Source organism: Mya arenaria, chromosome 13, assembly GCF_026914265.1.
Source record: "Mya arenaria isolate MELC-2E11 chromosome 13, ASM2691426v1".
Lineage (NCBI taxonomy): Eukaryota > Metazoa > Mollusca > Bivalvia > Myida > Myidae > Mya > Mya arenaria.
Window position 1 is genome coordinate 19,126,821 of NC_069134.1, and position 123,621 is coordinate 19,250,441.

Here is a 123,621-nt window from a genome sequence, read left to right on the forward strand (position 1 = left end):
TCTTTTAATTAATGACAATAAAAATAAATAGAATATAGGCAAAAATAAACAGGATTTTTGTTACATAAGTCGCAAAATGCGATACCCATGCTCTATTTGATGAGGATACTTTAAAACCATTATCGGGGGTAGCCGAACCCCCACCTGAAGGAAGAGGCGAAACTCTCCCATACCTACCCTCAAGGCATCGATTTGCGTAATCCAAAATTGGCCCTAGCTACGCGCTTGGCCTTGCAAGACAAGCACTAAAGATGAAAACTTATTTAGATGTTTCAATAGTAAATAACTATTATTCAATATATTGGTTGGAGACAATAAATTCTATACTCGACCAAAACACCGTACATGGAAAAAAGTTCCACTTGTGTACATTAAAGAATTTTAGAAAACAATAACGTTGCTTATAAGGAAAATAAACTCATGTGTGTGAAGATGACTCAGCCATCGGCAACCGACAATCGACATTCGAAATTATACCGCAGAACTACAATGTCGAGCTGGACGGAATACTAGCTCGACATTTCATATTATATAGCAAATATTCAATGTCGAGCTGGAACGTCGAGCTGGACGGAATACTAGCTCGACATTTGATATTATGTAGCAAATCTTCAATGTCGAGCTGGAATGTCGAGCTTGTCGGAATTCTAGCTCGACGTTGGATATTATATAGCGAATCTTCAATGTCGAGCTGGACGGAATTCTAGCTCGACGTTGGATATTATATAGCAAATCTTCAATGTCGAGCTGGAATGTTGAGCTGGACGGAATACTAGCTCGACGTTGGATATTATGTAGCAAATCTTCAATGTCGAGCTGGAATGTCGAGCTGGACGGAATTCGAGCTCGACGTTGGATATTATATAGCAAATATTCAATGTCGATGTGTACAGAATTCTAGCTCGACATTCGATATTATATAGCAAATATTCAATGGCAAGTTGCAATGTCGAGCTGGACGCAATCATAGCTCGACATTCGATATTATAAAAGAACTCTTCAATGTCGAGCTGAAATGTCGACCTGGACGCTTCCCATCTCGACATTCGATAATATAAAGAAAAATTTCAATGCCGAGTTAGAATATCGAGCTTGATGGAATCCTAGCTCAACATTTAAAATTATAAAGGAACCTTTTAATGTCGATCTGCAAGGTGAAGCTGGACGGATTCCTTGCGAATTTTTAATGTCGAGCTGCAATGTCGAGCTGGACGGAATCCTAGCTCGACAAACGATATATGATAGAAATTATTCAATGTCGAACTGCAATGTCTAGTAGCTAGACATTCGATATAATAGGGAATTTTCAATGTCGAGCTGGAATGGTGAGCTGGACACAATCCTAGCTCGACATTCGATATTTTATAGGGCATTTTCAATGTCGAGCTGGAATGGCGAGCTGGACACAATCCTAGCTCGACATTCGATATTTTATATGGCATTTTTAATGTCGAGCTGGAATGGCGAGCTGGACGCAATCTTAGCTCGACATTCGATATTATATAGGAAATATTCAATGTCGAGCTGGATTGGCGAGCTGAACGCAATCCTAGCTCGATATTCGATATTATATAGGAAATATTCAATGTCGAGCTGGAATGGCGAGCTGGACGCAATCTTAGCTCGACATTCGATATTATATAGGGAATTTTCAATGTCGAGCTGGAATGGCGACTTTTACAGCAGCAAATTTCGATTTTCGAGCTCTATTTTCGGCTACTCAGGACAAAAGCTCCAGCGATCTAAATAGCTCATATTGTAGGGCTCGTGGCTAGTTCATCCCCCACTTTTCGTTATGGTCCCCTTAGTCGAAATTTCTGGTCAGTTCGTACCCAAAATGGCTTTTACAGCAGCAAATTTCGATTTTCGAGCTCTATTTTCGGCTACTCAGGACAAAAGCTCCAGCGATCTAAAATAGCTCATATTGTAGGGCTCGTGCCTAGTTCATCCCCCCACTTTTCGTTATGGTCCCCTTAGTCGAAATTTCGGTCAGTTCGTACCCAAAATGGCTTTTACAGCAGCAAATTTCGATTTTCGAGCTATTTTCGGACTACTCAGGACAAAGCTCCAGCGATCTAAATAGCTCATATTGTAGGGCTCGTGGCCTAGTTCATCCCCCCACTTTTCGTTATGGTCCCCTTAGTCGAAATTTCTGGTCAGTTCGTAGCCGAAAATGGCTTTTACAGCAGCAAATTTCGATTTTCGAGCTCTATTTTCGGCTACTCAGGACAAAAGCTCCAGCGATCTAAATAGCTCATATTGTAGGGCTCGTGGCCTAGTTCATCCCCCCACTTTTCGTTATGGTCCCCTTAGTCGAAATTTCTGGTCAGTTCGTACCCAAAATGGCTTTTACAGCAGCAAATTTCGATTTTCGAGCTCTATTTTCGGCTACTCAGGACAAAAGCTCCAGCGATCTAAATAGCTCATATTGTAGGGCTCGTGGCCTAGTTCATCCCCCCACTTTTCGTTATGGTCCCCTTAGTCGAAATTTCTGGTCAGTTCGTACCCAAAATGGCTTTTACAGCAGCAAATTTCGATTTTCGAGCTCTATTTTCGGCTACTCAGGACAAAAGCTCCAGCGATCTAAATAGCTCATATTGTAGGGCTCGTGGCCTAGTTCATCCCCCCACTTTTCGTTATGGTCCCCTTAGTCGAAATTTCTGGTCAGTTCGTACCCAAAATGGCTTTTACAGCAGCAAATTTCGATTTTCGAGCTCTATTTTCGGCTACTCAGGACAAAAGCTCCAGCGATCTAAATAGCTCATATTGTAGGGCTCGTGGCCTAGTTCATCCCCCCACTTTTCGTTATGGTCCCCTTAGTCGAAATTTCTGGTCAGTTCGTACCCAAAATGGCTTTTACAGCAGCAAATTTCGATTTTCGAGCTCTATTTTCGGCTACTCAGGACAAAAGCTCCAGCGATCTAAATAGCTCATATTGTAGGGCTCGTGGCCTAGTTCATCCCCCCACTTTTCGTTATGGTCCCCTTAGTCGAAATTTCTGGTCAGTTCGTACCCAAAATGGCTTTTACAGCAGCAAATTTCGATTTTCGAGCTCTATTTTCGGCTACTCAGGACAAAAGCTCCAGCGATCTAAATAGCTCATATTGTAGGGCTCGTGGCCTAGTTCATCCCCCCACTTTTCGTTATGGTCCCCTTAGTCGAAATTTCTGGTCAGTTCGTACCCAAAATGGCTTTTACAGCAGCAAATTTCGATTTTCGAGCTCTATTTTCGGCTACTCAGGACAAAAGCTCCAGCGATCTAAATAGCTCATATTGTAGGGCTCGTGGCCTAGTTCATCCCCCCACTTTTCGTTATGGTCCCCTTAGTCGAAATTTCTGGTCAGTTCGTACCCAAAATGGCTTTTACAGCAGCAAATTTCGATTTTCGAGCTCTATTTTCGGCTACTCAGGACAAAAGCTCCAGCGATCTAAATAGCTCATATTGTAGGGCTCGTGGCCTAGTTCATCCCCCCACTTTTCGTTATGGTCCCCTTAGTCGAAATTTCTGGTCAGTTCGTACCCAAAATGGCTTTTACAGCAGCAAATTTCGATTTTCGAGCTCTATTTTCGGCTACTCAGGACAAAAGCTCCAGCGATCTAAATAGCTCATATTGTAGGGCTCGTGGCCTAGTTCATCCCCCCACTTTTCGTTATGGTCCCCTTAGTCGAAATTTCTGGTCAGTTCGTACCCAAAATGGCTTTTACAGCAGCAAATTTCGATTTTCGAGCTCTATTTTCGGCTACTCAGGACAAAAGCTCCAGCGATCTAAATAGCTCATATTGTAGGGCTCGTGGCCTAGTTCATCCCCCCACTTTTCGTTATGGTCCCCTTAGTCGAAATTTCTGGTCAGTTCGTACCCAAAATGGCTTTTACAGCAGCAAATTTCGATTTTCGAGCTCTATTTTCGGCTACTCAGGACAAAAGCTCCAGCGATCTAAATAGCTCATATTGTAGGGCTCGTGGCCTAGTTCATCCCCCCACTTTTCGTTATGGTCCCCTTAGTCGAAATTTCTGGTCAGTTCGTACCCAAAATGGCTTTTACAGCAGCAAATTTCGATTTTCGAGCTCTATTTTCGGCTACTCAGGACAAAAGCTCCAGCGATCTAAATAGCTCATATTGTAGGGCTCGTGGCCTAGTTCATCCCCCCACTTTTCGTTATGGTCCCCTTAGTCGAAATTTCTGGTCAGTTCGTACCCAAAATGGCTTTTACAGCAGCAAATTTCGATTTTCGAGCTCTATTTTCGGCTACTCAGGACAAAAGCTCCAGCGATCTAAATAGCTCATATTGTAGGGCTCGTGGCCTAGTTCATCCCCCCACTTTTCGTTATGGTCCCCTTAGTCGAAATTTCTGGTCAGTTCGTACCCAAAATGGCTTTTACAGCAGCAAATTTCGATTTTCGAGCTCTATTTTCGGCTACTCAGGACAAAAGCTCCAGCGATCTAAATAGCTCATATTGTAGGGCTCGTGGCCTAGTTCATCCCCCCACTTTTCGTTATGGTCCCCTTAGTCGAAATTTCTGGTCAGTTCGTACCCAAAATGGCTTTTACAGCAGCAAATTTCGATTTTCGAGCTCTATTTTCGGCTACTCAGGACAAAAGCTCCAGCGATCTAAATAGCTCATATTGTAGGGCTCGTGGCCTAGTTCATCCCCCCACTTTTCGTTATGGTCCCCTTAGTCGAAATTTCTGGTCAGTTCGTACCCAAAATGGCTTTTACAGCAGCAAATTTCGATTTTCGAGCTCTATTTTCGGCTACTCAGGACAAAAGCTCCAGCGATCTAAATAGCTCATATTGTAGGGCTCGTGGCCTAGTTCATCCCCCCACTTTTCGTTATGGTCCCCTTAGTCGAAATTTCTGGTCAGTTCGTACCCAAAATGGCTTTTACAGCAGCAAATTTCGATTTTCGAGCTCTATTTTCGGCTACTCAGGACAAAAGCTCCAGCGATCTAAATAGCTCATATTGTAGGGCTCGTGGCCTAGTTCATCCCCCCACTTTTCGTTATGGTCCCCTTAGTCGAAATTTCTGGTCAGTTCGTACCCAAAATGGCTTTTACAGCAGCAAATTTCGATTTTCGAGCTCTATTTTCGGCTACTCAGGACAAAAGCTCCAGCGATCTAAATAGCTCATATTGTAGGGCTCGTGGCCTAGTTCATCCCCCCACTTTTCGTTATGGTCCCCTTAGTCGAAATTTCTGGTCAGTTCGTACCCAAAATGGCTTTTACAGCAGCAAATTTCGATTTTCGAGCTCTATTTTCGGCTACTCAGGACAAAAGCTCCAGCGATCTAAATAGCTCATATTGTAGGGCTCGTGGCCTAGTTCATCCCCCCACTTTTCGTTATGGTCCCCTTAGTCGAAATTTCTGGTCAGTTCGTACCCAAAATGGCTTTTACAGCAGCAAATTTCGATTTTCGAGCTCTATTTTCGGCTACTCAGGACAAAAGCTCCAGCGATCTAAATAGCTCATATTGTAGGGCTCGTGGCCTAGTTCATCCCCCCACTTTTCGTTATGGTCCCCTTAGTCGAAATTTCTGGTCAGTTCGTACCCAAAATGGCTTTTACAGCAGCAAATTTCGATTTTCGAGCTCTATTTTCGGCTACTCAGGACAAAAGCTCCAGCGATCTAAATAGCTCATATTGTAGGGCTCGTGGCCTAGTTCATCCCCCCACTTTTCGTTATGGTCCCCTTAGTCGAAATTTCTGGTCAGTTCGTACCCAAAATGGCTTTTACAGCAGCAAATTTCGATTTTCGAGCTCTATTTTCGGCTACTCAGGACAAAAGCTCCAGCGATCTAAATAGCTCATATTGTAGGGCTCGTGGCCTAGTTCATCCCCCCACTTTTCGTTATGGTCCCCTTAGTCGAAATTTCTGGTCAGTTCGTACCCAAAATGGCTTTTACAGCAGCAAATTTCGATTTTCGAGCTCTATTTTCGGCTACTCAGGACAAAAGCTCCAGCGATCTAAATAGCTCATATTGTAGGGCTCGTGGCCTAGTTCATCCCCCCACTTTTCGTTATGGTCCCCTTAGTCGAAATTTCTGGTCAGTTCGTACCCAAAATGGCTTTTACAGCAGCAAATTTCGATTTTCGAGCTCTATTTTCGGCTACTCAGGACAAAAGCTCCAGCGATCTAAATAGCTCATATTGTAGGGCTCGTGGCCTAGTTCATCCCCCCACTTTTCGTTATGGTCCCCTTAGTCGAAATTTCTGGTCAGTTCGTACCCAAAATGGCTTTTACAGCAGCAAATTTCGATTTTCGGTCAAATGGGATTTTTAACATTTATCATACACATTAATAATGGTAATCCGTCAGACAATGCAAAAACTGAGGCATTGTCGTTTTCATACGATGAATAAAGATTACCTTAAGTTGGTATGGTCCCGTTGCCCCTTCCTGTATTTTAAGATGAGAAATTGGTATTTCAGAAAAAAAATATTATTTTGGTGGTCTACTTATTTAATAAACCCGTCGCAATCAAAATTTTACCAAATGACCTAAAACAGTAAAATCTCATTTTTTTCTTACCCCTTTTTATATTCCTATAAACAGCTGGAAAGCATACAATGGTTTACTAAAGTAGTATATAGTAAACCTAAATCATTATATTTACAGTGAAAACATGTAGCAGCTAGCTGCCAGCAGCGTAGCAGCTAGCTGCCAGCATCATATCAACTTGCTGCTAGCAGCTTGCTGCTATGCAGCTGTGCTGCTAACTTCACGCACATAGCTCTTTATTAATCAAACGTCGGGGCCCCAAGACGCTTGTATTTAAAAATACAGTTGATGTACGTTCTTTTAAAACAATTTGTCCACTTGTGTGCTGTAACCTTTGGCGAGAAAATAGATTAAACGCTAATATGAGATGTTGAAAACATAACAAATGTATGAAAATGATAATGTAGGAAAGGTTAGATAGAATTGTGTGTATATTGTGGGGGGGGGGGATAAACGTCATTGAAACCGGAAAATATTTTTACAAAGCATCACAATGCTGCAATATAACGGTCGCCCAGTGGCTTTATTCGCCAACTTAAATGGATAACTAATGGATTTTTTTTTTTTTGATATTGGAAATTTTAGAACCCAAACGCAAAATCGTTTATTTTTGTTTTAAAAAAAAGACGGCAGTATGCCAAATGTAACCTTCCGATGATGATAAATAAAATATTATTATTTTGGTCTAAACTAATTATATGAAAAGATTAAACATATGATTTCAGAATAAAAACTTGATACAATTATTGTACTATTGCTTATGAAGGAAATTATTTTGACATATAGGTGTGCCTACTTTCGCAAAAAATAACTTGAGACGTAAGTAGCGATCTTGGTTTGGACAAAATGTTTTACTGCAATATTTATTTATTTTTTTTATATCGCGCTTTGCTGCGCAATGTATTCCGGATATATTTTTCCATCCCATCTGGCGGCCGGTATTTTCAATTTTCATGAAGCTTTCAGGTCAGTATGAACTAATTGAGATTTATAGACATTAAAAGAAAACTAAGACAAAATAGTCCCTTGTTTTTATAGCTTCGATATTCGTATGAGGCCTGAGAACTATATATAATGACAAGAAATAAATACTGCAGAAAGATTATTGAAAGAATACTTTTCAGGTTTATGCGTAGAGCTACGGTGTCGGATCAAAACCAGAACGGCCCGGTCCAGAAAGGACCACTTTTAACTCGAAGAAAGCGATGGTTCTTCAAACGTTGGGTGATATTTAAGGTGTGTTTTGTTGTCTTCTAACACATAATGAACCTGAAATATCTTTGATTTTCTTGATCCGTCCTTTCTAAATAATCCGCGATGTATTTTGCCTTGATAAATTATGTAGGAACACGTATACAATGTGATAACTATGATTAAATGTATTTTTTTGTTATGGAACTTGGTTAAAATAATACCTGTCTGCACGCTGCTGTCTTGAACAGTTATAAATTTGGGTCACCTCTTGTCAAAAGCTACGTCACTGGATAAGAATACCTGTCTGCACGCTGCTGTCTTGAATAGTTATAAGCTACGTCACTGGATAAGAATACCTGCATGTACGCTGTCTTGAAAAGTTGTAAATATAGGTCACCTCTTGTCTTTGAATAGTTATAAATATGGGTCACCTCTTGTCAAAAGCTACGTCACTTGATAAAAATGCCTGTCTGTACGCTGTCTTGAATAGTTATAAATATGGGTCACCTCTTGTCAAGAGCTACGTCACTGGATAAGAATACCTGTCTGTACGTTGTCTTGAATAGTTATAAATATGGGTCACCTCTTGTCAAGAGCTACGTCACTGGATAAGAATAGCTATCTGTACGTTGTCTTGAATAGTTATAAATATTGTTCACCTCTTGTCCAGAGCTACTTCACTGGATAAGAAAACCTGTCTGCACGCTGTCTTGGACAGTTATAAATATAGGTCACCTCTTGTCAAGAGCTACGTCACTGGATAAGACAACCTGTCTGCACGCTGTCTTGGACAGTTATAAATATGGGTCACCTCTTGTCAAGAGCTACTTTACTGGATAAGAAAACCTGTCTGCACGTTGTCTTGGATAGTTATAAATATAGGTCACTCTTGTCAAGAGCTACGTCACTAGGTCAAATTTTAGGGAGAGAAATCCTCGTCTTAAGTTCAATAGTTTTTTATTCATTTGAGATGAAGCTTGGTCAGACAACTTGTCTAAATGTTGTCTTGAACAGTTAAGGATATGGATCTGGTCTAGCCAAAAACAAGGTCACTAGGTCAAATCTAAGGGAGTGAGAGAAAATCCCCGTCATAAATTCAATAGTTTTATCCAGTTGTTATGAAACTTCGAAAGAAAACTTGTCTGCAAATTGTATTGATATTGATTGGAAGACGAACAGTTACCTCTTGACTCAGAAGAGGTCTGTTTAAGACAAACAGTTACCTCTTGGCTCAGAGGAGGTGTGTTTGTAAAAGACTTGTAGCTTTCTCTTGGTGCATGTGAGATGTATAGTCTACAAGTCTCCAATTAAGCCAGAGTGACCCCGTTTGACTGTCCGAGAGGCCCAGCACTCCTCGCAAGGCGTCATTCAGTAGAGTTTCCGCCTGGGAGGGAATCTTAAGGGTGCTGGCTTATAACTGTTGTGTAACACTTTATAGAGGAAAGGTATCTGCGAACATATTTACCATTCCTTGCCCGCTTAAAAAGTGACACACGTTCCAACAAACCGTTACCTCTATGACTCAGAAGAGGTGTGTTTGTTAGTAGCCTTCTATTGGTACATAATAGATATGTCTACATAAACGGAAAAAGGTATCTGTGAACATACTTACCATTTCCTACCTGCGTGTAATGTGGGTAACCTGACCAAAGCCAGTCACAAGTCTGGGTGAAAAACAGGGAGTGACCACTTACCCATGTCCGATACTATTTCTTTGATCTCATGTCTTGAATGTATTACAAATTCGCCTTTCAATCGTTCAAAAACAAAAATCCTCTCATTTTTCTTAAAAAAATAAATTGAAAATCTGACCCACCAACGATGTGTAATTCTCCCCCATATTCAGAGGAGGAATAGAGATTTGGTATTTTCCGTCTGGAGCCATGACAATATACTTGTCGGAAATAAATGTATAAATTAAATGAAAATCTAATGACACTTATGTCAAGCGTGTATAAGCGTACTAGTGCGCATGCAAGATTCATCTGGGTTCATTATGGTAATACTAAAATGGCATGAAGGTAAAAATAAGATTATGATGAATCAATATAAATTATAAACGGAAAATAATCTCAATGGTAATATCTAAAGTGCACTAACACATCTTTGCATCCTTATGATGAATGGCTTCCTTAAAGGATTGCGTGCAAGTACCAGCTAGTCCTTATCGCATCCTTAACCTGTTTGATTGAAACTTAAAACGAAGCTTCACTTCTAATAGACCTTCTATATCAACAGACATACTAGATAAAATTTTGGTAACGCTAGACTTACATTTAGCAAATGATTGCACTTTTTCGACTTAGAAATTCCGGTTCAATATTTTCGTGCACAAAAAAAGCCCATATCTCACCAGCCACTTAGTGCGTTTGATTGAAATTTAAAACAATGCTTTACAGTCAAAAACCTATAAAATTAAAACATTTGTTTTTCTCTTGCACGATTGTATACAAGTTATGGACTTTGTTCGAAGTTTTAATTTCTATCAAGCCCATATTTCACACAGGAATTTGACACAGTGTTTTGTCTTAATTGATATATGACCAAATACTGACAAAAACAATAATTTCGGACAAAGACCAGGTCACTAATACTATCATTAAAGATAGTAATGTATCTTAATGTATAGTATCTTTAATGATAGTATAAGTGACCAGTTTTTGTCAGTATTTGGTCATATAATGACTTTAATATATCATTTAAGACCAAACACTGGGTCAAATTCCTGTGATATTTCACCAATCGATGTATTTGTTTGATAAGGGTTTACAGTTTAGTATCAAACGTACTTAATCAAGCATGTTGAATTACTCATGTCTTATTTTAATAACGCCTAGATGCACCAGTGATGCATGCACGTTTCACACAGTTACGGATAGCTGTTGTTGTTAACTTCGTAGTATGGAGTTGTGTTCACAATTTTTCATGTTTGACTTAATACTCTAATAAATTAAGTTGTAACTAATGAGTGATAATGGGCATTTAATGTATTTAAGGTTTTAAAAAAGGATTTGGATTGCGTCGTAGATAAGAATTTCTGTCCGGTACCCATATGCTAAACACTTGATCCATTCAACAAGAATTAAAGACTTTATTTGAATGTTCTGTCAACAAGACGAACATTGTTTTGTTTTATTCAATGTAGTTTTTTTAAGAGATATTATAAAAACACGAGGAAGAACATGTTCATTTAATTTTTCTTCACATGTTTTCGAAAAACAAAATCGAGTTGGCATAATCGTGCAGTATTAAACCCAGTACACATGCCACATAATTCTAGAAAGTTCATATATGTCGACCGAGTCATGTCCCTTGCTCTAGCTTGCGTGCGTGCGTGCGCGTGTGCCTGACGAACTGGGGTCGGAATCACTTGTTAAAAGTACAATTTAAGTATTACCATCAAATTACACAATATATATTACACACAACCATATTAATATCCTAGCTTCAGAATACCAAAAAAATCTGCCAACTCGACGAAGCTCTAAAACTTTTCAATCTACAGATCTTTTAACATTACAACTTTTTTCCAAGGAAATTACCATGTAAACGTTGATGAGGCTCGTTGGCATAATGTAAGAGGGACTTGTACACCAAGCACTTTTAATGCCCATCAGGTCACATTAAATTGATATTATGTTAGTCGAATTTACTGCACATAATTTTCAGACAGTGCAAACAAACTGTCGTAGCGACCGCTCTTTCCCTTTTTGAAAAATGACCAAACCACTTTCTTTCTTGTACGGCCATGTTGCATCAAACAACGCAAAACGCACTGTTTCATGTTTCATACAACACCCGGAAGACTGAAACAGCTGTATAAAATGAATATTCCGTAGGTGTTTTTTTTTTAAATTACACTAAGAAGGGCGAATAAAATTATAATAATTTAGGAGTATTATGTTGAAAATTATGAAGGAAACAATATTTTGCCTCCACCCGCCTGTTTTAAAACAAAAGAGAAAAAAATTCATTTGCCTTCTCGCCTCAAACATCTTCGTCAAAATTTCGTTTAACCGAACAAAGTAAATGGTGTGGCCTAACCTCACTGTCATCTTGCGATGAAATTGGGCGTTAGCCGTTTGTATTATAGACGTTTTGCCATTTTCCTGCCGAATTTCCACTTCCGGTCTAAGATTTGTGAATAATTTAGTCGTTCAATAATAAAATTCGGCTTAAAATAATTAGGTTGTTCAGTTATAGATTGATTCGTTGTTCACCTCAGCCAATGGATTAACGTTTTATTATTTAATCGTGTCCTATTTTGCATCGAATAAAGAGCATTGCCATGAAATAAACAGATGTGTAGTGACACTCGCCAAAGAACATTTTGTTATGCGATTAGTCATTCTTTGTTTAGATTTGACAAGTTGCTAGATCGCTGAAGAATCAATTCTTTTTTCTAATTGAAATGCACAAAAAATCATCTGTACAACTTATTCCATAATGGGAGGCTGCTTCAGCTGTCAGCAAAAGCCGGCAGCGGAAAATGCACATTCTGTGGGAGTGGTCAGTAATACCAGCAGTCCACAGCACAATGCTATAGACACAAATGGAGCAGTCACGAGTCCTAATCAAGTTAATCTTAGAGTTGTGAACTCCCCACCACAATCCATCAACACTGGTGTTGTTCCTGTGTCTCCGCCACTGATTGATGCGAGGGGAGAAGCAGGGGATGCCACGAGAGGTGTACCAAAGATATTTGTTGCTTTGTATGACTATGATGCTAGAACAGCTGAAGATCTTAGCTTTAGGAAAGGCGAACATTTAGAAATTCAGACTGACACTGAAGGTGATTGGTGGTATGCCAAGTCATTGACCACAAAACTTGAAGGATATATTCCATCAAACTATGTTGCGAAGTTGAAAAGTTTAGAATCAGAACCGTAAGTATTAAATATTCAAGTTGCCATTTTGAATTTATCGGTCATTGACAAAATTATTTTACCACAGTATTGTGGTTGATTTTAGTTATGAATTATCAGTAGTAATATGATTAAGACACCCCAGAAAGCTCAGCACTGGTGTGGTAAAATGCTTTGCAGGCTTGCTCAATTCTGAATTTTATATACATTACTCTCATCAAGTAGCCCACTTTCAGTTTCTCTCTGTGGATTTTTGTATCGCAGTCTACACAATGAATCTAACGACTGTCAGCATTCTGTGGATTTTCAGCCCTCGGAGGCTGACCAGTCGACTGAAGAATTACGATTGAGGCATTAGTTAGCAGGGTTAACTGGATTAAGTTTGCTTATAACGAGAATGCAGTTGTATTTGCCTTGTTGACAATGTTTGATTATATCATGACTGAATAATGGAATTTTATTTTTATAAAATATAACATTTATAAATACATTACTCCCAAAATAGTCATGTTACTTAAGATTTTCGAAAAATATGGTTGGAAGCGGCTTTGATCAAACATGGGTTGAAAGTTAACAGTGCACGGTTGAATGCCTTCTTGTCTCATTTTCTGAGGAAATGGGTATCACATAAAAAAATACAAATACAAAGCTGGTATAAAGAATCTTATGCGGCTAACAATGTACATAATGGTAAAAACGAATAACTTCTTCACAAGAAAATTTATTCCTTGCTTTTCTCAAAAGACGCTGAGTTCTGCTGCAGGGTCTATAAAGGATCTGAATATTTTTGACAATTTCGTTCATATTTACAATCGGCAGTAAATCCTTCGATAATCGGGTTTATCCCTCGGAGTGAGCTAGGACAGTGGGTCTAACTCGTTCAGTGTACTGAAGCACAGCATGTTGATCATTTTAAAGGACACGCACTAGTTTAAGAATTTATGTGTTTTGATCAGAATGTCTTGATATCGATGAACACATATTGAATAATATTGGTCTTCAAACTTGAGATGATCTTTATAAATCTTAATATATAACAACACATTAAATGTTCATGTACATACAGTGTATATTTCTTTTAGATGGTATTTTGGCAAGATAAAGAGAGTGGAGGCTGAGAAGAAACTGTTGTCTCCAGAGAATGAACATGGTGCATTTTTAATCAGAGATAGTGAAAGTCGACGGAATGACTATTCACTTTCAGGTAACATAACATTTATTGTTTCTACTTGTGACATACAAAACTACAGTCATAAAAAAACCCTGCAATATTAGGAAATAAGTCAATTTCTGAAATGGTCCTTCTACCAGTTTCTTTATATTGTGTGAGTAAAGATTTGTTTAAAATCCGTTTTATTTTATTGATTATTTTTTTTATACTTTTATTGTCTTTCAATTTATAGCTATTTATATCACTAAACAATTGTTTTGGTCATCCCTTCAAACTTGCAGTTCGAGATGGAGATACAGTTAAGCACTACAGAATCAGACAGCTGGATGAAGGAGGATTTTTCATTGCTCGTCGTATCACGTTCAGAACTCTGTCAGAACTTGTAGAGCACTATGGTGTTGACGCTGATGGCTTATGTGTCAACCTGAGGCAATCATGCACACAGGTAAGTCATGGAAATATGGCTTTTACATTATTCTGTTTCCTTATGTTTGACAGTATAAACAGCAGGACTTGGTTAAAGTTTAATGTCATGAATGAAAAATTACAACTACAGTTCTTAATGCCTAAAAGAATAAATTTGACATCCGAACAGCAAAAAATGTGTAGCCTGTTCATTTGAGGCTAAACATAATCTATATTAAGCTTATTTTTTGATAATCATATAATGGAAACAACATCACATCACTCGGATTCTTGTCGTATTTAGGTTGAAAAGCCACAAACTGTTGGGCTGTCCTACAATACGAAGGACCAGTGGGAAATCCCAAAAACTTCTCTGAAGTTGCTGCGTAAGATAGGACACGGGCAGTTTGGGGAAGTCTGGGAGGGACTATGGAACAACACTACACCAGTGGCTATCAAGACCCTCAAGCCTGGTAAGACTGTAATTGAATAGCACCAAGTGTATGATTGTATAAGAATTCTTTGTCAGTTTAAATATAGAAATAATTTGTGAATTGGAACAGCTATGAGGAATTAAGTGTATACTGCAGTTGTATTTTAGAATGGATTAATTCCATGTCATTTGATTTGTGTCTGTTTTTGTTCAGCTTCTCGAAACTGATAACTCATTACTAAACATTGTCACATGGAAAACTACAAACCAAGACATAACCTGGCTGCCATCCCAATTTTCATGGATAAAACTCTTGCCTTTATCAATCCTGTATACCAGACAATAAGCAAGAATTAATTAAAAAAATAAATAAATATTATTAAATGGCATAAAAATATATTAATTATATGGTATGTATGTTTAATCAAGATCAATTTGATTTTCATGTAACAGTATTTCATGTTCACCAACAGTCTAACCCTGCCTGGTATTACATTTCTAATCATGGTTTGAGCATATCCTGTCCCAGAGACGGATTTCAAAGTCTTGCCGTCTGCACTATAATAATTGGCCTTACAAAACATTTGTTGTAAGTGATGCCTCTTCATTTGAAGTGGGCTTAAGTTCATGTCACTTCAACTGCCATTAGAACAATATTGTATATGCAAGTATGTTTATTGTTTTGTAGTACTTGCACGCTGTTGTAAGAGACTACAACTAAAAAATTGCCCAGCCCTTTCAGTTCATATGTTGAAATAACCAAAATTAGGATCATTTAAAAAAAAGTTGTGTTTGGGTGGGGGTGGGGTAGGGGGTGTTGAACGAGTCCCAGGGATGCACAAGAAGGCTTGCTTCAGATAGTTTTAAAATGCTTACATTCATTATACAGCTGGCTATGACAGAATACCACAAGGATATCCTACATATATGAACATGTTGTATATTCCAGGCACTATGGATCCGAAGGATTTCCTGGCGGAGGCTCAGATCATGAAGAAGTTACGTCATCCAAAGCTGATCCAGCTGTATGCCGTGTGCACACAGGATGAACCCATCTACATCATCACTGAACTCATGAGGCATGGAAGTCTACTCGAGTTCCTGCAAGGTATGGCCATCTTAGTTTGTTGATAATGTTCAAACTATTCAAATTTTTCGACTGAAAGTGCAGCCCATTTACAATCCCAATAGGTGTATTTTTGTTAAAAATAAGTTGGCCTGAAACTTTCACAGTTTTTTTTTCAATCTCTTAACAAAAAGTAGAGATTGTTTGAAAGCGATCTTAGGCTCGTAAAGATTTTAGGCATTTTGAAGCTATTTTCACAATTCTTAAGGCCCTGACCCCATTTACAAAAAGTTGGAAAACGCACAGAATTGTCATTAAAAAATGGTGACTTTTGTAAATGTTATACATGTATATCTGTAAACTTGTATAACTGGCGTTTCCTTTTTGTTCAATAATGCTATTCATGTGTTTTTAGGTAAAGGGCGAGCATTAAAACTGCCTCAACTGATAGACGTCGGAGCCCAGATATCTAGTGGAATGGCCTACCTAGAGTCCCAGAATTACATCCACCGAGATCTGGCTGCCCGTAACATCCTAGTGGGGGAGACCAACAATGTCAAGATAGCTGACTTCGGCCTCGCGCGTGTTATCAAGGTGAATGTAGGTGACTCTTACAGTAGAGGTGACCATCTGTGTGACGGCTACACACCACTAAAACTTCCTCATAGAGATGGTGTCTTCTGCTCTAGTCTAGTGGCCTTCTCTTCTCTGCAAAGCTGGGAACTGCTCTGTTTTTATGTTGATAATGGGTAACACAGTGAAAACAGCAACTATGGGGTACTGTAAGATTGATAAGAAAACTTTGGTGGCAAACTCTTTGTCTATTTCACTTTTAGTAAGGATGATATTTTTGGACCAGTAATATATAATACCCAGATTTCAGTGTCAAATTTTGGCAGAATATTTAGTCTAGTGTCCCATAATCATTGAACTTTGTTGGCTCCTGGTGTTCCATAATCATTGAACTTTGTTGGCTCCCAGTTTTAGTCTTTACCAAGTACATGTAGCACATACAACAGTGGGTAAGAGGTTTTGGTGTTATGTAGTTAGTTCTCCTTATGTTTGTTGACTCCCATCTTATTGTTACGTAAGAACCTACCAATGTCCAAGCAACTCTTTGTAGTATGAAGTATAACAATTAAACTTTGGTGAACTGTTGGTCCTGGCTAAAAGTTTTCAACTAAATTTGGTAGACTAGAGACACATTTTGTCATAGAAATGAAGGTGGCCTATATATGATAGATATTTGTGTTTTATCAGTACCTTATGAGTAGAATCAGTGTTTGTGCAAACTCTTTAACATGTCACCAATATTATATACAAAGTGTATTCACCCACATGTTACTTCACAATTTTCTTACCTTAAAAATGAAAGGGGCCTTTGGACCCCTCAAAATATTTCATTTAAAAATAGCTAGAAATTGTGTATATTGAAGCTTTACAATTCCTTTTACATGTCTATATGATCAGTTTATTCATTTTTAAGGGAATGGTGGTTTGGCCCTTTGATAGGGGATATATAGCGTTTTATAGCGTTGTTTTGGCAAACAAGGAAACACACTAAGATGATTCATATATTGTTTAGCTTGTACAAAAGCTTTCCAAAAGCTATTGAGTATCGACATATACATGTATTCATGACTGGCACTTAATTGCAACATTTGCCAAATTGTTAGATGTCAATGGTCTGAAAAAAGGGCCGAAAGAAATTTATATGACAGAATTTAGTATTCAATTCTTCACCATGCATGTTTTATCAAATTGTTGATTCTAACCAAATTGACAGTTTTGACCTTTTTTATTCTTTTTTGTCTCAGAATCAGCTCATTTTGGCTTTAGTATCTTAAATTCTGTCACCTTAGATAACTCACAATAGAACAGATCTCAATTCTTTGGTAAATCGCAGAAAATTTCATTTTTCTTAAAGCATTAGTAATGCTTTTAGCCATAAAACTTCAATGAAACTTGTGATCCGCTTTTTTCTCAGCAGTTTTATATCACTGGTTTTTCAGACATTCACTAAAAAATTAGCTCATTCCAAGACAAAAAATAAAAAAGGTAGTCGGAATAATCAATCTGCGAGAGTGCAGCTTTAAATAAATTTTATCAGTGTATACTTGTTTGTGAAAAAAGCAATTGAGTAACTGTGAACAAAATGAAAATCATTAGAGACACGCATGGTAATGTCCGTTTTTAGATGCTGAGTAATCCTGCCAGACTATTGATCACGATGTTGCTGGATGAGATACTGTTGTTAAGACATTTACTTGATATAAACACTCAATCTCCTTACATATCCTGTTTTGGAAACAAGGGTGTGATTGTTTTTCTGTTTGATGTATATCTCTTGTTTTTCTTCAAGTTTTTTATACGAAAACTGCTCTGAATACTTAAAAAGACCGTCTTTACAAGTAGATTTTTGATAAAAAAGCTATGATCAAAAAGTTACAGTTCTCAGATGTCTATGTGGTTAAAGAAATTGTAACAAACTTGTTTGTATGGAAATCATATATAAGTGTGGCAAACATTTAAGAATGCAAGGCGCAAACCAAGATTTTGATCAGTCTCAAGTCTGACCTGGGTCTCAAATTCAGAAAAACAAATTCATAAAATTTGCATTTTAGACATTTTTACTAGTTTTGTGTAAAAAAAATCATTTACAATGAAATTTGATTCCTAAATTTGTTAACATGTGCCTAGGGCTTGTGAGCTTTTGTTATGTTTTACCATTTTTTACATCTGAAATAAATCAAAACTATATTACTTAAAAATAACTTGAATTAATCAGGAGGATGAGTATGAGGCACGTGTTGGAGCCAGATTCCCGATCAAGTGGACCGCCCCTGAAGCCGCCAGTTACAACCGGTTTACCATCAAGTCAGATGTCTGGTCATTCGGAATTCTGCTCACTGAAATCGTAACTTACGGCAGAATCCCTTATCCAGGTAAGGTTAAGTGGACATTTAGTGCATGTTTTTTCCTTATTTTCAATATAAGCCTTTTTGTTACTTTGTTTCTATAGTTGCCATCTAGAAAAAAAACACACTGTGAACGAAAGACCACATAGCAATTGCGTGGTGGGGTGTTAAAACCTAGAGAAGATTTCATAATAATTTTTGCCGTTTGAGGCCCTTAACATTTGGGGGAAATCTTTGCCAATTTGAGTTGTCTTTATACTAACATGTATAATATGTATGAAGTACTAACAAGGCCTTAATTCAATTTATTGTCTGTTTTCTTGCTAGTATAAAATTGTCACAGAATTTTGACAACATGTGCACATGCTATATAAAATGTTGCCTTTTGTTTGTAGGTATGACTAACGCGGAGGTGTTACACCAGGTGGAGCACGGGTACCGAATGCCGTGTCCCCCCGGCTGCCCTAAGGGCTTGTATGAGATCATGCTCGAGTGCTGGAAGAAGGAGGAAATGGAGCGACCAACATTTGAAACACTTCAATGGAAACTCGAGGAATTCTTCAATCTCGAGAGCACCGACTACAAGGAAGCGTCAGGTGTACGGTAGTTAGTGGACGAGGAGGGTTTTTACATCCCCTTGGGCAGATTGCAATCTTAGCTGAAACGTTCATTCGTCATTTTCATCTTTCCTTACACATTGTCATTTTTCATAGATTTGTTTCTCTTTCTCAAGCTGTGCAAGGTTTGGTTCCTTTATGAATGACATTTGTCAAGTTGTTAGAGAGATATTTTCAAGTGTTGACCTTCAGTAAAGTGTTGACCTTGAGAACTGTTATTGTACTCATTTGTGACACCAGTTTACATTATGCCGTTGTTTTTTAAATGCATTTGTTATTTCTCTTGAAGCTAACTATCATTTAGTGCAGATCATGTTAACAATTCCTTTGATATTGGTAAAAAGCTGTCTTTTAATTAGAGGAATGGGTTTTTATTGATTGGCTTTCACTGTAGAGTTGTACAATTCCTATGAATATTTTCTATGTAAATTTAAAATTGCATTTTCTGGAATGAATGAATCTATCCTAGTCATTATTATAATATATGCTTCATTGTTCTGTAGGGTAGTAAGATAGTAGAGTTTATTAGTGCTTTTTTATTCTCAATGTTGTTTTGAAATGTTTTTTATGCTAGATTTGTGAACTGAACTAAAAATCAACATTGTATAATGACTGCAGCAGCCAACAGGATTCTCTTATCAATTTTGTATGATTTTGCCAATATTTTTCTCGTAATTCTGCTCTAAGGAGATAAAATATGATCTATATCAAAGTTACATGGACAGTAATTGTTGCTTTTTTGGATGAAAAAATATACTTGAGCATTGTTTTCAGTCCGGGATTTTAGCCATACATGTACATGACTTCTCTAGAACTGATGCTCAAATAATGAATAAAAAGATAAGATAAAAAAACCAGGGGCCATGATTACGACCAGCCTGGAGTCAAAGTCTAGGCTCAGACTGGGAAAAGACCTTTCATTTAACTACAAAGAGACATTTTCATTGCATTTGTTTTACAGAAATGAATGTGAATAATTGTACAATTTTAAATAGTAATTAATATCAGCAAACCGCATCATCAAAACTCAACTAGAAAAAGTTGAATAGGAACAGATTTGCAGTTTTGCCATTTGAGTCGTAACTTATACTAGAGGCTGTTTGTATTCATGGCCCCTGTAGTAAGGTTTATTTAAACATTTAGTTACATTTCAAAGATGAGTTTAGTGAGAAGTAAATCATATTACCGGGGTACTGAAAAATTCTAGAAATAATTTATATTTTCCATTCATATCCTTAACGTATTTGTCTCAGTAAATTGTATCAGAAAACGCAGATATTAACTGGCAAGTCTAAAGTAGATTTGTCATATTAACTCGATACATTGTTGATACAATTTTAGTCCTTTTTGTAGATAATTACCAAAGCTAGGATGATTCACTGTTATTGATTTTATATTTTACTGGATAAATGTTGCTCGCAGATATTTGAGGATGGAGCTGTCTTGTTGTTGTTATCAGAGCATAATAATTATATTAGAGGCACATCCTGTGAGATTGTTTAGAGATGAAAAAAGGAAGAATTCCTTCAATTTCAAAAAGAATGGCATATTGCCGTGGATGTTATACAAAATACAAAGTTGTAAACACTTGTCATCTGTGTTTACAGAGCTGTAAACAATCACATGATTAAGATTTTAAGCATTTTTAAAATGCCCCAGGCGTTTTTTTCAACATGATTTATATCAGTAATTGTAAATGGCCAATCAATAATATTACCAAAAAAGGAGGCAGTAAATGATCTGAGAGAATGTGCCTTTAACTAGTGCTTCAAACCTCCCGCTGTTTTCATGTACATGTAATTATGTTAAACAGAGAGAACTATGTACATGTATTTGATTACATGATACTTGGTGCAAAGATTTGACTTGCATAGAAGTACATGCCTTTTGAGACGTTGCAGGACATATCTGCCAACTCCATCTTGAATGTGCCATTGCTTGGAACTTCCAAACTTCCAATATCCCACTGTCAATATTCATTCCTGTTTCATTCATAACTTCACATCTTTTATGCAAATATCTCGAGATTCAGGTTACATTTCTCTGCTGGTTGCTCTACATGTCCGTGTCTTTTATCAAATATCTCGAGATTCATGTTACATTTCTCTGCTGGTTGCCCTACATGTTAGTGTCTTTTATCAAAACATGGGTGGAAAAACAAACACATTGATAGGTACACTTTGCATTGCATTTAAAGAGTTTGACTTACTAAACTATTCATACATTATTAACAGCCATTTAGTATGTTTATTTCATATTTTGCTGTGTCAGCATTTATCAACTTTATGATATATTGTGTTTTAAAAGGAAGTCTACACATATGTCATTTCACAATCGTATGATCACTCTATGTATGTGTATGTAGAACTTGGATTATTTGTAACATGAAAAGCTTGTTCTAGAGTTATAGAAACAGTGGAATCAGAGCTCCCTTGTTGAAAGAATGATTTACAAACAGCAAACAGTTCTGCTCAAATTGTTAGATAGTTTGATATTAGAGTACCTGAATTAGCCAGATCAGATTCGTAACAAAAAAAAACCTAAAAAAAGCTCATTCAAGATTTGTGCCAGTTTGTGTTAGTAAGTATAAGCAGCAGTTTACTTTATAACCATGACATGTCACAGATATTTGGCTGAACATTCCTTATTAGTTAATGTGATTGTAAATAATAAACAATCACAATTCAGCCTCGATATATACTAAACAGGAATATGTTTTTTTCCACAGATTCCTGTGGAGCTATTGGCTGGGGGAATAAACAAAGTTAACTGGTTGCTTTTGGTTGTAAATTTATTTGTTTTTAATCAGTTAAAAAAATGAGATTTTATTTTTTATTTTTAACTGATTCAAAAATGTTAACTGGTGGTTGCTTTTGGTTGTAACTTTATTTGTTGTTTATAATGACACTCCAGTTGACTTCAAATTTGAAGGCAGGAGAGCCCTCAAAAGAGCTTCTAAAAAGCCAGTTAGCCTCTGTAGCAGGTCGCTTCATCCCCTTTGGGGGCCATAAATGGTGCTTAAACCATCTCTAAAATGGTACCAGCCCTTTAGCATCAGGTCCCTCACATCCCTTTGTAATATAGAACTTGTGACCCCAGTTATGTGTATATGTCTCAATAACCTTGTACACTTTGAAACAGAAACTGCTACTACATGTGTTGTGTCGTGATATTACCGTAGTTGTTATTTTATTTTGTATTCTTTTATTCTAATCTGTCATGTAATTATCATTTAAGTTCACAAAGACTGGAATACCATCGTAACTTATGATCTCATACCAAATAATATGTCCACTGTTATCACAGATGGAGTAAATATGTGTGTACTTATGCACTGCTCAAAATGGAATGGATATTTGAAATATTTTACATTCTTTAACAAAAGTAATTGTAATCTGTTATTGTGATATTTGAATGATTGAAACATTACAATTAATGATAAATTAAGTGCAAACATCTGGAAACTTTTAAATGATCTTACAGGTATACTTCTTCTGTTCAATTTCAAAACATGCAACTACAGTACCGTAATAGAATTGCAATGCTCCTTTTAAACAGAAACTGGCCAATAGGCTGTCTGTACAGTTATGTTTATATAAATGTAGATATTCAAAGATGTCACTTAGATTATAATGAACATTGCCGGCCAATGATAATGTCTATCAGCCTCCAGTAAGTACCACATTGAATCATTCAGAATGATAATCAAATTAACGGACATGGAGTCATAGTTTGGTTTCCCGTCTGCTAAAAACCTGTTTTAACCTATGTCAGTTGGACGTATTGTGTAAAATCAAATGACTAAAATTTTGAAGATTTTAAGCAATATGTTCTTGCTGTTACTTATTGATAGGATTTTTATTGAACTAATGAGTGTGATTTTTTACAATGAGGTGTTTAATAGCTCCTGTTTATATTACAAGTTCCAAACCATTATCACTTTAGTTTGGAGTCCAGAACTATTTTGAGCAGTGTTCGCAGACCAAATATTTTACCATTGTATAGATTTCATTTCATTTTGTTGAAAAAATTATGTACTACAAAAGGAAAACATTTATTTGTGTCCTTGTGAAAGCTTGTGATAAACCAGTCACAATATTGTAACTTTTTTGAGTCAACAGTTTTGCTCAAGTGCTGATAAAAAATGTTTGCAGTCATTTACTCACTGTTAGGTGTAAAAAGATTTGTTTTTTCTTTATATGTGGATATACATAGTTGTTAGATGCATGCTTCATTTTTACTGCCACAATGTTATACTTGTGCTAGAGTTAGTGACTTTTTATTAGAGGTTGAAAGTATGTGTCATTTACATACATATGCTTTGTTGTAGTCAAGTTTTTTATCCTTTAAAGTAAATGTCTAATAATTAGTGTTGTACAGTGAGGCTTCGGTTACAAGTAACAAATACAGGGTTGAGTGCAAAATTATATTATCTCTATTAATGAAGTGAGTTGTATAACACAGTTCTGAATTTTTTCCATACATATAATAATAAATGTAAACAAATGATTAAATATGTATTACTGACAGCGGTGTTTATCATAGACCATATTTATCATAGATATTAAAGGTAATGATCTGTATGTTAAAATGCCATACCATTTCTTGTAAAATATATTTAGATCTAAACATGATATAAATGTAGATATATAATTAATTTATACACAGTAACTATGTTTATTATAATACAAATGGTATACTCCTTTACACATGTATACTAGACAATGATACATGTATTTGTGTATTTGTATTGAGAATAATCTGCTCATCCTTTTGAAATAATGTCCATATTTCCGACTACTTTGCTACATTATGTTATATTTCATGGATGTTTTAATATAATGGATTGGCTTGAACTCTGAAATGTCATAAATGAGGCATACTGTGATTAGTGCAGTGTATGACATTAGTTCTCTTAGTTCTCTTAGTATATCTCTTCAATCATGATCATTTGCGCGCTCTTTTCCTCAATAGAACACAATAGCTGCCATTTAAAGTTGCTTGTTAAGTAGTTTTGCCTTATGAATCATAGGCAGTAAAAATAAGCTTATTTGATGGCAATTTTCTTTTTTATGATTTCGTCAATAGTGTCGTTAAATTAGTTGATAAAATTGATGAACACGGGTCTTTGAAGATGAAAAAAAACGGACTTTTGATAAGGCCTATTGCCGTAACAATTTCTGTTGGAAATATGGACGATTTCATCTAAATGTGTCGTAATTGTGTCTGTCATTGATGTATTTTGCTTTGTCAAATGTTGGCCCTTCATTCATTGTGACTTTATTTTATGGACAAAACTGTGTATATGTTTTATATCAGTGAACTCTTTTGTAGCATCTTTATCGAAGACCAGTAAAGTAAACGTAATATTTGTACGGTATTGTTTTCCATTCCTGTTCCTACTGGTACACTATAATACTACTCCGACTGAGGACCACCTAAAACTATTTCTAACATGTCCATATACAGGCAGAGAACTAACCATACTGATACAAGGCTAAATACTCCAGCTCCAGTTCATCATTTGATAAATGCGCAGGGCCATAACTCAAGTACGGCAAAAAATACGTGTCTGCTTTCGATCAAGGATGCAATATCAATTTATTTCCCTTAGCTGGAATATTTTTAAATCAAGGCCATAACATGTGTTTCTTTATATGAAATATGAGTTGTATATTATTGACATCCAACAGAGTGCCGTCGTATATTTCCTGCTAGTTTATGTCCACACTTATTGCTAAGACCATTAATTGAAAAAAAAACTCAATTAGCAAAGTCATAACTATGTGATATTGACTTTCTGCACCAGTCAATTGTAACCACGCCCCACCCCCAAGGTCCGGGGAAATGGGGTGGTTTTGTCTTCGCGCAAAATATAGCGGGGAATTGGCCTTGTCCCTTGGGTGCGGGTGCATTTGGCGGGGATTTAACAATCAGTTCTTGCCTGCAGGGCAGGGATTTTACCCGGGGTTGGCTGGACCGAAAGTCAAAGTCCCCGCTATTCCCTGGACCAGTGGGGGTAGGGGCGTGGGTACAATTAACTGGTGCATTATTAACACTTATATCTGTGTCTCTACGCGACATATCGTGGGCATTGCCGCACGTTAAGATGTGCAATAGTAGTTGTAATGAAAATGGAATAATTCTTTATTAAAGTGATCGAGGTTACTATGGTACTGATTTCAAACACAGAATATTTTTGTTGGGTGTTAATAGTACCGAGTTAAACTCCGCGGACAAACACACCGGCATTTCATTTTATACTGAAGGTGGCACGCAGGAGATAAGCCATTCGCGTGTCCTTGGAACATAACCACTGCGGCTGTTGCTGTTGTTTTTCTTTCAACGAATTATAATTGCGTGCTGCGGGTTATGTTGTAGACAGCTTTTAGCAAAACACCAATCAAGTGGTGGCGCAAAACAGAATTCCAAGTGTTCAGCCGTACATGAGAAAATCGATTCCACCACTGCTTTCATTAATATGAAAACCAGTATTTCTGACGATTTCCGTCAAAATCAATATGTGATGTGAATCATTGAGCCTTTTCGATGCGTAAAACAACAGTACAGCGCGCCAAGACCAAAGCAGCCCACTGGTGTAATATTTGTTGCTCAGAATCGAGCAAATTTCCTGTAATCACGCTATCGTTGTGAAGTAAAATTACTTCATAAAAAATGTTTCCTTCCTCTTGTTAGCCTGTAAGTTTAGGCCAGCGTCTTGAATCTTCTGACTGGTGCTAAACAAAGTAAGGCCGCAGATTTGACTTCACATATTGATTTAATTTGGTAGTTCTCCTCTTATTAATTCAAGTCTCGTGCTGTTCCTTTGTGAACTTCTTGGTATTCCTGACTTTCAAAAAGTGGCTGAATCGTAAACAATCCATGTCTTTGTATTTTCTTTTTTTAAGCACACGCCCATCTGCTACGAGATATCGTCTTTACTGACTTTGCAATCACGGTTGTTGCCAGCGTTCCGACTGGTATGGTTAGTTTTAAAATCGGCACAAATAAGACACACATCACGGATATAGCAAAGGAACGGCCTAAACACGTGGTTAATTAATCTGACCTCTGGCTCGCATGCAAATATCTATTGTGCTCTGAGAATATTTTCTGAGGAATTTAAATAACCAAGAAATAACGGTACACGGGCCATTGTCATACTGATGCCGATGGCAGCGGGGGCTGAGATGCGATGATTTCCCGCCGAAATGCAGATATTGACCTTGTGAGGATGTGCTGTATATACGGAGGGATCACTCTGGTCTATGAGTGTGTTAAAAGCACAATGGAACTTTCATGGTGTCAGATTGTCTCTGCGAGTTCCTGTATAGGAATGTCAGGATACGTCCGTTAGAGTGACATTTACTTCTTGCATGTGTTGAACATTAATTAGATTTTATTTCATCAGGGAAAATGTGTCATGAAAGTTAACGATATCTGGATTCGAACAGTGACTTGTTTCTACAAAAAAACAACACTTGTGGTTTTTGGTGTTATCGATAACAACAGGTCGAAGTGATTCCAGTTATTTATGCCAGGGAAATTAATTTGTTCGGAAGACATGTATTTTGCCGTGTGATAAATGCCTCGAGTTTATCCATTTAGTGTGATAGTTTGATATTAATCACTTACAATAACTATTTTGTGCTATATTTTCGTACAATATTTCAGAGTGGAATATTACTAGCAACATCACATCTAAAAATGATGGTGCAAAATAAGCGATACTCAGCTTCCTGGTAAGTAAACATTATTGCAGATATATATATTCTAGTGAAAATTGTGCACGACAAGACTTTTGTATAAGTATTATCTGTATTATTTCGGTAATTGCATAATATTAATATCAATTATTGAACTTAGTAATGCATCCATGGTACAATGAGGATGTATACGCCCATATGTGATTTTATTTTTCAGAATTCAACTATCTTTAAAATTATTATTTTAAAGATGTTTTTCTTTTGTTTTTAATGTATGTTAAGAACACAGATACTCTATTCTGAGTGTGTTTTTTTCCCAAATACTGCTCCAACCATGTCCATGTTGAAATTTCGGGATCATGAATCGATTGTTATGACGAGGACATTGCGTAACCAAGGCCAAAGCAGTAATTGAACTTTCGTCATATTTTAAAGGTTCCTAAATATTCTCGGAGAGTATTGCAGACAAAGCTCTCTCAAAGGAATACGGTCTTTTTCTAGTCGATCGATGCTATATATTTTCTTAGATAGAGAAGCGAATGTAAATGAGATGTCGATGTTAAGCACAGTCATCCTTTTCTTCTATGCTGTTTAAAGATATTCATAACATAGCATTGACAAGTAAGAACTGTGTTTTAACAGTCTTTATGCAGCAGCAAGCTTGAATATCAAAGGAAATATTGATAACATATGTATAATATCAAAATATAGTATAATATTCTGGGAAGCTTAGTAAGGGTATTTCTGTTGGTGGCATCTAATAGTATGTTCCTAATCGACCTCTGAGGCAACATTTTGGCATTGCATAATCGTAATGGTGATAATGTTCTGTTCTAAAAAGGTTCAGGTCGGTGTAGAGCATCCCAAAACAGCTATTGTGGATAAAATATAATTCGTTTTCGCTTTTGGCGACATACATGAACATAGGAAAGTCAAAACGGGAAAATAACACGACGTATGTGGGTCATTCAAATTTAGGTCAAGAAATGAATTGATGCAACCAAATTGTATAACACTGGTTTGATATTTGGTTTGGTTAAAATGAGCAAAACAATTTACTGATTGGTCAATATTTATCCAATAATTACTGTTGACCAATGAAATTGCTTTTATGAGCAAACTAGACAAAATATGACATTATCCGGATTATTCAATTTGCTACTGTTATATGAAGTTATTAATAAAGTTAAGCTAACCAAAGCGTATTAATTTTGAAACATAATTATTACGTAAGGTTGGTGATTCGCTTGACCTTTGCCTTTACTGTTCATCGAGTAGTAAGAAATCGTTTGGAACGTGCACATATCATTGGCTTTATGTTAATCTGTGTGTGATTTTGGTCTGATGCTGGCATTGGTTGTGAACATTGTTGTCTTATGAAATGACCTGACTCTATAAAAAATAGTATGTTGCATACATACATGTGCAATTACAAAGGAAACAACACGGACATTGTGTTTTGAGCAGTGTAACTTGGCTCAATGCATCAATGGGGTTAAAAAGAAAATCGAAGCGCTGCTTTATGTACAGTAATACGGTATTTTAAATAAATAACTTTTAAAGCAATGCTGTGGAGCGACACATTTCACTGCATTTAGGCATTCACTTTTTGCCTCATATATATTCAATTTTGAAATAAATATAGTTGGTGCTTTAATGAATATATGTAAAAACTACTAAACACTATTGTCACAGCGATTCCGCAAAGAGTTGTTCCTATGTATCTTATGCACTTTTAAATACTGAAGCGTTGATTTACTAACAGCTCTTCATTAATGGGTAAACGTTTAATTGCTAGGATATGGCACACACTGTTGGAAAACCCATGCATTATTTAGATGACCCTGCCTTGTTGGCGCTGTTCGTTCACCTACAGTAAACAATGAAGACTTTCCATGAAGATAAATTTGTAGTGACTAGTGCCAGTTAGAAGGCCAAACGTCAATTAGTTATCCAGTTTAGAGTAACCTGAGGTTTTCAGTATGTCTAATATAATAAACCATGCATATATTTCTCTTTACTCGATGCTTGATTTTTGTGTATTACATTGTGTATATCGCTGTTTTTCATCAAACTATGAAGTATCAACTACAACTTTTGCAAGGTCTTCAAACTTATTCCTTGCATCTTCATTCGGTACTTTTCGGCCTTTTTTTATCGAAAACAACCTCCTCGGATGTATTTGGACGGTTTACATACTCAAAAAGCGTAACGTTTAAGTCCGCTGTAAGTAGATCGCATAGTAATTTTATCTAGCAGTTAAACTTAACTCTTGGGAATCGTAATTATATAATAGTACACATCACTGGGAATCAATTTATACTTAGTTAGATCAATACATACAACTCTAAAATACTACATTTAATTAATCTTATAATTAAAAAAATTACGAACTATTTCAACTGATGTACCGGCATACATCCGAGGTTGTTTTCGATAAAAATGGCCGAATGTGGCATCTCTTCACTATCAAGCTCGAGTCCTCTGCTGTTTGTCTATGACGTCTCTTTAAGGTTAAGCGCGGTAAGATAACGTCAGTTATTACTAAACATCACAGGCATAGATAAATATAATGACAGCACTTACAGCGGGAAAGAAGACGCTGAGGCTCGCGATGATTGCTGATTAAATCATGAACGCCTGTATGTCGTGGATGATGGCCATTGATTAAACAAAATCCGCCACAAACAGACATCCTTAGTGCATTATCCTATAAAATAAGGTTTTATTTTGTCTACTCATAAACATCTTTTGAATTTCATTGCCATTTGTTTGAAACTCGATCTTATTAAAATGATTCACCCAACCGAGTGTCCTATCATCATGGAAACTATTATATGTAGACAATGTACAAGAATGGTATCGTGTGTGTCACTACATTCATGATTCTGTCACCTTTGGATGGACATGTTCATGTAATAGCAACAGTAAATACCTGTTTTCATATCATGGTACCAAAATGCATGGCCCCTAGCTTCAGTTCCATGTATACCGTTGAACAACGATCATTGTACCAGGTTTTTCTTATCAAACGTTCTTGCTTTCCTTTAAATGCTATGGTTCACGCTCTTTACTTTTTGCAGCTGCAACTTTATGTATTATAACCTAGACTTAATATAATCTTAAGTTTAGAGAGCGTGATTTTCTTGTGAACCCCACTGGCCCGAATTTGGACAAGTTTTGACAGAATTTGATATGCATTATTACGGTATCCGGAAATGGTATTCTTGCCAAGTTGGTTTGCTTTGTATGAATTTGCTGTCCAGTTTATATCTATTTTAAACGTTAACTGTTGGTATAACCTTTTATCAAAAAGTCTTCGAGTTTCAAAATACCTATTTCTAATACATTTGAACTGAAATTTAGAGTGATTTCTACCATTTCATAACTGAAAATGTTTGTTCAAAGTATTCTTATGGGTTAGCGCAGTCCATTCCAATTGTTTATTTGTTCTGTCCGCGCATGGATTTATATTAAGCTGAAGTCTGTAACTTTGATTTACTAACAAATCTTCATAGGTGTATTAATGTAAATCTCTTAGTATATGGTAAATTGAGCGGACAAATGACCCGCTTTTCATGAATTATTTAGATGTCCTTGCCTGGTTGATGTGATGTTCATTCACTTAGGCTAACAATGAAGTAGTTTTCTGAAGGATTATGGCCACTGACTGGTTTTTAGAATTCCAAACGTCAATAATGTATTCTGTTTAACCCAAATGAATCCAGTTCATCTAATTCTTTTGACCGAATTTAATGTTACCGGTCATTGTTAATAAAATGTATATGAATACCGATGGGATTACTTGTAATGATCAGAACTCCAGCTAGGCCTAAATAACAGTGGGGAGTGCCCTGCTGCCCTTTCCCGGCACCCTGCTGCCTTTTAATTATGCCCCACTGTTCCCTTTTGTTTGACAGAGCCGCCTTTGATGATTATGAACTATATTTGATATTTATTGAACATATTGTCAAGTCAATTTTGACACTTACGCGAAGAAAACAGCTAAGGTATGCATCAGAAACTATTAGTATTGCAAGTACATGTGGTTACAATACATACACAATATGAAAAATGAGCATTGACCCTTTCAAGTGCCCTATTGAGGCTCGTGCAATGTGCACCAAAACTGCCCTTTTCAAATCCTTGCTGGAGCACAGCAGTAACGCTTGCATACTCATCTAGGTGGCATGTTCATACCTGTTCGATGTCAACCAAATCGTTAGCATACATAAAGCGTTGTCCTCGTGTACTACCGGAACTGACGAGCTCATTACAAGGACAACAACCACAAGGTGTTATATGTATATGAATGTTTTCGATTTAACTTTGGCTTTTAATCGGTGCACTGTTTTCTGTTGAGATTCAAAACGGTATAATAAGATAGCGTCCCCTATTTCTAAATAGCACAAGAGAAACTGATAAAAACGATGGCAGCGGGCACCGGAGAGGCGATGGACATTGATGGTAGCGGATTTAATCATGGAACCCACCGGCTATCTTGTATGATGGCCATTGATTGAACGGAATCCGTCAGAAACAGGCATCCTGTAGTTTCTGTCCCTGAAATGTCTATTGCATTATCCTATTAAACGCGTTTTATTTCGTCTTCACAGATATAAACATCGTTTCTAATGATTTCAGTGTCGCTTGTTCGATACTCGATCTCACGAGGAGTGTTTCAGAAGTAGTGGCAACAGCGGTGCGTTACCGTTATAGATACTCGATCTCACGAGGAGTGTTTCAGAAGTAGCGGCAACAGCGGTGCGTTACCGTTATAGATACTCGATCTCACGAGGAGTGTTTCAGAAGTAGTGGCAACAGCGGTGCGTTACCGTTATAGATACTCGATCTCACGAGGAGTGTTTCAGAAGTAGTGGCAACAGCGGTGCGTTACCGTTATAGATACTCGATCTCACGAGGAGTGTTTCAGAAGTAGCGGCAACAGCGGTGCGTTACCGTTATAGCTTCTGTCTTAGCAGAAATGTCTATTTCAGTCCTTCAAAGTATCCCCATTGGCATTTCAACACGCGAAATCCAGTCTGAAAATGTCATTTTAAACACTTCTTTTGGTATACTGTTTATGTACTGACATAAGGCACTTTCAACGGAACTGCGAAACGTATTAATAAAACGACTTCCACGTAGACACGATAAGTGTGGATTTAACTAGAGGTCATACTTTGAGTGTCTGAGAAGTATGGTTGATGTTGTGAAACTTGGATATTTTGATGTTTTAAATATTTTATAACCAATTCGGGGCGATACGCGGGTGTAAATGGTATCATTTGCGGTACATCTAGATACATGACCGGATTAATATTAACATACAGTGGAAAGGTATACATTTCTCTTAATTTGAGAAAAAATATATGTTTATAAATCGTTGATAAATGCCGTCCACGGTTCCTTCATCGATATCAAAAAAATAAGACAAGGGACACAGAGTCGTATAACGAATTCCTCAAAAGGAACAGGAAATAAAAATGAATATTCTAAAACTTAAAAATGAAGTGCTCGTACTGAAAAAAATAGGAAATTGGAGAATGAATTGGAACAGTTAGAATTAAAAAAAAAAAAAAACCTAAGCTTTTTAACCATATTGTTGAACGGAAATACTTTAACGTATAGGAACAACAAAGGATAGCATTAAATGCTTTGTTATTGCTCATATCAAATGATTTGCCAGTAGCATGAACACCATATATAAATTGTGTTCTTTTATATTGTCCAGACAAACAAGAAATATATGCATTTGTTTTTTAATCATTACTTCTAGTATTAAAAGGTGAATTAATTAAATATCATACATTGTTTATTTTTATATATGCATGGTAATATATTATGTTATTTGAAAGAAAAATATGAGATTGGATTACAAAGTTAAAATTCAGTCAATGAAAACTTTTAAGTTAAAGTTTAATTTATCTCCTTACATCATTTACATTCTAGACGTCACCCGAACTAATTAATCAGAATATCGTTAATCGTTTATCGCCACCGTTACATTTTCATTTATTTACTTTATAAATGTTTGTAGGTCCCTAACAACTCTCAGACGACGTAGCCATCTACCTGAACGCCAAGGTACGAGACGTATAATTAAAGGACGTATATCGTCGTCCATTATTGCGATCAAGTAATCAGCCTTTTTGAACGATTTTACATGCACATCATTCAAAATATACACCAGGATTATTTAAACGATAAAAAAACTTGAGTTATAAAGAAAAAACGGTCAAACTTTGTGCACTCGAATATTTCGCTTACGGGAATGTTTCCTTGAGCATAATTATTTGCCTTTGGGAAAAATGATCTTGGATCACAGCATATGATCAATTATTTGCACTAGCACAGAAGACAACTTATATATTGTTATAAAACATGTTGGAAATTTCCGAACAAAATAATTATCTATACTTTTTGACAGAATGATTAAGCCAATGCTGTGTTATGGTTGGTGAATTTAGGGTTATACGTATATTGATACCATAGAGACAGTCCAACCCAACTTTTGTAAGAGGCAGCTATGTGTGATAAAAGAAATAACGAGAGTTTCGTTGTTTATGTTTCGAACCCTTTACAACATATATTCAAAAGCGTTCTATGAAAACATACACATGCGAAAATTTGACCAATGCTCAATTCGCATTGGTCCACAAATAAGAGCATACACTCAAAAGTCAATGATATAATCTGTTGGAATGTTGGGAAAACCGTTTTAAAAGTACAAACTACAAATTTTAATTTCTGGTGTAAATGATGTATTATGTTTTTCGCTTTATCTCTTGACTATCTAGCTTTTGTCGTCTGCTGTTCGGCGTTTTAAGTTTCAAAACTGTAAAATAGCTCGTCATTTACATTGTATTACTAAGCAACACAAACAGTGAAGATATCTATATGACCCTGTTGATTGCAGACTGAATCATGAAACCGAGGCTGTTGTCTTGTATAATGGTCATTGATTGAATGGAATCCGTCAGAAACAGACATCCTATTGTTTCTGTCCCAGAAATGTCTGTTCCATTATCCCATAAAAGCGTTTTTATTTCATCTTTTCATATCTAAACATCGCTTCTAATGTTCTTACTCGGTCGTATTAATGTCTATTTTTCAGTTCCACCGAATAACCAGTTTTGTACATAAATCCTCAATGATACAATTTGTTGGAAATGTACGTGACCGGTTTGTGCTTTTCGTCGTAACGGGATCGTAATGGGATCTTCTAACCGGGAAAAGTCAAAGTTTTAATAGCATAATTATTCAATTAGAACATTGCCAGTATACAAAGAACATACTAGATGATATTTAATCGTAGAGTATGAGTAACATATAAATAAGAAAAAGGCAGAAAATCATTTTACAACGATTAATGTTAACAGAAGAGAATAAACCACAATTTTACGTGGCGTATTTTTACACATGCTAATTACGCGAAGTTAACCAATTTTTTTTACTGTAGCAAATGCTAAATAATATATATATATATGTGCTGCGTTAGGGCACTGAGATACCTCTAGAAAGGTTCATTAAGAACGACACCATTAATGATAGCAATCTTCAATTTACACATGATGAGTGTGACTTTGGAAAAGGCCTCTGCATCGCCTGATCTTACGTAACAGTCATTTTTTGCGCAGTAATCTTACGTCAATTAATTTGATGCATTTTGCATCTCATGGATGTCAAGAGTCAACACTCAGTGTTGAACAAAGCAGAACGCCCATGACACCCGATTGGAACGGTTCATTTAAGCATCGGATGGACACGTGACACATATAGCAATTGTATTTAAGCGTTCAGAGGAATTAAAAGTCATGCATCATACTATCCATTAGTCAAAACACATTTAGAAGTTATTGTTGTTGTTTTTGCCAGAACATTCGTGTCTGATTTTGAGATATTCTCACCTTAACGCCATTAGCAGGTAAACCCAAATTGACATTTCCGTTTAATTTTTTTTTTATATGTTAGACATTTAGAAATGAAATTATCTCCATTGATATGAATATAACACAGACAAATAGAAAAGAAATCCGCCGGCAGCAAGATTCAACCTCTGTACCTCTGGATCTGTAGGCAGTAACATTATGTATAGGTACATCATTTTTCAGTTGGGGTTTTAGGTATATAATATGAATCCTTTATTGGGTGGAATTTGTCATCATTTGTTTCAAGCTTATTTTACTTTTTCCGACAGTTTTTGTTAACACACAATGTAGCTACTTAAGTAATAAAAAGTGATGAGGATGTCTATTTGAACTGGGGTTTTTTTCATTCCTGATAATACACAAATTTCCTCACCAAAGCAATTAAAGGTCTACGTTATAGATACAAAACAGCCACAACTTATTTTGGAATATTTTAGAATGGAATACTCTATGCTCTATTTGAAAAACGGTTGTCCTGTTTTTTATCAGACTTAAAAAGACGCGTCTTGGCAAGATGCAAGTAACTGTTGCATATTTGTGAAATTAACGGTAAATTTAACTTCAAATTGACAAGAGAAGACGATATAGATTCTGCTCTATCATTTAATAATCTATTACACAGACCTACTGAGGGTGATCGTAGATTAATAATTATATTTGGTTCATGAATAGCAAAATTGCTAATCTGTTTTCCCGTCTGAATCCATCATCTATTTCTAAGTTATGAAGAAAGAGATACTTAGTTCCAACGAAGTTAGCACCATGTGAGCAAATCACATATTGATTATACATACCTTCAGCACTATTAATGCCAGTAATGTAGGCACACCAGAAGTCACACAATTAAGCAATTATCTGGAAGAATAGGAATTAAAAACAGTAAAGTAGCATGCAACTAAGGCAATATATCAAGTTGAGATAGAATACATTATTGACGTTAGGAGGTTTACACCAGTCACTGCTGATTTACTCTTGGGAAAACTCCCCATTGTTTCCTGTAGACAATGGAGATTATATTTGGAAATTCAAAGTCCTCTCAATTATGCATTGGTTATGGATGCTTTTCCCACGGTAATCACAGCAATATGGATCTGCTTTCCAACCATGAAAATTACCCAAACTCTCAAACATATATAAAGCTCTCTTTGAATACTTGTTTGACGGAACAAAGATGTCAAATGAAAAACAAAAACGTGATCAGATCATTAACACGTTATTACAAATAACACGCAAATACACGGTAAATGTCTTCCAGTGACACTGTCAAAAGATGTACCAAATCATGCAGATCCGCGACATCACTTGTTAGCCCCTCTTTCTGAGAATAAAGAAAGGCTAAACGTAATGAAAACTAACGGAATTTAAGAATTGCGTTCATATAGGCAAATCCAGAAAGACAACAACCTACCTTTCCACTCTTGCGCACAGAGGTCAGAAATTGGCTCAGTGTGAGCATTATTTGATAAACTCAAAGAGAGCTGAATTTTCTACCTTCTGTACCCTGTGCGTAGGAGTGTTTCCAGTGAGCCGACAATGGATAAGGTGTCAAGGTCACATTACGAAAATTGAGAGACTGTTTTTACAGACTATATTATATATACCGATATTGGAAATTATTGTGAAATTAAAAAATGGGGGAGGGGGGCAAGGTCTATTGTAAAACAGCAAAATAATACGGAAGATATTTCAATTGAGGTGTTTTGTGTTTGTACTGACCAAAAACACAAAAGGCGTCATTTACTGTTTACGGGGAAACCTACCACTGAAGATTTATGAACATAGGTAAAACCGTTTTCATGTAAGTGTGCAGACTTTGTTTTCCAAAGACTGTTGAATGTTGCCTTTCATCTACTGTACTCAATTTCAATAGGGACATTTGCTGATCAATGGCAAACTACCACTGAATTTCATGGTCGTATGTTTTCCGTTCTCGCGTTGCTGTGCGCACAAGTTTTTATACCACTGTTGACGGCGACAGGATCATCTACCGGTCAAAGGGAACATATATGTCAAGTTAAATGGTACTAGGCCAAACCGTTCTCTTATTATTGTGCCGGCAATGTTTTCATTAGACTATTGATCTTGACCTTGACCTTTTACCTAGAAACCTTCAAACAACAGGATCATCTATTGGTTAAAAGCAAGCTACCGCTGACTTGTGATAGCCAAAAGTGAAACTGTTCCCGAGCTATTGTGAGGGCAACGTTTTGAATTGAACGGGCGGACAGTTTGAATACTATATGCCACTTTCCGGGAGCATGCAAAGTGTATTTTGCTATAAAAGGTTAAGCATTTAACTAAACTATGTAGGTATCTTGTTTGCTCAGAGTACGGTACGGACTGTGTTTCAATAATTGAGGTCAAGGTCACGAAAGGTCACGAAAGTGAGTATATAGATAGCTGCTTTGCACTGAAACAAGGGCTAGATACAGATAGTATATATTGAGACCACTTGAGTCAAGGCCTTTACTTAATAAATAATAATGCAATGTAGTAAATATGTAAACACAAACGCACAAATCAAGTTTTAATAATCAGGAATTACAAAGATAAATTAGCTATTACAGAATTAGCTATTACAGAGTTTTTGAAATATCCACTTCCTTTGTCATATAGTCATTAAATTCCTTAGATACAATTTGGTCTGGTACAAACAATTAATGTTTCTAATAGAATTAGTTTTTTAATGGGAGTGTCTGCTTTCTTAAGAGGCTGTTAAAATAGTAGCCTTTATAAATGTAAATCAAATTACTACATGTGACTCCGTGATATTTATTATATGAATTCATTTACCAAAAAATCTAGAGTGTTTTGGAAATAGAGACGAAGAAAAGCGTTGTTACAGTTGCGGCATCTACAGCCTGAGTTATTGAGATAATGCACGGGCGTTATAGCATCACGACCTTAGATATTGAGATTATACACGAGTGCTCTAGTGCAAGTGTATAAATTCATTAAGGTGGTTTGCGGGTGACGTTGCCTAGTGGTTACACACTTGACTATCAATCCAGGGGTCGTAGGTTCGATTCCCCGTCGCATCACTAAAAAATACTAATCGTCTTCCGGGAGGGGCGTTAAAAGGGGGATCCCGTGTGACAGTGCTTTACACTGGTGCACGTTAAAAGAACCAGGGTAGCTCTAACCAGGGTTACATTCCGTCTGTGCACTATTCTCCAAAAACCTAAAATGACTAACAATCTTAACGGAGCACTCGCCGAATATGCCTGGCCCGAGTGTGAGTATAAATAAGCTAACCCACCATCGCGGGTGACGCAACTGTTTTGTACCGTGTTATCCTGGACAACGTTCATTAAATTGCGTGCCGATAAGCGTAGTAGTTTATCCGAGCGATAATTGTAGAATGTTTACGATCATTTTATTTGTTACCGTTCCGATATGAGAGATAATGTGTAGACGGAATGAAGAAAACACTCTCAAATATAGTAGATTAAATGTCCGCTAGCATTATCCCTGTAGTTACTCAAGTTATTACATCATATAAACCATAGCTCAATGTCGACTCAGCCTGGGTGTAACATACTTGTTTTACATAGACCCACATGGAATTATGTATACACCCACGTGGAATTATATCTTATCAAGAAGTTGTTGCTTAGTGTTACACGCATTGGAAAATGCGCTAATGCTTAATTTCACTGCCATTTTGTTGAATGTACGCCCCTGATGTTGAGATTGTTTGGTCCTCACCGCCTATGAGTTCTTTATTAAACTGTTTAAGAAATCAGTAAGTTCGAAAACTGCACAAAGTTCGTGGAATCATCAACTAGCGGTTTGCTCAAGTTGACAACACACAATGATGGTCAGATGTACAACACTATTTCTTGCACTGATACCTGATTTTCAAACCCATTTAAATAAATCCAAACAAAAATTACGATGCAAAACTGTTAAAAATTATCAAAATGATTTTTTGTTCATAAATATGCACTTATAAAGACAGTAATAAGTTTTTTTTTCACATTTTTGACAACGTAGTTTTTAGTGTAAAATTACTATAATATTTTGGGGAGATTTAAAAAAAGAAGAAGAAAAATGAGTTTGAAAATCTGGTGCCAGTGATTTCTTGCTACTAAGGTATGACATGTAGGTACATGTGATAAACATGCACGAGTTATTTAGTCTGAAATGTATCAACCAGTCTGTTCTGTCACGTGAGCGAAACTACGTAGTGTGTTACATTGACCCTGAACTACAGGTTCCCGTACATAAGGCAGTGTTGGTATAGTAGCATTTGTTATATGGAGTAACTTGTTTTACTCTCTTTTGGTTTGGTCGAAGGAAGCCCAAATGTTTTTTTTTTTGGTAAATTTTTATCCAATAGTTACTATCAACCAATCCAATCATTTAAATAATAAGAACGAATACTGTAACTTTGGCTGAAATAATTTCTTTTGTCAGAATCATGTGGATTCAGACGTGCACTCGCGTATAGGCAGCTTCGCGCCTGTATTCAGTAATTGCAATCTTTATGCTGGGACAAATAACGATCTAATTCTGCTGGCAAAATTAATTAAGAGCAATTGATTTCGCCTGTCCATTTTCTCTCTTTATTAAATGGACATCGATCGCTTAAATATATATCTTTTTTGACATGCTTGTTCGATATGCCTTTGTGATACCAAAACCTTCTATATTTTAATGTCGACATTAACTCCACAAACTATGTAGGCTGTCACTTGAGAGTAAATCATGATATGTTTTTTGTTATTGTTTCAAAAATACTTTCTACGATATTTGCATTGTTGCATTGCGGGGTTGCGAGTCACTGGAGGCGTGTTCGAAGTGTGCGCCATGGTCTCAATCGCCCCCATTTTCACACAATATTGAGACCAGTGATTTTTTTCTACGTATATAACAACTTAAAAGTCATCAAAAATCGTGTTTTTTTTTTTACTTTTTAGACTTCATAAAATATTTTCTCATAGATTAAGTTGATCAAAAACCTTTGATCGATATCTCAAAGAAAACTAAAAGCTAGAAAACTAATTGTAGAGCAAAATAAAGTATGTATTGTTAAATTTCTTTAATTCTTTAATTGTTTTCATTCTCAATGGTGATCCCACCCTTAACAGCGAGAGCAACTCCAAAATCTTCAGTATTGTTCATAGCTTCTTACAGGACTCGAATCGCTTCTGATCATGCAATATTCCCTTACATGACATTTTCTACCAAACGGTATATATGCACCCAGCTATCATCAATCTAACTATCAAGATGCACTCTTACTCCCAAATAAAATTTACCACAATTAATATAAATGTTTTGATATACAAAAAAGGATGAATAAATGTCGACAACAAAGATTTTTATGAAGGATATCTAGTTTTATTTGAAAGAAAGATGCAGAATACATGGTATATATACCGTATGAGACTATAGTACATCACAGTAAATCTTTTAGCATTCACCAATCATTTAATATGTTTGCGTTTTCAGCTATTAAATACACGGTTACAATCTTGTTATCAGTAATTAATATTTTCTATAAATGCATTATTTAGTAAATAGTTAAAGGTTTATCACTCAAAAATTATGTTTGTATGTATTGATTTTGTATAAGAGTGTCACTTTAAACTAACATGTATTCTCACTCTCTCTATCTCTATTTCTGTTTTCATCCATGCTCTCGTCGATCATTCTTTCTCTCTTTTCTTTTTCTTTTTGCCTAAGTGATCATGTTAAATTCAAACGCAATCTTTGGTTCTCTTTAGATAATATTCCGCATGCTTAAACAAGTTTTCATAAACAATATGATATTATATACATGAATTTTAAATCGTCTAACCTTCTCATTATTCTGCAAAACGTGTAATTTAATTCCCACGGAGAGAAACATTATAAGCTATGCTTTCGTTTCAATCCGATGCAATATATAATATGTAAATGTGAACTTCGATGATTAAAATATATGTACATGTTGAACAAAATATATTTAAATCGATTATTTTTATGAATTATCATTCATTCGGTGAAAGGAGATGAGATTGAGATTTGACTTAAGTATTTTTTTAATATATTGGGGTCGTGACAGCGTTCAAAACGTAAACGTCCATGTCGCGTCTAGCGAACCACGTTGCGTGTTTGTCGAGCCGGTACCGGGGTAGAAGAATTGTCGGGTGTTTCGTATCGGGTTTTTATTCACCATAAATATGTTTGTTGTGTATTTGTAATGAAAGCTAATTGAATGTTTAATGGTTATGTTACAGTTACGAGATCGGTCGGGCCCCACGTGCAGACGAAGAAGACGTCACCTATCTTGACTGCGATGACGTCATGGACATCGAACCGGACTTGCCATCAGGCATGTCACAGGTACGTTCGATTGGCGCCAAAATAGATAGCAAAACACGTTTTATATGTGATTTGGTTTTTGAGTCCACGGTTTATAGTTTAAAGGTATCTTCGTTCTTGTGCACTTCGTGTCGATCAATAATGATGCACGTTTTATTGTTCATATCATACCTGCTGTAAAATGAGGCGATCTGACCTAAGTACATCAAAATGTGGCTACACAAGCCGGATGCGCAGATAATCCCCCTTTCCATTCCATGATATTGTGTTTCATAAAAAATAGTCAAAATGTACCATTTTATTGTTACAATTCCTCGTTAATATGGTCTTAAAGAAAATGTGAACCATAGTAAAGGTGTGGTTACAGTAACAATTATAACAGCAGCAATGGTAGCGGAAGTAGTATTAGTAATGTGATATACATGATTTGGGTAATGATAGTGTAGTTGTAGTAACAGTGACAGTTAAGTGATGGTGGTGGTAGTAGGCAATATATAATGCATGGGAGATAATGCGACAGAATACGACTCGTTTCGAGAAATTGAGTTGTTTCCCCTATCTTTTTTATTTCACAATCAAGAGCACGTCCTTTGCGGACTTGATTTTGTTATATCATATAATATGATGCGATGCGAAGCGAAAATCCGCGCTGTTTTCCATTTAACCAGTGCCTGTGAATAGATCTCACGTAGAGCTGTGAAATGCGATGAAATTATTATTGTGTAATCGTTCATGAAGGCTTGTGACTTTTTTAAGATGAATTGATAAGATCGCTTGATTTATTTTCGTGGTTATAAATATGATGCCTAAACCGTGCCTGGGACCAATTACAAATAAATCATACTTCCAGACCGTACAAACAATGAACATTTGATATAAATTTGAAATGCACATGAAAACTTGCCATTAAATTTGATTTTAAACACCACAACTAGTTCATTGCGCATAACCTTATATTGCGGTTAGTGAAACCCCAACTTTTTATACACTCGCAACTAAAACTTGAGAAGAAACTTTTTTTCTGTTTTATATCCGATATTATCCTCTGGGTCACACTGTCTGGTATTTTTCTGGACCTATATCTTCTGGAGGTGAGGAGGTGGAAGATTACCTCTATAAGACCTCCGTAAATCTCATCTAGAACTATCTTGTTTACGCCGCTGCTGGTTTCTGTCAACTTGCGGAAAAAAGCTGGGAAGCCACTCTAAGACTGTAAATACAGATGAAACATTGCATTTGCAACAAGTGGTTGTAAGCGATAGCTCTTGACCTCGATCCGTTTTGAAATGATTATGCATTGTTCTTACATATGTATTTAAGATTTTCTGAGAAAAGTGATACAATTGCAAAACATATTTTCCATTTCTCGCGCGAATTAGAGAACGTTTTACATCTTTTGAGAGCTTGTTCTTCCGATGTTTTAGATAAACAAAACATCAGCAATGTCAGAAAACATGTTTACGACCAAAATAACTTAAAGTCCAGCACCGCATATCATACAAATAAAGCGCTTTAAGTCATCAACCACAGCCCCTGTTGATGAATACATTACTGCTGGAAGGCCGTGATTGGCAATACCAGTAAACTGTGTGAGGACAGGCTGACAGAGTGAGACATCTCTGGTCCTAGTGTGGCCTAGACCGCGACCACAGCTGAGGACACTGCAGTTCATAGATATACAACGTCGGTGATAGTGTCAATGAACTGCCGTTAGCGTCTTTCTCGTTGTATCTCGTTGCTAGTAGGGAAGTGGCATCTTCTGTATATGGATTATGTACTGGTTAGTGGTGATTTAAGTGGATTTCACTAGACTTGAAAGGTACTGTATTGTTTAAACTTTTAACATGATGAACAGGGTATTGTTTTATTCTAACGCTACAAATCAAACGTTTTTGTTTTATTTAACAAAAACTAATGTAACTTTAAGATCGACAACTCGATAAGGGGAATGAATATACGTACATTGAGTCTTAGGCGGAATAAAAGAGTTTTTTTGGGACTTATTTCGAAAGCGGGGACAGAGTTTTGGGTGTATTTTTAGCCTGACATGTGTAGCATCATTTTTTTTATTTCAATAAATGATTACGCCCTTTCGAATCTACTGTCTTTGGGTTTCTCTCGTTGTTTTTGTTTATATATTATTTCAAATTCAAAGGTAGCGAAACAAAAACGTTCTTGACAAATCTGATGTTGATCGCTCAGGAACATATTATATATTATGACGGTAAAGTTGGAAGGTAGTTGGTAGTTGGGAATTCGAATATTCAACTACCTGCTAGTTGCCAGTTGGGGATTCGACAAACACTGTTTTAATGCACTTTTATTGGTATATTCGCCAATAAAAGTGAATTAAAACAATGTTTGTCGAATCCCCAACTGGCAACTAGCAGGTAGTTGAATATTCGAATCCCCAACTGGCAAATGGTAAGTAGTTGATTATTCGAATCCCCAACTACCAACTACCTTCCAACTTTACCGTCATATATTGCTCTAATTATTACATTTATAGGAAATTTAGAATAAGCAAGAATCTATAGAATTTGAGAGAAAGTTCATGAGGAATTGTGTTATATACATGTATTATTCTCACAATCCAATGTTGGTATAATGTTGGTATTTAATTTTCTGATGGAAGAGCCTTCATATTTTACCATCTTAATGTTCACCTGATGGTATTACATACACCCTCTAGTGATTAAACCGAAGTTGAGATATGATATTGACAGATTTAGACCAAAAGCAGGGTTAAGGGGCTTTGACCATTGAAATTGTTTCCGAAGTATACATATTAAAAATGAAAACTATGTATTTTGCATGAGTAAAAATTTATAGTACGTGTTACTTATATCACCATAAGTGACCAGATCCTGTGCCTTTTTGTGGTTGTGACTATCCAGATGAGTACCCTACCGACGACGACGACGACGACGATGATGATGATGATGATGATGATGATGATCGACGACGACGATGATTGTGATGAAGACGGCAACGATAACGACGTCGATGAGGATAATGATAGTGATGATGATATTATTGTTGAGCACGCTGCTTAAAGAACTTTAACACTTTTGCAAACAGCATATTACTCGCTTGTACGGTCATATCCTAATTTAATTTTGTCTGCATTCATTAATAGATTCGTCAATTAAACCATAGAGACGGGCAATATGAAAAACGTATGTTGCATGTCCACAGCCGGTTTGTGTCAAGCAGAATGATACAAAATTGGTTTGTTCAATACTCTATTGATTACCAGGGCCAGCTATATATTAGTCCAACCTCGGAAAGCGTGGGTTATTGCTTGATATATCTGTCGCCAAGTAAGATTTTTAATAAAATCAAAGTGAATGTGCATTTGTAGTTGCCTGTTCAGTTTCCGGGGCAACCCAGCCTGGATGCACTTTTAAATCAAAGTCCGGGATTTTTTTTTGTTTTAATTCATACCATCATAGGTTCAATGTCCTCCGAGCTATTGAACCTGCAAAAAGGTGCATTAACTGAACACATGGCTCATTTTTAAATGTTAAGCTCCTAAAATCTTCAATTTAAGCTAAGGAAAACATCTATTCGAGGGAATCAAAAGTTACAAAGATAGTTGAAATAAATAAATAAAGTTTGCTTCCAAAGCAAATCAGGAAAGATAACGGAACAAATCAAATCCCCAACCGCAAATACGTTTTTTTCCCCACTGCTGCCTCAGTTACAATTGCAAAGTTGAACTGGTAATCACATATCACTCGAAAAGGACCTTGAAATGTTCAATGGGGAAAGTGGGAAATCTGCTTTAATTTACATAAAGGTGCATGTGTATAATAAATTTTACCGTGCCTACGCCTACTCATCAAATTTGATCATACCTGCAGCATTTTCGTCTTGAGTCACCGGGTTAAGTTTCTTATCCATAAATAAAGTTTTATTGAGTAAAATTGTATGTTATCGTTGAGGAAAAAACACATACAATTCAAACATTAAAAAGTATGTATTCGTGAGGTAATTATAAATCGCATGTTTAAACATAACACATAGAAAAATTGTTTCCGGGGCGGCTCCAGGATTTCAGGGGGCTAACTTTGAACGTAAACCCCTTTCATAAAGAATCCCCAAAACAGAATTAACACATGGCAGCGGGGATTTGGACTTCCTACACTAAAACTGCTTAAATTAAAAGTCTTAAATGGTGCATTTATGTGTAATTGGCCATATATACATAAGTAATATACCATATTGACATGCAATGTTCACTTGGACTATTTGAGGGGAAGGGGGGCTTGGTGTCCCCCAGATGCGTAGTGGTCTAAAAATAATAAAACAATAACCTGCAAGCATGTTCAGCTTCTACGGAAACGGACTGCTACGAAGGCCACACGGACTGCTTCCAGCGCCACACGGACTGCTTCGAGCGCCACACGGACCGATAATTTACTAGTATTTTACTTTGAAAAAAGCAGCTCACACTTGGGTCATCATAAATGCATCATAAATAAATATCATAGTAAGATTTCATATGTCAGATTGTATTTCGCCTCATTCTCTGTCCGCACGACGTTTGGCTTACTCTCTGCCTGTCTGTTAGTCTGTCTGTCTGTCTGTCTGTGTGCATAGCCGTCGGTGACGCTTCACGTCCGCCCTATGTAACTCGCGATCCATTTAATAACTATACCAACAATAATTTTGTGATATGTATTTTCTCATCCTGTCATTTATTGAACAAACTGCTCCGAACTTGAGTGAACGTGCATATCGTACATTCTACTGCCGGAGTCGGTTCAATGTCAATGTCACGTGTAGAGGGCAGGGGTAGTGTTGTCATGTCCGTGTAAGCACTTTAATGTTAAAACCCCTTGAATATTTTCGGTATCCTATAAACGTAGTATGGCACATATGCTCTCCACATCGATATCGTAAACACGCATATCGAGCACATGTTCCCAACCCCAAGGTCACGTATAGAAGTTCAAATGCCACATAGGACTTATCACACAGAATTGTTCTTGCCCGCTCTGTATTCGGGGTGCAAATGAAGGATGTGTTCATTGTGTATTTCCTTTCGTATCGAGGCTACTGTAACTATCAGTCGTGTATTCACCACCTCGAGGCGAAGCTAAACTACGTCGGTTCAAGGTCAGGGTCACAGCTATATAAAGGGAGCAATTCATGTGACAAAATGTCATAGGAATCATTTGTCCATTTTCATGAAATATTTTCACGATTTTTGTACGTAACGTGTTGATTTACAAGCTGATTTCTTCCATTTTTGCCAAAATGAACAAAGAAATATAGATGCAATCAGTTTCCGTTGAAGCGTTTCCATGGTTGCATCAAACGCGCACAATATAGGTTGATGCATTTTTTTTTTAATTTTAGTGCATTATTATTTCCAACTCATTTGACACTAATGATCAATTCAAAAGAAAGCTTAGGATTGGTATACAGAAAAAAAAATATATTAGCGATATTTGGACGTTTCTAACTGGGTCAGTTGTGGCCACGTAGCTATTATTTGAAAAAGGAAAAAAAAAACACATTTATATTGGCTGATTTGTTATCTGTACACATACAATTTGTTGCTTAATTGTTGATGTTTTGATCGTTAAAGGGACTCGTTCATTGTTTGTATAATGCACTTTTTTATTACGAAATAAAGTGAGGCAATCCATTAGTGTTAAAACTACGATACTGACGGCAGGAACGTTTCAACAAATGTTGATTCATGTTTATATTCCTAAGAGTTTGCTGGTGCATTACCGGGAAAAATATTGTTGGTGCCAAAACAAGAGCCGGGGTGGGGTCCCTTCAAAATGAAATGAGTTAAACGTGCATTAGAAAATGGCATCGACCTATAATGTGCACCTTAAAGGTACATGTACAACTGACTGTTTTCATTAAATTGGCACTTGCAAAATAATTTACATAATACAATTATACAGTATATGGGGATGCATGACAGAGATAATTGATGTGTTAGGGTTTGCAAAAAGGGAATTTGGGCTGAAAGGACTGTTTCGTTTTAAGAGTTTAGGCTGGCATGATGGGGTCCTATGGTCTAAATTGCGTCCCTATAATCCCAATAGTAACATGCTCAGATAGCATTATCAGCAAATGCCGGCCAAATGAAGCGTGAAGGGTGCCACACGTTTTCAAATATCCTTGAAGAATATGCACAGCGTGTTTGAGCATATAATGATAACGATTAACCTTTGTAACATGTGTTTGTTCACATAGCACACAAAGTGGGACATTTCTATTTCTAACCCTATCCATTGAAACATGAGAACCATAGCTGCGTGCAGTTATTGTTCGCTTCATAAACCGTATACAAATACTAAGCTTCATTCATTCGTTCGTTCGTGCATCCATTCATTCGTTCATTAATTAATTAATAAATAAATTTATTCATTTATAATTTACCAATTTGTTTATTTATTTATTGTCTTTTTTTATTTATTTATTGTTTTATTTATGGTGTAACGGTCCGCTGTAGGCGGCGGATGTGCATTCATAGTATAACATTCCTTTATAGACGGAAGTACGTTCATAGTACGTATGTTAACTTGGTTGGCAATATGAAAATTAGCAAAGCCCGGGCTCTGTGTGGATTGAGAATTTACTGTATATAAAGACCAGCGGACTTCCTTTAAGCTCGAGCATGCTTTTCTCTGAAGGGATCTGTTGGCCTTGATAGGCTCGCACGTTACCATTGTTTTATTGTTTTATTTATTGTTTTATTATTTATTTTATTGTTTTATTAATTTATTTAATTGTTTTATTATTTTTTCTATTTTAATATATCTTTTTTATTATTTTAATTATTTGGTTTATATTTATTCTTCTGATAATGGGAACAAAAATAATAATCTAGTTGTAAAAAAGTGTCGATATCGCTATAACTTTCCATTACGACATTAACAGTTCATGGTTGCATCTAGGAACAATAACAAATCCTACTCCAAGGTTGCATTAAATGCTAATTTTTTTCTTAATATTTATTATTTTGGCAAAAACATAACCTTGAGACGGCCATTACCTGTGTCTACTCAAGCGTAGAGGAATGCATTTACCTGTCGCACCTTGCGCTATTTTTAGGCACAGAAAGCACTGTGGGTAATTGAATGATGTCACAAACTGGTAAAGTTTAGCGAGGAATTTCCGTGTGTGTTTTTAATGGAATTGTAAATCAACTATATTTCGTCATTTGTTGGTAAGGGAATTATACAATTGTAGTTGGTATAGAAGATTATTTTAGTCGGTTTCAGAACGTTACCATCGTAAAACAATGTTACATTTTAGAGATTTTGTTGACCTAGTTTTCATTTCAAAAGCGTATGCCGACATTTTAATGCCGCTCCGAAACGTGTAAACAATTCGAGTAGCTTGTATATGGGGAAATGAAGTTAAGCAGCGTGCTATTTTATTGTTATTTGAGGTGATATATCGTGTTGATACAGCTTCCATTATTGTATAAGTACATTTTCAATTCAATTTGATGTAAAGTGAAGGTGACCGGTGTCGCAGAAAAGTAAAGCATTGGAAATTAATCCCATGGATCAGGAAACGAGTGAGAGTTTCAGTATTGCTTCTACACTTTTATACATTGTTGATAATTTGGATTGTTGCTAAAATGTATTTTTTTACGCCTGAATATACTATCAAATTAAAGACGGACAGGTGTTGTCTTCATGGCAAATATGCTTGAGTCTGACAATATACATGTGGGTGTAATTGAGTTGAGAATGCAGAGGTCCATTCTAGTGTTTTAGTAGTCCTCGTTCTTGATACACAACAATTTCACTATCACAGACTGACCGCTGTGTCAACTTCTTTTCTTTTTTGTCTAGGAATGAGCCAATTTAAGTGCAAATGTCTGGAAACCAGTGAAATGAGACTGCTGACAAAAGTTTATATCTGATTTATTGTGAGTTATCTATGAGGACTGAATTAAAGGAATTGCTTATACTTACCTCTTTGACCAGACAAAATGTCAATACAATTTATCTATTAGAGTACAGCTTTGAGTATCAGGGCAAAGGCAACATGTAGATGTTAATGTCTGTTGTTGACAAGGATCGGCACATTGTCATTGTAAAGGTAAATTGCAGTACCTTTATGCTGGCTTGCATCAAGATGTAGGTATTACCTGTAAAGGGAAAGCATTACTCTTCAATGAAATTATGTATTGTTTTAATGTTTCCAGTCAATTTAAAGCAGTAATACCTTGTGTACTTTAACTTACTAGTTTGTAATGTTAGCTGTTAAAATAGTTATGGTAGCTACCGGTATACCTTTATACACTCAGTAGTTGTATCAACAACAACTGGAAAAGTGCAAGAAAAAAGGCTGAATTCTTACTTTTATAAGTAGTTAAATCTGTTCTTCATGAAACTGGTCATAATACTTAAATTGCTCAAAAAAGTCCTTATTACTGTTGCAAGTAATACGGTTATTATGTAATCTGTGTTGTGTGGATGGTAAACATTAAAAAAAAGTGATCTGATCAAAGCTGTGTGTAAAATGTTTCATGTACATGTTACAGTCAATTTAGTAGCCCGAAGGTGATTGCATGTGTTATAAGGATGTGATCAGATTATATTCATATTTGTCACTTTAATTGATTCAATATTTATAGTTTTCTTTGCGATCCTTTAGCATATTGACTATTTACCAAGTCATATGGTTGATAAATATGTTTTAATCTGTTTAGTTTCATATTTTTAAAGTGGTAACCTATGTTTTTAGAATAATCTTGTGAATGATATTTTAAAGAAGGCATTACACAATAACACCTAAGTGTATGTAAAACAATGTGTAGAAACTATAACTGGTACTTTCAGAGGTCGAGCATACTAACAAACGCAAGTAGTCGGATCAGTTTAAGCAGTAGGGCTACCCTTCTATCTTCGCTTGGGAAGGACAACGGCACTCGTCGTTCAAAGAAAATGGTTGTGTGCAGAGTGGCGCTCCTTGATGGCACGACTTTCGAGCCAAAGGGCATTGATGTAAGTTACTAAGTATATATAACTATATGTTACAAAGAATTAGTGCAATAAAATGAATTGCTTGCTTGCCCAAGGATCTTGATTTCTTGAAATGTTTGATGCATTTGCTATATATGAAAAATATTGCTCAGAAAATAAGGCATTTCCTAACTTTAGCCAATTTCTTAAGTTTCTCCCTGGTCATATTCTACTTTATCCTTATAATATCTGAAATTCTTTATTCTCATTGATTTTATTAAATATAACAAACTTTTGTGTTAAAGAACACTTATACCTTTCTTTTAATATAACTTTAAAAATCTTAGGAAATCGACACAAGTTAAGCATTGAATAAAGAAGTTTTATGACCACAGCCTCTGCAGTGCTTGTAACCCTGATTTAAATTTCTTTTTTTTTATTTTTTATTGACAACTACCTAATACATTGTGTAGATGTGGTATTTATTCATTGTACTTTATTCTGCTTTGCTGGTCAAAGTTGAAGTGGGCTATTGTTTTGCTAAGATGGCTCTACTAAATGAAGCACTTTAAGGCACTCTACAACAGTTAAGAGTAAAACTCTCAAACTTTTACCATAAAGGAAGGAAATTAGTACAATGTTTCACAAATTGGCATTAATTTTTACTACCTGCGTTATGTGAATGTTTCCGATTAATTGATGTATGTGTACTTTTTTATGTTTTGTCAATCATCATTGGCACATGTATGTTTCATTATCTGTACATTGTTCATTGCGGCTCAAGTTTCAGAAACAGGCACATTCTTTGTAAATCATACTATGTGTAAAAAGTTACATGTATGGAATGCAATATAGGAAAATGAAGATGTTGCTGTAAATATCATTGGTATCAAAGCTATGGTCTCAGTGATGGAAATGTCACCCCCACCCCTTGGGGGAAAAAAGTGGTGCTAATGTTCACATGATTCTCCCTTTAATTAACATGCTGGTTATTAGGAAGCCAGCATTGTTGATTGCTGAAGCTCATAAAAACTGATATCCCAAAACACGTGCCTGGGTCCTTGGTCATTATTGTACATGTGGCTGGGATGGGTCGGCATGGTAATTAATTTTTATGGAATTAACAACTGTAACCTAACACCAGCTAGCTCTTACATAGAATATTGTCTTCTTCGACCTCTTGACTTCATAAAGTTTTGTGTCAACATATGGTCTCACTACAGTAGTTGAACATGTGGCTCCGACTCAGTGTTGTTACCAAGTCCTTCTAGGCCGGTGCACACTTTATTGCAGTTAAGCTGCTTCATAAATGGCAACAAAAACAAGCCATTGGCATGAATAGAATTATGATGAATTATACAACTGAATGAATTAGGATAGCGAGGCCTCAGATGGTTGGTATATTCTGTAGGGTCTTATACCCCTAAACATTATATGAAAGGAATAGATTATTTCAACAAGTATACATTGACTTTGTAACAAGTACGTTTTGATGAATGTACGCTTTGAAAACACATGTTAATGAATAGGAAAGCTGTATCCAGCCTTATACAATCAATCATTTGTGTGACTAATACTTGGATGTGCTTCAAGCAAATATATTTCTTAAAAAAATAGATATAAATTACACATATTTATGTAGGCTGTAACACATTACTTTTCAATGTAGAAATTTCCTAGGTAAATGTAAACAACATTTTGTAAATGATTCTCCACATGCAGTCTGCAATGGATTGTGAACTTATGATCGTAACTATGACAGTTCTGTATTTGATACAGGTTAAAGTCTCTTAATCATGCATGCAACTGTATTACAAAAATACGCCAACAGAACCTTGCTTAACATTTGTCACGTTAACACTTCAAGGTTTTCCATTCATGTTGACAACAGTCAATTGACTTTATTTTAAAATTTTAACTTGCCTGTCTTTGTGAAGAATAAGTCAGGCTATTGTGATAACCTTGGTGCCGTCGGTGTCACACACAATATTTAACCTTGGCCATAACTCAAAACATTCATGGTATTCAGATGAAACTTCGTATACATTTTACCAGAGACAATAACACATGTATAAGGTGCCAATTACTCTGGCTTTAGAAATTGTCGAGTTATGCCCCATTGATTGAAATACAACAGATAAGCGTTGGTGTTTGCTGTGATGCAATTTTGCTTTTATATACATACTGCACTGTAATGAACAGGTGACTGCCGTTCAAATCCCATCAATTCCCATGTAAGTTTTAACTTCCCTTTGTCTGCATGTCTGAGAGGCTTTGTGCGCTTTGAACAAAATAGCGGCTGAGAAGACTTATTGAACAAAATAGCAGCTGAGAAGACTTATTGAACAAAATAGCAGCTGTTTAATTATGACATTTAATATCATATTTGATGCCAAACAGCTTATTGTTTTAGATTGACTTAGAATTAAATGAAAGTTTTAGAAGTTAAATGAACCTACTCGTACATTGATGTGATCTATTTTGTGTTGCAGAAGAACTCGGAAGGTCAGCAGGTGTTTGACATGGTAGCCAAGCACCTTGACGTCATAGAGACGGACTACTTTGGTCTCACCTTCCGGGACAAAACAGGCAAAAAGGTACATTTCCTATAAAATATTCACAACTAAGATATCATGCAATATACTTTGCAGAAAAACAACAACAGTTTGAATCTGTATAAAATGACTTAACTTCACTTGCACTCTTATGTGTAAGTGTTAAATTGTATAAGCAGTTTATAAATGCAGGCATACATTAATGAGTGCACATGTACCAGGTTTGTTGCATGCATATGGTGAGGTATATACATGACTGTGAACTTACTTCTTTTCAGTATTGGCTGGACAACACTAAAAAGATCTCAAAACAACTCAAAGGTAAGTCAGACTTGGGCTTCATAATCATTTAAACATTTCATCCTGGGAGCGTATTGTGTTATTAGTTAAGCAGTAAGGGTAAAACAGGCCACAAAGGTTGTACACATGTATTTTTTTACAATTATGTGCACAAAGATCATTTACAGGATTAAAGAATTTACTTATCTCAGTCTGTCAGAGTGTCAAACTTCACTGAAGGTGTTACTGGATATGGGCACAGTGCTGCTATGCAATCACTTTCATACCGACAACATTCCATCATTACTCCTGAGCTGGGATCAATCATACCAATTCCAGCTATTCTTTCCCCTCTGATTGTTAAACTAAATACCAGAAGGGAATAAAAGAGTTCTAGGTTTACAGAACAATTGTTATTTTGTGTCTGGAAGCTTCTTTGGTTGATATTTGGGAAATTTTCATGCTGTTTTGTTTACTGGGGAGTCATAGATGATGTTTCGTCTGTATTTTCTGCTTTTTGATAAATGTTTTATTGGTGAAAAAGAACTTAACTGGTACTTTGTCAGATTAGTATAATATTTTTGGCTCAGTCTTTCTTTTGGCTCCATTCACCAGAATTAAGGGCAGTTATGATGTAATCAATTAGTAGCAATTATCGGTATGATGCATTATTCTGTGTTTGTGCCTTCAAACTACTAAAACAATAATGTTCAAAACATGCCAAGGTCATTACTGAAAATATTCACATGAAGATTACCTATTGCTGTTTACCAGTGGCAATGTATTTATCAGTAAAGAGACTTGTTGATGCATCATTGATTTAAGAGTTATGTAAAATGTAAACTCCTATTAAAGCTAAGTTCAATGTCCTACAATGTATTTGTTGTTTGATTGTGAATTTGTGAATATGCGTACCTTTGTTAAGATAGAAGCAAAACTGTACATTAAAATCAAAAGGAGCTGGTATAAAACACACAAAAAGTCACTTCAGAGAGTAATTATGCCCACATCATGTCCAAGCGGTCACTTTTAGAATCAGATGCCCTTCAAACCCATGGATTCCCAGTTATTCTCTTTCTAGTAAATGGGTATTTTACAACCACTCAAAATGTGACCAAAGGGTTAATGGAGGCATTCTCATTATTTTCATGTTAGGACTGAATATTGGGCTATGTTTTAAAAATAATACTACTGTTGTATGGGCCACAATGCTTTGATGGGATTATCAGATGTCAAGCTGTCACAACATCCCTGCAGTCATTTGGAAAGAAAGAAACTTCTGAGAATAATAATTGGCATGTTCAAGTATTGTTGTATTGATACAGGACATTTCAAGATGGCAATGGGCATTTGTTCGGACATATTTTGTATCATTTTGAGTATTTTGTTTGCATGTCTGTTAACTAGAACATGTTTAAGAAGCTCTAGAAATGCATGGCCCTCACTTCATACAGAAATTCGCAAGATAAGATCTCCCAGGCTTGGAGAACTTAATCCAACTTGTCTCTTGCATGTAGATTTATCCTTAGAAATGACCGATGAGGGAGCTTTGTCATCCATATTGTCTTAGACATTTGTCCTACTGTCGATATTCAGTGAAGAACATTTACATTGTCTGCCTGTCGCCTGTTATGCTGAGCAGATGTGACACAAATTTGTCACCATTTACACTGTGTGTTTATTTTTACCAATTCAGGGGCAAAATTCCAACCCAATTTCTAATGCTTCTCTAAACGTAAAATGAAATTCCAAATTTCATGTTCTAACATTATTTCAATTTTGTGTTATTTTTTAATAACCAAATTGAACCTGCAAACCATTTTGATTTAGTTAGGATGAGTTTGTGTATTTTTAATGAAATAAACTTTTATCACATTCTTTTATCTTTTCTGTATTTGTTAATGCATTCTTGTTCAATTTTAGGCTTTATTGGAATTCCCAGTTTTAGTCGAAATAATACCTATTTCCCAATCTGATAGGCCCCAGAACCCCATTCCCAAAATGGTGAAAACATCCACTGCTTTATTATCTGAAATTTAGCCTTATGCACAAACTCCTTGAGCTAAAGTCAATATGGATTAAGTCCGTGAAACTTCTTGTAAAGTGATTGACTAGAGTTTGAAGGGCGGTGAACATAGTTTATCAAAATTGATGGTTATGTTATCAGGATTGGTAAACATTGAGTTTCCTTGGTTTCCAGCTTGTATAAAAAATGTCACCTCGACTTTGAAATCTGAATGTTTTGAATTTATCCCTGTGTATTTAGAGAGTTTGCATTACTCATGTAAAATTCTGCTGTTGACTAATGCTTTGGGATTGACCTTAATTAATCAGTTGATTAAAGCATTTTCAGTTTGTGCTCTTTTAAATGTACAAATAACCGATATAATCCCTGTTGTAAAATGAACCCATACAGGTTAGTCGAAGTTATTAAAAAACATCATAGTACTTACAATGTACTTACAGAATCTATTATCTAAGTAGGTGTGACTGTTGTCATTGTTTAACTTTTTACTCACTTATTTTACTATGTTGCAACAATGAACAAGAACTTCAAAAAGCCGCCTGTCATCATGCATCAGGGGAATAATGGTTAGTCCTGTATTGGTGTGTCATTATAGTCATAAAACACATCATAACATACCGATAAATTGCTACAATTAAAGCCAGGCTTTAGCCATTTTTTGTGACAAAGGTCAAGATTGTTTAAGTGATAATTATATGGTATCAGTATCCAAATAACCGCTGTCAAAGGTCTTAGTTCTGCCTGCCTGGGGACGCCTGTGTCCTCAGATGCTTACGGTCATTTAAGATTTGAACACTGCACGGCAGTTTGATCTTTATCTACACTTTAATGACAGAAAGTGGTTTCAAATGAAGGGGCTTTATTAAATTTGCGCTCTTGACAGGCTGACTAATACTCTGTTTACGGAAAACAAATTTGACTACTCCTACGATTTTAGTGAAATAACCCTGTAATCATAATGGCATGATACATTGATATATGATAGTATTCACACATGTTGGTTTGTAGGACTTTGTTTATACTTGGATGAGTGGCATATTTCATGTTAAATGAAGTGTATGTGTGTGTGCGTGTATGCGTAAGCTGAATTATCACCATTTTAGGACAGGGCACAGTTTTGTGTGTATTCATGTCCTTGATTATAAAGCAAAACAATTGTCAATCACCTTTAAGCTTTGACTTGCAAACTAAGCAACTTAAATCTTCCTTCAACCATAGCAAATGTAATCCATTACATTAAAAGTCAGCACCTAGGTGGAAATGTATTGAGGCGGTATATCACTCATAACAAAATAGCTTTTTGGATCTCATGAAGAATGATCAGAATAGTTTGATATCTAAGTTATGTTTCTATGTTTAACGCTTGAAGTTTGGCCAATATCTGTGTGGGATCATTTGATTTATCAATGTGAAGGTTTAATGGAGCTCTTTTGATTTATGTTATAACTCATCATGAGTTTTCATATCAGCAGTTATAAATTTGTAGATTGATATTCATGAAAAATCATGTAGTCATACTTCTTGAAATGTGGCAGTTTTGAATCACTTTCTCTGCATGATTGTGTATCACAGTTTAGTCCATTGCAATTATGACACTGACTGTTTTTGGAATTCAAGGGTTTATTTAAATGCGAAGGGGGTTTGAGGAACACTTGAAAATCTGATTTAAAACAGAAACTGTGAGTTTTGCAAATATAGCTCTGCGTTTTCATGTCCTGACTTCCTGGTAAGAGATTATCCAAGGTCATTTGTCCTGGGTTGACATTTATAGCCTGGTACCATGTACATGGTCACACTTTGACCCCAGACCCTCAGGATATCTCTCACAACTGGACCTACGACCTCTTGTAGATTGGGTTTCTGTAGATTGGGTTTCCCCATTGTTTTAGGGAAATTATTTTCGGGGAGACTATAATGCTACATTGTACATGTATCAGATGTGAGAGGCTATCAATATCATGTAAGAGGTAAAGAGTTTCACATTATTTTTGTCGGGTTCATGTTTGTTGTAAAGTAATACAATACATGATTTATATATTTCTGTGAAGAAAATGTTCGAGTTCCTGGAAACTTGCCTCTAGAAATTGATGTTATGTAGACTAGTGAACAAGAGTTTATCTGAATGATATTAAACGCAATATGTATGATAATAAATGAAACTTGTATTTCTGAACGTTCATGCTTGTTATGTAGCTGCGTTATCACATAATTCCAGTTTTTGTTTGAGAACAATACTTCCAGTATTCTCTTATTCAAGTTTTATGGGAAAATGAGAACAATATCTAAAAAAAATAAAATGTTGTCATTTATCAAAACTATCAAACTATCTTGTGTTTGCTTTTAACGTTTGTTACTGCATGAATCAGACAGGAATAATGCATGTCAAATATAGCGTTTATTCAGTACGTAATTACTTGGGTAAATAGGACCATGCGTGAACTACACAAGGTTTTGCAATTGTCCAAACAATGAATTAAACTTTGTCGAATCGAAACCTTCAATAGTCTTTAATTTCAAAACCTCAAGGTGTAAGTGTCTAAGTGGGTGCTAAATGATTCATTTTCAAAGATTTTACAAATTGTCCATGCAATATAGCAGGATTTTAGCCTATATTTACCACAATGCATATGAGAAAAAACATAAGTTGAAGTTAGACAATGTTCACCAAGTAAAATAAACCTCAATAATCAGATAATTTATTCGGGAATGTGTTTGTCAGTCACTGTCCTAAAGAAATATTTACCGTTTGTCTAATCAATGTAAGCAGTAATTAATGAGGTGTAAAGATGACCTACATGGGCAAAACAAATATCTACAGCTTGATATTGGGGTGAGAGAAGTTTCTTCTATTGTCATGATTTCTATAATAGTGACTTGACAGTACAGAAAACCTCCCTCAGTGCCAATCTTGTTTCCCAGGTTCCCATATAGCTTGATCCCTGGTAATATTCCAGTATTTTAACAACCAATCTGAAGATCTGTGACAGTTCTGACATAATAATTATTTCTGGCAAAATCCTGTGTAATAATGAACTGTTCTATTCATGGTACTATCCAGTAGATACTAGAATTATCTGGCACCCACTGTGAACTTGCAGAGATTGTCCTGGACTCACCTGTTGTTAGTGTTTCTGTCAAATGGTAGATACTTACAGAAAGCTTTCAACTCCACCTACCATCTAAGTGATGGGTTGTTGTGACAAGAGTAATCGGTATTTTATAGTTATGGTTTTATACATGACTGATCATCAAATTGCGCTGATTGTTTATAAGTTTGTAGAACTGGTGAAAAATGGTTCTTGTGTAGCGTGCAGGGTGTCTAATAGTAAACTTATTGTAACTGTTTCTTTACTTTGGGATGGCATTCTATCAAAACTCAAAATGATGTTTTGCTAATCTGTTTTAAAACAAAATCTAATAAAACGGTGACAGCCTAGATGTTGGCAACAGAAACATAACTTCACTTGATCGTAACTCTGATTTGTTTATGATATTTACATAATTTTATCCTGCCACACACTTGTGTTTGTGTAAGTAAGAATGCATGTGTGAAGTAATTCTTTACTAAGGAATTTAATGTTGCAGTATCACAGTTCATGGGTGTATGAAAACATTTGATCAGTGCATGGAAAGTGACGTCTGAAGGACTCACAATCATACCTGCATTTGCTTTCATACACAGACAAACTACTTTTCTAAAATATTTAATGTTTATATTAACACTTATTTTTTCAACACTGAAAATAACGCTTCCACATGACAATTGAACATAATCAAATGTTTGGCTGTTTGAATAGTGGTATCACCAATCACATACATTTGAACCCAATAAAACATCATTGACCAATCACAAACATTCTTTGTACTGTCTGGGATGCTCAGGCCCCAATTTCTCGAAACTTCTTAAGTCTCTTATAACAGGATTAAGCTAAACCCACTATTTTTGTCTTTCAATATTTTGCGTTTTATATACTCCTTTAAATGTATTTAATACTTAAGATAGGAATTGTCATTACGATTATCACAATAAACCATTTTTCATTTATGAAAATTCACTGTAAGTATGTATTTTGGCTGATTGAAATAAGCAACTTAAACCTGTTAAGCTTAAGAAGTTTCGAGAAATTGGAGCCTGAAGATATTGCATTCATTGGAATAGGACTCTAGTTGAAACAATATAAAGTCAGTGCTGCAGGAGTGTAGATATTAACTTTTAAGTTATACTTGTTGGTTGACTAATAAAGAAAACAACACAGCAGCATGACATCATCTAGGTCCACACACAGTTCTATTCCATTGTCTTCATTGTACGGGAATAGGCTATATTACTAGCTGCTTCTATCAATGTTTGATAGAAAAGTCCGTGAACTACAATGTTACCTGACAGTTAAAGCGCGAGTTTGCATGTTCTTGTTTTGTATGTCAGCATGTTGTTGACTTGTACGTCAATCAATTCCTGGGAAAACAGACAGCAATGGTAGATTGCCAATTGTTCCAACTATTCTTTATTAGCATACTTAACTATGAATATTTATTACCACTGTTATCTAGATGTACCATAGTTTTTATAACATTTGGATTGGTGCAGTCTAACAGATTATCTCGTTGATGAATATCTTTGTTCTACTCAAGTCTTTACTATGGAATTTATGCTTTTGATGGCTTTACAGTTGATAAACATTTTGAAAGAAGCTTCTGTTAAATGTGATTATTTGTCCTATTTGTCAAACATTATGCAACCTGATATACCCCAGTTAAAGAAAAATTGTCATTGAGAAACATGTTCCACAAAGACGCTACAGGAGCTTACTAGAGTTTCTGGTTTCGCTCCGACATATATTTTTCACAAAATTTCCGCTGTTTTCATTGTTATGGATCCAGTAGCGGCCTTTAAAGGTTATTCTTAACCACAGCCATTTAAACTTGTTGAAATTGGGACAATTTTGTGAAAAGCTCAGTGAGGGTTTTTTATTCAGTCATTCAAGTGAGAATTATGAATGTCAGATGGCAAGACCTAGTGTGGTAGTAGATGTCGACCATATACACTAAAATGCACCAATTATACTAGACATGCATTTGCATAACTGCAGTTTATAACTGTTTGTATATTATGGAGGGCGCTCACAAACAATGTTAATGTCAACTTGTTCCATGTCGGGTAATTTGCATGTAAAGTTGTTGTTTTAATTTACTGTAAAATGTTATAAGCCTCTAATTCTATAAGACATAGCATCCACGCTACTGTAACTCTTGAAAATTGACCTCCAATTTCTTGTACAATCTTTAGTATTATCTGCTCCAACCAGGTTCTACAGTATTGTACTACCGGTAGATGCCTTTCCTTGTGTATTCAGTTTTCCTGGTCACCAAAAGCTGTCTTACTGTTCCTGTGATGTCAATGTGTAGATGAATATATGATAACCCTGACCATTTACATGTCTTCTTTCGCAGGCGGTACCTGGGTTTTCGAGTTCCAAGTGAAGTTTTACCCCCCAGACCCGATGTCTCTGAAGGAGGACATCACACGCTACCAGCTGTGCCTGCAAGTCAGGGTCGACATCTTCAACGGCAGGTATAACCATATGCTGACATTGCTTTAAAGTATTATATTTTATGATGAATAGACTGTCGAGACAACTTATAGTGGGCTTGATTGATAATAGGTTTACAAGTTCATATTTTCAAAACAATATTTTGGCTAAGATTTTACTTAAAATGATGCAACCATGATTTCGTTAAATTTTCAAAATAATAGTTTAAGCGAGTTCATTTCCAGTTGGTTAACCACAGTTTTGGTCTATGTAACACTGTTAATCTTATAAAATGCAAAGATACAGGAAAAGGGGGATAACAATTTCAAAGATATTATTTCACTCTTTGTTACAGGCTTCCATGTTCATTTGCGACGTATGCTTTGCTGGGTTCATACACAGTACAGGCCGAGCTTGGGGACTGGGACCAGAAAGATTATGGAAGAAGTACTGATTACCTGAACGACTTTGACTTTGCTCCTAACCAGAACCAGGAACTGCTGGATAAAATTCAGGAACTTCACATTGACCACAAGTATAAAATGATATTATTTGAATTGTTTGTCATTCGATGTATAGAGATGGTTCTTATGAAATATCAGGACTTTTTCTGCCCAATTTGGGAAAAAGACCCTAGACATTTTGGGAAATTTTGCGTCATGAAAATGCCTAAATTGGGAAATTTTACAGTTAAATGAAAAAGCTGTCTAGTCTCCAGCGAATTAGGAAATGGATTTTTATTAGTTTATTTCCCTTTAAAAGTCCCAAAATGGCTGAAATATCAATCCTTGGGTGTAAATATCTATTGCAATAAATCGATCATGATAGATAATATTTCATACAGATATCTGAATGTGATGAAAATCAATGATTTCCGAATTCAATTATCAAAAAAACTTTACATCACATCATTGATATGATGTTGAAAATGATCCAGTACATTTAAAAAGATTTTCTAAAAAAAATTTGATTGGGATTTTTTTCTGAAGATTGGGAAAAATAACTCGTATTTTGCTTTGGGAATGGGTCCGATAGTCGGACCCGTGGGTACTATAGAAAAAGCCCTGAATATCCTTGTAAAATTGTTAACAGTTTTACTGTAAGAGTAAGCTGTAAAGAGGTTTTTACCTCTACTATAAGGCAATCTCTACACTATATTTTACTATGAATAGGTTAATTTCATGCATATACAGGTAATATCTTTGTTATGAATCAAATCCTAGTTGACTGAATTGTTTTGTGCTTATATTTAAACTCCTTATTTTAGAGGTCAAACACCAACAGTAGCAGAGGCCCACTTCCTAGAAAATGCCAAGAAACTGGCCCTGTACGGTGTGGACATGCATGATGTCAAGGTTTGTGGTTATGACAGAATATTTATTGTTAATATTGTGCCGAATAAAATCTGTCTGAGATTTAAGCAAGTGATAATATTAGTAAGAATTCTAAGAAGCTAGCAAAAAAGGTGTTTTGTTTTTTGAAATATGGTCTTATTCCATTTAGGATTCCACGAACAAGCGTTTGTCCCTTGGCATCTGTGCAACTGGTGTCCTTGTGTACAGAGATCGACTTCGTATCGACCGATTTGTCTGGCCCAAGATTCTCAAACTCTCGTATAAACGCAACACATTCTACATCAAACTCAGGCCCAGTGAGGTAAGTAAGGCTAAAAGCTTATTGATTTTTCTTATATAAGCTAAGGGTTGCTTGAACCTCTTGGAAACAAAACAGAACTGTACATGTTGTCAAAAGGTTTTGAAAACAGTCAGCTCCTGGGACATATTTGAAGTGAAGGTGTTTTTTTAGGCAGTTCCATACTAGTCAAATTTGGAATTTAGTCTTGGTGGTTGACAAAAATGGGGGAAATGATTTAGAAATTAGAATCAAATATTTATGTAAAAATATGAGGAATTCTTTCATTAAAATTAAGAGAAATATACTTTTTTGTCACTGGTATATATCTAAATAACAGCTATGAAGCCCTGTGATATGAAGAATCTTGCTTTCATATCAACAAATCTGCTCTTTAAAACAATTGAGCTTTGCTGTGCTATGAAAATGGGTTTTTTTAAAATGTAAGCTTTCCTGAAAATATTAGTTCTTCACGACCTTCTTGTGTTTTAGTTTGACCCTCATGAGAAAACCGTCAGCTTTCTCTGTGACAACCACAAGCTTGCTAAGCGGCTCTGGAAAACTTGTGTGGAGCATCATGCCTTCTTCCGATTAAAAACTTCTGAAGCCCCGAACGCCGACACAATGTTCCCACGATTCAACACGCGATTCCGTTACTCAGGTAGGACAGCATTGCAAGCTCGTAAGGCAGCGGAAATGCAGGACAGGGATGAACCGCACATTGCGAGAACCGCGGAGAGACGCTCCACTGGCGGGAAGAAGGACCCGGAAGGTTCGTCAGAGTGTTGTGTGGACAGTGAAGCATAATTATGCTCTTTCGATGAAAGCCTACAGCCCTGAACGTTCTTGTAGATATGTCATGTACCTAATAGTTGTTGTGCTAGTTCTGCCAAAAAATGTGTAGGTCAGTGATTACTTTATGTTAAGATCAAAGATAGTTGTTTAGTTAAGATTGGCTTATGCAGCACCAAAAATAAGCATTGACCCATTTAAATAGTTGTATATGAAATGCATTGCTATTTCAACTAATTTATAGAACATTTGTTTCCCATTCTAGGAGATCAATTACAGAAGCGACCTGAAGATTCAGGGGACATGTATGATAAAAAACATGGTGACCCTGACGCAACCTTGGAACGGGACAGAAACCTTGCTGGCCTCGATCAGGATGGCAAAAGGATCCGCTCCCCGGAGGAGGAGGCTAGGGTAGGTGAAGGAGGAGTATGAGGAATGTAGTTATCTGGCTGATGTTGCATGTGTAGAAATCTGACAAGGGCATTTAAGCATTTCTAGGGTCTCAGCTGGTGGTATTGGCTAAAAAGTGTGTTTTCAATATCATTCCATTTTGTTTAACTGTAGATTATAGGCATCATTGTTTGTTTTTTATGGTTTACTTGGGACATAAAACATAACTAACAAGAATATTTTGTCTATTGTTGAAAGTGGAGTTGCAAAGCTATAGTTTTTTTTTTACGAATTCTTATCCATTTACGGTAACAATGACTGACGTTTCCAGCTGAAGCAGGACTACATGAGACTTCTGCAGGAGACACCTTCCATACACATTACGTCACGTTACCCCGAGTCACGTCGACAGATTGAGCACGATCCACGATTCAAGGCCGTCGGGGATGAAGGTCTCAGAGAAAAGTGGTTCAATGAATATGTTGAGGTATAACGTTGTTTAAATGTCATTAATACAATGAATCAAAATAACATAGTATTTATTTTTGTATGGAAAGTGGGGCAATGTTAGAGCGTGTGAGAAAATATCATAAAACGTTAACAGAATTTCAGTGAAATACAAAGTAAATTGAAAGTTTTCCTTTCAAAATCAAATAAACATTGCTTAAACTGACCAATAAAGATTTTTTAAAACTCCAAAATATGAATTTGAAGTTGGATCGTACGATACTTGTGTTGATAGATGGCCTCAAAGTGAGTAAAAATGCAGTGCTATGACAAGCCTTATTCACAAAAATCATTCTTTTTCCAGTCAAAGCAGGACTACATGAGACTACTGCAGGAGACGCCTTCCATCCATAGTCAGTCACGCTACCCCGAGTCACGTCGACAGATTGAGCACGATCCCCGATTCCAGGCCGTCGGGGATGAAGGCCTCAGAGAAAAGTGGTTCGATGAATATGTTGAAGCACAGGTAAGTTGTAGATGCTGTAGTAAGACTTCTCTATAATGCATGGTTTTAAAGTGTGGCGCATAAATTGTATTTGTATTTCTGCCCGATTCACATTCAGATCAGAGATTTTTACAGCCAAAAATCCTTTAAACATGACAATTTTATATCCATTCATATTCATTTTGCATTTATTTCTCCATCCAGAAAAAGGCAGATCAAAAATCCTTTTAAACATGACAATTTATATCCTTTCATATTCATTTTGCATTTATTTCTCCATCCAGAAAAAGGCAGACTTTATGCAGCTATTACGAGACACCCCATGGGCCAACAGTCAGTCGTCATGGCCTGAGACACGGGAAGAAATTGAGCACGATCCCCGCTTCCAGGCCGTCGGGGACGAAGGGCTTCGTGAGAAATGGTTCAACGAGTTTAAACAGGATATGGTGGGTGCTTGGTTAACAGAGGCTTTATTTTGATAAATGACAATTTAGAAAAGTTTGGAAGATTTTAATGATCAGTGGAAACAAAATTGTAAGACTAGTTCAGAGGATCGGATGTTATATTTGCTTTTTATTTTATTTGTTATAAATAAATAAGTTCCTCAGTCATAATTAGACTTCTGTATGTCCATCTTTTGCTGTCTTCTGTCAGTTTACACTATCATATGAACAAAATACAGTCCAAAAATTGCACTTTATGTGAACCATTTCCTGAAGTGTTTTAACATAGACCAATGAATAATATGAAGATGGAACAAAATACAGATTGTGCAGCTGGTTAATTCTTCAGACACTTTTGGGATAGAAATTTACCATGCTCTAGATAGCATATTCTTTTCTACAAAATTTTCTGCTGTTGTTTTTTTTATTTTATTTTTTTTAAAAAGATTGCACAAAAAGTTGGTGTATTCTTAAAAAAACATAATTTATCATGTTCTTCCTTCTTTTTAGTCTTTATTTTAAACATTCTTTTTCATTTCCAAAATATATCAGAATTTCTAATATTGGTTAAAATGGTTCAATTCTGCCCAATTTAGAAAATGTTGAAAAAACACTGTTTCGTAAATCCATTTTTTTTTTACTCCAGAAAAATCATAAGGACGAGGATAAGCGTCGTAAAAAGGAGGATGAGAGACGGAGGAAGGAAAAGGAGAAGGAAAGGAAACGACTGGAAAAGGAGAAAAAGAAGGTGAATAAAACGATTGATCATACGTCTGAATGCTTTAAATAAAGTTATAGGTGTCTGGCAAACTAGTTTTTAAACAGGTGAATTGTTAAATTTACAATGGTGGACATAGTACATTTTGTGACATTTAGTTTAAACGTATTTATTTTACAATTGTGAAACAACATTATATTAATAATTCTGTTGGCACGACTTTACATGAGTGTGGTCTTGTGTTTTGGGGTAAACTGTAGTACTCCGAGTCCAGCTTGGTGACCACAAACCCAACTCACATCTCACATGCGCACATGGCACCTCACTGAGGGCTGAAAATTTACTGATATGTAATGTTTGTAAATGTTTGCATTCAAGCTATCTATTAAACAGTCCAAGGAGATTATGCAAAGTCCTCATGCTTTTGCATATATCAATATTTTTCTCACTCCTTTTTTATTCCTGTATCATTTTCGAAGTCCTACATATTATGTCTATTTTGTTTGGTTGTTGTGATTCCTCAACAGTGGTTTTATGTTTTACAGGGGAAGGGAGCGCCAGATGCATCTTATGAAGAACAGGTAAAATCATATAGTTTTAACACATTTTACACATCTGTGTTGTTATAGATACATGTAGAATACATACATTAGTAAAACGAGACACAGTCATTTTTCTTAGTACACTTCATGTTATATTTAAGATGTTCACACTGCCAGAAATATGTTCCTTCTATAGATTGAAAACAATACATATTTAGAAATTAGTCAATATTTAGTTATTAGGATATATGTATTTTCACTGTACATAAGATAACCCAGATAGGTTTGTGTTTAATTCACTATATTTAAGATCTATGTATATGCGCCTTAATCTGATAAGGATAGTGTGTGCTAACTTTCATAGAAATCGCCCGAGAAAGAGAAAGTGACCACTCCGGAAAAGGAGAAACGTTTCAGTGGCGGGCTTTTCGGGATTCTGGGTCGTAAATCTCAGAAGGAGAAATCTGAAGAGCCCAAGCCCCATCGGGCTTATGAGGGGGAGGAGGAAGGGGCTGAAGAACAGGTTGCCTTGAAAACCTATCAACCAATCAGCTTGCTTCTCATAAACTTCATTATTGCGAGGGAGTGTTTTGTTCTGTCATTTCCTACAGTTCTCTGTTGACTTGCTATTCAATTCAAACATTGAATTGCGTTAAATATTTGGCAGGTCAATAATATTGCTACTGTTCGCAAATAAACTAAGCATTTCAATGTTGAATGATCATGGTATTTGCTCCGCCCAAAAATACCAAGTGAGACATCTATGGCCTGTCAATCAACTTCACACATCAAAGAAATGCTGATTGTTGCCTTCATTTGACGTATCATGTGGAACCTACTACTGAAAAGCAGGCTCATTTCCCTGCAAAGCATCATGTATTTACAGATTGCTGTGGTTTTACTTCAATTGGCCAGATAAATTATAATTTGAAAATACGCTCACAAGAACCATACAGGTACAAACAAATCCTCTTTGAAGAGTTAGAATTGACTGCTCAATGCCGCCATTGAGGTGGTACAAATTGACTGTCTTTTCTGTGCAAATGTTGTTTCCTACAGTTTGTTGTTGTTGCGATCAACTTTTGTTTTTGAAATTGACGAGCATTTTTTGTCTGTTTATTTGCAAACAGTAGTTATTATGTATTTCAAACTCAATTTCAAGCTGATCACAGTGAAGTTGGCATCTGAAACAATATGGATTAAAGAACAAAACACTCTTTAAATTGCTGTTATAGAACACAAGGGTGGTGTAGCACAATTACAGTTGTTATTTGGCCTTAGTGTAGTCAATAAATGCATAAAAGCCTACCCGGTATAATGTGCACAAAAACTATCTTTGCTTCTAATGCAGTTGTTTTTAACCATATTCAATAACAGTTTATGACAGCAATTATGGCCATAGTATGCAAGCATTCGACACATTATCATATTGATTTATTGCTTTTATTTTATAATAATTGTTTTTAGGGATTAATGCGGGCAATTACCTGGATGTTATTTAGTAGTTGGTGTTTTGTTATTATTTTGGTTTCATTATTTTAAAAGTGTTTCATAACATTCTTTGAATGGGTAATTTGACGCATAACTGAGAAAGGAGTCATTATTGTAGAGCCAAAAGCAAACATTTTTTTCGAAGTGTTTGAGATCAAATAAACTTGCTTTTACAAGGCTTGCTCTGACTTTTCAAGACACTTTTATCTTTGCACCCTTTTATACGGCTATGGTTTAGACGGAGTTTCTGCTGATTTTTCTTCACATTTTGCTGTGAGAATTTTAAGTTCTAATAAGTAAGCATGGAGTTACAGAGTTCAGTGCATAACATTGATGTTCAATTCATTATAATTCACTAGTTAATTAAAAACACAACATCAATTTAATCTGTGTCTGAATTTATATATAATCTCATATCATATATAAACTGATCAAATAGTAAAAAAACATAACTAATTTTCTTTTAAAGATATTTAATTGTGCACCCAATTTATGCCATTACGATGCATAGTGCTTTTAATCATAGTTCTGTAACACAACTGTACATCTTATTTTCTTTATATTCCTTCTGTAAATAGTTATTTATTTGCATTTTATAATTATGTAATTTATCATACAAATAAATACTTGTAATGATGTAGCAATAGGCTTAAAAAAAAAAAAAAATTCTACTAACCTGTTCGACCTATTTTTTTCCACTCTACATAACACTTTTTTAACAGAAGTGTGGATTTCTTTCCATACTTTACTATAAATGTTAATTTATGAATGAACATGTAAAGATTTAACCATTTCATGTTTAAAACATTCTATAATAGTGGTATACCCTGATAAAGGTTGGTTTGGTACAGCAATCCGGATTCTCAAAACACAAAAACAAAAAAATAGAAAAAGGAATACCTACCTAGTACCTACAGACCCTATTTTTTTTTAGATGTTAGTGGAAACAAAGAACTCTTTTTTTGGCCTAAGTTATGATACTGCAGTATTCTTTCAAATCACTTCTTTATGATGGACTAGTCATATGTACATGTTTGAACGATCTTAAATCTTGATCTGGTTCCACTGTTCTATGTGAAACGGGCAATTTGTCAGATTTAAGATTGTAAGCACTTCTGTGAACCAGGAAGTAAGATAATTAACCTGTCGTTAAAGGTAACATTCTTTTTGAAATGATAAGAATCTATGATTAATCTGACAGAATGTCCGTTCAGATGCATTATATGATAGATGTTAGTTGACGCCAAATAACGATTTCAGAAACCAAAGCCAGTTCCTACCTGGGCTTTGCCAGGTATGAAGGAAATGATGGAAAAGAAAGCTTCGTCCGATCAGGTTCTTTGTTACATTTCAGCATGGTAGAATGAGCCAATCATCTATACTGATACAGTTCATGCGTAATTAGACCAATCACATTCATTTTTACATTTTCAGCATGGTAGAATGAGCCAATCATCTATACTGATACAGTACATGTGTTATTAGACCAATCACATTCATTTTTACATTTTCAGCATGGTATAATGAGCAAATCATCTATTCTGATACAGTACATGTGTTATTAGACCAATCACATTCATTTTTACATTTTCAGCATGGTATAATGAGCAAATCATCTATTCTGATACAGTACATGTGTATTAGACCAATCACATTCATGTTTACATTTTCAGCATGGTTGATTGAAAGAACAATTGGTAGTCCTTGTTACATTGCCATGTAATTGTTACACAGTTGAACATTCAACGCCAAATGTCCCTGACTGTTTCACATAACAACATAGCATGGAATTCCAGTTGTTAATATTGCTAGTTCATGACTAACCTCAGAAGCCTCATGAATGTATTTGTATTTAAAACATGTCTGCTTAAATTTATTTAATACTGTATATGAAGAAAATGTAAATTCTCTTTATTTAGAAAAGATCATTAATAAATTTAATGATCAAACTGTTTGTTACCAATTTTAGAATGCTGTATAACTGCCTGAATTATGTGGTGATAACATAAGTATAGTTGACTTTAAAAGTTGAATATACATATGCTTCAGCTGTTCTTAATACAGTTTTAAAATTGCCTTCCAGTAGAAGAGTAGTTCTTTGACATTTTTCGAGGGTTTTATAAGATGCCTTAATGAATAAAATGAAACTAAATTGCAATTTTATTTGGGAGAAAAAATATATGCAACACAAACAAACACCTTATTTATATAACTTTCAAAACAAGCCAAAAATCATGATTGTCCGAAATCTTCATTTGTCATCTACTCCCCAACTGATATAGCTTTTAAACCTTTAAAATCATCTCTGTCTTGTATAAGACTTGTTGGTTATGTTGTCTCTGTACCAGAAAGAGGAAGAGGAAGTTGAGCCCAGACTGAGTGTCCCGGAGATAAAAGTAGAGGAATGTGGGGACAATCTCGACCCTGACGCTCAGGAATATGAAACCGACTACATACACAATTCCATAGAAGACACTGCTGAATTTGAACACATTGAAAAGGAAATCCAGTCCAGCTCTTGCTTTGAAAACCAGTCTGAAACAGTGGCAGAATACCAGTCCACAGCTGTGGAACAGTCGAAGGGAGATATTTTAACACAAGCTGGTGTCTACTTTCCAGAACAGGTGGCTATTTGTGTTGAAGGCATGCCAGTGTGAATGGAAGATCGTGGCTAGCTGTAGGAGAATGCTGTATCTATATTGTGCTCCATCCAGTTTGAACCTGTCATTTATACAGCAGTAGCTTTACCCAATATTGTTTTATTGACATACTTTTTGTTCTCGTTAACAAAGGATGAAAGCCTCCAAAAGGTTGTTTCCCATCATAGCATGAATTTACTTGATTGTCTGTGATTTGTGGAGCCTTAAAGAATATTGCTGCTGATGAGATGTTGAATGGATATTTTAATAATTGTATTTTGACAGTTTTTGTTTGTTGTTTGATCAGTTTGACTAAAAGCATTTCAGGATGCTTGTGATATCATGAAAGCATTAACTATTGTGGTTGTTTGATGTTTGTACATTCCGTTGTCCATCTCGTGCATAAAAGTATCAGTTTTGATAGAATCATAGCCATTTTAGTGGTAAAAAATTATTGAAATTGTTTAATTCTTTTAAGAATCAATGTGAGGAAGTTAATGCATATAAATACAAGTAAGGAAAATTTAAGTCATCCCGAAGTGAATGCTTTCATGGTATATAAATATTGATGATTACTTGTTTTATAAGGCAGCCGTTGCCTACCATGACAGCATGACACGACCATGTGGTTAAGGCTTAACAGAATCTTGACATTATAGTTTTTTGTAAGTTCTGTAGGTTTATTGTAAGTTCTGTAGAACTGACATGAATGTGTTTTGTTTTATTTTATAGATATGTTTTATCGAGTGCATGAACAACATGGTATAATTTGTGAACTAACAAGTTCTACATGTAACAGGAATTAGAATTTTTATTTTTAGTCAGTATCTGTTGTGTACTCTTAAAGTTGTTGTACAATTTAATACAAAAATTTACTTTTTTGCAGATTTAATTCAAATTATATAAATTAGAGAAAAAATTCAGGAGGTTACTGTTTAAAAGTGCCTTCATTAAAAAGCATTGGAGGTCAAGGTCATTGGACTTTTAAAGTTTCTTTCATTGAGCATTTGGCCACATAAGGCCTGATTTTATTTTAGTTATTGACATAGTTGTGATGGTGTATGGAATGATTCATGAACATTGTTCTGTGCTGGAATATCTTGGTTGTCTTGCAAGTGTGTATATTTTATTCTAACTCTGAACCTACATTTCAGTGCAAGGAAGAATTTACGCAGTTGCTACGGGAAACAGATGACATAACGAGTACAACACAATTTGACGATGTGCGCATACAGATTGCCAACGACCCACGCTACATTAATGTACCCAGTGAAGAGAAACGGCAGCAGTGGTTCGATGAATATGTACAAGACTTGGTGAGTCTGACAGACAACAGGAACACTAAGATTTGTCATGATGATACTGAAATGTATTCATAATTGTTGTGTTATTATAATTGGATGTAGGCGTTGATAATTACGGAGTTTCTTGAACAAAAGAATCTGTTAAATCCAGGGGATGTGCATGTTTTTTTGTCTCATAGCTATGCATATTCAAATCAGGGTGGCATGGCATCATATCAATAAAATAAATGTCTAGTTCAGCCTAAGTCCACTTGGCTGGTCCTTCCATGGAGTATGAAAAATGACCAATTATGGCAGTACTTGAAATTAATGAGAATCACATTTCCCTTGCTCAGCAAGCTTCGACTATCATCAGAATTTGAAACACTGATATATTTGTGTTAGTATTTGATTGATATGATTTGTAGCTATATTGTGAAAATTCTTGAAAATGTATTTGTATAATTGTTTGTGTACGTAAATGGTCAGTATTATGTGAAGACAACATGGTGATAAATTGAAATTTGATTGTGGTTTTAGATCAAGTCTGACTTCATGCGCCTTTTGAGGGAGACACCTGCCATTTACAGCCAGTCTACATGGCCAGAGGCTCGAGTGGAGATTGACCGAGACCCACGGTTTGATGCTGTACCCAACGAGGAACTACGGGAGAAATGGTTCGATGAATACATTCAAGGACTAGTGAGTGAACCATAGAAATTATTATTATTTGTTAATGTTGGTTGCCTTACAGTTGTAAATACTGTAAATCACTGTGTATAGGACGCTAGCATGGATAGGACGCAGGCAAAAGTTTCGAGAACTTAATACCACTAATTCCATAGATAGGACGCAGTGAAAAAATGTCATAATTGGCAGGCACCATACTTTTGTTTTTGACAAATTTTATTAAATCGTGAAATTGGCTTAGGTAATTTAAAAGAACATAAATAATAAACTGTATTGAAATAACAATAGTACAAGTGGTATAAAGCACATAAATAGTTAATTGCAGGACTGTATAACATAATCAATAAACAACAATTTCACTCCGTTATCCCGATTTCGTGTGGTAAAATGGGAAGATTAATACTGTTAAGACAACAGTTTGTGCTGTGGTATAGTTAGGCAGTGGCTGTAAGGCAGAGAGAGTTTTTCACACCTTCACACAATAACAGTGCACAATGATGCCACTTCACATGATGCATGTCTGTAAAAAAAAAATATGCAGAATCATACTATGTAAAACTATCATACAATTTCGAAACATTAAAATAATTTACTATGTAATTTGTTCTCAACTGCTGATGTCAATGTACCTGATTTTCTACTGCCAATAGAACTAAATCCATCAATCAATGTGAGTAACGTCCCTTTGAAGTGAAATGTAAACAATCAGGTATCTTCCGTTTATTTTCCTTATAAAGCAATTGCCAGAAATGGAATTCAAAAAACAAATCTAAAAAGCCTAATACTATAGATAAGATGCATGCATTTTTTTTTTGGCAATTCTTTGGGAAAAAATGCGTCCTATACACAGTGATTTACTTTAATTAACGCGATGAGTTCCAACAGTGATGTATTGAACTAGTGTGACAATTAATGATATGCAATGTTGTTGTTGTTGTTTTATTTGTACTGTCAGTGTTAAGTTAAAACCTTGTAGACTGAATTTTAGGAGAAGGCTTATTTCTGAAGTAACGTGTCTTTTGTAACTGAAACTTTCACTGGGTTTGAATGCCTTTTCCATTGATATTTGTGGTCCAGTTCTTTTTTAGTTATTTTTAAAAATGTTAATAAAATGAACAAATCATGTTTTACATATTGCATGTACAATATGATAAGTTTTTAAAAAGATAAAATCTTAGGAAATATATAGAGCAAGTGTTTGAAAAACTGTCATGATTTGCTAACAAACCCTCCGACACTTCATTAAAGGGAAAACTCAACTTTGATGCTTACAAAATTCAAAGTAGTCTTTCTCAGGTATGAAAAATTAGAGAAATCCTTCAAATTTACCAGATATGCTTTTACTCTAGCTTCCCTTTTCTTGCCGCTGTTTGATATTCTTAAAAGTGAGCTTATTTATAGCAGCACATCTATAACAGTTGCTGAAACTAAGATTGATGCAGTTGATTGGTTATAATCAGAATTATTATTAGACGTGACATAACAAACCTTCCAGAGCTGCAGATAACTTTTTACTAAAAGTGTATTGAAAGCTCATACATTATTCTGTAAAGTGTAATGTACACCTTGGTTTCATTTAAAAAAGTGTAATTGTGATTGTTAAAATCTACTGGCACATTGAAGTGCAAACATGCATATACTTTACATACAAGACAGGCTTGATCTTAAAAGCAGAACATAATCGACTAAAAACACCTCACAGCGCTAACTTCCCTTTGCATTATACTGTCCTCGAAATGGTCGTAAATTGATACTTGTAACAGTACACCCTTAGTACCAATTGTATTCATATGTACCAATATGAACAGACCTGTGTTTGATTTTATATAAATCGCATAAAGCATACTTATGTCAATTACGACATAAATTTAGATACAGTCACTGTTGGCCATGTACATACAGCGTGTTGTATGCCAGGTACATACAGCGTGTCGCATGCCAGGTACATACAGCGTGTCGTATGCCAGGTACATACAGCGTGTCGTATGCCAGGTACATACAGCGTGTCGTATGCCAGGTACATACAGCGTGTCGTATGCCAGGTACATACAGCGTGTCGTATGCCAGGTACATACAGTGTGTCGTATGCCAGGTACATACAGCGTGTCGTATGCCAGGTACATACAGCGTGTCGTATGCCTTGTACATACAGTGTGTTGTCCCTATCATTCACGTCACGATGCACAAAGAGTTTAATGTATCACTAGCAATTGTCAGTGTTTTTTCCAAACGATGATTTTTGAAGCTTAAACAAAATTGAGACCTCCATGTTTGTATATAATGGTGAAATGTTTAGAGTATTAATAATGATCATAATTATTTCCTCAGTGAGTAAACCATTTCCTGTCTTGTTTCAGTTGAAATCTGACTACATGCAGCTGTTGAAGGATACACCAGCAGTGGACAGCCAATCCCGGTTTGAGGAGGTGCGAGATTACATTGCGTACGACCCCCGCTACCAGGCCGTCCCCACAGATGAACTGCGCAGGGATTGGTTCAATGAATTTGTGCAGAACTTGGTATGTTAACATGCTACATTTGTATGGAAGCAGGTTTTAGGGATACATACCATTGCTTTGAAGAAATTATGATGTTTTAGTACATTTTCATTCGAAAATGGTGGTTTGATTTCCATCTGAAAATTCCGTTAGGCTAAGTCTATCAAAAAGTATTTTCTAGTATTTTTTTTAACACACTTTTAAACAAAACTGTATGCAGTGAGAACAGGTTTTAACATTATCAGCCAGATTTGATAACTTTTGAGTGGAGACAAAAAATCAACAAAACTGTGGTCTTCGGGATGTATTATATACAAAAATATAAATCCATTACATTGTTTCACAGAAAAAGGACGAGTTTCTGCAGTTGTTGGAAGACACGCCATCTATCACGAGTTATTCACGCTACCCTGACGTGAAAGAGGATATCGCACATGATCCACGCTTCCAGAATGTTGACACTGAGGAACAACGTGAGCAGTACTTCAGTGAATATACCACCGCCCTTGTAAGTCATCAATTACCATGGCAAAATTTAAATTTTAAAACATTTGATCTCTTTTTTATCCCTTCTGTTGTTGTTCAGTCAATTTTAGCAAGAGAGCTTAGTTGCATGCTCAAGTTGTTTATGTGCACAGAATTTGTGTTGATTGAAGCATTTGGCTTTACTAAGGGAAAAATATTTATTCATTTACAATTGCAGACCAAAATGTAACTCCAAAAAACTCCAGAGTTATTTTATACAGTTTAGCATGTGCACACATTTGATATTTGATTTTACAAAATACCTAGTATGTTTTCCTAAGTAAATGATTCATTGTATTTTAATACATTGCCATCAACATTCTCCTCAATTATTCCTACAGAAAAAGGCTGGCTACATGCAGTTGTTACGAGACACACCAGATATCAGCTACACGACAACATGGCAACAGGCCAGGCCTTTCATCGAGACTGATCCACGCTACCACGCTGTAGACTCAGATCTCCAGAGGCTAAAGTGGTTAAATGAACACAAAAACAATCTCGTATGTTTAACTATCTTCGTCTATACTTGTGTTTTTTATATTGTTTATCAACACTTATGTAGTCGCTTATTGATCTTTGTTATTATCTATTGTGTGTGATGTCAACGTCTTTCTATTTGTCATATAAGAAAATGTTTGTTGGTTTTGAATTGATAAATAGCTGGAGTTTCACTTTAGAAATGTTTTCTGACTTAGCATATGAGATTTGATTTAGAATTCAGTCCCTTTATTTACTTAACAGAAGGATATTTCTCTATGCTCAAATATTTCTCTATGCTCAAATTAAATAAAGTAAGGGTTTAAAAATGAAATGTTGCTTTATTAAATTTATTTGGATGCAATACTTGCCAAAGAGCATTGTCTATCATAATAATGTGATGGTTTACTTCAAAAATCATTTAAATCAATGTTTGAATAGAACTATTTTGGTTTCAGGCTGGCCGTGGTTATGCAGGAATGGACTTTAGTTTGAGGGCTGGGGGTTATAAGTCCATCGACAGGAAGCAGGAGTTCTTGCCCCTTAATGAGCCTGAAGTGGTATGTTTTATTCAGTTGCTACAATGGCTAGTCTAGGTGACCATGTGTGCTTAAAAGGGGAATAGTTAAAACAGCTCATATTTAGAACAAATCACAAATGCAGGATTAAACGCTGCTTTATTCTTACAGTTTTATAACTATTAAGTTGGTAAACAATTATTTGAATCAACTCTTTGGAAAGTCAGCATTTAAATAATCAAAATAGATGAAAATTATTTCTAGGTCTGTTATTGTGAATTGTAATGATTTTCACTGTTTTTTTGTATTCTTGGAATTATATTGTATAACTTCAGGCTACGAAGAAACCGATGCCTTTCTTCCAAAGTACCGCAGAAACAGATGTAGATGCTTTCGGACGGAAGAAAGTGCCCCCACCGGTTGCCAAGAAACCCCGAGCACTGAGTGGTTACGATTCTGAGGAAGATCGCCTTATGAACATGAACAATGGCGTGGTAAGGCATTGTGTAATAATATCTTTAAACTAACCCCATTTACTGTGTAAGCATTGGAAATTAATGGTTGATGTATCATGTTGAAGGATATATTTGCATACAGGTATGTCATGTGATCTGCAATATTTGTGAAGGAAATACTAAGATTGTTTTTATGTTGCATTTTAAGACTTAATATTGAGAGCTTTGAATAGGTCACTTGAACATTATATAAGCATGTTTGTTTGTTTTAAAAGGTTCATGAAGAGGTAACTTGATATATTCACAATAAAGTACATGTATCTTGTACTAACTGATCCTCTCTCTCTCGTGTACTGTGTTAGTTTTCACTGGAGTTGTCAATAGGAGTAATAAAATAGGTCTTCCTACATAAACTTAAGCAAAGGATAGCGTGCATTATGTCATAGAAATAGCATAAGGTCTCACAGCAGAATTTAGAAAGTTGAGTACAATTTTTAGCCCGTTACTGTGGCAACGGAAACATTCAAGTACAACCCGGATATTAACGATGTGCCACGCTCCACGTCAAAAATTCCCATCGTGGAGACGAAGACGCACAAGGTAACCTACGAGAAGGACGGCGTGCCTTACGAAACTGAAGAGAGCATTCTCGTCAGTGCTCATTCCATAACGACAAAAACACAGACTATTGATACTACCACAGTAAGCAGTGTATAGCATGTTACTCGTTTCTTTTGCAAGCTTGTTCACTAGAAAATCAGAGTTCTCCCTGTCTTGTTTATACATCCAACCAGTCTGCAATTTTAACCAATCTGCAATGTTAATCGGTCTGCAAATTTTTCTCCTAAATTGTTTGTTTTTCCCGTGTATATTTAACTCCAGCGTAGCACTTAAACCACGTAGATGTATACTTGTTTAATGATTTTTATTTCAAAGACAAACATTGCAGTAATTTTGTAGAATACATGATTGTTTAATTTAGAGTGTTGATTGTATAGCAAACAACTAGAATATATAATTATACAAATCAGGGCTGTCTTATAGGGCTAGAACATTTCTTCCTTTGTTTGTGGTTCGATTCATGATTGATATTAATAGTCTTGTTGTGAATTAACCAATAACCAAATGAAATTCTGGTATTGTGATATTTTCATAGCTAGACTAGTGTAATACCAAGAAATATCCTATTGGATGGATTTAAATTTTTGTATTTACAAATCAACAATACCAGGGTGTGACTGCAGTGTGTATTGTAACATCACAAGCACGTTTGAGTGACCATCACAGTAATTTTGTTGTGATTTTCACCCTGTCGTTTACATGTTCACATTCCAGCATTCAGGGAGTAGTAACTAAATCAAGCTTGTCAAAGAAACTGTGCTATACTCAGGAATGATACAAATACTTAAAAAAAAATACAATCTTTTGCTTGTAATTTCTTTATCTTTTGAACGCAGAGAATGGTGTAACAAGCTTTCAGCATGTGTAACTCGAGCTCTTTCAAGTTGAGTATTTGTAGTTATGGAATGAGATGATTATATCGCTGCCTTGTTGTTAACGGATTGAAGGTTTGCATGAAACACCTTGTTTTTTTCTGTTGTCAATACATTTTTCTAAGTTTCCAGTGAAAACTAACATGTGTATGTACTTATGCTTTAGAGAGCCTTTCATGTACATGTAGCTATTTCTTGTTTTATATTATATAGCTCTCTTTGACTTTGAATATATCTAAACACTTTTCTGTATTGGCTATAATGTGAAATGATCAAATTGTTCACAAGTTAAGTACAGAGATATTGTAAAAATTGTTTCTCTTTTGACGGCATTATATAGCACTAGGTACATGTAAGCACTTGCTGAATGTCTAAATCTTTTAAATGCTTTTGCACAGTTTTTACAGATTGCTACAATACAATTTTCATGCATTAATTTATAGTTTTTGTTAATTTTTGGTTGATAAGGCACAGCTCTGCAACCGAATGAGTTGTTTAGTAAAGCAAACATAAACAATAACTATCATAGTGTTGGCTTGGATGTCTCTATACTAGCAGGCATGCATGCACAAATTACTGAGTAATCATCTTAATAAGACCAATGATGACTAAATGGAATTTTGACGGTCATTTTTGTCAAATGCTTTCTCAATGGTTAAACCAGAATCAGCCTTACCATTCATTTGGTGTAGACATGATGTTAACACTACTTTTTCTAAATAAATTTCATTTATATTTTGTACAATATGTATAAGTTAGCCAGAAATTGTCTTGTAAACTTGCTTTGTAACATTAAAAGAACAAGCCTGACAATAATGCAATTTTAAGATTGCAGGCCTTGATAAGAAGGAAGATAACTCAGGCTTGTTCTTTTGTCCATAATTTGCAATAATAAATTAGTATGCTCTTATAAAAAAAAACTTATTTAATTTGATCAATTCATTTGTTAAAAAAGGCTTTGTTTATTGCAACAAATATTTTTCTCTTTATTTTTGTAGTAACATTTGAAACAGTAATTGTAAATCCTTTTCTATTTTTTTTTAATTTGGATTATCTGTTATATTAATTATATTTCAATTACAAGAAGAGATCGTGTTTGTTACAGTACAAAACAGAGCGTGACGGTGTCGTGGAGACACGGGTGGAGAGGAAGATCACCGTGACAACAGACGAGGATGATGGCATCGACCATGATGCTGTAAGTGTCAAACATGAAATGAACACTATAAATCATTCCCATTTCCATTTACAATATGAAGTATTATGTCAAGTTATTATGTCAGGATACATAATAAGCATATGATGTGGTTTATATGCATTGCTGTCTGCATCACACTTGTCCACATACTCGAACCTTGGCCATAACTCAAAACCTTCTCAATATGTTTGAATGAAACTTGGTACTTTTTTTGTTAGAGATAATACACACCATGTACATCAAGTTCGGCTTAAATGATTATTGAGTTATGCCCCTTGTTTACTGTAAATTATGCACTTGTTGGGATAAGCTCCCTGGCTGTGGCTTTATGTAATGTTATGGAAATCTTTACTGTTATGCATGTTTATTTTCAGTTGTTGAGGGCAGCCATAGAAGAAGTAACCAACATGAACCCTGACATGTCAGTAGAGAAGATAGAATGTATGCGGCAAATAGAGGAGAAAAGTGAAAGTGTTGTATAGTTGTATCAATTGTAAGTATAAGGCAGGAAACATTTACATTGATTTGTATGTTAAATAACATTTAGCTTAGGCCTAAAAAAAAAAATATGTCTGTTTCGGGTAACCCGACCCTACCTATAAAAATGCGCCGACCCTAACTATTTTTTTCCGTTTCTGAGCAAAAAAAAAAATCGTTAGCGAATAGAGAGTTACGAAGGGCGGATAAATGCAGATTTTAATCAGAATTATTGTTAATATGATAAAACAAAGTCAGGCAATGACAGTAATGTAGGAAAGACTGCCATGTGCAAGAAAACACTCTGAACTTACAACAGATTTTGAAAAAAAGCAAAAAAAAAAACATCCCTACCTACCCTACCTAGAAATTTTGGGAAGGTTACCCTAAACAAACAATTTTTTTTTTTTGGCCTTACAGAAAATCCTTTTTTACATCCATGTTCATCAATTATCATTGAGAAATGTTTATTAAAAAATGGATATTTCATGTATATAGATGTATATACACACATTTATTGATAATTGTCTATTACTGCATATGTTTGTTTTAAAGGGTTGATGTTTATGTACAAGTTAGTGGTGTTGCTAGGATAAGATAATGCCATCATGGGTTCCCAGTATTACAAACTTACGCAGGTTTAGATTTCTACCTTCTTACATGGGCTCTCACTACTACCCTCAAATCCCTTGCAGTACTTCAAACCCCTTGAATACTGCATACCAAATTGACCTTCACCATCTCTGCATATTTAAAGGGTGGCTATTGGCTCAAACTTAATAAATCCGGGTTTCATTTTAAAATATTTAATATAATGTTACTTTTCTATTTTTCAGAAACTAGTGAATATGAAGATGCAATAGCGAGCCATACACATGTGCTTATGTTATTTGAACACACACAATACCTGACTGTTGTGCAGAAGTCACAATCTACCACTGAGTGCCTGAGAATACCTTGGTCTCACGCGACCTGTGACATCATCAAAGACATCCTTAGAAAGACTTGATGACATCATCAGTGACATCTTAGTTCTGGTGTAATGAAATCATCACTGTCATCCTAGTTCTGATTGGATGACATCATATATGACATCATTGTTCTGGTGTGATGACATCATCAATGAGCATAGTTCTGTATTGAAATTTTAGATTATCGTTGAATTTGAACTGATCAACTTTTCATGCTTTTGTTTCATTACTAAACGATTATTTCGACATACATTAGCATAATATTTCTAACCATTTAAAAATCCATCACAATCATGTTTTACAAAAATACACAATTTTCTGTCATTGTATGCTGTCAGATAAGGCCCTTTCATTTTCTTACAATCATATATATATATATATATATCAATAACTCAATTAATTTAGTATTCTTGGTTTTGCGGTCAGGTTGTCAAATTTAATGTATAATTAGGATTATTTTCACATGCTTATAGATTAAGATAATGTATACAAATATAAATACACTGTGTAACGCATAGTTGTTGTTCATTTTACAGTCAGTGGTGTCTACATTATTGACCGAATTGGTTGTGAATTGCTGTAACCAGTTTTTGTATTGCTTTTTTTGCACGGAACCCTTCCTTCCATTCTATCTGCATATTGCAATAGCTGGCTCAGTTCAATCCATTGTAATTCATTGCAACATTTTGCACAATGTTGGCTGAAGTTGCCGAGTTATAGGAAGTTTGTTATGAAGATATAACAAGTTGCAGTTTGTCGAAGGTGATTGCAAGTGGAGATTGAATGGCATAAGCTTATAAAGGTATAGGTAATATTCAATATTATGCTTTTTAGGTTTTTATTTCATATTTCTCTGAGAAATTAAACTGCTTTTTTATTTTTTGTTTTTAAATTTGATTTTATAGAGTTTTAACGTTTTACATAAACCATGTCCGTAGCTTCGGTGTATTTTGCATAAAACATATATTAAAGTGCTGCTGCTATACAGAAGTCCAAACATGTTTTTATGTATTAAACTGATTATTTGTTGGATTACGTAACGTTATACTCTAATTTGATATCACTATTTAGAAAATATACATCTTTGAAATATATGAATATATATTAAATTTACATCTTTATTTAATCCAAGAGAACCATTCTAATTAAAGCATTATTATTGGACTATTTTGTAATGGTATACTATTATAATGTTGATTTCATATTTCACATACTTCCTCATGTTGGATAAAATACTTACAATAGACCCTTAATTATAATTATTTATTTGTACAGTTCACCTTTTTTCGGTTTCAAGCTACAAGTGTGTATACCCACCTATATGTAGAGATAGTCGACAGATATCTAATAATGGTAAAAAGCTAATCCTTTCTTGTTTATTTGCTCACTTGTGTAATTTTTGTAGTAGATTTGATTAGCTTCTTAGTAAAGAGCATGGTGCAGGTTTCATTCAATGTCGAGGAAATAACTTGGAAACTGATACTTCAAAAATACCATAAAATAATAAAAGAACTTTGGCATATTTCAAATCTGTCAATATAATCACAGAAATTTTTCAACAATCATAAAATATTAGATGTATCCTAAATGTTTAATGTTCCTTTAAAGCCATGTTCCTGTCGTAATTCCTTGAACAGACTATAGCACCTAGTTCTTCACAGTAAATAGTTTAGGCTTGGAAGAGAGACATGTTTAGTCCGGTTGTTGCTAATATGTTTGTTCTTTATATTGAATTAATCCTTGCAAAGGATTCGTAATTGTTGTTCCTATAAACCTGTATAATATTATCAGGAAAAGAAAGGTTGATGTCCGGGGACAAGAAGTTGTAAAAAGAATTTGCAGTGTTTCTAGCATAGATCACATCGCTCTTCTTGTCTTTGTAAACCATCCATTTTTCTGTGCAAATAATGTTGACAATATTTCATGATATAATGTATGTTATTTTGAATTATAAATTCTTTCATGCTTAGAATGCATAGCTATAATTTTAATAAAATATTGAACTGTAAATATCTTGTATATTATACCCCGTCCTGCCTGTATTAAGCGTTCCGCCTGTATTAAGCGTCCCGCCTGTATTAAGCGTGTCCTAGACATGAGTGTGTAACTGTTGAGGAATTGCGATGAAACATGTCATGGAAACCTCCATGGAGGGAGAAACACACATTACATATGTGCTCTCTTGCCCAAAGGTCAAGGTCAGAGTTTAAGTTTGATAAAGTAACATAAATTGTGAATGGTATTTCAACCTAGCGTTATAATTTTAACTCCGACGGGGATTTGATCCTAAAGAAATTTGTTCTCTTTTGGTTAATGTTATGTACAGTCTCAATGATTCAGCCTGAAAATAGTCATTATGCAGTCCGAAGTGTGATCAGAACAAATCTATCACTGACTTTAAGGGATTCAATCAAACTTCTTGATAGTGCTGGTGTATAGTACAAAACATTTATGCTCTCGGCCGCACTTGGATGTGTAAATAACCAATCGGGATTTCTAACAACATTATTTGTATCTTATTCTTTTGATTGGATTTTAGTTAAGGTTCACAAAAATTGAATATAACTTATTTGAAGACATTGGTGTTCACAGTTTGTAGGTCAATGTCATATTGTAAGTTCTGGGGCGAAATTTCAGAAGCATCTTAAGTTAAAATTTTACCTTTTCCTTAAATTCAACAAATTACTTAACTGTTACATTTCACTGGAAGAAAAAGTTATGCTTATTGTATACTAATGGCCAAAAATCTTGTCCGGTCTACAAAAATTACAATATCCAGAAGTCTTGTCCGGTCTACAAAAACTACAAGATCTGTTTTGTTTTATATCACATATTCATAAATTTGGTATCGATGGAAAGAGGACATTAATGCATTCAATGAAAAACGAATTTTGGAATTTGAGCCAGTACTGCCAGTACAGTAATGTGTTGAAAATGGGCATTGAAGATTTGCAGGCACAAATGAAACCCATATCGGACACGACTTTTGGCCATGAGTATATATTCTGAAATTAAAATATGGACACTTAAGTTTTAAAAATGAAAACACCATTTTAAATTAATTTTTTTTAGATAAAACATATAGCAGTTCAAAATTTTACACTTAGGTGAGATGTTAAAAAAAATCAAGATGCTTCTGTACGTACCCAGGTAGAACAAAATTGTCATGCTGTTATAAAGAATAAAGTGTTGGATGCTCAGATTTGCACCGGCAATGAGAAAATTCATTTCTGCAGAAAGTGATAATTTGTCATTCTGACATTCACTACAGAAATGGATTTAACTTTCTATGAATGCCGCTCATTTTTTCAGCATTTGCGGGTGGGGTAAGTTTACATGTATATTTTCTGGCCGATTTTTGTCGCCAGTGTTATTATCGGTGATGTAACTTTCTGGGCGAGTGATTGTTGAGGTCGGTTGTAGGCGGAACATTGATAAAAATCTGAGGCACTATTTATGCTTTCCTCTGTCATTTCACAATATATTCAACTCCGTTTACGCGGTCACATGACCAACTGACTATATAAATAAACATCGTCGTCAACTACGTGTCCTAATAAACTAATATTTACATGACACCTTGTTATTAGACAGATTTGTATGCAAGTAACAGGATAAATAATCATCTTGCTTTTTTATGATATCTACAGATTTGTACGTGGTACTCATAAAAGCTTGAATTCAAGTGTTAAACATATTTATTTGGATTATTCGTTCCCACAGACAGTTTTATACAAATGTATGTCTGCCCACTAACCATACATTCTATTGAACGATCGTCATTGTCTAATAAAAATCCAGGTATACTGTAGTGCGGTGTCATATTTCCAAATTGTTTGCACATACAAAACGATTGCATAACTCACACTAGAATTAATTCTGTGTTGTTTTCTCTACGCAGACTTCAACAAAACGTGACGAGGTATACGGATTTCAAGCCATGGCATCTTTGTTGGACAACCATCTGGTGGCATTTCTTCAACAAACTCTGATAAATGTGATGTTAGCGGCTTTCACATTTCCTGCACTCGTCACTTCAGCAGTTTCAGGGACAACGATTTCGGATTGTAAACTTCAACTTACCGAAGCATCCCTCATTCTGATATGTATGCGTTTGATATTCTACCAAATGGATTCTATTACTGCTAGTATTTCAATCAGATGGGAGATTGTTTTTGACGCTATTATATGGCTACCTCTGGCTTATATGAAGCGTTCTGAGGAATATCTGAGCAATGCGACTAGTGGTGATAACAACTTTTCAAACTTTGTTTACCTTTTAATTCTGCTTTTACTGTTTGTGTCATCGTTTATATCCCGACGACTTTTAGAAAGCGTTTATGGATTTCTTTGCACTGCTTTTAAGACCATCAAAACAATCAGTGAGAACGGTTTGTACCAGAATGTACTGTTTATTGTTGTGTTCGTGGTTTGGTTCTGTTTAACTACGGTCTTACTTATAGCTTTTATTTTTATCCCGGAAAGATATGTATATTTTCACGAGCGCCCAGTGATAGTCCATAACGCTGAAGAGATAATGACAAATGATTGCATAACATTTGAAACATTGAAACATTTTCAAGAACCAATTCTAATCTATTTTGACGAAAGTGACTTAACTTGTAATGTTTCGACATATGCAAGCACTCAACGAAATGGGACGTGTACCCTAAATGATATCTACCAGGAGAAACGAGTCATTTCAGAAGAGATAATTAAGAAAAATATAAAAGTATGTAAATCTGTTGCTGGTGAGGACTTTGTGATTTACCTGCGATTGCCAAATCTTGAAACTGGCAAAGAATTTAGAGCAAATTGGAAGATGAATGGTAGCAATATAGCAAATCGCACGTCGAAATATGACTTTCTGAGTAAATTCAGAAGTTGAACGAATACATCAGAAAGTCACGTCACATTCTACCTTATAATTAGAAGAGTTAAAATTGAAGACTTTGGACTATACGAGTTCTTTATTGAAACGGTTGAAATGGGAACGCCTATAGAAGACCCAGAGGAGATAGTCGTTAGAGCATTTCGAGCAGGTAAATTATACATAGTTAACGAAGAACAGAGGCAAGAAATCGTCGTAAATGCGAAAGTAGGACATATTGTTCATTTGAATAACATTTTTAAATATTCCTTCGATTTTGAGTCTGCAAAAGTACTCGAACCCGAGGGTTACCGTCCTCTTCTCGTTAACGACAGACGTCATAATCGCAAGTATTATGGATTCGCTTATCATTTTCGAGAACAAAGTCTCGAGGAACTTTGTCCTGTGCATACATCGTGCATTCCGTCCATTGAAATAACTAAAGGACGCCCTCAATTATATACAGTCGATAACGTAATCAAAAATGGTGTAAATACGAGCTACGTGAATGTTTCATTTTGCGTGTGCCCAGATGCATACGGTTTTCTTAAATTGTATTTTGTAGACAAATTCAAGGCAAGAAGATTAAGGGCTGCAGTAACAGTCGAGCTGTCACCACCCGTGGACGAATTCTATAATCCGGATTATAGAACCTTATTTGAGGCCATTTCGAGATCGAAACATGTGATTTATGAAACATTTCATTATATATACAAGAATGGTGATCTTTTCAAAGTGTTTATAGCGGACAAATATCGCCTCTATAAGTATATTGTTAAAGGAGAAATAGTAACAGGAACTTCGTTTTTTATTGTATATGCGAGTATTCAGTTCATCCTAACGGCAATAAGCAAACGAATCATTTATGTAATTTTCCATTTTCATCGCCTTCTTAAGATTAAGCTAGCCAAGTCCAACAGCAAATGCTGGAACAGGGTATATGACGTGTACTTGCTGTACAGCGATAGTTCAGACAATGACATGGCAATTGTTCGAGAAACGTTGATGGCTGCTTTCGATCAGGGGCAATTAAAATACTTTGACTGTTCGGACGATAACTTGGAAGGAGGAAATCGCACGCGACAATACCGAGAAAAAATGAAACTGAGTAAATCCGTCCTCATTTTACTGTCTCAAGACTTGATGGATGACGAACGCTGCCTTAGTGAGCAAGTGGACCAAGTTTTGTGTTCTCTCATTCAGGAAGGAATAGTTTCTGTAAGTGACGTCATCGTTCTGACAGTGGGTCATTTGGAACAACTGCTTACGCCCACATTGAAACTCTTCGGGCGTATTAAATGGAATAACATAACAGAGGAAAGCAGATTAACAGAACTAAAGGACAAGTTGATGACTGTAATCATGCCAAGAAGTTCGATTTTCATGAAACTAGACAGGATTTTGCGGGTCATTGAAGTGTACTGCTTCACTGAAATTTGATTTCATGAAGTACATGAAAAACGTTCCCTCTGCATATGTAACGTTTACTCGATATGTCATCTTTAGTCTTATCGCTTATACAGTTTTTGCAGAGATCATGTAGGCTCTTCTATGAAGAATTCTCTTCCGACATACATTAAATGTCAAGATAAGCTACCAGGCTTTAAACATCCATTTTAAGGCTACTTATTGGCAGAATAATTTTATCACATGAAAATCAATCTTTTCACTTTATTTAATTCACATTATAATAAAAAGTTCATTGTTTACATGTGTTAATGTACGTATATGGCATTCTTGCAACAACTTGTAATGGATACTACCAAATATGTAAATGTTAAAAATATATTGATTGAATGTGGTTTTACTGAATATATCTACATTATTTACAGTATGAAATTATTGTAATTTATAATCATCATATTAAACTGAGTTGTGTTTGTCGAAGAAATGTATGATAGTGATAGTGTGATTGTATGTTTTTTTTATGTTGCTTTATATGTAACTTAGTATATGTGTTTTTGTAATACTTTTTGTGTGAAGGCCATGCTGGAAATAAGTAGTATGTCTGTAATGATTGTACACTTAGTATGTAACCTTCGTTAAATAAAGATATTATTATTATTATTATTATTATTATTATTATTATTATAAATATCATTTTTCTTGTCACTAACAAGTATTTTAAACATAACGCGATTTTTATGATAATGGTTCTATCGGAGAAATAAAACAACTATTACAATATAAATGCATGGTATATTTTGTTATACAAAATAATGCGTACTGATGAACTAAATATCAAATGATAAAAATGTAACCCATGTAATGGTAATCTATACTATAATTGCTAAATGTTAAATGGATGTTTAAACGTATAACTCTCAATGTGTAATGGAGTTTTAAAGCAAGAAGCTCCATAATATATACAAACTTAACATCTGAGATAAATATAATATCACGTATCATTAAAAAACATATAATTTAACAAACAAAACAATTAAAAATTCAGATAGTATGAACCGCTATTTCTTGACCCAGAAGACATTCTCTGGCCAGCTATGATACCTATCAGGGTTGAGCACCGTTAAGATGCTGACTTGCGGGTAGGGCAGGAATCCCTCGTTCACCATCAAGGTGGCGATGATCCGCCCATTGTCCGAGTACCTGTGGTGTGACCACTCCATCAACACCGCTCTCACGTCCACCGACTGGAAGAACGTCCTTGCTCCTTGTAAGGCGTTCAGTTCGTGGCCCTCAATGTCCATTTTAACAACAACTTTCTTATTCCCTACCATTGGTATTAAGTCGTCCAACATTATAGTTTCAATACAATTGTCTATGGTGTTTATTGAAGAACTGTGTGCTTTCTGATCTTGGTTGTCATTAACAGCAAAGTGAGCACCACCGATGTTTCCTTCCGGAATATCCATGAACAATTGTTCGTATTTGTCTGAAACCGCGTTGTTGACTAGCGTTACATTCTTCCTGAATCGTCCGGCTTTCACTGATTTGTACAGAAGCACCAAGTTTGCGACCACCGGTTCTACAGCTATGACTTCCACACCAAGACTAGCGATAAAGAGACTGTACACTCCTATATTACTCCCGATGTCTAAAAACACCAAGTTCTCGTATCTTTGCACCAGCATTGCTGTCTGATTGAGCAAGTCCTCTTCCCAAGTTCCGTAATCTTTCACATACGATGAGATCATTTGGTCAACGTTTGGTGGATGAATAAATATCGGCGTCTTCCCGATCAGTGTTTTCAACTGCACCATCTCGGTGGAATGCTCTTTTCTTGCTGTCTCATAGTTGAAGAAGCGAATGGTATTTTTCTTATTCAATTGCAAATTTGGTTTCCCCACTTCCTCACCACCTCCGTCATTTAACACAAAGTCTCGTCGAAGTGCTTTAAGCTCATCAGTAACTTCGTGAACATCTTGGTCATCACTAGGCTGGGTTGAGATGTGCAGAACGACAACATACATTAACATAAGAGTAACTGCAAACATTGACCAGTATACAATGCGACATTTTCGCCGCTTCATGACAAAACAGCATCTTTGTTCAAATGCTATAAAGTCATTGTAACTCAAATATTGATTTAGAAGCGGCCTGTTGACTGATCTTCATCCACGCCAAATCTGCATTCCTGAAAATATATATAACCTTATTATATACCGCAACAGTACTGTAAACTTATGTTGACTCGATGATAATAATTCAATTGCCAACACCGGTATATGTACATGAATGTGTCTACTTGTATACATGTATAAAATTATATATATGGTTAAATACGATCTGATGAGTCATTTATGGAAAACATATAATTAGATTTCAAATTGAAATAACAAATTGTATCTGAACTTATACAGCATGTATTAATGAACATCTGCATGTACAATACAAACTAATGAGGTATGCCTTTCAATATAATCGCATAAAAACGATTATTTTAATAAATATAAGATACTATTTAAGTATTTAACTATTATTTTCAACATTGAATGTTGACACGTCACGTACTTTTTGTTTACGTTTAACAACATAATTTAAAACTACTTACAGTTTCTTGTATAGACCTGCCATTAAACCTCTATTTAGCCTTAAGCTTAAGTATCCATTATCAGCTACCTTAACTGTCAGCCATACTGTTTGTTATTCTAGTCTATATTTGGATTGTATGCTGACAGGTAGAATGTCATCGATCGAAGCGCTACTGTCGTGTTATCTCCCTTAACAGCTACTTAGTACTCATATTTCACTCTCGCTCATGGGTTACGGTTACAATCGGAAGTCCTCGGCCATTTTCCATCGAAAACAACCTCGGACCTTTTTACATTTTAACTACGCTGCAAGTAGATCGCGTAGTTATTTCAATTTGTTCCGATTGCGTTTCACATCGTTACAAATAGTTCGATAGCTAAACAGCATAAGCAGATATCGGTTAGAACACATAGTTGTTGCAATAGCAATAATTGCATGTATCATTTATATTTATATCGAGGGAGATGAGGGTTCGCCATTGTCGCAAGAAACAGTCCTATATCAGGCTTCGATGGGCTCCTTCACCGATGGAGCATACTATTTTGAGCCCGTTGAGCAACTTTTATCGACTTTTAGATAACAAAAACAGTTCTAATACTTGTTCTTACGGTTTAGTGATTATATCGTATTAAGTCTCCTATAACTATAATCTTAGTGGCAACGCACTCGTGGATATTTATGTTAGTGATATGATCTGTATATTTGTTGTCCATTGATGAAACGTAAATAAACTACAAAATAAAATATATAGATATGACTGATAATTTCTTTACGTTAAACACTGACCATACCGTTAATTAATAACCCTTTCTCCGCTGAACAGTTGACCTTCTTTGACAGCTGATAAATGCTAAAATGGTGGTATTCCATATCAAACTTCAAATACGTGATATTGCTAAGCAAAGGGCCATAACTCTGCTGAATCTATGCAGATAAGGTGTAAAAATGTTTATTTTAACTAATCCGACCGACCCTATTACTTCCGACCGACCCTACACCTTTTGTCGTATTGTGTTTTTTATTCCGTTATTTCCCAAAACAAGGTCATAAGTGGATATGGTAAAATTCAACCATTTTATATTTCAAACTTACATCAGCGATCAACTCTGATATAGGTCGGTTTGGAACAGAACCCCGGGTTTCATTATTTTTTTAAAATGCCCACCTACCGACCCTAGTTTTTGAGATTTTAGTGGAATTAATGAATTTTGTTTGGGAGGACGAAAGAATTTAAACTGCTCATCAACTTTCCTGTCAAGTTTGGTGACGGGTACTTTTGTGTGTAGTAATCTCGACTTGCCTGTCGAACTCCCCTATCCCTATACTTATTTCGAAAATCACCTACTGTCCAATGTCTCATGTCCAATCCATGCAATCGCTCACTGTCTCCTGCGATTGGTAACTTTTTTTCGCCAATAAACTTAACAACATAATTAAACACGGTATTATCGCCCTCTGGGAGGTTGCACGGTCGAGCTCGGGCTCGGCACTGCGAGATTCTCTGTAAAGATGCTAACCAGTTAGTTTGCAGAAGTCGCTGATTATTTCCAGAGACTCGTGGACAGTCGATCTCTGACGCGTGTTTTTTTTTTTATTTATCGTTAGAAATACCCAATTATTGCTGATCAGTTTTCAGAGTCTTTTTTGAAATATAACTCTCTCTCTCTCTCTATCTCTCTCTCTCTCTCATACATCAACGCTACTCATACATCAACGATACGCACACGTCAGCACAACGCACACGTCAACGCTACGTACACGTAAACGCTACGCACACGTTAACTCTAAGCACATGGTGCATTATTTTTGCTTAAATCCCATTGCTTCAGTTTCAGCTGATTGGCAATATTAGAAAATACATGCCCTTTGCCAAACACAAACATCATAATGTAAAACAAATTCAACAATGGTTAGTGACACAAAAGAAAAAAAAAACATATTAATATCTGACAAGAATAAGTTGTATCTACACTTAAACACATATATTTATCAAATAAATAAAGCAACGACAGCGAGAGTTTCAGTACGTGTTGTCTTAGCATTAAACTCAATTTTGAAAGATTCCTTCTAGTCCGACTGTTAGGACAAGGACTAATGGACGGTGTATGTGTGTATTTTAGGTTTGTAACATTGATGATTTACCAATTTACATTTTACAACCGCCAACTCATCGGTTGCATGTTTACATTTTACACTGCACATTTTCATTTTTCATTGTACCAATTGGAGTTTTATTCTCGTTGCATCTATTCAACAGACGATTCAGTCGTGTTTATAAAGTTGTGTATGTTGAACACACGTCATTCTGTGAAAGTCACATGCCGGGTTTTACATTGCGACGTGTAGAAGACAGATTTCAGTTCGTAGTTCTACAAAGTACATTGTATGGTGGTGACTTTTCATTCGCAGTTCAAAATGTTTACGAGATAAATTTAATTTTATTTATAGATAGCTCCGCCTTAACCATGTCTTAACTCCTTCCTACGTCTTTCGGAAATTTCCGCTATCACTCGGCTCTATTTAAACCATTTATGGATACTTTGGACCATGGACATTGCGAACGTTATTATGGACATTACAAATCATCTATATTATGACATTATGGACTATGATTTTGAAACAGGGTGGATTATAAATTATTTCATGTCGAATAAAATAATATATGATATTACAACATGTTTTTGTCTATATAATAGTAATTAAAACGCACATATGACATGAAATGAGATGTATGCAAAATGATACATGACTTAAACACAACAAAATGTAAGTCATTAGCATTAAATTATACTTCAAGATTGAAAAGTCCCATTGTCTTATTTTACCTTTAAAGCTGCACTCTAACAGATTGACCGTGTTGACAACTATTTTTATTTTTTGTTTTGGAATTAGCCAATTTGCGTAAATGTCTGGATACCAGTGGTATAAGACTGCTGACAAAAGATCAGATACAGTTTTTCAGTTTTACGTTCGCAAATTGATGTTTTATGGCTAAAAGTGATACTACAGTAACGTTTTAAGAAAAATGAAAAATGTCGGCAGTTTTCCAAACAATTTAGATCTGTTTTAGTGTGAGTAATCTTATTATTTGTATAGAAAGCATTGCTGCCAAAATCAGCCGAGTCTGGGACAAAAAAAGGTTGTCAAAACTGTCAATCTGTGAGAGTGCAGCTTTAAATTACTAAAAACACTATTTTAAATTCTACCATTACAGGACACTTTCTTGCCTTTTTGCAATGTTTAAGATTGCAAGTAATATTAGATAATTAAAAATTTACGAAGAAAAAAATCTAAATTTTCATTAAGTTGAAATTATTCACTAAGATGCCCCAGAGGTTTCTTACCTGGTGTAGCTGGAACTGTATGGATAAAATACACTTAGATTACAACTTCATATAACTCGTACATTATACTGTAAAAAATATTATTCTATAGGTAATTAATAAAGTATTTTAATGATGAAGTCAATTTATTGCTAATAAACAATTATTACTTGCTGCTACCTTTTATACCCCACCCACACTCAACAGTCAGGGCTTTTTTTCACATTAAGGTGAAGCGGACCTAGCCCTTTTGGAGGGGAAAAATCGTGTGTTTGTTTTTCTAATCTAAGACTCTCGATATCTATTTTTTTCATGTTATTGAAATCCCCCACTTGATTGTTATGGTTCACAGTGGCAGATCCCGTAATTCATAACTGGGGGACACAAGTGGGTTGGAGGGCTGTTCTTCCACCCACATGGATATTTTGTTTCAATGATGTATTGAAATTACACGTTTACACCACACATGCTTATTAAGATAGTAAATGTATAACATCAGACTAAACTAGGTGGATATCATTATGATGTCCATCAAAAGTTTCGTGGGTTTGCTGGAGCAGGTTTTGAACAGGGACTTGCGTTAGAGGGGCGTTACTTAGGGGCAAAACGTTTTGGACATGATCCCTCGAGTGGGCATGACATTAATATGTTTAAAATGTGGGAAGTGGGGTTTAGGGGTACTCCCCCTAGCATATTTTAAATATGTTTAGTCTGAATTGGTGCATTATGGCGTATTTTTTCTGAGAAATATTGACAAAAAAAATTAACCTTTAAGTTTACTTGCGGGCCAACTGGGGGGGGGGGGGGGCACAGGCCCTACAGCTCCCCCCCCCCCCACTGAACGACTCGCCCATGGTCCACTTGTAAATAAAATAAATGAACAATTTTGCTTGCTTGGGTATATAAGTAAAAGAACAACTGACAGTGGCAGTATAAATCTGGGTCCGTGAGACCAGCTCAGATACACCCAACTGCAATTGACTAAATAATATGGTGATTTATAACCCATTTAGGAACATTGATCGTCAAAATAAAATAAAAGATGAAGTTAATTTTAGTTTTTATTGTGAAATAAAGAGAGAGTACTCGGACTTACAACTGGGAATCTATCCTTGTAATTCTGAACTTGTCAATTGACTTGTGTAAACCTGGACTTGTTGGACTGCAAATGTTCATTTTACGAATGCGAGTATCGACTGTAGGATTGCAGTTTTACATATATGCATGATTCGGCTTTCTAAATTACATCATCATATTGTTAAAGGTAAGTTATACGATCTATGTCATAGTGAGTTTATACAGGGTCGATCTGACAAATATACATTTTGACTACTATAATGACAAATGACAAATCAATACGGAAAAACTGACGAATAGAAACAACAAAAAGCACGTCTACATTGACAAATGTAAGAGATATTTAGTACGATTAAGAGCACATTGTGGGAATTACACGTCTAGACTTTTAGCAACGAATAGCCTCCATAGGCATACTCCCCCAGCATCCACAGACACGGTGTACACTTCTCAATAAGAGCAGAGAATGGTTGATTATCATTGACCCTATTAAATTATTACATGTATATAAGTACGTACGACGGTTGTGAAACAAACCGCGTATTGCCGTTAACCCCATTTCCCCTTTGACGAGTCAAAATTGCCCGCTACTAACTGTTCCACCGCTGCCAGGTTGTTGGCGGGTTAAAGTTGGCAAACAACTGACCGTTCACCATACCAGGTTGTTGGCGGGGTCAAAGTTGCCAAACCTCTGACCGTTCCACCGTTGTCAGGTTGTTGGCGGGGTAAAAGTTGCCAAACCACTGACCATTCAACAGCTGCAAGGTTCTTAGCAGGGTCATAGTTGCCAAACCACTAAATATTCCACCGCTGCCAGGTTGTTGGCGGGGTCAAAGTTGCCAAACCACTTATTTTTTCACCACTGTCAATTTGTTGGCGGTATCAAAGACGCTGCCAGGTTGTTAGCGGGGTCAAATCGCCAAATCACTGACCATTCTACCGTTGTCAGATTGTTGGCGGGGACATAGTTGGCAAATCACTGACCATCCCACCGCTGTCAGATTGTTGGCGGGGACATAGTTGCCAAACCACTGACCATCCCACCGCTGTTAGATTGTTGGCGGGGACATAGTTGCCAAACCACTGACCATCCCACCGCTGTCAGATTGTTGGCGGGGACATAGTTGCCAAACCACTGACCATCCCACCGCTGTTAGATTGTTGGCGAGGACATAGTTACCAAACCACTGACCATTACACCGCTGTGAGATTGTTGGCGGGGACAAAGTTGCCAAACCACTGACCATCCCACCGTTGTCAGATTGTTGGCGGGGACATAGTTGCCAAACCACTGACCATCCCACCGTTGTCAGATTGCTGGCGGGGACATAGTTGCCAAACCACTGACCATCCCACCGCTGTCAGATTGTTGGCGGGGACATAGTTGCCAAACCGCTGACCATCCCACCGCTGTCAGATTGCTGGCGGGAACATAGTTGCCTAACCACTGACCATCCCACCGCTGTCAGATTGTTGGCGGGGGCAACCATATAATTGCCAAACCACTGACCATTCCACCGCTGTCAGATTGACCATTACACCGCTGTCAGATTGACCATTCCACCGCTGTCAGATTGACCATTACACCGCTGTCAATCCGACCATTCCACCGCTGTCAGATTGACCAGTACACCGCTGTCAGATTGACCAGTACACCGCTGTCAGATTCTTGGCGGGGATCTAGTTGCCAAACCACTGACCATCCCGCCGCTGTCAGATTGTTGGCGGGATCATAGTTGCCCCGCGACTAACTAGACGGTTGCATTTCGTCAATGAAGTCGTGTATATATGCACTCGTATAGCTCTGCTTTCTTCACCAACAGGGTTGCAGGTTACCACGTAGTAGTTGTAGTAATATTTTGACACCATTTCCATAATAGTTCAACTATTTCAATGTAAACAATGGTAAGCATATTTATTTACTTGTCCATGTCCTCTGTAGGTGTAATTAGATTCAAGAAATAAAAAATATATAAATGTGTTTCAAGGGTTTTAATAAAGAATTCCATGTAAACTTCTGAAACGCAGACAGTGGTTTTGATGTTTTTAAAATAGGTTGGTTTGATTATCTTACAAAACTTATTAAATATACAGCATACTAATTGGACTAAATAAAATACTTGAACCACTAATACTGAGCACTTATTACGATGGGTTTATAGGCAAGTTATAATTGCACGTTTAACTAAGCGTTACTTTTACAATTTTACAACGAAATAGAGACAACTTGAGGCACAGTTGTGGAAATATAAAACACTGGTGAATACTGTGGTATCATCCATCGGAATGAATATTTACACCGCCACACGGAACACATGTGGAATAGTTTGTACAAGACTAGAAATATCTATTTTAGTGCAAATTTAACATCTAAAATGCACATATTAAATGGCATCCCACTTTTGCACTTGGTAAAAACATGGTGCAGAAAAAAATATAAAAATGTTTCAAAGCCCAGGATTCACAACATCCAGTCAGATCAGTCTTTTTTCAAGGCAACAACCTCCCATGGTTCGGCGGTGCTCACATTGTCCACAGTTACCACTTCCGGTTTCAACTTGGATTCCCCTCTCACTAAACTGCCCTTGCGGAATGATTTCCCCTTGGTCAACGACTTCCGTTTCATGGGCACAACATTTATCTCCTCACACACACAGTCATTCTTGCCGTCTTTGGTGTCGCTCTCCCCTGCACATGCGCCCTTGGTGTTGGTGACATGTTTCCGGTCGTGGGGGACGCACGAGTATATTGGTCGGTAGAGGACCTCCTCCTCCTGCCCCTCGTTTGCTTCGTCGCCCATATACACCTGCCCGACCTGGAACTCGGAGCTGATGTACTTTCCGCCCTCAACGTAGTCTACCGACACATCTGAAAATCATAGTTCGAGACATTGTGAAATTAATAATGTTATCATAAAAAATCGAAACCTTTCAAAAACGCACGCATGTTGTGTTGTTTGATCATATTCTAAACAATATTGAGCGTTCCATTTGTACAATATAGAATGTATACACATTTAATGTTGTTGACATTGTTTGAATTCAATCGAACATTATTTTGGGTAAATCAGTGCTGGAAACACGAAACCCTCATTACTTTTCATTTGACAAAGTAGGAACTTCTTCCCGAGCATACCTTTTGGTTTGACAATGTAGGAATTACTTTCCCGGGCATTAATTACTTTTGGTTTGACGATGCAGGAACTACTCCCCGTGCATTACTTTGGACTGTACAATGTTGGAAAAACTTACCAACCATTACTTTGAGATTTTCAATGCTTACCAATCATACCTTGCGGTGTTTAATGTTGGAACTGCTTTCAATCATTATTCGGGGCTGTACAATGTTGGAATTGCATACCAACCATTACTCGGGGCTGTACAGTGTTCGAACTGCTTACCAACCATTACATGGGGTTGAATAATGTTGGAACTGCTTACAAATCATTACTTGGGTTTTTTACAAGTTGGAACTGATTACCAACCATTACTTGGGGCTGAAATATGTTGGAACTACTTACCAATCATTACTTGGTGTTGTACAATAATGGAACTGCTTACCAACCATTACTCGAGGCTGTACAATGTTGGAACTGATTACCAACCATTACGTTGGGTTTGACAATGTTGGAACTGCTTACCAACCTTACTTTGGCTTTACAATGTTGGAACTGCTTACCAACCTTACTTTGGCTTTACAATGTTGGAACTGCTTACCAACCTTACTTTGGCTTTACAATGTTGGAACTGCTTTTAACCATTACTTTGGGTTTTACAATGTTGGAACTGCTTACCAACCATAACTTTGGGTTTTACAATGTTGGAACTGCTTACCAACCATTTCTTGGGGTTGAATAATGTTGGAACTGCTTACCAACCTTTTCTTTGGGTTGTACAATGAACGAACTGCTTTCAACCATTACTTTGGGTTGCACCCTGCTAAAATTCCGAGCATAACTTTATGTTGTTCAATGTTGGAACTACTTAACCGGACATTATCTTAGGCTTAATAGTATTTAACTGTGTATGGAACATCGTATCTGGCAAGGACATGTAAACACTACATACCGTACATCATTTCCGGCGGGGCCATGTTGGGGATGCGGAAGGGTACAGTTCCTACGGTGATGGGGAACTGCAGATGCATCAACTCTCCAGATTCCTCTCCGATCACAAGAAGCTGTCAACAAGGGACACTTACTAAGTATGGATTGCATGCATGCTAAATGCATATAACGTGATACTCATTGAAGTTAATAATTGTTTTGTTCTGGGGTTATGCAGAACTTACGAGAATGTCACGTGTTTTTCTATAACATCAAGCAGAGTTGTGAAACGACGTCGGGCACATTTATTTGTTGTCACGCAATTTTAATAGCCAATACTAAGTGCTGCTGAATACTTGGCGATTTTAAGTGCTAATTATTTCGGATTGTTAACTGGATATTTGCAAAATTATACAACATGTATCATCGCACGTCACCGGCTTCTCGGCATACTCATCCGGAACGCAATTCCTGATTAGTAGTAATTGGCAATTACGAATTTACCACTTGGCTTGAAATAAAGTATTTAAACGGTAGAAGTATACGCAATTATAGTCTGAGACGCCTGTAAAAAGTACCTTGAGCACATAGTGTATCTGTATGAGACCGCATACGTCGATCATGGTAGGCGGAAGGACGGGGACTTGAAGCTCGTCCTGGAGGTGGTCCTGACGGCCTGTATGCTGCGGCCGCACAGCCTCTGCCTGGTACTCCCATACCTTGTGACTCACAGTTTTCATGATCCCCAGCACACCCTTATTCATGTAGTACTCCACATACTGCCAGAAAAGGGGGAAATGTGTTAGCACTACTTAACATGTTTAATTCAGCTTACTTGTATTAGAGTTATTTGAGTTACCTTTAACCGTATATATACTAGTGTGACTGGGATAAGTATACCACAATATATATAAATATATAAATGTGTTTGTTTAACATATTAAAAAAGTTCTGTCTTTTTTATATTAAAACGTTTTCGTATGTGATCTATTTTTGCAATAGAAATGTATATCATCAGCCTTCCTCGGTGGTTCCAAATATATATGTATATATACGATAAGGACAACGTTGTCACAACGTTAGGACAATGTTTTTTTCTAGTTAAAGCTTATCGCGAAAACCACCAACGTATCTTAAAATTGTTAATTCAACATTTAAAATAACGTTGTCCCATCAGTAAAATTTCATTATCACTGTAATACTTGCAAATTATTATAAGATGCTTGCTTTCAATTATTATTTACATTGCTCGTAATTTGAATGATAAAGTAGTTGAAAATAGTTACAATTAATTTAGTCCCAACGTTGTGACAACATTGTGATAACGTTAAACAATATTAAACCTTATCATGTCACAACCATCACACATATTATACTAACGTAGTGTGCTTGCTTGGTATGCCTTTCTACACGAACTGACCAAATACAGAAGAAGAAAAGGGCCGAATGAGTTTTAAGTCTATAAGGCCAGGTATGTCATATTATCATATGTGATGTTCAAAATATGTACCTGTACGAATTTGCACAGTAGATACACAGGTTCGTCGTTACTATTCTGAATTTCCGTCTTGATTCGGATCTGTTCGCCGCAGCAGTAGGCACTTCTTTCCAACGTTGCTTGGATACGTACGAGACCCCGCATACAACAGAAACAGCACGTGCGGTGTTTGTCGTCTGCAAATTTTGGCGCCTGGAAAATCAACATGCAATTTAAGACTTTGATCTCCAGAACCATACAACGCCAGCCATAACATAGACATATTGTGCTGAAAAGAATTCTACGAACAAAGCGTGTGACACGGAACAGTTTTTGGTGTTAACACGAATACCTACACCAGATTGGCTAGATCTTGTAAACGCGGTGCATATTTAACTATCACGAAACTTATAAAAACACATATTCAAATATCATCTCAAACTCCAACAGAACACTCAGACCACAATAAAACCCAGCAATACTACATTTAACCCTACACTTAACACCCTTACCAAATATCTGTCCTCCATACAGTCAATGTGCGGCCCCACTATGGTGAAATACTTGATGGCCTGTGGGGGTGAGGCGTAGGGAATATCCATCACCACCCGAAAGTAGTAGCGCACGTGACCAATCTTGCTCTCGAACGAGCATGGCAACGCCGTCTCCGGAAGCTTGAATTCGAACTTGTATGCGTGTTTTCCACGCGGCAAAATGCTTGTAGCTATATCTTCATGTTTGTCTGCAAAACGAAATCCGTAACGAGGCACAATTAAAGTATTGACAATTATCTCTCTGTGAATATATAACAAGAAACGTTGTTCTTAGAAGTTGTTTTGCTATGCTAAATATGAAGGTAAGAGCTACATACATCATTATAATACTTGTGTAAATGCGATTTGGTTTAGACGTCATTTGATCTGAATTGTTCAGTGTTTACAAATGTTATCTTGCTTATTTAAGGTGCACCAATGGATCACATAGATCTTTAAGACTCCCCGGGGTCGGAGATGCAACCGTCATCAAAATTTTCGGATGGCGGTTTCGCCTGTTGGGAATAATCTCCTCCCATGCTCATGCCTTCTAGCCATGATTAAAGTTTGTTCATAATTATATCCACTAATTAATAATTTTAATTAGCAAAATATACATAAAAACATACCGGTATCTTCTAATCTCAGCTACGAAAGGGAGTTTATAATTGTTGTACCATCGTGAAGATTAATTATTTCTTAATAAGTAACAACCGGTATGTAGCTTGCCTGTGTGTGTTTTGTGCAAAATTCAGTGTTCAAATGGATAGCTTGTCTCCATAATTTAGACCAGTATTGTTACTAGTCTTAGGTACATATTTTTCTTGCATGGATAACGATTATTTTGTGGACGATGGACAAGACCTCGATCACAAAACATTTGACAATAATCACATACGAATTCCAAAATTAAAGCCACTGTGGCACTGTGGGGCAACAATGATAAGTGCATGAAGCAAAGCGATATGAATGACAACACTCTTCTAAGGCAAAACAATGGTTTGGCTAGGGTAACATCCTTTTCATAAACAGGTAGGGCAGGTATTCTTTAACATTTTTATATATTTATTATAAGGCTAATGTAAGAACGTTATTGTCATCATTAGAGATTGGTGATCAAGTTATGTTCTGTATAAAGCTTGTAAGGTTTTAAAACTACATATTTAAACACACACTTAAAGAAATATATTATTCTCTTTTTTTCTTTTTCTTTACCAAATGACTATTAAAACGGTAGGTTCGGCGCCTATTTTGAAACAAATAAATTATTTTATGCCTAAAGAAACGAACGAATCTATTAAAGAACAGTGCTCAACTTAAATACAGTTGTGTTTTTGTGGGCTTGTGTGTGTGTGTGTGTGCGTGTGCGTGTGCGTGTGTGTTTAATTAACATTTGTGCTTCAATTTATTCGCCAGAACTTTAAAATCACAGTATGACAGAAGTTCTTGTGTATGGTACCAAACACATTTCAGCAGATACATACGCTGAAGTTATTATTGGTAGTTTCCATGGTGTTGACTCACACAGCACCTTTGTCCATAGTGAGTGATTGTTTACTAAGTGTGTGTGACATTGATCAATGACGCCCTTCCTCGTAACCAACACCTCAATTAACTGCCATCCAGGAGGACATCTTTTTTTCTGTTTTTTTTTCTGTTGTCAATATTTTTTCTAGTAAAAGCAAATATTACTCATGTCAGACAGAGACTGTTTATTTATGTTTTTAATTCGCCAGACGAGATTTGGCGTGCCATGGCCATGTAACTCTAAACGACAGATGGCTCTTTCGTTCTTTGTGGCATTACATTTAAATGTTTGTGTTGCACAATTCAATCATGGTATTTAAATCATGGAATTAACTGTTGTTATCTGATAATTTCCGATACCGTACACGTGTAATGGCAGTATTGTTCATGCCTACAGTCGCACACTCCCGTACACCAGAGCGATGATGCTGTACGTACATCAGATCAGATTGATCATTACCAAACCTCTGATGAATGAGAATGACAGTCGATTATGGAAACCGTTCTTTTGCGGCAATATGTAACAAATAATAAAATAGTTCATGAGTCAATCGGTTCCTGTCCCTTTTAAACATATCTGAGATGTGCGTTTTCCGAAATAATCCTTTTGCGACAATATGTAACAAATTATAAAAATAGTTCATGAGTCAATCGGTTTCTTTCCCTTTTAACCATATTTGAGATGTGCGCTTACCACAATGTCTTCACGCGTCCTAACTGTTTAACTTGTTGACACTGGCGTCACCGACTATACCAGGCAGTATTTAGAGTCATCCGACGTTAACAGATCGACGTCATCACGATATTCGTATATGCTCGATAACAGTCAATATTGAAACAAAGGAGTAGGAGCAGACGACAAATAGTTCGAAATGCCCGTGGGAGGAGTCCACGTATAATGACGACCGTGAACAGCAACAGTGTAAAGCAGAGTAAATAAATGTGATGTGTGAGTTGTTTTATGTACAGGGCCCTGATATGATATAACATATAAACAAGATTTTCATATAAATAAGTGAATTCTTAAAAATAATAACTTTCTTGGTCTACTTTGTTTGAGATTTATTTTCAGCACGTTACCATAGTTACAAAAAGGCTTTTAAAGATTTTTTTTCATTATTCTGACAGATTTGACGTTTTCCAAATTTTCCTCTGTATGTAACATACAAAAATCGTAAAACATACTCATGTCGTGTAATTATATTAGATACATGTCATGATAAGGACATGAACGGCTTTCCTGATTTTTTTTTATATTAACATAAGGTTGCACTAAACTATTCACCTTTTCCCCACAGGATTTTCTTGTCGTCGACGTAGTACTCGTCATCTTTGAGAGTTCGAGTCTCGCCCGCCTTGTTGATCCGCCACTCCGTGTGCGCCTTACCCCGCAACGTCAACCGGATACCTTCGGGGATACAAGGGTATGGTGTACAAGAGGCGTCAAAACATCAACGGCAAGGGTAACATACATGTACTATGCCGTACGGTTTGAGATTAGAGAAATAAACATGGTAAATGAACAGTAATTGTTTTACTATTTCTAAACAAAATTGTTGCACTTCATAACGACTGTACGATTCGCTTGTAATTTACAAATACACAACATTTTTATATTCTAACATTTAAAAGGATTGGAGCATTCTTAGCAACTGTCTTGATTAATCACCCATGTCACACACATTCGTGTAAAACACGCTAGACTGACCTTTGACCTTGATGTTTTCCGTTGTTATGACGACGACCTGCCCGGTAACGACTTCGCCGGCGTAGTAAACGGTCTTGTCTAGCTCGATGTCAAACTTTTGCACGTAGTCCATCGCCATCAGCCAGGCCCTAAAACACAATTACAAAGCCATATTAAGGCCACATATATATATGAACATGAATCAGATACAGCATAACAACACTAAAACACAGAAACGTCCTAGCTGGCAACATATTCATATCCATTCGCGGACACATATGCATACCCATTCACTGACACATTTTCAGATCCATTCGCTGGCAAGATGCTAGTATCCATTCGCTGGCAACATGTTCGTATCCATTCGCTGGCAACATGTTCGTATCCATTCGCTGACACATATCCTTATCCATTCGCTGGCAGCATATTCATATCCTTTCGCTGGCAACATGTTCGTATCTATTCGCTGACAACATGTTCGTATACATTCGCTGGCAACATGTTTGTATCCATTCGCTAGCAACATGTTCGTATCCATTCGCTGGCAACATGTTTGTATCCATTCGCTGGCAACATGTTCGTATCCATTCGCTGGCAACATATTCGTATCCATTCGCTGACACATATACATATCCATTCGCTGGCAGCATATTCATATCCATTCGCTGGCAACATGTTCGTATCTATTCGCTAACAACATGTTCGTATACATTCGCTGGCAACATTATTGTAGCCATGCGCTGGAAACATGTTCGTATCTATTCGCTGGCAACATGTTTGTATTCATTCGCTGGCAACATGCTCGTATCCATTCGCTGGCAACATGTTCGTATCTATTCGCTGATACATATCCATTCGCTGGCAACATGTTCGTATCTATTCGCTGACACATATCCATATCCATTCGCTGGCAGCATGTTCATATCCTTTCGCTGGTAACATGTTCGTATCTTTTCGCTGACACATATCCATATCCATTCGCTGGCAGCATATTAATATCCATTCGCTGACACATATAAGTATCCATTCACTGGTAACATGTTCGTATCTATTCGCTGAAACATGTCCATATCCATTCGCTGGCAGCATATTTATATCCATTCGCTGACACATATTCGTGTCCATTGGCTGGTAACATGTTCGTATCCATTCGCTGAAACATATGCATGTCCTTTCGCTGGCAACATGTTCGTATCCATTCGCTGACACATACTCATATCCTTTCGCTGACACAAATTCAAATCCATTCGCTGACACATATGCGTATCCATTCGCTGGTAACATGTTCGTATCCATTCGCTGAAACATATTCATTACCTTCCGCTGGCAACATGTTCGTATCCATTCGCTGACACATACTCATATCCTTTCGCTGGCAACATGTTCGTATCCATTCGCTGACACATACCTATATCCATTCGCTGACACATATTCATATCCATTCGCTGACACATATTCATGTCCATTCGCTGGCAACATGTTCGTATCCATTCGCTGACACGTATTCATATCCATTTGCTGACACATATTCATATCCATTCGCTGACACATATTCATATCCTTTCGCTGGCAACGTGTTCGTATCCATTCGCTGACACATACTCATATCCATTCGCTGACACAAATTCATATCCATTCACTTACAGATATTCGTATCCATTCGCTGGTAACTTGCTCATATCCATTAGCTGACACATATTCATATCCATTCGCTGACACATATTCATATCCATTCGCTGGCAACACGTTCGTATCCATTCGCTGACATGTATTCATATCCATTTGCTGACACATATACAGATCCATTCGCTGGCAATATGTTCGTATCCATTCGCTGACACATATTCATATTCATTCGCTGACACATATTCATATCCATTCGCTGGCAACATGTTCGTATCCATTCACTGGCAAGATATTCATATTATTTCGCTAGCAACCTATTCAGATCCATTCGCTGACACATATTCATATCCATTCCCTAGCAACATATTTAGATACATTCGCTGGCAACATATCCATATCCTTTCGCTGGCATCATATTCATATCCATTCGCTGGCAACATATTCATATCCTTTCGCTGGCAACATATTCATATCCTTTCGCTGGCTACATATGTATATCCATTCGCTGGCAACATATTCATATCCATTCGCTGGCAACATGTTCGTATCCATTCACTGGCAAGATATTCATATTATTTCGCTAGCAACCTATTCAGATCCATTCGCTGACACATATTTATATCCATTCCCTAGCAACATATTTAGATACATTCGCTGGCAACATATCCATATCCTTTCGCTGGCATCATATTCATATCCATTCGCTGGCAACATATTCATATCCTTTCGCTGGCAACATATTCATATCCTTTCGCTGGCTACATATGTATATCCATTCGCTGGCAACATATTCATATCCTTTCGCAGGCAACATAATTATTCATATCCTTTCACTGGCAACATATTCATATCCCTTCGCTGGCAACATATTCATATCCATTAGCTGGCAAAATTATCATATCCATCTACCTAGCAACACAATTGGCACCAATAATACAGCACCTAAATCCCTATCCCAACATTCATACATGCCTCAATTACCTAAAAACAGTACGTGGCCGTAGACAGAACATAGCAACAGAACATGTATCAAACAGACACTAGCAACAGAAGAGCATACGGACATGTCCTAGTAAAAAATAACATGTTTAAGACAGACAATAAATGGAGAACATACTGACGTGTCCTTGTAACATAAGAACATGTATAAGACAGACCCCAGCAATAACGGAAGAACATACTGACATGTCCTAGTAACATAAGAACATGTATAAGACAGACCCTAGCAATAAATGGAGATCATACTGACGTGTCCTAGTAACATAAGAACATGCATAAGACAGACACTAGCAATAAAGGAAAAGCATACTGACATGTCCTAGTAACATAAGAACATGTATAAGACAGACCCCAACAATAAAGGAAAAGCATACTGACATGTCCTAGTAACATAAGAACATGTATAAGACAGACCCCAACAATAAAGGAAAAGCATACTGACATGTCCTAGTAACATAAGAACATGTATAAGACAGACACCAGCAATAACGTAAGATCATACTGACATGTCCTTGTAACATAAGAACATGTATAAGACAGACCCCAGCAATAACGGAAGAACATACTGACATGTCCTAGTAACATAAGAACATGTATAAGACAGACCCTAGCAATAAAGGAAGAGCATACTGACATGTCCTAGTAACATAAGAACATGTATAAGACATACCCCAGCAATAAAGGAAAAGCATACTGACATGTCCTAGTAACATAAGAACATGTATAAGACAGACCCCAACAATAAAGGAAAAGCATACTGACATGTCCTAGTAACATAGGAACATGTATAAGACAGACCCTAGCAATAAATGGAGATCATACTGACGTGTCCTTGTAACATAAGAACATGTATAAGACAGACCCTAGCAATAAAGGAAGAGCATACTGACATGTCATAGTAACATAAGAACATGTATAAGACAGACCCTGGCAATAAAGGAAAAGCATACTGACATGTCCTAGTAACATAAGAACATGTATAAGACATACCCCAGCAATAAAGGAAAAGCATACTGACATGTCCTAGTAACATAAGAACATGTATAAGACAGACCCTAGCAATAAAGGAAGAACATACTGACATGTCCTAGTAACATAAGAAATGTATAAGACAGACCCTAGCAATAAAGGAAGATCATACTGACGTGTCCTTGTAACATAAGAACATGTATAAGACAGACCCTAGCAATAAAGGAAGATCATACTGACGTGTCCTAGTAACATAAGAACATGTATAAGACAGACCCCAACAATAAAGGAAGATCAACGTGTCCTTGTAACATAAGAACATGTATAAGACAGACCCTAGCAATAAAGGAAGATCATACTGACGTGTCCTCGTAACATAAGAACATGTATAAGACAGACCCCAACAATAAAGGAAGATCATACTAACGTGTCCTTGTAACATAAGAACATGTATAAGACAGACCCTAGCAATAAAGGAAAAGCATACTGACATGTCCTAGTAACATAAGAACATGTATAAGACAGACCCTAGCAATAAGGGAAGAACATACTGACATGTCCTAGTAACATAAGAACATGTATAAGACAGACCCTAGCAATAAAGGAAGATCATACTGACGTGTCCTTGTAACATAAGAACATGTATAAGACAGACCCTAGCAATAAAAGAAGAACATACTGACATGTCCTAGTAACATAAGAACATGTATAAGACAGACCCTAGCAATAAAGGAAGAACATACTGACATGTCCTAGTAACATAAGAACATGTATAAGACAGACCCTAGCAATAAAGGAAGAACATACTGACATGACATAGTTCTAGGTTACAACGCAGGTATTGGAAATGCAATATTAAAATAAGAGCAGACACAAGGAATACCCTAGCAACAGAAGAACAGTAATCAGAAAGGCATACTTGAACAGATGCAAAATGTGCAGACACCATTTAGTAACATGTAAACACCAGTCAGACAGCTGTAGTGCCAGAAAATAAACAGTCAAACGGACACTGGTAACAACAATTAATCACCAAAGTAACTTAAGAATCAATCAGCCTTAGTAACGTAAGGACATCAATTATACGAGCAAAGGCAACAACAAACAACAGTCAATTACCAATAGTTACATTAGAAAACAATTATTTACGCTATGGCAACACCCGAACCAGCTACAATCAATCATCTTAAGTTACACTAGAACGTCAATCAGACGGGCAAACATAAAAAATCAGCTATAATTGCACAAGAACAACAACCAGACGGGCAAACGCCAACCAATCAGCTATTGTTTCAAAAGAACAACAACCAGACAGGCAAACACCAACCAATCGGCTATTGTTTCACAAGTAAGTCGACAAAACGGGCAAACATCGACCAATCGGCTATTGTTTCACAAGAACGTGGACAAGACGCGCAAACACCTTCCAATCGGCTATTGTTTCACAAGGACGTGGACCAGACGGGCAAATACCGACCAATCGGCTATTGTTTCACAAGAACGCCGACCAGACAGGCAAACACCGACCAATCGGCTATTGTTTCACAAGAACGCCGACCAGACGGGCAAACACCGACCAATTGGCTATTGTTTCACAAGAACGTCGACCAGACGGGCAAACATCAACCATTCAGTTATAGTGACACATGCACGTCGACCAGACGGATCAGACGGGCAAACACCAACCAGTCGGCTATTGTTTCACAAGAATGTCGACCAGACGGGCAAACACCAACCATTCGGCTATGGTGACACAAGTTCAACAACAAGACGGGAAAACACCAACCAATCGGCTATTGTTTCACAAAAACGTCGACCAGACGGGCAAACACCAACCATTCGGCTATGGTGACACAAGTTCAACAACAAGACGGGAAAACACCAACCAATCGGCTATTGTTTCACAAAAACGTCGACCAGACGGGCAAAGACCAACCAGTCGGCTATAGTGACACAAGATCAACAACCAGACGGGCAAACACCGACCAATCGGCTAAAGTGACACTTGATCAACAACCAGACGTGAAAACACCAACCAATCGGATATAGCTGACGCAAGATCAACAACCAGACGTGAAAACACCAACCAATCGGATATAGTGACACAAGATCAACAACCAGGCGGGAAACAAGCAACATTAGAAGAGCAATCAAATTAGCTGTGACAACAAGACGGGAAATGGCAACATAGGAACAACATGACAGACAGGGTACAAATACAGACTTGTAAAGGATGCAATGTTGCGAAGCTGTTGCAAATGCCAAATGAGATGTCTCTTATTAGAAGAGCAATCGAATAAGCTATAGCAACAAGACGGGCAATGACAACATAAGAGCAACATGACAGACAGGCTACAGATGTTAAGCAAATAGTTTGCAAAGATACATTAGACCAATCATGACACGACATGCCTTGATACAAGAATACATCAACCAGATAGACTGTAAACATAAATACAATCAGAAGGCACTTGTAATCGCACAAATCGGATATGGAATAAAGAAAAAATAACCCTCTCACACACCCAATAAAGGATGCAATGTTGCAAAGCTGTTGTAAATGCCAAATGTGATTACACTCATTATATAAATAATTGATTGAACATCACCTTATGAAATTGCTGTTGCGTCAAATTTAACTAGGACATGTCAGTACGTTCTTCCGTTATTGCTAGGGTCTGGCTTATACATGTTCTTATGCAACTAGGACATGTCAGTATGTTCGTCCTTTATTGCTAGGGTCTGTCTTATGCATGTTCTTATGTTACTAGAACATGTCGGTATGTCACTACAACATGTCAGTATGTTCTTCCGTTATTGCTAGTGTCTGGCTTATACATGTTCTTATGTTACTAGGACATGTCAGTATGTTCTTCCTTTATTGCTAGTGTCTGGCTTATACATGTTCCTATGTTACTAGGACATGTCAGTATGTTCTTCCTTTATTGCTAGTGTCTGGCTTATACATGTTCTTATGTTACTAGGACATGTTAGTATGTTCTTCCGTTATTGCTAGTGTCTGGCTTATACATGTTCTTATGTTACTAGGACATTTCAGTATGTTCTTCCGTTATTGCTAGGGTCAGTCTTATACATGTTCTTATGTTACTAGGACATGGCAGTATGCGCTTCCTTCATTGCTAGGGTCTGTCAGGCATGCCCTCATGTTCCTGGGACATGTCAGTATGTTCTTCCTTTCTTGCTAAGGTCTGTCTTAGACATGTTCTGATGTTACTAGGACATGTCAGTATGTTCTTCCTTTATTGCTAGGGTCTGTCTTATACACGTTATTACGTTACTAGGACACGTCAGTATTCTCTTCCTCTATTGCTCGGGTCTGTCTTATACACGTTATTACGTTACTAGGACACGTCAGTATTCTCTTCCTCTATTGCTCGGGTCTGTCTTATACACGTTATTACGTTACTAGGACACGTCAGTATTCTCTTCCTCTATTGCTCGGGTCTGTCTTATGCATGTTCTTATGTTACAAGGACATGTCCGTATGTTCTTCCGTTATTGCTAGTGTCTGTCTTTAACATGTTCTTATGATACAAGGATATGTCAGTAAGTCATATTCTGGAGTTATATATCAGGCTCAAAATCTGGGCATAATCATAATTTCTTGTTTCAATGGAAGATTATCCGGACATCAGTTGTGTTTATTGAAAGACCTATTCATAAACTTTATGCTGGATGTCACAAGGGTAAATACCACTTAAAGAAAGCCATAAAATATGACCAATAAACCATTCAGTTGCCTTTCCTGTGTATCGATCTGCCCTTGAAAACATTGTTGTTTGTCTAGTCCGATAATCGTGGGGGAAATGTCAGCATCTGTACGGTATTTAACGTTACCCAATTACGATGAATTACCAGCATGAACGCATGTCCAAACAAGGAAATGCTAATAGGCTGTTAATATACCAATAATTTTGTCCAATACAATTTAACACGTGTTTTGCATTGTGTTAAAACGTCCTTGTAGCCTGGCAATCTGCGCATGGCTACGGCTCTTTATCATGGCAATTTTATCATGTGTCAGACAAAAAGGACCATCAGTTTAGATATTATCAAATATGGTTTATCCGTTAATCATTTCTCAACATTCCTTTCGTTTTGTTTGAAACGATAGATATCTCCAGAAATATTAAATAGTCATGTGAAAGCAGTCTCATTGATTCTGAAAATATTTCCATCTTCCTGTCTTCTTTGCAATCAATCATTCAGTTATTCACTAATTTCACTATTTTCATGCATTACTTTCATGGTTTTCATTAATTTGTTCTGTCACGAGTTCGTTCGTCTTTCATTCGTTAGTTCGTTCGGTCATTCATTCGTTCGTCCGTTCGTTCGATCGGTCATTCATTCGTTCGTCCGTTCGTTCGTTCGGTCATTCATTTGTTCGTCCGTTTGTTCGTTCGGTCATTCATTTGTTCGTTTGTTCTGTCATTCATTCATGCGTCCGTTCGTTCGTTCGGTCATTCATTCAAGCAACTATACTAAGGCTTAAGCGAACTTCGGAACTTGAAAACAATAGTTTTATATATATACAGTATATACATGTAGCTTATTTATTGGTTAAATACATTAAAACAAAAAGAATGTCAGATGAACTATTTTGCGAATTGACATAGTATTCAGACTGAAGTTCATGTAAAAAGCAGTAAAGTGGTGATCGTCGTAATATTAAGACATATAAATATGGCTATACACTTAAATCACACATAAGATTTGACGGTTGATGTGTAACCAACACAAATCTATGACAATTTTTAAGGATAACCATTAGACACCGATGTTGGCAAAATACAGAAAACGTCCCTCAAAGATTCTGAAATGAATGTATCAATACTCTACCTTTGTTAAACATCCTTGTAGAAGATAAAACCATAACAATCACAACTAAGCCAGTTTATAGGAACAAAACTGCTCGGCCATTAGTACGGCTCGATCGATAGGCCGTTATTTTGCTGGTGGCGGCACACGTATCCTCTTCCGCGCACCGAAGCTGATTGCTTAGATTACCAGCAAGCTCAACATAGATCAATAGATATACACAGGAAAGGTCCAGCCGACCCGGCTCCTTCGCCACTTCAATCAAAGACTCATCCAAAATTGATTCAACTCAAACGACGCCCGATAACGATCACACCATTCGAGGGAGGGCTTTTTAGAATCTGGTTAATAATTCGAAAACACATCAAAAAATCTAAGCTTGATTTAAAAAAAAAAAACTTTGATTATATCAAATAGTCTGATATTGGAACATTCGTACATCATTATTTATAATTCGTATAATATTTTCAAAACAAAAATGTAAAAATATCTGACTAAGTGGATTTCTTTTTTTAAAATGTTCCTGCATCAAATATTGGCCAATGTCAAAAATCAATGTATACATGATTATGTTTCGATCATAAGCTGTACTGAACATGCGCTCTCCGGGTTACCAGTAATCGGTAAATAGTAGGGTTGCTTTCTACCAGTCCAACAATAAAGCAATCAATCGGTGTACCAATTATAATATATAAAGTAAGCGATCAACGAATGAAATAGTTTAATTCGTTTACTTATTTATTCTAACATTCATGTAATCATGTTATAACCGTCGTTTATACTTATTTAAAATAGCTTGATTGTGAAGACGGCTGAAAAAGTACCCCGTGTGGTGATCAAACTCACTTTATAAATTTGTCTTGGGTGAGGGGCGGAAACATATACAACTAGACCTATATCACTCTCCAATATCATTTGTTCATTAAGTTTCGTTGTTTTTCATATCCGACCATTGCACTATTTCATCAAAAACCAATCTTACTTGTGTTTACTCTCCGGATCGAATCCGTCGAACCCTATCACCATTTCCGGCAGCGCGGAAGCCTCCACGATGGTGGACAATTCTTCCGGTGTGTGCCAGATACCATCTTCCATCGAGCCCCCGACCACCTTCGGCAGCATGGTTACCGGGCCCGCGGCACCCCCATCTCGTCCAGTACTGTGCGTCCGGCTGGCGCGGCCAGGGGAACCATGTGTCGGGCTGGACACATGCGGTATCGGTGGCACACAAAACAGACGCTCACTCTCCCTGCGAATGATTGCAGATCCGTTCACTGGATTAGCGTCTTCCATGTCGGCGCTAAAAAAATAAACGGAAAAGAAACATATAACACTAAGCTGACAGGCTTTATTCAGTCATCTCTGTTCAAGATAATTAATCAATCTAGAGCTCTTAAATGTTAAAAAGCATAAAAATTGACATAAGCAATAAGAAGATATCAATGATATAAGATATGATGAAAAAAAGCAAACAATTATTTTTAATCACAAATGCTGCTCAGAAATCTAGCCGTGGATATTAATTAAGTAGTTCGAATTATGTCACGAGTTCAAGACAAAAGTATTAACTTATAAAAGCACATGTTTTTTTGTTGTTTTTTAGATTTATATGTTCAAATGTGATAGAAACACCAGAATAGGGGAAAAATCCGTTTTACTCTCCGAAGCTGGAAGCTGTTTTATTTTGCTGTTATAGCCGAGGTCAGATTTTGAAATTGATGTTCTTCTTAATGAGGGAAGATAAGATTGACAGACAAGCATCATCTATTTACACTTGTATTTCTATACAGCTTTTTAAAATCCTTGTTGTAGTTTTATTCTGTTTGATGGCTTTCAAAGAAAGTAAAACTCGAGGTATTCTTCTCAAAGACAACGTTCCATAACAATGCTGCGGTATAGGTGAATAGGGTTGTGCTATATTCGCAAGCTAGTGACTGCATAGTGGTTTAAGGATGCATTTCTAGTGCTGACTTACGTGTTTATAAAATCTTATTGATGTTGTTTCCAAGAGTACTATGAAGGACCTAAATCGCTCACCTATCATCAAACCACTTTGCGTTACTGAACGGTCAAGCTCCGCCCAGTTGTTACCGATCCAACATGGGAGATTATGTACAGACAAAAACAAACAAAACACCCTCAAAATGTACAACATTTCTTCAAGCATACCCTGTCATTGGTGCACTGAGATGAAAAGAACCATTAAAAACCGATATATATATATACAATTACCAAAATTTCTGACCTGCAGTTTACCTTGAATTACATATATAATACGTGGTAAATCCGCTAATTTTATGCACAGTGAACACTTAAGTTTTCAAATCGTCTCCGGCAATATTTCTAAATGACTCCACACTAAGATAAATCTGATTCAAGAATACCCACGAGTACACAGGAAATTAGTCGAGATTCTTACATAATTAGCGCGAAGAAATTAGAAAGATTTCGCATTAGTTTAAATTTAGCTTCCAATAATTATAGTGCAATTTCTAATGTTTCACATCGATTTGTTGATGTTTTTATCTAGATGCCAAGGCAACTGGGCGACCATTCCCAGTCATGGTAAAAAAACCTGCAAATTATGCACGAAAACTCTAATAGCGACGTCCAATTTCACTCAGTATTTTGTAACTTGCTTTTTGAGAATCACAGACATCATCAATATCTGAGAGGAATGAGTCATCATCATCATCGTCATCATCATCATCATCATCATCATCATCATCATCATCATCATCATCATCATCATCATCATCATTCATCATCATTCATCATCATCATCATCATCATCATCATCATCATCATCATCATCATCATCATCGTTGTCTTTTTTTCAAGTTCATTGATCTTCTCAGTAGGAATATAATTACTCTCTGTACTTCACTTTCGTTTTACTGATGTGCAGGCTCTCACAATAAAATTATATACATACTGGTACATTTCTCTGAATATGTACTATAACTGCGTGTTCATATATGTCTTTGATAGGTGTCAATCCAGAAGAATTCCCAGTGTATTCTGTTCCGTCGTAATCGTTTGCAGTTCCACCATAGTCTTTCTTATTATTATTAAGCGTGTCATATGAACTGGTGTCAGTGAAGCAGTCACGTTTTTCATTTAATCTTGCTTAATAACTACTAGCATTCAATTATTTCGCATTGTTATGTTTGATATATCTAATTTGTATGTCCTTATTTTCATTCATAAAGCTTAACCCACCTGAAAAGTACATCATAACAAACAACTCTAAGTACAAGTTAAACGTGCATAAATAAATAAACACGTGTGCCTACCGCTATGTTATGTCATACAATAATAGAACTATACTGAAAATCCTTAACTATTCCAACAAATGTTATCTTGCTTACATTCTACCATCTCGTAGCCAATGATACTAGACGTAATACATGTATATATATCAACAACGATCACCAGCTTTCCGGCGCACAGTCGTTTAATAATAGTGTAGTGTCACCAAGGCTCACAAATAACACTAATGGTAGAAAAACACGACGAATATGTCGTGTCGGTAATAGAAGTCATATATAGTAATTATTGGAAGTGGTCTTACCCTGCGCCTACAGTTGACAACAACACATTCCAGCAAGTGCCATGACTGAACAAAAGCCAAATGACAGAATTCGCCCAAAGAAAAATCCCTAAAAAGCACGATTTGAGTCGCCTAAGCACAATATCTATTGACAAATGTTTATGTTTCCCTGATGTATTTTCCTTCGATTAAGAAAACCTTATACGCCTATATTCTACTAATAAATAAAGCTTTACCATGGCAACGAATACGACGCAATTTTAATTTTCTAATGACTGTAGGCGCAATGTTAGATGTATTGATTGAGGGGGACTTGGCGACACGAGCACATGCAGCACGGCCACGGGAAGTAACGGCTACTCTTTTTCAAAGGCGGCTACAAAGAGCAGTGTCCCTGATTTTCTTGATCTGCACTGATTCAAGTTATCGTGAAACAGGCCTAGAAACAACGGTCTATTCGGAAGGAACGGAAGGCCAGTACCAGAGAGAAAAAAATACCCAGTTAATTCTAGTTATTGCCGCAGTGCATCAGACAGTGTGGCCACTTTAAGGTACAACTTGACAAACATAAGACAATACCACCACAGTGGAAACATTTATTGAAACATTATTAATGGATGACAAATTATTGCAGAAACGACGTTTGCTGAATGACTGATTGCTCCACGTTGAATTATGATGCCGGGTAACCCGAGGTTATGTTAAAATTATCTGAAAGGGTATTGATCGATGATTATTGCTGTGCATTTTTCAAAGTTCTTTTTTTGCTTGTGTCACCGTTACATTACACCGTCTAGTGCACCAGTCAATTGTTACCCCCCCCCCCCCACCCCCAGGTCCGGGGAATAACGGGGACTTTGACATTCGGTCCAGCCAACCCCGGCTAAATTCTCCGTCCTGCGGGGACAAACAGATGCCCCCACACCCCATGCAGGGACCCTAGGTTAGGCCCATTCCCCGCTATATTTAAAGCGAAGACAAAACCACCGTATTCACCCGGCACTTCGGGGCCACCTAAAAGGTAAAAACACGGCCCATTTCCCCGGCTATCCCCGGTATACCCCCGGACCTTGGGGGGGGGGGCGTGGTTAAAATTGACTGGTATATAGTTTATACATGTTCTTTTTCTGCACATATAACACTAGCGGATCCAGCTGGTGAGGGGTGGGGTGCATTTCAATATAGGAGAAAAAAGGTTTAAATAGGCCAAATATGCACCATTTCGGACTAGACATTGTTAAAAAAAATTGAGGTATACCCCTGCCAACACTTTAAACAAAATAAATTTCGGTTCTGTGGAAGGGACGAAGATTCCTGGATCCGCCCCTGAATGAAATGATACCATATGCATATGGTGGTCACAAAGCATGCAGTATTCACACATGTGTTTATCGGATACAAAATGGCGTAAAAGATTCCTAATCCTTATCTGTACGACCTGTGTTGTCCTTGTCCTTATCTTTCACGACCCGTGTGTTCCTAAAGTAAGGTTAGTTGACTACAACCTGTCATTGCAAATATATCTCAAAATGCTGACAGTGTACATGCTGTTTGGACTTTTAGCCAGTAAGTGGAGTTTGACTCTGCATTACAACATGAACATGCTATTATCTATAAATCGTATAATTTATGTATATACATGTATATATTTTGACTCATGGGTTCAGTACAAGACGGAAATTACCGAAACTATGTGCGATCAAGCTGCCCTTTCCATTGCGCAGTGATACTGCATCAACATTATTATCATTAATTCCAGTGTCCAGTGCGATGCCCGTTGAGCGCGGTGCGTGCGTGATCATGTGTCATCCGGGATTCGGGCTGTTTGCGGACCTTAACCTGCCAGAGTGCCCGACCGACCACCACTGCCGATCGACCGGATGTGGAACCCTCTGTGTCCATGACTCAATGATCACAACCACACCAGCGACGCCACTCTGATGGATGAAATGTTCTGTGATATACGTGATCTGTGCAAAAGCGTGATGAGTACATCGTGAAACGTTTTCGTGATGTAATTAAATGTTTGCGTGTATTTTGGCTTCAGTTGTGCTGTCATGGGAATACTTCTGTCGTGTCTCTACTTAAATTTCTGTTTTTGATTCCAATTGACATTTATTAAAATACAGGCTAGGACATTGTCCCTTATAGAATATTAAAGAAGTTCGTGCCACTGACGTTAACTGAAATAGTAACGCTCACTTGTATGTATTTCCAAGCACAGTCTGTTACCGATTGTGACGCGCATTAAATGGCACGCCGATTGCACACGCAGGAGCCCAAAGCCTATGCCGTATATATTTTCTTATCTAACGTATGGATAAAACCTGCGATATGAACTTCCATAACCTAGGTTAAGACGAATTATTCGGCAAACAGCGCATGAACAACATGAAGCTACTATGACGACAGTTTTTTTTCCATGAGATTCTATATCTCTAGTGGTGCCTACGTTTTACTCTGAAGTTGCTTAGTGGTGCCTACATTTTACCTTGAGGTGCGGATGCTTAGCGGTGCACGTTTTGCTCTAAAGTTAAGATGCTTAGTGTAGCCTAACTTTTACTCTATAGTTCGGGGCCTAGTGAAGCCATACCTTTTCTATGCAGTATATAATGCCCAGCGATGCCAAAGTTTTACTATATATTACTGGAGCCTAGTGGAGCCCAGGTTTTACTCGATATATAGTATTGGTGCCTAGCGGTGCCCAAGTCTAGTGGTGCCCAAGTATTATTCTAGAGTAAAGTTGCCTTGTAATGCCCAAGTTTAACTCTAGAGTACTTGTGCCTAGTGGTGCCCTAGTTTAACTTTAGAGTACTGGTGCCTTGTGGTGCCCTAGTTTTACTCTAGAGTACTGAGGCCTAGTGGTGCCCTAGTTTTACTCTAGAGTACTGAGGCCTAGTGGTGCCCTAGTTTTACTCTAGAGTACTGAGGCCTAGTGGTGCCCTAGTTTTACTCTAGAGTACTGAGGCCTAGTGGTGCCCTAGTTTAACTCTAGAGTACTGGTGCCTAGTGGTGCCCAAGTTTAACTCTAGAGTACTGGTGCCTTGTGGTGCCCTAGTTTTACTTTAGAGTACTGGTGCCTTGTGGTGCCCTAGTTTTACTCTAGAGTACTGAGGCCTAGTGGTGCCCTAGTTTTACTTTAGAGTACTGGTGCCTTGTGGTGCCCTAGTTTTACTCTAGAGTACTGGTGCCTTGTGGTGCCCAAGTTTTACTTTAGAGTACTGGTGCCTTGTGGTGCCCTAGTTTAACTCTAGAGTACTGGTGCCTTGTGGTGCCCTAGTTTTACTCTAGAGTTCTGAGGCCTAGTGGTGCCCAAGTTTTACTTTAGAGTACTGGTGCCTTGTGGTGCCCTAGTTTAACTCTAGAGTACTGAGGCCTAGTGGTGCCCTAGTTTTACTCTAGAGTACTGAGGCCTAGTGGTGCCCTAGTTTTACTCTAGAGTACTTGTGCCTAGTGGTGCCCTAGTTTAACTCTAGAGTTCTGAGGCCTAGTGGTGCCCTAGTTTAACTCTAGAGTACTGAGGCCTAGTGGTGCCCTAGTTTAACTCTAGAGTACTGGTGCCTTGTGGTGCCCTAGTTTAACTCTAGAGTACTGAGGCCTAGTGGTGCCCTAGTTTTACTCTAGAGTACTGAGGCCTAGTGGTGCCCTAGTTTTACTCTAGAGTACTGAGGCCTAGTGGTGCCCTAGTTTAACTCTAGAGTACTGGTGCCTAGTGGTGCCCAAGTTTAACTCTAGAGTACTGGTGCCTTGTGGTGCCCTAGTTTTACTTTAGAGTACTGGTGCCTTGTGGTGCCCTAGTTTTACTCTAGAGTACTGAGGCCTAGTGGTGCCCTAGTTTTACTTTAGAGTACTGGTGCCTTGTGGTGCCCTAGTTTTACTCTAGAGTACTGGTGCCTTGTGGTGCCCAAGTTTTACTTTAGAGTACTGGTGCCTTGTGGTGCCCAATTTTAACTCTAGAGTACTGGTGCCTTGTGGTGCCCTAGTTTTACTCTAGAGTTCTGAGGCCTAGTGGTGCCCAAGTTTTACTTTAGAGTACTGGTGCCTTGTGGTGCCCTAGTTTAACTCTAAGAGAACTGGGGCCAAGTGGTGCCCTAGTTTTACTTTAGAGTACTGGTTCCTTGTGGTGCCCTAGTTTTACTTTAGAGTACTGGTGCCTTGTGGTGCCCTAGTTTAACTCTAGAGTACTTGTGCCTAGTGGTGCCCTAGTTTAACTCTAGAGTTCTGAGGCCTAGTGGTGCCCTAGTTTAACTCTAGAGTACTGAGGCCTAGTGGTGCCCTAGTTTAACTCTAGAGTACTGGTGCCTAGTGGTGCCCTAGTTTAACTCTAGAGTACTGTTGCCTTGTGGTGCCCTACAATGTAGTTTACTTTAGAGTACTGGTGCCTTGTGGTGCCCTAGTTTTACTTTAGAGTACTGGTGCCTTGTGGTGCCCTAGTTTAACTCTAGAGTACTGGTGCCTAGTGGTGCCCTAGTTTAACTCTAGAGTACTGAGGCCTAGTGGTGCCCTAGTTTAACTCTAGAGTACTTGTGCCTAGTGGTGCCCTAGTTTAACTCTAGAGTACTTGTGCCTAGTGGTGCCCTAGTTTAACTCTAGAGTACTGAGGCCTAGTGGTGCCCTAGTTTTTCTTTAGAGTACTGGTGCCTTGTGGTGCCCTACAATGTAGTTTACTTTAGAGTACTGGTGCCTTGTGGTGCCCTAGTTTAACTCTAGAGTACTGGGGCCTAGTGGTGCCCTAGTTTTACTTTAGAGTACTGGTGCCTTGTGGTGCCCTAGTTTTACTTTAGAGTACTGGTGCCTAGTGGTGCCCTAGTTTTACTTTAGAGTATTGGTGCCTTGTGGTGCCCTAGTTTAACTCTAAGAGTACTGGGGCCTAGTGGTGCCCTAGTTTTACTTTAGAGTACTGGTTCCTTGTGGTGCCCTAGTTTTACTTAAGAGTACTGGTGCCTTGTGGTACCCTAGTTTTACTTTAGAGTACTTGTGCCTAGTGGTGCCCTAGTTTAACTCTAGAGTACTTGTGCCTAGTGGTGCCCTAGTTTAACTCTAGAGTACTGGGGCCTAGTGGTGCCCTAGTTTTACTTTAGAGTACTGGTGCCTAGTGGTGCCCTAGTTTAACTTGAGAGTACTGGTGCCTAGTGGTGCCCTAGTTTAACTCTAGAGTACTGAGGCCTAGTGGTGCCCTAGTTTTACTTTAGAGTACTGGTGCCTAGTGGTGCCCTAGTTTTACTCTAGAGTACTGGTGCCTTGTGGTGCCCTAGTTTTACTCTAGAGTACTGGTACCTTGTGGTGCCCTAGTTTTACTTTAGAGAACTTGTGCCTAGTGGTGCCCTAGTTTAACTCTAGAGTACTGGGGCCTAGTGGTGCCCTAGTTTTACTTTAGAGTACTGGTGCCTTGTGGTGCCCTACAATGTAGTTTTACTTTAGAGTACTGGTGCCTTGTGGTGCCCTAGTTTTACTTTAGAGTACTGGTGCCTTGTGGTGCCTTAGTTTAACTCCAGAGTACTGGGGCCTAGTGGTGCCCTAGTTTTACTTTAGAGTACTGGTGCCTTGTGGTGCCCTAGTTTTACTTTAGAGTATTGGTGCCTAGTGGTGCCCTAGTTTAACTCTAAGAGAACTGGGGCCAAGTGGTGCCCTAGTTTACTTTAGAGTACTGGTTCCTTGTGGTGCCCTAGTTTTACTTTAGAGTACTGGTGCCTTGTGGTGCCCTAGTTTTACTTTAGAGTACTTGTGCCTAGTGGTGCCCTAGTTTAACTCTAGAGTACTTGTGCCTAGTGGTGCCCTAGTTTAACTCTAGAGTACTTGTGCCTAGTGGTGCCCTAGTTTTACTTTAGAGTACTGGTGCCTAGTGGTGCCCTAGTTTAACTTGAGAGTACTGGTGCCTAGTGGTGCCCTAGTTTAACTTTAGAGTACTGATGCCTAGTGGTGCCCTAGTTTTACTTTAGAGTACTGGTGCCTAGTGGTGCCCTAGTTTTACTCTAGAGTACTGGTGCCTTGTGGTGCCCTAGTTTTACTCTAGAGTACTGAGGCCTAGTGGTGCCTTAGTTTTACTTTAGAGTACTGGTGCCTTGTGGTGCCCTAGTTTTACTCTAAAGTACTGGTGCCTAGTGGTGCCCAAGTTTTACTTTAGAGTACTGGTGCCTAGTGGTGCCCAAGTTTTACTTTAGAGTACTGGTGTCTTGTGGTGCCCTAGCTTTACTCTAGAGTTCTGGTGCCTAGTGGTGCCCTAGTTTAACTCTAGAGTACTGAGGCTTAGTGGTGCCCAAGTTTTACTTTAGAGTACTGGTGCCTTGTGGTGCCCTAGTTTTACTCTAGAGTACTGGTGCCTAGTGGTGCCCTAGTTTAACTCTAGAGTACTGAGGCCTAGTGGTGCCCAAGTTTTACTCTAGAGTACTGGTGCCTAGTGGTGCCCTAGTTTAACTCTAGAGTACTGAGGCCTAGTGGTGCCCTAGTTTTACTTTAGAGTACTGGTGCCTTGTGGTGCCCTAGTTTTACTCTAGAGTACTGGTACCTTGTGGTGCCCTAGTTTAACTATAGAGTACTGGTGCCTAGTGGTGCCCTAGTTTTACTATAGAGTTCTGAGGCCTAGTGGTGCCCTAGTTTTACTTTAGAGTTCTGGTGCCTTGTGGTGCCCAAGTTTTACTCTAGAGTACTGGTGCCTAGTGGTGCCCTATTTTTACTTTAGAGTACTGGTGCCTAGTGGCGCCCAAGTTTTACTTTAGAGTACTGGTGCCTTGTGGTGCCCTAGTTTAACTCTAGAGTACTTGTGCCTAGTGGTGCCCTAGTTTTACTTTAGAGTACTGGTGCCTAGTGGTGCCCTAGTTTAACTTGAGAGTACTGGTGCCTAGTGGTGCCCTAGTTTAACTTTAGAGTACTGATGCCTAGTGGTGCCCTAGTTTTACTTTAGAGTACTGGTGCCTAGTGGTGCCCTAGTTTTACTCTAGAGTACTGGTGCCTTGTGGTGCCCTAGTTTTACTCTAGAGTACTGAGGCCTAGTGGTGCCTTAGTTTTACTTTAGAGTACTGGTGCCTTGTGGTGCCCTAGTTTTACTCTAAAGTACTGGTGCCTAGTGGTGCCCAAGTTTTACTTTAGAGTACTGGTGCCTAGTGGTGCCCAAGTTTTACTTTAGAGTACTGGTGTCTTGTGGTGCCCTAGCTTTACTCTAGAGTTCTGGTGCCTAGTGGTGCCCTAGTTTAACTCTAGAGTACTGAGGCTTAGTGGTGCCCAAGTTTTACTTTAGAGTACTGGTGCCTTGTGGTGCCCTAGTTTTACTCTAGAGTACTGGTGCCTAGTGGTGCCCTAGTTTAACTCTAGAGTACTGAGGCCTAGTGGTGCCCAAGTTTTACTCTAGAGTACTGGTGCCTAGTGGTGCCCTAGTTTAACTCTAGAGTACTGAGGCCTAGTGGTGCCCTAGTTTTACTTTAGAGTACTGGTGCCTTGTGGTGCCCTAGTTTTACTCTAGAGTACTGGTACCTTGTGGTGCCCTAGTTTAACTATAGAGTACTGGTGCCTAGTGGTGCCCTAGTTTTACTATAGAGTTCTGAGGCCTAGTGGTGCCCTAGTTTTACTTTAGAGTTCTGGTGCCTTGTGGTGCCCAAGTTTTACTCTAGAGTACTGGTGCCTAGTGGTGCCCTATTTTTACTTTAGAGTACTGGTGCCTAGTGGCGCCCAAGTTTTACTTTAGAGTACTGGTGCCTTGTGGTGCCCTAGTTTAACTCTAGAGTACTGGTGCCTTGTTGTGCCCAAGTTTTACTTTAGAGTACTGGTGCATTGTGGTGCCCAAGTTTAACTCTAGATTACTGGTGCCTAGTGGTGCCCTAGTTTTACTCTAGAGTACTGAGGCCTAGTGGTGCCCAAGTTTTACTTTAGAGTACTGGTTCCTTGTGGTGCCCTAGTTTTACTCTAGAGTACTGAGGCCTAGTGGTGCCCTAGTTTTACTCTAGAGTACTGGTGCCTAGTGGTGCCCAAGTTTAACTCTAGAGTACTGGTGCCTAGTGGTGCCCAAGTTTAACTCTAGAGTACTGGTGCCTTGTGGTGCCCTAGTTTTACTCTAGAGTACTGAAGCCTAGTGGTGCCCAAGTTTTACTTTAGAGTACTGGTGCCTTGTGGTGCCCTAGTTTTACTCTAGAGTACTGAGGCCTAGTGGTGCCCTAGTATTACTTTAGAGTACTGGTGCCTTGTGGTGCCCTAGTTTTACTCTAGAGTACTGGTGCCTTGTGGTGCCCAAGTTTTACTTTAGAGTACTGGTGCCTTGTGGTGCCTAATTTTAACTCTAGAGTACTGGTGCCTAGTGGTGCCCTAGTTTTACTCTAGAGTTCTGAGGCCTAGTGGTGCCCAAGTTTTACTTTAGAGTACTGGTGCCTAGTGGTGCCCTAGTTTTACTTTAGAGTACTGGTGCCTTGTGGTGCCCTAGTTTAACTCTAGAGTACTGAGGCCTAGTGGTGCCCTAGTTTTACTC

At 36.8% G+C, this 123,621-nt stretch overlaps 5 protein-coding genes and 1 long non-coding RNA gene across 24 annotated transcripts; 4 read left to right on the forward strand and 2 right to left on the reverse strand.

Moving 5' to 3' along the window:
• Positions 1-11,811: 11,811 nt before the first annotated feature.
• On the forward strand, positions 11,812-24,542 carry LOC128213629 (tyrosine-protein kinase Src42A-like). The gene is made up of 8 exons (XM_052919605.1): positions 11,812-12,578; positions 13,640-13,761; positions 14,010-14,173; positions 14,438-14,606; positions 15,516-15,674; positions 16,048-16,226; positions 18,421-18,577; positions 18,946-24,542. Exons 1-8 carry the CDS (start codon positions 12,139-12,141, stop codon positions 19,155-19,157), a joined length of 1,602 nt encoding a protein of 533 aa, XP_052775565.1. The 5' UTR covers positions 11,812-12,138; the 3' UTR covers positions 19,158-24,542.
• Positions 24,543-26,766: 2,224 nt separating this feature from the next.
• Positions 26,767-82,661, forward strand: LOC128213054 (band 4.1-like protein 3). Of its 12 annotated transcripts, none has more exons than XM_052918543.1 (30): positions 26,768-26,909; positions 41,032-41,137; positions 49,948-50,112; positions 52,563-52,667; positions 52,904-52,946; positions 60,382-60,502; positions 60,817-60,996; positions 61,729-61,816; positions 61,965-62,117; positions 62,586-62,754; positions 63,151-63,299; positions 63,610-63,765; positions 64,090-64,251; positions 64,515-64,676; positions 65,320-65,421; positions 65,937-65,972; positions 66,298-66,456; positions 68,685-68,759; positions 69,773-70,048; positions 71,218-71,379; positions 71,887-72,048; positions 74,394-74,555; positions 74,881-75,042; positions 75,401-75,562; positions 75,998-76,099; positions 76,393-76,551; positions 77,011-77,214; positions 79,111-79,203; positions 79,578-79,696; positions 80,517-82,661. In XM_052918543.1, the coding sequence occupies exons 1-29, from the start codon at positions 26,875-26,877 to the stop codon at positions 79,683-79,685; spliced, it is 3,918 nt and encodes a 1,305-aa protein (XP_052774503.1). In that variant the 5' UTR covers positions 26,768-26,874; the 3' UTR covers positions 79,686-79,696; positions 80,517-82,661. The 12 variants fall into 12 exon arrangements, with proteins under 12 accessions (XP_052774504.1, XP_052774503.1, XP_052774499.1 ...); XM_052918539.1 differs by having other exon boundaries at positions 26,769-26,909; positions 62,586-62,865; XM_052918541.1 differs by having other exon boundaries at positions 26,769-26,909; positions 62,586-62,865; positions 77,011-77,112.
• Positions 82,662-84,246: 1,585 nt separating this feature from the next.
• LOC128212955 (uncharacterized) lies at positions 84,247-87,109 on the forward strand. Of its 3 annotated transcripts, none has more exons than XM_052918368.1 (2): positions 84,247-84,305; positions 84,553-87,109. In XM_052918368.1, the coding sequence occupies exon 2, from the start codon at positions 85,639-85,641 to the stop codon at positions 86,959-86,961; it is 1,323 nt and encodes a 440-aa protein (XP_052774328.1). In that variant the 5' UTR covers positions 84,247-84,305; positions 84,553-85,638; the 3' UTR covers positions 86,962-87,109. The 3 variants fall into 3 exon arrangements, with proteins under 3 accessions (XP_052774328.1, XP_052774327.1, XP_052774326.1); XM_052918367.1 differs by having other exon boundaries at positions 84,265-84,390; XM_052918366.1 differs by having other exon boundaries at positions 84,287-84,452.
• Positions 87,110-87,705: 596 nt separating this feature from the next.
• LOC128212956 (uncharacterized) lies at positions 87,706-89,686 on the reverse strand. Its single transcript, XM_052918369.1, has 2 exons — positions 89,534-89,686; positions 87,706-89,116 (listed from the first exon to the last, which is right to left on the reverse strand). The coding sequence occupies exon 2, from the start codon at positions 89,010-89,012 to the stop codon at positions 87,987-87,989; it is 1,026 nt and encodes a 341-aa protein (XP_052774329.1). The 5' UTR covers positions 89,013-89,116; positions 89,534-89,686; the 3' UTR covers positions 87,706-87,986.
• Positions 89,687-95,908: 6,222 nt separating this feature from the next.
• Positions 95,909-115,417, reverse strand: LOC128214462 (arrestin domain-containing protein 3-like). 6 transcript variants are annotated; one of them, XM_052920944.1, is made up of 9 exons: positions 115,406-115,417; positions 112,599-112,916; positions 103,205-103,332; positions 102,782-102,904; positions 99,949-100,178; positions 99,470-99,649; positions 98,538-98,738; positions 97,982-98,093; positions 95,909-96,782 (listed from the first exon to the last, which is right to left on the reverse strand). In XM_052920944.1, the coding sequence occupies exons 2-9, from the start codon at positions 112,907-112,909 to the stop codon at positions 96,394-96,396; spliced, it is 1,674 nt and encodes a 557-aa protein (XP_052776904.1). In that variant the 5' UTR covers positions 112,910-112,916; positions 115,406-115,417; the 3' UTR covers positions 95,909-96,393. The 6 variants fall into 6 exon arrangements, with proteins under 6 accessions (XP_052776904.1, XP_052776902.1, XP_052776903.1 ...); XM_052920942.1 differs by lacking the exon at positions 115,406-115,417 and adding an exon at positions 115,191-115,363; XM_052920943.1 differs by lacking the exon at positions 115,406-115,417 and adding an exon at positions 114,988-115,098.
• Positions 115,418-116,637: 1,220 nt separating this feature from the next.
• LOC128213209 (uncharacterized) lies at positions 116,638-117,204 on the forward strand. Its single transcript, XR_008257700.1, has 2 exons — positions 116,638-116,735; positions 116,929-117,204. It is a non-coding gene; the product is annotated as an uncharacterized LOC128213209 (long non-coding RNA).
• The last annotated feature ends 6,417 nt before the right edge of the window (positions 117,205-123,621 follow it).

Excerpts from the sequence above, each read along its gene's own strand:
- LOC128212955 (XM_052918368.1), top strand. The coding sequence starts at position 85,639 with ATGGGAACGCCTATAGAAGACCCAGAGGAGATAGTCGTTAGAGCATTT.
- LOC128212956 (XM_052918369.1), bottom strand. The coding sequence starts at position 89,012 with ATGAAGCGGCGAAAATGTCGCATTGTATACTGGTCAATGTTTGCAGTT.
- LOC128214462 (XM_052920941.1), bottom strand. Across the intron at positions 99,650-99,948 it reads GTATGGAGGACAGATATTTG|GCGCCAAAATTTGCAGACGA; the intron begins GTAAGGGTGTTA and ends TTGATTTTCCAG. Across the intron at positions 96,783-97,981 it reads CCCGCCGGAAATGATGTACG|ATGTGTCGGTAGACTACGTT; the intron begins GTATGTAGTGTT and ends TATGATTTTCAG.
- LOC128213054 (XM_052918539.1), top strand. The coding sequence starts at position 26,875 with ATGATGGTGCAAAATAAGCGATACTCAGCTTCCTG. Across the intron at positions 60,997-61,728 it reads GAACTTCACATTGACCACAA|AGGTCAAACACCAACAGTAG; the intron begins GTATAAAATGAT and ends TCCTTATTTTAG. Across the intron at positions 76,100-76,392 it reads CCCTTAATGAGCCTGAAGTG|GCTACGAAGAAACCGATGCC; the intron begins GTATGTTTTATT and ends GTATAACTTCAG.
- LOC128213629 (XM_052919605.1), top strand. The coding sequence starts at position 12,139 with ATGGGAGGCTGCTTCAGCTGTCAGCAAAAGCCGGCAGCGGAAAATGCA. Across the intron at positions 14,607-15,515 it reads TATCAAGACCCTCAAGCCTG|GCACTATGGATCCGAAGGAT; the intron begins GTAAGACTGTAA and ends TGTATATTCCAG. Across the intron at positions 18,578-18,945 it reads CGGCAGAATCCCTTATCCAG|GTATGACTAACGCGGAGGTG; the intron begins GTAAGGTTAAGT and ends TTTTGTTTGTAG.